Below are 132482 nucleotides of genomic sequence, written 5' to 3'. Positions count from 1 at the left end.
CTTCTTCCACTCCGGTAAGATGAAACGAACTCGTCGTATTTAGTCCTTTCCTTGACGCTCGCTGGACAGCTGCCCGTTGATGATGAAAGGTGCTATACTTGGAGGTTGAAGTGTCTTGCTACAGGACACAACAGCACCACAGGTTAAATGAATAATAGAGACATTATTTTAGTAACATTTACGTAAAAGCCAAGGACGTTTTAAACCAAACCCACTCCATTAGAATCACATATTAGTGATTTTAAACGTGCCCATCACAGTCTCTTCACTGTGGAGCCTGTGGGCAGGTCCAGCCCACAGAGGAACATCTACATCAGGCCCGGGAGCCATGTTCGGCCCTCCAGCATAAAACCTTTGGCCCCCGAGAGAACTTTGAAGAAACATTTATTCATAAATCAGACCAAATACGTGAAAATGACTCTACAATCTGGAAAATACTGTCAATATTTCCCAGCAAACACTCCATTAGGTCATGCATTACGTGCAAAACTTAGGGTGTGTTCAGACCTGCTCTGTTTGCTCCACTTTAAACGGATCAGGGTTCGTTTTGAACGCTGCTCCGGATTCTTTATTCAGGTGTGAAAACCACAAACGAATCCTGTTGCGGATCAAAGAACCGAGACCCACTTTTCCAGGTGGTCTCGGTCCGGCTTCCAAACGGACTCTGGTCCAGTTCGTTCCAGGTGTGAATATAAACCACTGTTGATCCGAAACAACTGCGGGAAACATGCGCCTTTTTGGGCTTAACAAGCCACCGTAGCAAGGCCTTCGCGGCTGCTAACGCTAACACTGGATGGATGCTACAAACAATGAGCCGTGGACAGACCTGGAGCTCCTGGAGATTTGGGCAGATGCACAAACACAACTGCGTTCGTGTTTAGCGAGAAAATGAAGCCGAGGCTTCGAGCGTCTCCTGAACAAACGAGGTGTCAAAGTGGAAAAAACTTAATGAAAGTACGAGATGCATTAAAGAAGAGGAGGATCAAGACCAACAGTTTGTCCCGTGAACATAATGGAAACAAACAGCTCAGACGACCCTTCATCCACACAAACTCCTCCTCCTCCAGCTGCTCCGGTGAAGCTGAGGTCAAAGGTCAGCGGTTTAGTCTCTCACGTTTCTTTTATTTTCATAGTAAGCGTCAAATGTTCATTTTTATTTCATTTGTTGGTCCTTGCCGTCCAATGGGAGCCTCGATCGTCACACACGTGTTTACAAAATATAGTTCTCTTGTTAAAGTCCAGTCTGAACACGAACTGCACCAAACGGGAAAAAAAAAGTTTGCTTCTGATGCGGAACAAACAAGCGAAGCAAAGGACTTTTCTGGTCTGAACACACCCTAATATTTGTTTTGCTTTGGGCTACAATGTGTGTTTCGGCTCTTGGTGTTTTGGCAATGAAGAAAATCGACCCTCCATGACCCAAACTTGCCAACCCCTGATCTACATCCATGCGGTCAGGAAGAGATGAACTCTCTCCCTTCCCTCCCTCCATCTGCTTCCACTCGCAATAACAACTCTTGGTCGACTCCAGCTCCTGAACGACACATTCTTTCCAAGAGCTTGTGAAATTAAACTGTCTTTGTCTCCTCTTTATACGTGTTTCTACTTAAAGGGCGTCTACCTGTTTCTTTATTGTTGTTTTTTTAAATAGCAAACAATGAAAGAGGAAATAAATAAATATATAATAAAATATTAGTTGCTACTTTTAAGGGGCAAAAAACTTTCCAAAAAAAAAAAAAGAGGATTAAAGGTCAAGCGTTTGAGTTGTATCGATTTACTGGAGCTTTTTACTCTACTATCGGAAGGGGTTTGACTTCTTTAGCCCTGATGAAGAAAATTGGGTCTTGTAGCCAGGGGTGAGCTGGGACATCATTTCGGGGGTTTAAATATTGAGACCGGCCTGGTTCCTATGGAGTTATAGCTCAATTACAGTGCGCTGGTTTCATGTCCCAGAGGCAGCTACAGTTCAAATACCGCTTTTCACATGGGCCTCTGCACACACAGTCTGAGCCTGATACTCCACAATCAGCACTGAGTCATGTAGATAAAAATATATATCATTTGTCTACTTTTTCTACATGTTTCCTGCCTTTTTCCCTTCTTTACTCGACACTTTCTGCTGGATTGAACTGCACCAACTTGGATTAAAGCGGAGGGTGTTCCACTTAAACACCCCTCAGAGTTGTTCAACGTCAAGTGGAATCTCCCTGCTTCAAGAACAAAAAGTTTTTATTATGCTTGTGCGACTTAAAGGAACAGGCCGTGGTTTTTCCACACTGAGACATGTTCTTACCTGAGCTGTGACGAGTTCTTTAGGACCTGTCTGATCTTCAGTCACGTAAACACAGCGCAGACGGCGTTAGCATTTAGCCTCTCCCTCTCTCCTCTATAGCTCCAAAACAGGTCAAGATAGAAGCTACCAAGCTCTTCCACGTTTTCCCTATTTAAATATGGTTACGTGAAGTGTTCCACTACAAAGTATAATTACACACAATTAAACAATGTGGATTTTCTAAGCGGATAAAAGGGGGGACTATATTGTAAGGCGGAATAATACCAGGAGTAGTTTGGCATCCGCGCAGTAAAGTGAAGATTACTGCGCGGATTTTGAACCATATTTAAACAGGGAAAACGTGGAAGAGCTTGGTAGCTTCTATCTTGACCTGTTTTGGAGCTATAGAGGAGAGAGGGAGAGGCTAAATGCTAACGCCGTCTGCGCTGTGTTTACGTGACTGAAGATCAGACAGGTCCTAAAGAACTCGTCACAGCTCAGGTAAGAACATATCTCAGTGTGGAAAAACGCTGGCCTGTTCCTTTAAAGCAGTACTAAGTAACTCATGCCCCTAGAGGCCATAAGCGCCACTGCAGGTCTCACACCATGTTGCGTTTTTTTACTTATTAATTGTCCGTGAGAGTAAATACTACGCTGACAGAAAAGACAAAGGGAGGGAGGGATATTGTACATCCAATTACACAATGGAGAAAATTAGTTTCACTCAAACTTGGCTGTAAATACTGTTTAAAGTGACGTTAGCCCACAGTTAGCTTTGCCCGTTAGCCTGTTAGCTTCTTCTCCGTGATTCCATTAGTGTGTATTGGTGACTCCGACCCGGTGGCAGTCAAGTTGCAAACATGGTTTTCTGGCCAGAGACACCAGGGGGCGATGAAAGAGCGTTCAAACATCCCATTAACACTTGTATCACCCCCACAGGGACTACGGGGAGGGTTTATTATAGTAACATACCAAGTACACAAGTTAGTATTGCTTTAAACAATTATTTTATTTTGCTCAAAAGGAAACGACTCTCCCGATTACCCAGCATGCCTTTGATCGCAGCAACTATTAAATGCGAGTGCTCGAAGTACAGTCAAAATTCATTCAAAAATCATTGGGTCCTAAAACCGATCCTTAGTTTCATGAATTAAGTGATGGCCCAGCCACACAGAGCTAACCAGTTTATATGAGATTGGAACTAATGTAGTTCTCTGTCCCTTTAAGAGCTGAGCAGTGGCGAGGGGCGGGCCTGGAGAGGGCTGGAGGCGGGCTTATGTGGACCAGACCACTGCAGAGGGGGCCTGGGGTTAAGGGGGCTTTGTTTGTCCCTTACTTTGGTTTGTTTCTCCCCTGTGTCTCTGCTCATCATGTTTTGGTTTGGTCCAAGCTGTATATAAGTTGCCTTTTGTCTCATTTGAGGTCAGTTTGTTTGTGTTATTTAGTTTCCTTTGCACATTCTATTTTTGTAAAGTTACATTAAGTTGACCTCTTTTATCGGCCCATGTTTGTCGTGGCCAATAAAGTGCCTTTTTGAGATTTGAAGCCTTTGTCTCATTGTCTCACTGCTTGGTCCCCAACAATTGGTGGCAGTGGCATTTTTTGGACCATACCTTCACTTATTTTTTTTTGGGAAATGCCTGGGAGAGGAAGAGGACAACCCCGGAGAGAACCACATGGAGTTGTAGAAGAAAACAACAGAGGATAATGGAGCTTCTGGAGAGGTAAAGGGCAGTAAAGGCATAGCAAATATGTAATTAAACACTTCTGGTGCAGCCTCCGTACATTTCCCACAATGCACCGCCGCCCAGTGCTCCCCAATGACACACGGACTCACACATGTTGTTTTTTCAGTTTATCTATTTGTTTTAGAACAACAATACAATGATCATACATCCAGTGGGTAACGATTTCCCGTCTACATTTATAAAACACGTCTTGTCGAAAAGAAACGGCTCTTAACGTTTGCAGATCTATATTCGGCGGCAGGAAGTAGTTTTTTTGCTCAGTTTAGTCCAGCCCATAGCAGGAAGTGGGTAGTTCAAGTACCCGAATACAGACGGGAAAAGTCGGGGGTTGAAATGGCGACGTTGGAAACAAAAAACAAAAAAGTACAACGTTTTTGCGTGGTCTTGGTTACTCGGAGTGGCGTTTCGTAGTCCTTAGCCCTGACGGAAGGAGTTTAAGGCCTCTACTTTACATTACAATTATAATCATACAGTTACAGGTGACACAGAGTGGCAGACGACGACAGGGCAATGCAAAAACACAGACGTTTGGTGCCGAGTATGTTCACATCTACAGTACATTAGCTCTTCCAAAGACTCTCAGACAAGGGGCTGGAGGCAAACGGACGAAGCTTCGCTCACACTCAAGAAACCATTCATTTTAAAGACAGACTGTGTGAAAATGGAGGGATTTTCAGGCCCTTCTCTTGGTGGATAAATGTCTTTAAGGCGAGACACTTTAGGTGAAAGTATTGATGTTTCCCGCAGTGGTGGAAGTGGAGATTTGTCTCTGTTTTCCTCCCTTTACATCTTAGTTTTCATGTCAGATATAAAAATGATGATGTTTATTTGATGATGTTTTGTCTGCGAGGTGGGGGCGACCCGGAAGTAGAAAGGCCGTCTTTCCCGCGGGTTTTCATTCATAAATATTGACAGATTTGACATCCACGTGTCCTGCTAAGGGGCCCCGTGATGACGCTTTCACCCAAATATGGTGTTTTTCCTCCTACGAGACGCCGGAGCGGAAAAGTGGAAGAACGGGCCGAGCATGCGCACTCGCTACAAAACTTCAGGGCTGGTTTTCTCTGAATGAGAGAAGCCGCACTCGGGCAGAGCCTGAGCCCTTATAGAAGCTCCCACAGACTCCACACTTTACAGGCTGAGACACAACAACATTCTGAAGCTTTTTTCAGAGGGATTTTTTAATATCTAATTCCTAGCCTGATTTATAGGGATGGGTACCGTTCGTTTTTTTTTCGATACTAATGTTATTTTAATTCAATAAAAATAACGTGTATTAAAAGTATAGTTCAGGAAAAAATCCTAAACCGGCACAGCAGAAGCTACACAGGAGCAGCAGCGTCGCCTGTGACTTCGTGTTTTGAGCACAATTTCCACTTAAGCAGTAATAAAAAGAAAGAAAGGACGTTATTACCTCTTAAGCTGCAGAGTCAGGACAGATCCACATCAGGTTTTCTCTCAGATAAACTTTTCTAAACTCACTGCGCTGTTCGACGAAGCGAAAGCAACTTCACACGTCAAAGATCCTTATATGGTGTGAGCCTCACTCTGCCACTGACAATTTACCAAAACTGGACCAACAATGTCTAATACAGAGTGAGCGCTCACTTTCAACAAACAATAAACCATCTTGGATATTCCTGTCGCTGCAGCTGCTGTAAAGTTGTAAACAAGAGCACGTAAGCTCCGCCTCCGGGTCTGTCGCTAAAGGTAAAGACGTCTTTCTTGTCACTGCTCTTTTTTGCTTTTCAATTTGACTAAAAGCTCAAGTTTCTTATTCAGTCCTGGTTTAGTCCTGGTTTATAACTGGTTTAGTTTAGCTCTGGGTTTTACCCGGTGTCGTCCACGTCCTGTCTCAGTCCTGCTCAGTCCTGACGCAGACGCGGCTCTGCCATCTCTATTACACAAGTTTAGCAAGTTATAGCTTTGCTTCGCTATAAGTTACATCTATGAAATATATCTTTGCTTCGCTCCATTTGCGCTGAAGCCGCTCAGTCCTGCACACGTTCATGTTGCTTTTTTAAGACTCGAGAGAAAAAGAACCGAAAGTTGGCACCGAAAGATTTAAAAAATTTCGATACCGCCTCCGACCGGAGCTTTTCGGTCGGTTCCAAGTAGGAACCGTTTAACGGTGCCCATCCCTACTGATTTATTCAACTTTGAAACCAAAAAAACAGGCGGAATTTGAGTTTTTACAGATTTTTTCATTGAAAAACTAAACAAAATATCCAAAATCCCCTCTGAAAAAATCTTTGTTACTAATATGTCAATAAAATAAAACCATTTAATCTGGATCAATTCATTATTTTGATTTCGTTGCCCAAACTAGAGGCAATTTTGGCCATTTTAATGCTCAAAATGCCTTATTTTTATGTGAAAACATAAAATGACAGAAAAAATGCAACACATGTTTTTCTCATATTTATATCTGTGATGTTCAGCAAAAGTTTCAAATTGACATCTCTACATTTATTTATTTTCCCTGTTCACCTGCAGTGTCTCGCCTTAAATGCTTTCTCCAAACTGGGACAGGAACGTTCCCAGACCTCATTTTCATCCATTTGCGCTCCAGCCTTTTGCTCCACAGGCGTAAAAATTACACCACGTTTTTGCTTAGAACAAACAAACAATTCAACATTAGTCAAATCTCTATTATTATGTTTACAAGCTCCAGTCACACACAAAAAAAAAAGCATCATCTTGTTTATTTCTACAATTTCGGTGTCAATTTCAAGGCAGTTTGAGCAGATGTTCGACTTTTTAAACTGTGTAAACCGTTCACTTTCATTGGTCCTGGGTTTAGAAATCAGCCCTCGACATGTTTGGCACGAAAGAAAAACATGGACGTATCACATTCTTCAAGTCACAGAGAGAAAACCTTTTGTACAATAGATATTAAAATAGAGTCAGGATGTTTGTTCGTGATACTTTTCATATCAAAGGAAGGGAAAATGGCGGCGTTATGTAGTTTGACATTCCTCTTTTCAAGTCTGTCCCTGGAATAAACCCGGACCAGAGGTTTAAATGATTGTTATGAGGCTGTGATCATAGTAATAATAATAATAATAAGCTGGGAAAATGACAAGGCTCCGTGTTTTCCTTTATGTTTGACTTTGCGAGACCCATTATCCATTGAAGATTGTACACATTGTGAATGGTATTGGTAATGGAAGATATTTATTGACCTCTTAACTCCCGCCTGAACCGAGAGCATTTTCTCCAGTTCAGCTTTACCCAAATCCTGTAGGCCAGTGTAACACCTCATTGGAAAGACCTACAAAACTAAATGGATCTTTTTCCTCACGTCACATTTTTTTTCATCACTTTTTTTGTCGGGAAGTCGTCTCGTTTTTGTCAAATTTTTGTGACTTTTTTGTCACTTTTTCGTCAAATTATTTGAATTTTTTTGTTAAATTCTTGTCACTTTTTCGTCCTTTTCCCCCGCAGTTTTTCGTCAATTTTTTGTCCATTTTGTAAATTTTTTGTCATATTTTTCTCACTTTTTCGTCAAATTTTTTCGTAAATTTTTTCTCAATTTTTCGTCATTTTTTTGGTCATTTTTGGTCAAATTCTTGTCACTTTTTGGTCCTTTTTTTTTTTTACTTTTTCATCCATTTTTGTAAATCTTTGGTCAAATTTTTCGCAATTTTTTGTCAAATTCTTGTCACTTTTTTGTCCTTTTTTTTCTCACTTTTTCGTTAAGTTTTTCTTCCATTTTTGTAAATCTTTGGTCAAATTTTTCGCAATTTTTCGTCAATTTTTTGTCCATTTTTGTCAATTTTTTTGTCAAATTCTTGTCACTTTTTCGTCCTTTTTTTCCGCAGTTTTTCGTCAAATTTTTCTCACATTTTTGTCATTTTTTGTACATTTTTTGTCACATTTTCATCCTTGTTTTTGTCTCACTTTTGTTGCTATTTTCACACTTTTTTTGTCGGGCAGTCGTCTCATTTCTGTCACATTTTCGTGACTTTTTTGTCACTTTTCCGTCAAATTATTTGAATTTTTTTGTTAAATTCTTATCACTTTTTTGTCCTTTTTCTCCCGCAGTTTTTCGTCAAATTTTTGTCCATTTTTTGTAAATGTTTTGTCATATTTTTCTCACTTTTTCGTCAAATTTTTCGTCAATTTTTTCTCACATTTTTGTCATTTTTTGTAAATTTTTTGTCACATTGTCATCCTTGTTTTCGTCTCAGTTTTGTCGCTATTTTCACACCTTTTTTCCAGAAGCTTTTGGATTGGGGTAAAGCCAAACTGGAGAAAATGTGCTCGGTTCAGGTGGGAGTTAAGGGGTTAATATTGCCCGCAGTTCACAAACTATCCACCAGGGGGGGGGTGCTGCAGCGCCCTCAGCACCCTGGGCTCCCACGGCCTTGATACCAATAAATAAATAAATCCACCTGGACATTTCTCAGCAGCTGAAGTCCCTTCTCCAGAGCCAAAGCTGGTGAAAAGGAACTCCCATCCAGGGCCGCTGCTGGTCATTTTGGTGCCCTTACCTTAGCCTGCCACCAAAGGTCTGAACAACTTTAACTCCACCTCTTGAGAAAATGAATAAATATGAAGCTGTTTTTCCATCTTTTCAAACCAAAGCGCACGTTATCTTTGACTACCCAGAATAAGCGCTGTCTTTCTCGGCATTTCCATAATTCATAATGGGCCTAAATGAACGACATAATGGGCGGCGTGTCATTTTCCCAGCGCACCGTGTCTCCAGTGTTAACGAACAATGGCTTAATTATTGCTTCACAGAATGTAGCTAACCAGTGTAGACTCATCCCTGCGTCTCTGCTACTGGAAATCCACGTTTAAACCCCTAGAAACCACGTAGCGTTAACATTATAATACAGTAGAGAAATTCAACATGTCTTGTCATTGTCGATGGCTTTCGATGCGGTGATTTGTTCCCATTTTTCTCTTTATAAAACATTCAAAAAAAACCACCAAATCCGTTGCTACATTTTGATATCGATCCGACGTCGTGTTAGCTCATGCTTATCTGCTAAATTAATCGTCATGCAGATGCTACCGGCTAATGCTACAGTCTTACGGTAACTAGCGTTGATATCGGCTCTCTCCTTTGAGTTTAAATAATAATACGCTATAGACTTTATTCCCTTTGGCTCACTCCAAAGAGACAAAAACAACGGGATATTTACAACACAAAAAGGACATTGCGGGGGGGCTTTCGAAGAAGGAAAGAAAGTGGTACTTGTGTTAGCTTCTTTTAGCGTTAGCCGAAAGTGGATGGCGAGAATAGTCCACTGTTTAGCTTGAGATTTATCCTGGGAATGCACAGAAAAACACAGTAATACTTTGTGAAATGTCTGTAAATGACTCTGAACTATGGTTGCCACAGTTTTACGTTGCCAAGGCTCAGGTGACTCGGCAAAAACAAGCAGCCGGACAAAACGGCGTCAGTGGTTCTCAACAGGTGAGTCTTTATGATCTCAAACCCAAAATATATGGACTTGACTTGAGTGGCGTTTTGGGGGATCTGTACTTCACTTACGTAGTATTGTCTACTAAAACTCTGATCATCAACTATCTGTTTATGTTTTTTTTTTATTGAAACTGAAGTATGCAGCTGATCTCCATGGTAACGTTGCTTCGCTGAGGGGGAAATCTTTTGGGAAACACAATTTTTCCCTCTTTTTAGCCATTTTCTGATGAAATATGAACTTATTTATCACATACAAATAAAGTCAACTCTAAATCGGGCCCATATGGATGTTTATTAACAGCAGATTGTTCAATAGAAGTGAAAAAAGCTAGCGCTAGCTAACCGTTAGCATTAGCCCTATGCTAACATGTAGCATCATGTTAGCATTCTCCGTTATTCATGTATTTATGGGCTGTTGAACCACTTTGCTCCTCCCCATGTCTTTGTATCTTTATTTAGTAGAAACTATATTCATAATTCAGCATTTGTTAAAGTAGTTTTTGAATAATTAGAGAAAGTTTAGATTTTTCTCCAAATTGTTTTCCCCCTTAACTGTTTTCAGACATGACCATATATATGGAGATGCCGTCTGTATCTACAGATACTGACAGCGTCTCTGGAATTGCCCATATATGGTCATGTTTGAAGCAGTCGGGGAGATAAAAATCTAAACTTTCTCTAATTACTCCAAAACTAACAAATGCTGAATTATGAATATAGTTTCTACTAAATAAAGATACAAAGACATGGGGAGGAGCAAAGTGGTTCAACAGCCCATAAATACATGAATAACAGAGAATGTCAGCATCATGCTACATGCTAATGCTAACTACTGAACAATCTGCTGTGAATAAACATCCTTATGGGCCCGATTTAGACTTGACTTTATTTGTATGTGATGAATAAGTTGATATTATAGAAAGTTTTGATTTTTCTCTCTTTTCCCCCTCAGCTGCTTGCAAACATGACCATATACGGGCGACTCCCGAGAATTGCCGTCTGTGTCTATAGATACAGACGGCGTCTCTGGAGTCGCCCGTATATGGTCATGTCTGAAAACAGTTAAGGGGGAAAAGAAAGAGAAAAATCTAAACTTTCTCTAATTATTCAAAAACTACTTTAACAAATGCAGAATTCTGAATATAGTTTCTACTAAATAAAGAAACAAAGACATGGGGAGGAGCAAAGTGGTTCAACAGCCCACAAATACATGAATAACGGAGAATGCTAACATGATGCTACATGTTAGCATCGTGCTAATGCTAACACTTGCTAGCGCTTGCTATGACTGCTGTTTTTTCACTTCTACTGAACAATCTGCTGTGAGAAAATATCCATATGGGCCTGATTTACACCTGACTTTATTTATGTGATAAATAAGTTCATATTCCACCAGAAAATGGCTAAAAAGAGGGGAAATTGTGTCCGTTTTCCCCCTCAGCGAAGCCACGCCCCCTACAATGACGAGATGCGTCTGTATCTATGGACTAAAAGTTCCAGTCCTCACACTGATTTAAACTGCAGTAGTACTGAAGGTTTCAAACATTTACTCGACATCTTTCAGTCGCTGTAAGATTTTTATATGGATGTTAGCAAATCCCAGTCGCTAATCCTGCGTTAGCTCTTTTAGCCAAAGCCTCGTTGCCTCTGTGACAGTAAAGAGGTGAGAAAGGCGGGAAAGATAAGGAGTTTCTAGCTTTGTGACTTCAGTTCATTACTTGCATTAGAAACAGTATCCAATATGGCGGCGGGTGTTAGCTATAGCACGTTTAAAGTACCACAAGCTTTACCTCATTCAAACCCCCCACACAGCACATTCCCCCCAATAAATAAAGTGCCAAAACCACATCGATTTCCCGTGATAACAAAGTATAAAAGTCCGCGGCGAGGACGGTGCGTTTCTCCTCCTGTAAACTCCGAAGACGCCGCCCCCGTGATGTTAAACGGAAACATCACGATCGCGCTCGCTTCCCGCCGCGTCGACTCCTCGCCCTCCTCCGCCTTTGTCTCGCGGCGTGGATAATCGCCGGCTTTCTCTCTCACACACACACACACAAATCAAAGCCCGCCATTTTGAATTTAAAAAAAAAAAGGAAGAAGACAAAAACAAAATCCCTCCACACGCCGCTCATTGTTCGGAGCACGTTTTTTCTTTCTGCCCACAATGGCGCGGAGGAAGACACTGCCGGCAGGAGATTGGCACAAAGTAAAGCATCGTTATCTGAACAAAAGGGAATGTTTAGAGTTTCTCTTCTCTCCACATTTGGGAAGAAGGTTTGAATTCATGCCAGGACTCTGTTACGTGTGAATGCATTTAGGTTAGATTAAGATAATTCGTGCTTTTCGGCCCCTGTAATAGGTTTCTCGAGCACTTCATGAGCCAGGGCCGTTTCTAGCGACAGGCAAACTGAACACCTGCACTGGGCCCCGAAGTCTAGGGGGCCCCCCAGCAAAAACTGCCGGACGATTTTCTTCACTACAAAAAGTGAATATCAAGCATTGGCTTAAATGAGTTGAATTGAGGATCTTGTTTTGAGCGGTTTTCACTCATTTAGACACTTTTCGTTTGCTTTGCTTGTTTGAGGACATTTCAGACCAGTTCTAGGGTAAATCTCGCTGGAAATAAGAAAGTAAAACTGCCAATGAGATAAGACTGATTTTCTTTCCCCATTGGCAAAGAAAATGACCTGAAATAAGGACGAAATGTATCGAAACGAGTCAGAAACATCTCAGAACAAGTGAAATAATCTGGGACAAATGCCCAACAACTTCTTAACTTTTGGTCATTTTTTTGTATTTTTTTGTCAAATTTTCAACATTTTTTTTTTTTTTTTCAGTTTTTTGTCATTTTTTCGTCAAAATTTCATCACATTTTTGTCATTTTTTTTGTCATTTTTTAATCAAATTTTTGACATTTTTTTGTCATTTTTTGTATTTTTTTGTGTCAATTTTTGGTCATTTTTTCGTCATTTTTTAATCAATTTTTGGTCATTTTTTCGTCATTTTTTAATCATTTTTTTGTCATTTTTTGGTCATATTTTTGTCAAATTTCAATGACTTGAATTGAGGAAATGTTTCTTGTTTTGAGCGGTTTTCACTCATTTAGACACTTTTCCTGATGGGACTTTGCTTGTTTGAGGACATTTCAGACCAGTTCTAGGGTAAATCTCGCTTGAAATAAGAAAGTAAAATTGCCAATGAGATAAGACCAGTTTTCTTTCCCCATTGGCAAAGAAAATGACCTGAAATAAGGACGAAATGTATCGAAACGAGTCAGAAACATCTCAGAACAAGTGAAATAATCTGGGACAAATGCCCAACAACTTCTTAACTAGTCACAACAACTAAAATCTGGATTATTGTGCTCAAACTGAGATGTTTGTACTGATCTAGTTCATTACTTTTTGCAGTGTTCAGCTTCTGCTCGGGCTGGGCGATGTGGGCCATAAGTCACATCCCGATATATTTTGGTTGAATATCGATATACGATATATATCTCGATATTGTTCCCGCAAAGTGAGAGCTGTGAAATGACATGTTAAGTCAAAGTCAAAGCCTAATGTGAGTAGTTTTATTGAAAACTCACTGTAAAATGTAAACACTGTATAATAAAACTCCGTAAGATGCTTTAAAAAAGATCTGAAATAAAAATAACCTAAAAAATAAAATCTTGCAGCATTTATATATAAAGAGATAACAAAATAAAGCTCAGTTTAAGAATAAGATTGTATTTGACCTGTTTCTTTTTCTTAACTTAATATCTTATCTGAATTTGGAATATCCCGATATACACGATGTGGTTTAAGTCGCTTTTAAAAGTATATCAATATATCTTAAGTATCGATATATCGCCCAGCCCGAGCTTCTGCCCATTTATTTGTTTCCAGATATATTTCTCATTTATTTTTGCTGCTCGTCCTGGGGATCCCCAAACCTTCCATCTCAAATCGGGCCCCCTTGAAGCTAGAAGCGGCCCTGTTCCCCGCCTTGCAGCCAACAAATAAATCAAAAGTCCTTTTGCATTTACGCCTGGTTGTTTTTCATCCACAATTTGAATCTCTTAGAGTAAAACTGTATTTTTATATCTAACTTACTCGATATTTCCTTCTTTTGTTCAACTGCATTATTTACCCAAGTTCCAAATAGTTTCAATAGTAACTGACTGAGATCAGAGCTGATGTGGTGTAGATCAGGGGGAGGCAACGTCAGGCCCGTGGGCCAAATCCGGCCCTCCAGCACAGGACCTCTGGCCCCCAAGATGATTGTGAAAAATAGTATTATGCAAATAAGGGATCAGATGCCCGTTAAAGAAGAAGAAGTTAAAGTACACTAAAAATGTGTAGTGTATTTTATAAATGTCCTCACAGAACATCCCACTTGGTCATATACAGTGAGGAAAAAAAGTATTTGGTCAGTTTCACATAGACATTCTATTGGATTTTGGCCACATACCTTTTTTCCCCACTGTATAATGTAAAACAGTGATTCTCAACTGGTGGGTCGGGACTCAAAAGTGGGTCGCGAGCCTATAGGGAACTTTTTTCAATATTTTCCATCTGAAACTACACACTGGAGTCTGTTAAAATGAGTATTATTGGGTTGTTTTGATCATAATTTCAGTCTTAAAAGCAAATCTCCAGCTTGTTCAATAAAACCGTGTGGTAAATACAATATTTTATACGATATATGACAAATGACAGTATTATTTGCGTCGCAGCTTGTCATTAGTGATGTAAAACTTTGGCATTTACAGAAAACTTGACTTCGGCCCTCGGTGTTTTGGCGATGATGAAAATGGGCCCGCGGTGACGCAGACTCGCTTTCCCCTGGTGTAGATTCTAAACTTTATTTTTTTTCTAAATGGGACCAGAGGTGGGTAGAGAAAGAGTAACGTTACTTTGAAACACACTTACTTTAGTACAAGTAGTGACCCGAATAAATACTAAAAGTAAAAAAGTACTGAGTTCTGAGTCGCTGTAAAAGCATCAAAGTCTGATCTATGTTTGTGACAGAAATTATGAGAAACAAAACTTGCAATAATGTGAAAATCCTAAAGAAAATACCATCAAAATGTATTAAACAAACTAAATATATTTCAGGTCGACTTGAAGCTTTTGTAACTTTAAAATTCAAGTAAATAGATACTTCATTACAATATTACTCAAGTAGAAGTAAAAAGTACTGATTGATATAACTACTCTAATGTAGTACATGAGTAAATATAACTAAGTACTTCCCTCCTCTGGTTTTTGAGTTTCCTTAAGCTTTTCCGCATGAAACATATTTTTTTTGCCGTCATCGATTTGACTAAAAAAGTGACTGATTCTGCTTTAAACCTTTAGATCCATAACTCTCTGAATATATTTACATTCATGTGTTAGACTGGACAGTTTTTCATTGTTCTGCTCAGTAGAAACATTTTGATGGATTCCATTACGTTCTGTGGAATCTCAGGTTTAATCTGGAGAACAATCTTCATCAGCTCCGTCTTCACCGGATCTATAAAGTCTGTGGAAAACCATCTGTAACATCAGGCCAAATATAAAGTGTCTCTTCTTCCTCACACTTTTGTATAATTGTTTAAATTAATATTTTAATGAGGGGGAAGAAAACCTTCATTAAAAATGCTTCGATCGACCATTTTGTAAAATTTGGACAACGTTTTGTCAACAATTTTAAATAAATACAGAAACAGTAAAAGTCTATTAAGGTTTTGAAAACGTTTTTCAAAATGCCTTTAGCGATTTTAATTTACACGAGATGATTAAAAAAGTTCCTAAAAGTACTATATATATATTTATATAGTCTTTTTTATGCCCCTTATTATTGTTATTTTTGCTTAATAACGTTTATATTGATTCTTTTATATCTTACACTGCAAAAAGTCATATCTTGATAGATTAAAATGACAGGAATTAAGAATAATTTACACTAAAATCAGCCATTTTGACGAGTAGAAAAATCTGCCTCTGGAACAAGCAGCTCTGCACTTTAAATAAGAAAACACATTTCTAGTAAAATGAGATTATTATCTCATTTGAAGCGCAAAAGCATCTTCTTGGTTTATGTGCAAAAATACTTGTTCCATTGGCAGATGATCTGATTTACCTCAAATCAAGGAAGCCAAATGTACATATTTTAAGATTAAGACATTCCTAGCAAAAAACAACCAGGTGTAAATCTATATAGACCATAAAACACAGAAGTTTCCATAAGTCTTCATATGGAGATAATTAAATGTGCCACATTTCTCCACCAATCACTCACGCTGCATCTCAGTGAGGTCTTTACAATCCTGTCGTTTCAGAGGAGGGAGAGGAGGCTCCCGCTCGACCTTCACACAATAAAAATGGCAACGCGATCGACAAAGAAACAGTAAATAGCTCTATATCGAAGTTTCAAAGTTCAAAAAAACAGTCTGTCGATAAAATACTAGTTTCCACCTTTTCCGACGCTCGCCGATACCGTCCTTCCTCAGCCGACAGCGCAATAACATCGTCCATATTGCCTTGGCATAGTTTCCAAAAAATGTAGCTCATGTTCAGAGTCTGTGCTCAGTCCTGAAAATCAAAACGTTTCCTGGTTGAAGTTGCGGGCCCGGACTTCGCAGCCGGACGCAGAGCTACAGGTTTCGTCTCCCAGCGAAGCTAAGACGACGAGCAAAATGCAGAACAGGGGGAGATTTCTTTCTTTTTTAGGACCTTTCGCAGCAGGGAATGTTGCTTTCCAAAGACATCTGCGAAGACGACTGGCGTATTAGCGGCGCCGTGGTGGGCTCCACCATGGAGGAGGTAGGGAACAGCTTGTACCAGCCCAGGACCATGGAGCTCAGGTCCAGCTCCTCCAGCAGGATCCTGGCCACGCCCATGAAGCACTTCCGGTCCATGCGGCCGTAGTTGCCCCACACGATCACCTGGAAACAAGGCGGGAAATGTCACAATGAGTCAGTTCTCAAAGCGTGAAGAGAAGCTCTGGTAGGGCGACCAGACTGTGACCCGCCAAACCCGAACTGGAGAAAATGCGCTCAGTCAAGGCATGTAAGAGGTTAAGGCGAGACACTGCAGGTGAACAGAGAAAAAACATAAATGTAGAGATGTCAGTTTGAAGCTTTTGCTGAACATCACAGATATAAATATGAGAGAAAAATGTGTTGCATTTTTCTGTCATTTTAAGTTTTCACATAAAAATAAGGCATTTTGAGCTTTAAAATGGCCAAAATTGCCTATATTTTGGGAAATCAAAATAATGAATTGATCCAGATTAAATGTTATGGTTTTATTTTATTGACATATTAGTGACTAAGATTTTTTCAAAGGGATTTTGGATATTTTGTTTAGTTTTTCAATAAACTAATCATCAGTGAAAAAATCTGTAAAAACTCAAATTCCGCCTGTTTTTTTGGTTTCAAAGCTGAATAAATCAGGCTAGGAATTAGATATTAAAAAATCCCTCTGAAAAAACCTTCAGAATGTTGTTGTGTCTCAGCCTGTAAAGTTTGGAGTCTGTGGGAGCTTCTATAAGGGCTCAGGCTCTGCCCGAGTGCGGCTTCTCTCATTCAGAGAAAACCAGCCCTGAAGTTTTGTAGCGAGTGCGCATGCTCGGCCCGTTCTTCCACTTTTCCGCTCCAGCGTCTCGTAGGAGGAAAAACACCATATTTGGGTGAAAGCGTCATCACGGGGCCCCTTAGCAGGACACGTGGATGTCAAATCTGTCAATATTTATGAATGAAAACCCGCGGGAAAGACGGCCTTTCTACTTCCGGGTCGCCCCCACCTCGCAGACAAAACATCATCAAATAAACATCATCATTTTTATATCTGACATGAAAACTAAGATGTAAAGGGAGGAAAACAGATACAAATCTCCACTTCCACCACTGCGGGAAACACCAATACTTTCACCTAAAGGGTCTCGACTTAAACACGATAGATTCCAGCTGTAACATATAAGTCATGTCTGGGAAGAAGGAGAGAAAAATATACATTTTGGACAAACAGGACAGCAGTGTCAAGACTAAACTATTTACAGGAAACGCACACAGACCGATATTTACTATGGACATCGGAGCATCCCATCGCCCACAAGCTATTGATGGTTAGAATCAGAATCAGAATAGTTCTTATTGCCATTGTTTGAGAACAGCTTGGACTTTTTCTTGGTATATGACATAAAACATATAACATAGAATATAGATTAAAAAAATAAGCTATGGTACTTTAAAGAGGGGGTGTTCTGCTTTAAAGAGGGGGTGTTCTGCTTTAAAGAGGGGGTGTTCTGCTTTAAAGAGGGGGTGTTCTGCTTTAAAGAGGGAGTGTTCTGCTTTAAAGAGGGGGTGTTCTGCTTTAAAGAGGGGGTGTTCTGCTTTAAAGAGGGGGTGTTCTGCTTTTGTCAGTCACACAGCACCAGTCTATATCACACTACAATGATGACAAACCTTCTGTTGGTCTGTAAATGCAGTAAATTAGAATAACTGCCTTGTATAAAATGTCTCTCTCAAAATGGCTGTAGTGAATGTCTTGAAATAGGCCTCTGTCTCTTTAAGAACCTCTGAGCCTTTAGACACGCCCCCTCCACACGCTGTCTGTGGCATCAGTGGGGAGGGGGTTCTGCTGAGGAGCAGTGGTTGGTTACTCGGCTGGTGACCAAAGCTCGGAGGCGTCTCCAGGAGGTGGGGGCGTTCCTAGGAGGACTCAGGCAAACCTATCCCTAAAATGGCCGCCATCAGAGTTTTTACAGATTACTCAGAAATACGTGAATGTGCCAAGCCAACACTTCAGCCATGTTTTTAATGAGGGAGTGACAGAATAACATGATTCCAATTTCCAAAGTGGGTCATAGAGAACGAGCGGCAGCACAAGCACGAGACACCGATGAACAACCCAGGGCAACAGACGGAAAACACCGTCCCTACGAGGAGTCACGGAGCCGATACAAAGAGTCTGCAGTGATAGGACTGTTGTGGAGCAGAAATGCAACGCTCAATGTGCTTCCCTGTTCTCACCTCTGGTCATGAGATTTGGGTCAGTAAAGTAAAGATCGCGATAATGAGTTTCCTCTGCAGGGCGGCTGGTGTCTGGTCCAGATCTCCAGAGGTGTTTCAGACGTGGAGGCCCTGGGGACACGCTGGAGGGACAGTGTCTCTCGGGAACCAGAGAGAGCTGATGGAAGTGTGCGTGGAAAGCATCTCTTCAGACACTGCCGTGGATGAAGCTGGTAGATCTACAGCTGTATCCACTCGCACTGAAAATAACACACTCACATTTCCCTCTCTGCACTGAAAAAAGTTTTCAGTTGAACCAACTTAAAGAGGGGGTATTATGCTTTTTTCAGCCACATAGCACCAGTCTATGGCACACTACAATGATGACGAAACCTTCTGTTGGTCTGTAAATGCAGTAAATTAGAAGAACTGCCTTGTATAAAATTGCTCTTTCAAAATGGCGGTAGCGAAAGACTTGAAATAGGCCCCTGTCTCTTTAAGAACCTCTGACCCTTTCCGACACGCCCCCTCCACACGCTGTCTGTGGCATCACAACAACACTGCGCTCGTTGTCTCAACTGTATTGAAACTACGATCGGTGCATTTTAATTTTTATTGTTGGAAAGGAGCTGCTGTTTATCACTTTGTGAACAATGGCCACACAGGATATTATTTGGAGACGAACCTTCCACACCGGACGCTTGGAAGGGGCTCTTGCCTGAAAAATAACTGCTGTTTGGAGGCTATCTCTTTGCATCTGCCATGCCTTATGGATCTCTAACTATACCCCCATGGACGACACCAGGATCTGCAGGAGCCCATACGATTCAAAGACGGACATTATCTGTGCAGGTGGACAGTGGTTTTTCGAGGTTACCCGTTAGCTTGTTATAATCGACTACAGCTCATTGTTGATGAAAAGTCTGCAATAAACCACAAATGTGTAAAGGCAGGCTCATTGTGTGATCATCGTAAAGGCTGCTTCAAGTAGTTGCCTGCTTTATTGACGTTATTTGTGCATAATATGCTGCCTGTTTTCAATGAATGTTGTGAAGGTGAAGGTTGTTAGCTTTTCGTGGCTAATAGTGCCTTAGCTCCGGGAGAAAACCACTCGGCTACGACTCACTGTAGATGAAATGTGAGCAATAAACTACAAAATCAACAAGCCAGGCTCCGTGTGTGATCATCATAAAGGCTGCTTCAAGCAGTTGCCTGTTTTAGTGACGTTTTCAATGCATAATATGCTGCTTGTATTCAGTGAATTTTCCCGTTAGCTTGTCGCGGCTAGCTTGTTAGCTCCGGGAGAAAACCACTCGGCTATGACCCATTGTAGATGAAATGTGAGCAATAAACTTCCAAATCAACAAGCCTGGCTCCGTGTGTGATCATTGTTAAACGGTTCTTTATGTGTGTGGTGGTTTTATTGACTTTATGTGTGCATATTTCTCGTTTTCACGTGATGACTCGAGGTTTAGCTTAGCATTAGCTTTCTCCGGAGGCTCTGTGCATCATCAAGGCCCAGCGCAGAACCAGACACTGAAATAAGTGTTCTTGTCACCGGTTTTAATCCTGGGTGTTTCGGTAACAGAAACACTGATGTGTGTCTTTGTAAAAGTCTGCTGTGGCTCCGGTTCACAACACATGAAGCTAATCCTCCATGATGACTCTGTTTACATCTTAGGGCTAGACACTGCGGCGAGGGGGTTCTGCTGAGGAGCAGTGGTTGGTTACTCGGCTGGTGACGAAAGGTCGGAGGCGTATCCTGGAGGTCGAGGGCGTTTCCTGAAGGAATCAGGCGTTTTATCCCTAAAATGGCTGCCATCGGAGTTTTTACAGATTACTCGAAAATACGTTAATGTGCTAAGGCAACACTTCAGGCATGTTTTTAATGAGGGAATGACTTAATAACATGATGTAAAGCTTGAAAAAGTCGATTTTGCATAATACCCCCCCTTTAAAAAAGTGTTTCAATTGGTAACAACTAATAAATTAAGTATTTTCAACTTTTCATTTTATATTGAACCAAACTTATATTTTTAGTCAGATTAAAGTTAAATAATCATTCAATGTTTTCTAAAATATTACTTTCTTTCAACTTACAAAGATATATAAAATTTGATTATTATTTTCTGAAAATTAAACTTAAAAGTCAGCTTTATTCTAAAGCTAAATTTTACACAAAAACAACTTTGTATTTTTGACCTTTTTCTTACAAAAACATTGTACATTCTAATCCACATCTATACTTTAGTTCAACTTAAAATTTTGCGACTCCCCCACTCTAAACATTCTCACAATCCTATTCAAACGTTGAATCACCTTGTTTTTCAACATTCATCTACCAAAATTACAATATAGAAGTTTGTACGTTATTTGATACTAAATAACTGTAGTCAACTGAAAATATACATGAACAGTGTTTCTCAAACTGTGGTACATGTGCCACTGGTGGTACTCGGGCTTCTTCAGGTGGTAGGAGATCATTTCCATTTTTGACCTATACTTGGCACCTATACTTTGACATTTTTAGGCATTCTGATTTATTATTGACCTAGCACCGAAAAAAAAAGATTGTACTGGGTGTGGAGTTTGAGAGCCACAGCTTTAAACAGTATAAACTTGTTTGTAAGTTTAGTAATGATGTGAAGATGTAAAATAAAGGTCGTAGCTGCAAATTATTTATTTGTAGTAGTAACGTCACATTGATCTCACATTTTTCACATTTTTCAGAACATTGCAATTGAATATTGTACAGCCTCCATGACTATATTCACATGCCAGAGTAGCAGTTCAGTTCGGATTGTTCTGTGCCAGCAATAAACAATCCTGTCTAAACAGGAGGATTACAAAGTGCTTTTGTTGCTTTTTTTGTTTTCTTAAACACTCAGTTTTATAAAACTTTTAAAACACTGAATGCACCAAGATGTAGACAAGCTTAAGATGATCATGCATGCATTTAGCAATTTCTACAGTGCATATGCAGAGCTCCGACAAAAAACAAAAAGAAAGTCATTTACTCCTTTGGTTCAGATTGTACTGCAGCAGAAATAAACAACACTGTCATAGGCTTAGGATGACCATTAATCTGCACTTTGCAGTTTTCCTAAGAGTGTGTGCACTTTTGGGGACATTTTCTGAGAATCTAGCTCCAAAAAAATGTTCTGGAAAACCTCGAGAGTGTAACGGATGCTTTTAGGGTAGGCAAGATTGAGAATGTAGATCAAACTGAGCAGTAGGGCACAAGCAGGTGCGACAGAGCTGAGTCCATTTAAGATTGTTACGCCTTCGATAACGATACCAATGTCCTCTGGAGGAAGTTCGAAACATCCTTCTGGTCGAATGGAAAACACCGCCATGGTCACCTGCTCCAAATCGACCTGAAGGTCATCTTGCGGACTGTCCTATAGAGAGGAGAAAAACAGTGTTAGCTTGACGACGTGCATTGGTATCCAACCAATTCGAATTTAGATTAACCGCTGAGTTTTTGAAAAAATAAAAAAACACAAGTTACATTTTGTCATTGCTCTCAATTTCTTGTAATTTAAATGGGATAAAGCAGAAGTGGGTACATTTATGCTTTATGCTATGGGCGGCACGGTAGTGCAGTGGTTAGAAGCTAGAAGGTCCCGGGTTCGATTCCCACCTGGACGGGGCCTTTCTGTGTGGAGTTTGCATGTTCTCCCCGTGTCAGCGTAGGTTTCCTCCTGGTACTCCGGTTTCCCCACCACTAAAAACATGTACAATAGATTCCTCCTAACCCTAACCCTCTTCCCCTATCCTGGTTTAATAAAGGTCAATAAATAAAGAAATTGGCGTCCAATGGATAAACAGGAAGTAACTCGCTTCATGGACAATTTCATTTTTAAGCTCTTTTTGCACAAAAATATTACAAATTGGAGTAGAATATATACGCTCTGGAAATGTTGCAGGAGGTTTGAGGAGCTGGACCGCCACCGTGGCTTTTGACGGGCTGTACAGGTTTATAGAGGCAATCGCAGTAATTAGGTCAGGGATAATTCAACACATTAGGGTATGAGTTGCATTCACGTTTTAAGATTTTAATTCAGTTGGAGGGCAGGTGCCAATATAACTCTATGGGAGCAAAACAGTTTTTGAAAGAAATTTCCAAAATGAAAATGTCCAAACGTTTTACCTGATCACTTAGTGATTTGATTCCCAAACCCGCCATATATTTTTTATGGCTTAAAGTATATGTTTTTGAATATTGTCTCCACTTTTAGACGCCTTTATGAGGAAATAATTAGACCATAGTTCATATGAGCTGAAAGAGAGGGCTTTGAACTTTGTGACAGTTTTTCTTTCATGTGATTTGGCTCAAGACTTACACAATTTATAGAGCACAATTCATACACAAGGTAATTCAACGTACTTTCCAGTTACATGAAATCACAGGAAGCAGGCTGTAAGGAAAAATATGTTACCTACCACAAACTCCTTGTCAAGATCACCAGTATCCTCCCCAAGAGCAATGACAAGGGCCTTCAGGAGACACTCTCTTCAGATCGATGTTTTCGGCCTGAAGCATAAATTTAAAAATTAATATCAAGCAGCAATTCGACAATAAGATGAACCTTGGAGAAGGGGTCAGTTAGTAGTAGGAACTTTTTCTCACATCATGCAATTTTGTTTAAGTGTCAAAGCTAAGAAAAAAAAATCCCAGTGAAACTTGTGGATGGTATTGTGTTGAAGACTCTCGGGTCTGTGATATCCATCCTAGACTCCTGTGAGGAATTAGTTTACCAGGTAAGTCCAAGTAAAGGAAAAACTGCTGTTCCACATCATTTTGTGCACTATTTTCAAGCAATAAAGAAAAAAATCTCGAAAAGCATGAAATGGTTAGAAATTGCACTTTAATGCCACTCTAATGCCAAAATTCTATTCTATTTAAATGCCAATTTAAAATTTTATAACCAATTAGCATGCATATTAAATTGTGACAATTAGGAAAAGTTTATTTGCAGTTTGGCAATGTGATGTTGTGATTGTTTGGTGGTTTAGCAGCAAGGCTAAGCTACATTCATCTTGTGGGCTCATATTTGGGTGAGAAAGATAGACTAAGGTAGACTCAGAACCGCAAAAAAATCTGACCAAAACAAGTCAATTAGTCTGCGCTCAGCTTAAAGCAGGACGGAATCAGGATAATGCAGCTAATTACCTGGTCAAACGTGTGCAGGATAGGAGCGATTTTGGCCCCTGCAGTTCCTTTCTTGGATCTTGCCAATGCCAACAGTCCACTGGAGTAGAGGTCAAGTTTTTCCAAAAACTTTGACTTGAGAGGGAGGGCCACAAGCCTGTGGAACTCTTCATTCACCTGAAGCAAAAGGAGTGTTAATGTACAAATTTGCCAAACTAGGCGGTCATCCACCTTATTCTGGACATTCGCGTGGGCGCCGCCATTAATTGTGCCCGCCCCTTTTCTCCTATCAGTTAACATGGGGCTGGAGAAGTCCAGATAAAATCAGTTTCTACACAAAAACAAAAACGTTTTTCGGCCACGCAGAGAAATGTTGCAGTTGACTTGTTGGTGCAAATGAACATTGGCCATTTTACACAAACTAAACATCAGATTTGAGTGGAGAATATTTTCCCTTGTTTTCCGCTTAATGAATGGGCTTCACGCTTGACCGAAGGTGTTTGTACAACGGAAGTGCCGAGACAAAGCAGAAAGAGACAAAAGTGGGCGGAGTGGAATAAGGTACATTACCTCTAGCTGACTGAAAAAGGCTGGCCATCTGTCCTTGAAGTCCCCAATCCTAGGCTAGGTCAACCACTTCTTGTCGTGAGGTACCTGGTGTAGCTCCATCGGCGACTACAATAACAAGTGGCGTTATTTCCAGTTTTATAACCTTGATTGTTCCCATATCTCCATCACCATGGAAATCTGGAAAGAATGAATGCAAAAAGATATCGCATAAATACGTAGTAAGTAATAAGCAGTATATATATATAAATATATTTGGCATCCCCACAGTAAAGTGAAGATTACTGCGCGGATTTCGAACTACTCCTGGTATTATTACGCCTTACAATATAGTCCCCCCTTTTATCCGCTTATAAAATCCACATTGTTTAATTGTGTGTAATTATACTTTGTAGTGGGACACTTCACGTAACCATATTTAAATAGGGAAAACGTGGAGGAGCTTGGTAGCTTCTATCTTGACCTGTTTTTAGAGCTATAGAGGAGAGGGGGAGAGGCTAAATGCTAACGCCGTCTGTGTTGTGTTTACGTGACTGAAGGCACGGGGGAAGATCAGACAGGTCCTAAAGAACTCGTCAAAGCTAATGTAAGAACGTATCTCAGTATGTAAAAACGGTGGCCTATTCCTTTAAGTGGACACCTTTTTAGATCAAACAATCGAAAATGTTCAATATACCATACATCCACCCTTTTGACAATGAAAAATACAGTGTTTTGGAGTATGGCCATCTCAATGATCTCACAGAAGTTAGGGAGTCCTCCTATTGCGCCATGGACGAATAGCATTCCATGCACAAGTTTGTAGTGCTTCAGCAGCAGTGATCTTCTTTCACAAATTCAATCTCCACTTGAAAAAGAAAACAAAAAAAGTGGAACCCATTGTACTAACAATGCACTTATTAATTTATTTCAACAAGAGTTAAAGTAGCAGATTTAATAACTCACCTCAGATATTCCTGTCCAAAGTCCTCCAAGATAGGCTGTATAATTGTTTTGCAGGATAAATATCAATAGCACATCATCTGTAAGAGAAATAAATTTAAATATGTTCACTACATTGTTTTTTTCCAAACAGCCTTTGGTTGATAACGTGTAAAAATCAGATCTGGGGTCATGCCATCAGACTTGCATGTGCAGAATTAAATTCTGTGCAATAGAATAAAAGAAAAAAAAAAATTAAATGTTGTATAATATAAAAGCATTATTATTACTATTTTTATACATCTGCACGATTCACGTGATTCCATGACTGTGGCTAAGCGGAGAACACTTTTTAAACGCGAAGTCGTCAACAATAAGTACGTTACTATTCTGTGGAATACAGCCAACAGGCCTCCGTGGTAAAGTTATCTGACATGGGTAGAGGAAAATTAACTCACTGGAAATATATTGCATTATAAGCCTAAACTGGGTTGGTTTATCGTCTGGGGAAAGCGCCAGCATCGTTAACACAGCGACGTAAAATGCATAAAATAAACCAATTTTCGAACGCGGTCGCGAGACATCCATTTATCCACAGACACTTTCACAGCGCAAAGCAACGATAACTGGCAAGTCGTCCAGAATAAAAGTTACACGATTTAACAAACTTACGCACGTTGTCGGGTTGTTCTCACCGCTCGGCGACTTCAGCAATGGCGTCTCTCCAACTGCAGAGCGAAGAGAAGGGGGAGGAACCAGGATCCGAAAACAGAGGAAAGAGCGGGCGAAACACGGACGGTGCATTATGGGAGTTGGAGTTCTCAGACTCAGTTCATTGCCGTTTTGTACGGCAGAATTCTTGAGTTAACGCGTAACTTAAGACTATTTTGATCTAAAACATATAGTATGTAGAATTTTGATATATTAAAGGAAAAACTTACCAAAATTCATCAGAAACCGATGATATTCACAAGTAGCGTTTCTGAGAGCGCGGAGATAATACGTCACACACTTGGCGCACATTTGAATGCGTCACACCATACGCAGGAGAAGAACTTAATTTTGAACTTTGGGTCAAAGTAATAAATGACTTTGACCCAAAGTCAAGCATTTTTAAGTTGTTTGAAACCACATATTTCCTTTGTAGTCAAAACATGAGAAATGTACTTTGGCTTTTTGTAAATTTGTACCTTTCTTCAACAAGGCCTAAATACACTTATTACAGTGTGGTTCTATTATCTTTACATTTAGTAGAAGCAGCGCCTCTGTCAAACACAGAAGAGCGGCTGAAGAGGAGCAACAACCAAGTGCAGTTGAGATGTTTCTAAAAAAAAACAGCTGAGGAGAGAAAACCTCATCATCTTTGGACAAACATTCACTGTTTCTTTAAAGGGGGTATTATGCAAAATGGACTTTTTCCAGCTTTCCATCCTGTTATTCTGTCACTCCCTCATTAAAAACATGGCTGAAGTGTTGCCTTGGCACATTCACGTATTTCTGAGTAATCTGTAAAAACTCTGATGGCGGCCATTTTAGGGATAGGTTTGCCTGAGTCCTCCTAGGAACGCCCCCACCTCCTGGAGACGCCTCCGAGCTTTGGTCACCAGCCGAGTAACCAACCACTGCTCCTCAGCAGAACCCCCTCCCCACTGATGCCACAGACAGCGTGTGGAGGGGGCGTGTCTAAAGGCTCAGAGGTTCTTAAAGAGACAGAGGCCTATTTCAAGACATTCACTACAGCCATTTTGAGAGAGACATTTTATACAAGGCAGTTATTCTAATTTACTGCATTTACAGACCAACAGAAGGTTTGTCATCATTGTAGTGAGATATAGACTGGTGCTATGGGACTGACAAAAGCAGAACACCCCCTCTTTAAAGCAGAACACCCCCTCTTTAAAGCAGAACACCCCCTCTTTAAAGCAGAACACCCCCTCTTTAAAGCAGAACACCCCCTCTTTAACCTCTTAACCCCCGCCTGAACCGAGAGGATCTTTTTCCTCACGTCAGATTTTTTTTCCATCATTGTTTTGTTGGGTATTCAACTCATTTTTGTCACATTTTTGTAATTTTTTTTGTAATTTGTTGTATTTTTTTTGGTCATTTTTTTGTAATTTTGTGTCAATTTTTTGCATTTTTTGGTCATTTTTTTTATCACATTTTTGTTTTGTTTTTTGGTCAATTTTTGGTCAATTTTTTGTAATTTTTTGTCAAATTTTTGTAATTTTTTTTGTAATTTTTTTGTCAAATTTTTATCACATTTTTGTCATTTTTTCGTCTAATTTACTGCATTTACAGACCAACAGAAGGTTTGTCATCATTGTAGTGAGATATAGACTGGTGCTATGGGACTGACAAAAGCAGAACACCCCCTCTTTAAAGCAGAACACCCCCTCTTTAAAGCAGAACACCCCCTCTTTAAAGCAGAACACCCCCTCTTTAACCTCTTAACTCCCGCCTGAACCGAGAGGATCTTTTTCCTCACGTCAGATTTTTTTTCCATCTTTTTTTTGTTGGGTATTCAACTCATTTTTGTCACATTTTTGTAAATTTTTGTAAAAAAAATTTTGTCATTTTTTTGTCACATTTTTGTAATTTTTTTGTAATTTTTTGTATTTTTTTGGGTCATTTTTTTGTAATTTTTTTGTCATTTTTTTGTCATTTTTTTGTCATTTTTTTGTCATTTTTTTGTCATTTTTTGTCAATTTTTTGTAATTTTTTTGTAATTTTTTTGTAATTTTTTGGTCAAATTTTTATCAAATTTTTGTCATTTTTTCGTCTAATTTACTGCATTTACAGACCAACAGAAGGTTTGTCATCATTGTAGTGTGATATAGACTGGTGCTATGGGACTGAAGAAAGCAGAACACCCCCTCTTTAAAGCAGAACACCCCCTCTTTAAAGCAGAACACCCCCTCTTTAAAGCAGAACACCCCCTCTTTAAAGCAGAACACCCCCTCTTTAATATCTGGAATATCTCCGTCTGCTGCAGACGGTAACCCCTTTTGCTTTGATCGGGAGGATAAGTTACAAGACGACCAGTGGAGCGTTAGTTCCTCTTAAATGCAGTAGGACAGTCCACCTTCAGCGCGATGGGGCCTGGCCTTGACCTGAGCGTGTGTTCTCCTGATCCTCCACTCACGCGCCCCCCCCCCCCCCCCCCCCCGTGCCCCCCCCCCCCGTCACACAGTGATCGATCAGCCGAGCCGCTCCAATACTAACCACTGTTCAAGCGTCTCCGTCGGGAACCAATTCTATTTCCATCTAAGCGCTTCATCTCTGAAACAACAACCCGGCGCCTCTGCTCGCCCGGCTGTACCACAGTGAGAGCGGAATATAAAAGATCTTTTTTAGGTCGGACTAAAAATACCTCCTCAGATCGTCTCCTGTTTGAGAATTGCATTTTTTAAGGCTGGTGTCGAGAGGAGCGTGTTGCTGTCGATCACTGGCATAAATGTGAGAAAAAAATACATGGCAAGTTTTCTGTCATTTTATCTTTTCATATAAGAACAAGGTGTTTTATGCCTAAAAATGCCCCAAATTTCCCATCTTTTCGGCGACGAAATCTGAATAATGGACAGAGCTACATTCAAACTTATGGTTTCATTTTATTGATAAATGAGTTGCCAAGACTTTCTCAGAGCGGATTTAGGATTTCTTGTTTAGTTTTAAAATAAGCTGTTTTTTAGTTGAAAAATTTGTAAAAATGTAGTTTTTGCCTCATTTTTTGACATTCAAAACTCAATAAATGGGGCTTAAGGGATTAAATAATAAAAAATCCCTCTGAAAAAATCTTCCAAATCTTGTTCAGTCCAAGGCTGGAAAATGTGAAGTCTTTAGGTCCGACTGACGTGGACATAGTGTCGCCACAATGACAGAAACATGTGTTTTCAGAAAAAGGCCTTGAAATTGTGTTCTCCCATATAAGTCTATGGGGGAACATTGAATCAGCGCAATATTTAAACATGTTGTTGTGAAGATTAGGCATGTTTTCTGTTTCTGGGTGAAAGTTTATATGTTCAGAGACAGATTTGGCCCAAAACCTGAAAAAATTGAGTTTTGCCTGTAGTGTCTCCCCTTAATTGGCCGTTGACGATGTTTGCAGTGAACCATCGTGATGGACGATGATATCGTCCATTTCTCATTATAAGCGTTTTTAATGACATTTAGCCCATATAGAAGCTGCATATTATTATTTATGTCAGGAAAAATGTGAGATTGCAGATAAATGTATCTAAACTAAACCTGATCTGAACAGAGTCACGGACACGACTTTTGCAACAGAAATGTGTTAAAACTCGTGCGTAAAGTCTGAGGAGAATGACTTATTCAGAGTCAACTCCTCAACTCCAAGGCTCTGATCACACTGATACAAATGTAAATCTGAGCTTATTATTTGCATTTGATCAATGTTAACGTAATGTTTAAGAAACAGTGGGTGAACGGGACAATATTTATTAAGTTTGCGTCGTAGCTTTTGTTTTTGAAGCTGCTCCAACAAACAAACAAATCAAACAGAGCAGCGTCTTTACTTTAATAATTACGGCGAACACATCATGGCTTCTGGCAGGCTACTTAAGCTATCGTGTATCTTAGTTATATCTGTGATTTGATTTACAGAGCAATCTCTGCAAAGTGTGAAGGTTTACAAGGCCCACAGAAGATCAGTGCGTGTGTCTGACAGGAGGGGGCGTGGCCTCAAAATGGTGGCTCGATGACATCGTCCATCGGAACAACCCGAGTACTGACTGGATATGCCAGTGTGATACTATTGAAAACAAAACCTTCTAGTTTCTAAACATATGTGTGAGTGAAACCCAAACTCCCTGATCGGGGGGACGGCAGGTAACAGGTTCACCCCCACCTCAACCAAACACATGTCCTCCAGTTTGGCTTTACCCAAATCTAAAAGCCTCTTAAAAAAAAGTGTCAATGTAGCGACAAAAACAAGACGAAAACCAGGGTAATGACATGACAAAAAGGCAATAAAAAAGTCACAAAAAAGATGAAAAAGAACGTCAGAAATGTGACAACAACACTGCAACAACACGAGGAAAGTTCTGTAGGTCTTAGCTTTCAAATGAGGCATCACACTGGCCTTTAGGCTGTAGACTCCAGTCAGTTAAGGCGGGTGGTAAGAGGTTAAAATAACTTATATTTGAGAGAAAATAGTCCCTCAGAATGCGATCGTTCATGTGATGCAGGTCAGTTATTTTCCAAACATTAAGACATGTATATGGTTAGTCTGGTGTTATCAGTGATCTGCCTCAGGTGCTCTGTGGAGCGGGTCACACTGTTTTTAATGCAGGCTAGCTGATACCATAGACATGCACTAGCCTTGCACTAGCCTAGCGCCACGGAACTCTTCAAACAGAAGAACTGCATGAATTACACAAAATCACTCTGGATAACGAGGAAATGAGGCCCTATGTCAAACATCCTGAAACATCCCTTTAAGTCTGAAGACCTTGTTATGAATAATGCAGTGACTTTTCCCGCCCGCAGAAACATATTTGGAGTTGCGTTTTGAGCGAGTCATGTGACACGAGAAGGAGGTTTGTTTTGACGGAGAGAGAAGGTCTTTAAAGGGACGGGCGTGAAAGCCTCGATCCCGTCGTTCTCTGGTTTCTCTGGTTTCTCGTTTGTTCTTCAGAGCTGCCCTGGTTCCTTTGCAGTTTCCTTCACCTGCCTCACTCTGGCTGCTGTCCTCCGTCCGACTCGCTCTCGACCCCAAACTGATTCGTCAGACTGCCCCAGTTTCTCCAGATCTAGGACGGCGTATTCTTATCTTCAAAAACTTTTCAGAAAACGACACGACTTCTTTTAAAAGCGTCACATGATGTTCTGGCCACGACACAGACGGCGTTGGAAGGAGCGGACTCGTTTCTTTCAGGCTTTTAAGGACGTCGTTTTGTTCCCTCATGAAACATAGAAGTAAAGTTTCAGTAACACCTCGACCACACACAGTAGATGACGTTTTTCTGTACCGATCTAAAGCAGGGGGGGAATTCATTTTCATAAGGGGCCACATGAGACGCCTGAGGTCAGAGGGAGGCACCAACAATAACTCACACTTATGTCGGGAAAAATAAAAACTGTTTTGATTGGGAAAATGCACTGAGGATGATCCCGACAGGACTGTAGCCTCATAAAAACGGCTCACCCAAGGTAAATGGTAAATGGTAAATGGTCTCAACTTATAAAGTGCTTTTCCACCTACATTAGGCACTCAAAGCGCTTTACAGCAAGGCCCCACTCACCCATTCATACACTCATTCATACACCAGTGTACGCAGACACTGGGGGCAATGTGGGTGAAGTGTCTCACCCAAGGGCACAACGACAGTGTGCACTTTCAGGACGTGGGATTCAAACCCCCGACCTTCTGTGCCACCGTCGCCCGTATTGCACTTTACAAGCCTGTGTATCAAGTCTCTGCTTCATCAATATTCATTCACTCCACTTGACTACAATGTGTTGTTCATATCCTGAGTTCTTATGTCAGTGCCCTCTGCTGGACACCTGTGGAATTCCTTACTTTTATCCTTATTTAATCTGCCCCCTAGTGGCTGGAGTGAGCATTCTGGTCCTCCGCACAGGAACGGGCCAGAGACTGAATCATCTCGCAGGCCGGATTTAGCCCAGGTCTGATTAAACATTAGTTGGTGCGAGTGCTGAGATGGTTTTGATAACGTGTAACATGTTGGGCAGTAACGCAACACAGGAAACGAAACTCTGAAAATGAGAATATGGTTAAAAAGTGCATTGGTTTGAACTGTGAAACTAATAATACATGATTACACTTAAAGTGAGGTTTGTATGGCCTTTATTTGTTCTATTTGTGATTATTATGGCTCAGCTTGTAAAATGGGCCATGTTCACGTGTGCTGCCTGCTCTGCTCGCGTTGCTTAATAACAGTTGTTACTAAAGTTTATGTCTTTCCACAAGAGCAGGAAACTATTCGTCCATTTTAAAGAAGGTTATGATCAGATTTCGTATTAATGAAACTAAAAAGGTGATGCGTGGATCTTAATCGAGATTAAAAAAATTAAATTAAATTAAATTAAAACCCGACCCGACCCCGACTCTCATGCATGATATCTCGGGCCTAAAATCTAACCTCTAATTATCTTCACTTTACTGCGCGGATGCCAAACTACTCCTGGTATTATTCCGCCTTACAATATAGTTCCCCCTTTTATCCGCTTAGAAAATCCACATTGTTTAATTGTGTGTAATTATACTTTGTAGTGGAACACTTCACGTAACCATATTTAAATAGGGGAAAACGTGGAAGAGCTTGGTAGCTTCTATCTTGACCTGTTTTGGAGCTATAGAGGAGAGAGGGAGAGGCTAAATGCTAACGCCGTCTGCGCTGTGTTTACGTGACTGAAGATCAGACAGGTCCTAAAGAACTCGTCACAGCTCAGGTAAGAACATATCTCAGTGTGGAAAAACACTGGCCTGTTAATACCCTGATCTCAGGGACTTTCCTGGTTAAAAAAGGTCAAATCCATGTTTAAATACACATTTGGAATACAGTTACTTTCCTAAAATCAAAGGATTGCTTTGCAGTCCTCAATCCATTATCTTTCAGTTTAAAAGAAAGACAAGATGAAAACCGCCAGAGAAAAGATTAAGTGTAGCTGCATGTTTTTAACCATACGCCGCTTTTATGCATGAATATAATGAAAGTATAGTCCAAGTATTCAGAATATGTTACAAAATACACATTAAGGCAAGTATTCAGTATCTGTAACTACTTTTCAACAGAGTCACTCGCTAGTTTCAGTCTAAGGAGAGAAAAAAGACGCAGCAGACGTTTATATCGTAAAATAACTTCAGAAAACCTCCCGAAAACTATGGACCAACTTCACTTTTCCTCCAACTTTTCCTCAACTATATGTCAGCAGTATATTATGCGAGAACACGTTTCACCTTTAATAATCTGTGACTTATGAGATTGAAGTCACTCCAGGACCAGAAACCCTTAAACTCCGTAAAGGACAGACACGAGACGACGAGGTCAGAAGTATTTAAAGACGTCTCTCATTTCAGATGTTCTAAACCTCGGATCTGAAACACCGTCTTTGTCCTGGATCAAATTAAACTTTTCACCGAAAGTCAAACAGAAACTGGGACATGATCTGGTTCAGCCACGTATGTCGTCATTTTGATGGTGCCATAGTTTTGTGATTAGTTTTTTTTTTGTGTGGCACCTAAAGGCCGTGGCTTCACACAAACGTTTTATTTCCATCCATCTTGATTGTTCTTAAATGTGATAAAGATTCTCTATTCACTCATTTACACATAGGCAGAGCGGGTGAAGAGTCTTGCCGAAGGACGCACTGCAAAAAGTGGATTCTAAGCAAGTAAAAAATGTGTAAAAAATTTCCCTAAAAAGTAATAATGTTTTGCCGCAAAGTTTTCTTGAGAAAAAAAATCCAGCCATTTCCTGTTCAGATAAATTTACTAAAAACATGATATTTTTTCTTGTAACAAGAAAGAAAAACTTTTTGAATCTTCTTCAGTTTTAGACAAAGAATATTTTTTTCTTATTTTAAGAAAAACTCAGATCAAAACTCTTAATGTAAGAACTGCTTCTCACAGAGAGATAAAACATTCCATTCTTTAAAGTGGGCGGCTCGGTGGCACAGCGGTTAGAGCCTCAGCTTCACAGCTCGAAGGTCCCGGGTTCGATTCCCACCAGGACGGGGCCTTTCTGTGTGGAGCATGTTCTCCCCGTGTCTACCACTAAAAACATGTACAATAGGTGAATCCTCCAGCAGGTGATTCTGACCATCAGCCTGGCTCCACATCATGGAGGCGGGTCTCCAGGCGCGGCAATACTTTCCTTAAATATTAGTATTTATTAACAACATTTTGCTCAATAATGTGTTTAATTTAGAACATTTTACTTAAATCAAGCAACATTTAAGTAAAATACCCACAATGCTTCACTAAATAAGAAAGTTTTCCTTAAATTATTCCATTTTCTGAGGACATTTTGCTTAATTCTAGTTATTTATTTGCTTAAATTTAGTGTTTCTTTCTTGTTTTATGATGAGAAAAATATTCTAGAAAAAAGAATTCTTAGCAAGAAAAAAATGCTGACGCCGTTGGAAGAATTTTTTCCTTAAAACAAAACAAAACGTCTTATTTTTAGATTGTTTTTCCTTGTTTTTAGGAGGGCACTTTTTGCAGTGCACAGAAACAGTTTGTCAGTTTATCGGAAGCAGGATTTGAACCTCTGACCTTTGTATCCGCCCCCTGAGCCGACGCTGTCACTTCACTCTGGTTCAGTCTGACCACTGTGGCCCAGTCTCTCTTTAGTCCGACTTCACCCGGGCTTCATCAGGGTTTACACCAGATTACAAAAGTATCGACACGTTTTCTGCAGCGCGACATCAGTCATTACACTATTGAAGCCACAACTGCCCTGGGGCGGGGGCCAAATGCAGTCTGGCCTGCAAAAGATGAAGCCCACGTATATATCTGTGACATCACACACAATAATAAGGTCCTTCTGGGTCCAAACTACAGCAAAAAACCCAACTTTATCTGAATCTCCTGCTGAAACAACACCAGATAAAAACACCTCAGTAGAATAATATATCTTACCATTTATTCAGGAGAAATGAAGATACTTTTATATCTAGAATAAACCTTCATTGTGTATGGAAAACATATTTAGATCATTGATTTCAGAAAAGCCTTACTCAAGAACATCCAGATTAAAAGTGATATTTCTGTGATCAGTTGTGGTCAGTTCTACAGCAGGTTAGAATCAGCTACATCCCATCATAGGGAACAGGGTCAAAGGTCAGTCAGACCCGGAAGTACTGCGATGACATCATCACTTCACAAACGCTGGGGAAGAAGTGGTAGTACTTGTTTTAGATTTAGGCCGGTGAAAGGGCGTCTTTGGCCTGCAGGGTGTGGAGCGCCTGTAAAACTAGAGATGCCTGCAACTTTCTCGCATTACACTAAATGCCCACAGAAGGAATGTTTTGATCTGGTTTCAGGTCTACATGTTCATTTCCGTCTCCACTTTCACCCATACTTGGAAGATCCAGTTGTTTTTCATTGCTTTGGACGTCCCTTCACACGCCTGGACTACTTTTCTCAGCGGAGGAATCCTTCTTGATGCTTATCTTTAGCGTCGTTAGCAGGAGTTTGGGATAAAGCTAGCGGTTAGCCTCCGTCCCGCCGTCGTCAAAATAACCACACAAAATCTAGTTGTCAATAACGTAGTGTTGAATATATATATATACAAAGTAACGAGATGAGTGTTTTGTTCCCTTGTTATGTACAGAATTAAGTAAAGGTGAGCCGGAGGGAACAGCACAGGTCCTCCTCCCCCTGTGGCTCAATTGTTGTGATCTGTAAAGCACTTTGATACTTCTTGGTATGAAAAGCACTTTATAAATATTGATGGATTGATATTTATCACACACAAATACAGTCAGGTGAAAATGTGTTTGTTTCATCAAATTGTTCAATAAACCTGCCCTTGTTGCTGTTGTTAGCGTGTGGAGCATGAATACGTTAGAATTGTGTTTATTTACTTCCATATGTATAATATATCAATGGCCGCTGGCTGCTCTGCTGGGGGCCGCCATTGCTGTAGTACCTCCATATCGCCGCTAGTCTCCCATTGAAAAGCATTGGAGTTTAGACACGTTAAAAACAACTTTAAAGCCTGGTCCCAATTTTTTTTTAACTCTCTACAACTAGATCTTCCTCCTGAGATAACGCTAACTCACAGTTAAAGAAACCAGGCTGGTTTTCATAAGAAGAACTTTAGAAATCTGGTCCTTAACGAGGCTCGGACTGTTAGCATTGGAGAAGCGCGAGCTACACGTCACACAAGGGCGGAGTCTACGGTGAAGATCCCGCCCTTATGCCCTTTTTAGGAACATGCTTCGTCAGAGCTGGGGAGGAGGAGTCTGTAAATCAGCCATGACCTCCCCCTCGAACGTGGTCATGATGGTAAACAGGGAGGAGTGAGCAGGAGACGTCCATGTATACACAGTCTATGGTAAATATCTCCTTGTCTCTGTATTATTTGGAATGTGTTGAAGTATTGGTGACGTAATGGGTGAAATAATATGTCCCCCCCTCTGTCGTCTTCGAACATGACCATCACGGGACAATCCTTCCTGACAGAGCGTTCACACTGAAGCATAAACACATCCTGTACTTTCATCTTTATCTCCTCCTCCTGTTGGACCTGGTTTACTCGAGCATTTGGTGCCGATTGTTCCTCATGTTTTTCGACAGTATCTGCTATAAAAATGGGACCGATTCTCCTTCCAAACACACGAGCCGCTGCCCTGCTCCACGTGACGGGTCTATTTTCAGACCGGTGTAATTAAACTCTGCCGATCCACGTTTCCACTGTATCACTGTTTTTGTTCGTTTTGTCAGACACTGAGGTTAGAGATGTTAAAGATCTTTTACCTTTACATGTTTCAGCCGCCATCTGCAGGCCGTCATCAGAAGTATCACCGGCGTGCGGTGACGTGTCACTTATCAGCTGTTCTTACTTCCGAGGCGTGACCAGTCTGACGGTCCCAACAGGTCCGACAGACTGGTCACGCCCCCTGCCGCCCGGTGGATTCAGGGCGACAGGGGGCGTAATCATTGGAGGAGGGTGTCCCAGGTGTGGGACAGGAGAAACGCTCCTTCGTCACGGTTGATGGTGTCGGTGCTCCGTTTCCTGATTTCTATGGCTTCTTTTATCCAGCGTTTGAATTTATTGGTTTCCGATCCAATGACCCGAGCCTCGTCCCAGTCCATGATGTGGTTGTTTCTTTTGCAGTGGTCCGAAATAGCCGATTTTAAATTCTCCTGTTCTGCCTTTTCTTTTTTTGTTCGTGTGAGTCGTCCCCTTGTTTCTTTTTCGCATTCTGTTTGATGTTCCTTTTTTCTTATGTGGAAAGGTCGTCCTGTTTCTCCTATGTATGATTTGTTGCATGATTTGCATGGTATTTCGTAAATTGCGTTGCATTTTTCCCCCTGAGTTATTTTATCTTTGGGATGTACCAGAAGCTGCCTCAGTTTGGTGTGTGGTTTTATAACTGTGTTTATGTTGTGTTTTTTCATTGCTCTCTGGATGGGTTCTGTTATTCCACTGACATATGGCAAAGTGACTATGCTTTTGTATTCCCCGGCTTCTTTTTTCTTTTGTTTTGATGTTGCTCCTGATTTTGTGTGTTCTTTGTTGTGGACTTGCTGTTTTCCTTTGTTTATAGCCCATTTAGGGTACTGGCATTGTGTGAGTGCGTGTTCTATGTGTTTCTCCTCCTCCTCCCGGTCTATTGCGTCTGTGATGAGGGTGGCCCGTTCGAAAAGTGTTCTTACTACTGATAACTTGTGTGCGATGGGGTGTTCAGAAGTCCAGAGTAAGTACTGATCTGTGTGTGTGGGTTTCCTGTAGACCTTTATTTTTATGCTACCGTCTTGAAGATGTTGAATCTTTATGTCCAAAAATGCTATTGTTTTGTCCTTCTCCTCTTCGTGTGTGAATTTAATGCTACCTGTGCTGTCTATGGTGTTGAGGTGATCCGTGAGCTCTTGGGTGTGTCCAGTTTTTATTATTTCCAGGATGTCATCCACGTATCGTTTCCAGAGGGTTATTTTGCAGTGCTTTGGTGCTGTGTTGATGGCTTTGTCTTCCAGGTCCTCCATGAAAAAACTGCTCATAATAGCGGATAATGGGTCTCCCATGGCAAACCCTTGCTTCTGTTTATAGATTGTATTATTGTATTGGAAATAGGTGGATTTTGCAACGAAGCGTAATAGTTCTGTGATGTCCTCCACTGTTAGGTTGGTGCGCCTTTTGAGGGTTCTGTCCTGTTTTAACCTTTCTTGTACGATGTGTAGTGTGACATCTACTGGCGTCTTGGTGAACAGCGATATCACGTCATGTGAAACGAAAACTTCATCTGGTTCTATACTGATGTTCTTTAGATCCTGTGCTAGCTCTTTTGCGTTTGTGCAGTGATGGTCTGTTTGTCCGATGAGTGGTTTTAATATGTCGACGAGTGATTTGGATAGATTGTACGTGACTGAACCTATGGAGTCCACTATGGGGCGGAGCGGTGAGTCTTTCTTATGAATTTTGGGTGTTCCATAAATGCGTGGTGTGATGCTGGCCGTAGGTACCATGCTGTTGTAGGCTTCTTTTGTGATTTTCTTTTGCTCCACTAGTGGTTTGAGTAGTGCCTTGAGCGCTTTTTTCTTCTCTTCCGTCGGGTTCCGCTTTAAGATTTCGTAGGTGCTCGTATCCTCCAGTAACGCTGTCATTTTTTTGTTGTACGTAACTGTGTCTAATAATGTCGCCCTGAATCCACCGGGCGGCAGGGGGCGTGACCAGTCTGTCGGACCTGTTGGGACCGTCAGACTGGTCACGCCTCGGAAGTAAGAACAGCTGATAAGTGACACGTCATCGCACGCCGGTGATACTTCTGATGACGGCCTGCAGATGGCGGCTGAAACATGTAAAGGTAAAAGATCTTTAACATCTCTAACCTTAGTGTCTGACAAAACGAACAAAAACAGTGATACTAGAACACAAGTAGACACAATGAACGTTACGAAGTTTACACGTTTCCACTGGTCCCGCTGCTCCTGCCAGGCTCGCTAAAGCATGAGCTCTGCTCCCAAAGACAATCGAAAAATAACAGTCTATTCGGAGACTGTCCCGAAAGGGGAATGTGACACATCCTCCAGTGCAGGCAGGGATCCCACTGGGGAGCAGGTCCAGTGCATTTGACCCGTATTCAGGCCTAATATGAGGACCTGTCGGAGCGGGACAGGAGGCAAGATTAAGTAAGGATTAAACACCTCTGAGCTGCATTAGTCGGTTCTAACGCCCGACACGTTTTAATGCACGACGCGGAGTCAAGAACACCACGACACAGTGTTGTTCCTCCTGCATTATAACGTCTAACGCGGCTCCTCGTTGTTTAATCCGCTTATACCAGGGTCCCACAAACCTAACATTTATAATAAATGTGTTTTTCATTGACTAAAGTCACTAAATCTGCCAGACTACGGGACTATTTTGTGTGGGTTATTAGCCGGTCACTGAAGGCTGGTCTCAGAGCGAGTCATTCTCCGCAGCTATTACGAGGATCTCAGTCAGGCTCAACGACACAACATCAGCACAGAATCACAACACAACAGGACTAACCCGGAAACACTTTTCCCTGGAAGGAAACACCGATATGCGCCACTCGTGGGCAGCAGTTATTTCACCTATATTTGTCACATTATTTGTCTTTTTTATGTCGTTTTTTGTCACATTTTTTGTCGTTTTTTGTCTTTTTTTTGTCACATTTTTTGTCACATTTTTTGTCTTTTTTGTCACTTTTTTGTCTTTTTTTGTCGTTTTTTGTCACATTTTTTGTTACATTTTTTGTCACATTTTTTGTCTTTTTTTGTCACATTTTTTGTCTTTTTTGTCACTTTTTTGTCTTTTTTTTGTCATTTTTTGTCACATTTTTTGTCTTTTTTTGTCTTTTTTGTCACTTTTTTTGTCTTTTTTTGTCACATTTTTTGTCTTTTTTTTGTCTTTTTTGGTCTTTTTTGTCACATTTTTTGTCTTTTTTTGTCTTTTTTGTCACATTTTTTGTCTTTTTTGTCACTTTTTTGTCTTTTTTTGTCTTTTTTGTCACATTTTTTGTCTTTTTTTTTGTCTTTTTTTGTCACTTTTTTTGTCTTTTTTGTCACATTTTTTGTCTTTTTTTTTGTCTTTTTTTGTCACATTTTTTGTCTTTTTTTGTCACATTTTTTGTCTTTTTTTGTCACATTTTTTGTCACATTTTTTGTCTTTTTTTTGGTCTTTTTTAGTCTTTTTTTGTCACATCTTCATCCTTGTTTTCGTCTCAGTTCTGTCGCTATTTTCACACCTTTCACACCTCAGCTTTTGGATTGGGGTAAAGCCGAGCTGGAGAAAACGTGCTCGGTTCAGGCGGGAGTTCAGGCGTTAACCTGAAGAAACAGCTGCGGTGGAGTCGCTCACACCTGGGCCCCCCCAACTCAAACTTTTATGTCTGACTTTACTAATCCAGACAAAGATGCTTCAATGCAGGAAACAGGAAATACACTAAATCCATCTCATACGTTCCTGTCAGTCACTAATTACGCCTTTATCTGACTCAGCTGTGTCAGGCGTTGCTATGGCGACGCCACAGCGGAGTGACATCCCAGTGATTTAACTACCGGACTACGTGTGCGGGCGGTTACACCAAAATAATGCACCAGCCAATCAGAGTCCAGTATCACCCAGACCCTGGTATAAGATCATTTACATCATGTCATCAATTCAAGCGCCCAAATGGGACCAGACTGACAGAGGACTCTGAGCTTCGTACCTGCATGACTTTTCCCTGCGGGCTGTGGCTGAAGACCAGCAGCTGGTTGTAAAGCGGGTCCAGACTCTTCCGCACCGTCTTGGTTTTCTTCTTGGCCACACACAGGCCGTTCTCCAGCAGGTAGACCTTTATGTAGGCCGCTGCAAACACAACACAACCACAACAGGCACCAGTGAACACATGCACACTTCACATTTAGTCACTGTACGGTCGCCATGTTTGAAGACAGACTCTCATGTGTGAGCACTGGCAGCCATGTTCCGGACACTTTTCTGTTTCCAGTGCAGTGTTTTTCCCCCAGTTAAAGACAGTAGGAGCATGAACACAGAGCATGTGGATGAACATATGTGCAGGCAGTGCTGTAGGGCTGAAACTAATCAATTAATCGACAACTAATCGATTACTAAAATAGTTGTCAACTATTTTAGTAATCGATTAATCGTTTTCTAGTAACACAGACTTAAATAGAGCAAAAATTACATGAACTTTTTTTTATTTTTGATGGAAACCTTTCAAGTTCGGGTCTGTAGAGTTTTGTACATTGAACATTTCACACTACAAAAAGTAAATATCAAGCATTGGCTTAAATGACTTGAATTGAGGAAATGTTTCTTGTTTTGAGCGGTTTTCACTCATTTAGACACTTTTCCTGATCAGACCGAGTTTGCTTTGCTTGTTTGAGGACATTTCAGACCAGTTCTAGGGTAAATCTCGCTTGAAATAAGAAAGTAAAATTGCCAACTAGATAAGACCAGTTTTCTTTCCCAACTTTTGGTCATTTTTTTGTATTTTTTTGTCAAATTTTCAACAATTTTTCGTCATTTTTTAAGCAAATTTTTGTCTTGTTTTTGTCAGATTTTTGACATTTTGTTGTAATTTTTTGTATTTTTTTTTTCAGTTTTTTGTCATTTTTTCGTAATTTTTTAATCAATTTTTTGTCATTTTTTGGTCATATTTTTGTCAAATTTCAATGACTTGAACTGAGGAAATGTTTCTTGTTTTGAGCGGTTTTCACTCATTTAGACACTTTTCCTGATCGGACCGAGTTTGCTTTGCTTGTTTGAGGACATTTCAGACCAGTTCTAGGGGAAATCTCGCTTGAAATAAGAAAGTAAAATTGCCAATGAGATAAGACCAATTTTCTTTCCCCATTGGCAAAGAAAATGACCTGAAATAAGGACGAAATGTATCGAAACGAGTCAGAAACATCTCAGAACAAGTGAAATAATCCGGGACAAATGCACAACAACTACTTAACCAGTCAAAACAACTAAAATCTGGATTATTGTGCTCAAACTGAGATGTTTATACTGATCTAGTTAAATACTTTTGGCAGTGCATCGATATCTGTCTGTGTCTCATCCAATTAATAAAGCAGAACTGGCACTACAAAAACACTAACAACACAGTTTAAGTTTACTCCGTCAACATGTCTAACTAACCATTATTTTGTAATCGATTAATCTATCCATTATTTTTACGATTAATCGCTTGGCTGTGAATGGTGTAGGATTTTTTTTTATCACATTAGAGCTTAAGTGGCGCTGTTTGAGGATGTGTTGATGGAGGAAACTACAGGGAAATGTTTTTTGAAGGCTCTATTCATGAAATTTACAATGTACAAAACACTACAGACCCTAAATATAAAATCAAAGTAGGTTTTCATCAAAAATACTACATTTTTTATGTCATATTTGCTCCATTTGAGTCTGTGTGAACCAGAAAACGATTAATCGATTACTATAATAGTTGTCGACTATTTCAATAATCGATTCGTCGTTTCAGCCCTACAGTGGTACGGTGTCGGGAAAAGACACAATAATCACACACTTAATGCCTAATAAACGCATGTAATCTTCAGCCTTCATCACAATGTCCAACACTCATCGACCTTTAACGCTTTCACTCTGGGTTTATTATTTTTCGTCGTAGAACTTAGATCTTGGCGTTTGGTGCTGATTTGAGCCCCGCCCACTCTGAGTCTCTGTGATCTGATTGGCTTCAGAGTCAGACACCGTGAGTGACAGTCACATGACGCTTAAGGCCTCATTGCTCTTCAGTCACAGACGAAGTGAAGAAGGAAGTCATGGAGCTTCTGCTTTAGAACATTACAGTTCTGCTGGATTTAACAATAAAACATTGAAATTCAAGTTTTCCTTCATAATAAGTGTGAAAATCCTGAATTTATGTGAATATTAGTTAAATATTAATGACTCTCATTCTACAAAAGCAAACCCTTGTCATTAGTATCTGCTGTGGAGTCATGTTTGTCCCAGTTCGTGGTCCACCATGACCCACCATGACCCACCATGACCCACCATGACCCAGAGGTGATTAATATTATTTTATTTATTATTTATTTGCTACATACTTCAGTTTCAGAATTGTCCGCTTACAGCAGAAGTCTGAAGCTCCATGACTTCCTTCTTCACTTCTCTGTGACTGAAGAGCAATGAGGCCTCTGCCTTTTTACTGCAAACAAAGAGCTCACTGTATTTAGCCTCATGTTACTGTCACTCATGTCTGACCTAAAGTCTCACTCTGAAGAAAATCAACTCACATTTACACTGAGAGGGTTGGAAGGCGCCCCCTGGTGTCCAAGTGCGTCCAAATACCAGGACCATGACTGGAGCCATATGTGGCTCTTTAGAGTAGAAAGGGTTTGTTGAAATACTAAAACTGACCGACTCAAGCTTGACTAAAACCTTTTGTGTTGCCGTCGCCTCAAACTGGACTAAAACTATCACATCAATGTCAAAAACAACAGTGTGGGGCAGTCACAAAGCCGACGGCAGCCACACTCGTCTCCCTCTGCCCCGGGAAACCGCCCTGAGGCAAAGAGTCACCTCCTGAGTCTGAGCATCAAACATCCACCAGCTTCTGTTTTTATTATCATTTATCTCAGACTCAGTCCCGCCTCTCCTCTCTCTGATGTAGTTTTTTATTATCATTTATCTCAGACTCAGCCTCTCCTCTCTCTGATGTAGTTTTTTATTATCATATATCTCAGACTCAGTCCCGCCTCTCCTCTCTCTGAATCAGTTTTTTATTATCATTTATCTCAGACTCAGTCCTGCCTCTCCTCTCTCTGATGTAGTTTTTTATTATCATTTATCTCAGACTCAGCCTCTCCTCTCTCTGATGTAGTTTTTTATTATCATATATCTCAGACTCAGTCCCGCCTCTCCTCTCTCTGAATCAGTTTTTTATTATCATTTATCTCAGACTCAGTCCTGCCTCTCCTCTCTCTGATGTAGTTTTTTATTATCATTTATCTCAGACTCAGCCTCTCCTCTCTCTGATGTAGTTTTTTATTATCATATATCTCAGACTCAGTCCCGCCTCTCCTCTCTCTGAATCAGTTTTTTATTATCATTTATCTCAGACTCAGTCCCGCCTCTCCTCTCTCTGATGTAGTTTTTTATTATCATTTATCTCAGACTCGGTCCTGCCTCTCCTCTCTCTGATGTAGTTTTTTATTATCATTTATCTCAGACTCAGTCCTGCCTCTCCTCTCTCTGATTCAGTTTTTTATTATCATTTATCTCAGACTCAGTCCTGCCTCTCCTCTCTCTGATGTAGTTTTTTATTATCATTTATCTCAGACTCAGTCCCTGCCTCTCCTCTCTCTGATGTAGTTTTTTATTATTATTTATCTCAGACTCAGTCCCGCCTCTCCTCTCTCTGATGTAGTTTTTTATTATCATTTATCTCAGACTCAGTCCCGCCTCTCCTCTCTCTGATTCAGTTTTTTATTATCATTTATCTCAGACTCAGTCCCGCCTCTCCTCTCTCTGATTCAGTTTTTTATTATCATTTATCTCAGACTCAGTCCCGCCTCTCCTCTCTCTGATTCAGTTTTTTATTATCATATATCTCAGACTCAGCCCCGCCTCTCCTCTCTCTGATTCAGTTTTTTATTATCATATATCTCAGACTCAGCCCCGCCTCTCCTCTCTCTGATTCAGTTTTTTATTATCATTTATCTCAGACTCAGTCCCGCCTCTCCTCTCTCTGATGTAGTTTTTTATTATCATTTATCTCAGACTCAGCCCCGCCTCTCCTCTCTCTGATTCAGTTTTTTATTATCATATATCTCAGACTCAGCCCCGCCTCTCCTCTCTCTGATTCAGTTTTTTATTATCATTTATCTCAGACTCAGCCCCGCCTCTCCTCTCTCTGATTCAGTTTTTTATTATCATATATCTCAGACTCAGCCCCGCCTCTCCTCTCTCTGATTCAGTTTTTTATTATCATTTATCTCAGACTCAGTCCCGCCTCTCCTCTCTCTGATTCAGTTTTTTATTATCATATATCTCAGACTCAGTCCCGCCTCTCCTCTCTCTGATGTAGTTTTTTATTATCATTTATCTCAGACTCAGTCCTGCCTCTCCTCTCTCTGATGTAGTTTTTTATTATCATTTATCTCAGACTCAGTCCCGCCTCTCCTCTCTCTGATTCAGTTTTTTATTATCATTTATCTCAGACTCAGTCCCTGCCTCTCCTCTCTCTGATTCAGTTTTTTATTATCATTTATCTCAGACTCAGTCCCGCCTCTCCTCTCTCTGATTCAGTTTTTTATTATCATTTATCTCAGACTCAGTCCCGCCTCTCCTCTCTCTGATTCAGTTTTTTATTATCATTTATCTCAGACTCAGTCCCTGCCTCTCCTCTCTCTGATGTAGTTTTTTATTATCATTTATCTCAGACTCAGTCCCGCCTCTCCTCTCTCTGATGTAGTTTTTTATCATCATTTATCTCAGACTCAGCCTCTCCTCTCTCTGATTCAGTTTTTTATTATCATTTATCTCAGACTCAGCCTCTCCTCTCTCTGATGTAGTTTTTTATTATCATTTATCTCAGACTCAGTCCCGCCTCTCCTCTCTCTGATGTAGTTTTTTATTATCATTTATCTCAGACTCAGTCCCGCCTCTCCTCTCTCTGATTCAGTTTTTTATTATCATTTATCTCAGACTCAGCCCCGCCTCTCCTCTCTCTGATTCAGTTTTTTATTATCATTTATCTCAGACTCAGTCCCGCCTCTCCTCTCTCTGATGTAGTTTTTTATTATCATTTATCTCAGACTCAGCCTCTCCTCTCTCTGATTCAGTTTTTTATTATCATTTATCTCAGACTCAGTCCCGCCTCTCCTCTCTCTGATTCAGTTTTTATTATCATTTATCTCAGACTCAGTCCCGCCTCTCCTCTCTCTGATTCAGTTTTTTATTATCATTTATCTCAGACTCAGTCCCGCCTCTCCTCTCTCTGATTCAGTTTTTTATTATCATTTATCTCAGACTCAGTCCCGCCTCTCCTCTCTCTGATGTAGTTTTTTATTATCATTTATCTCAGACTCAGTCCTGCCTCTCCTCTCTCTGATTCAGTTTTTTATTATCATTTATCTCAGACTCAGTCCCGCCTCTCCTCTCTCTGATTCAGTTTTTATTATCATTTATCTCAGACTCAGCCTCTCCTCTCTCTGATTCAGTTTCTCGTCCTCGCTCTGGGTGAACTCGTCCGCGTGATCGGTCGGTCTGAAGTTACATAAGCGTGTAGTTAATAGTTTTCTGTTACACAACGCCGTCTCCCTCGGTCTGATGTACTCGCGTCATTAAGTCGAGTTTAATTGTCTCCAGCACAAAAGCATCGATTTGTCACATTCCGCAGGACAAACAGCATAATTAGGCGTCGCCTCTGTCAGAGCACAGATCATAAATGCTTCGACAGTTTTATCGAGGAGAACGGGGCTGCGTCGGAGAACGGGCTAAGTGCAATTATTCTGATGAATAATGTGGTTAAATATGCAGGACTTGTTTTAAAATGCGAGATCATGTAAGTGATAAAAGCGTCATGTAAGACTCAGATGAACATTTGAGTTTCAGGCCAGATTTAGTGAAATCATTTTCCTCAAGTTTAGTCTCGTTTTAGGCGACGGAAAGTACATTTGACTGAATCTGAAATTAATGTAGTCAACTTTACTGTGGCCTTTCTCAGAGCCTAGTGTATTTAAAGGGCCCATATCAGCATAAACACCTCCAGAGTGGTTTTTGCCTGATTTTAATTTATAAAACAGCTTTTTCATCATTTCTGTTGTAAGAAATAAATAAAAAATAAATTAATACATTTAAAAAAGGAAGTGCCCGAGGCGTCCTCGCTGCCCCTGTGAGGAAAACAACCCCCCCCCCCCCGAGCATCTGAGCAGACGTCATGTTTGCACTGAAAGTTGTGAAGAAGGAGCTCTTTCTAACCTACTCTGGACACGCCTGTTCATTATTCTTACTTGTGTGTTGGCGTGTGTGTATTAGCCATTAACCTCTTAAAATTCCTGGGCCCGTTTAGGACCCGCTGTTATGTTCCGGGCATTTGGATGCAAGGTGACACCAGGGGGCGCCCTTCCAACCTTCTCAGTGTAAATGTGAGTTGACTTTCTTCAGAGCGAGACTTTAGGTCAGACATGAGTGACAGTAACATGAGGCTAATATATTGTGGCCTTTACTTTATGTAAAAAGGCTGAGGCCTCATTGCTCTTCAGTCACAGACCCACAGGTGAAGAAGGAAGTCATGGAGCTTCTGCTTTAGACACAACTTTATACATGAGCTGTAAAGTCTAAAACTAAAGTATGTAGGAAATCAAATAAAAAGAAATGGAAATTATAATTCTAATCAAACTTATAAAGACATTCACAACATTGATGCAAATAATGGTTAAAAAATATCCATAAATATTATCTGATGTAGAGTCATGTTTGTCCCGGTTCCTCTGAGTCGTGGTGGGTCCTGGTGGACCAGGACAGATGTGGACAGGACTGTGGTGGATCTACTTTTACTTTGGAGAAAACAGTTACTATAGTAACTGTTAAAGAAATGAACCTCATGAGCTTCTCCTGTAACACGAGACAAACATGACTTTACAGCAGATACAGTTGACAATACTTTTTTTCTTCATTTATATTATAAACAATGGGTTTTCACACTTGAACTCTTTTATTCTTAAATCCAGCAGAAATATGAAAGATCTACTGCAGATTCACCACGACTTCCTTCTTCACCTGTGGGTCTGTGACTGAAGTGCCAGGTCTGAGACTTTCTGTTCAAAATAAAGATCACACTTGTAGCGTCATGTTTCTGTCGCTCACAGTGTCTGACCTAAAGTCTAACTCTGAAGCCAATCAGATCACAGAGACTCAGAGTGGGCGGGGCTCAAATGTGACCAAACGCCAAGATCCAAGAACTGAGACAAAAACAAATATTTCAGTGCTTTAACAGGTTAAAGGTCCTATATCCTGCTATTTTAGCCATTCCACAGTTAAGTATAGGCATTTATATGATATATTGTACCTCTACCATTATGCAGCACTCATTTTTGTGATAAATATAAGTGTTTTCTGGAGGTATTTTTCAAACCCGGAAGACACAACGCTTTGATTCAGTTAACTCCGCCCCCTCTCTCCGCACATACTTTACCGTAATATAAATAAACAACAATAAGTGAAATTGCTTCACGATGCAGTTATAAGGAGTTAACATCTGCAACACAGCTTCATAAATGGCTAACACACATGCTAATATGCTAACACACGTGCTAATATGCTAACACACATGCAAATATGCTAACACACATGCTAATATGCTAACACACATGCTAATATGCTAAAACACAAGCTAATATGCTAACACACATGCTAATACACAAGCTAACACACGCACTAACACACAAGCTAATATGCTAACACACAAGCTAATATGCTAACACACATGCTAATATGCTAACACACATGCTAATATGCTAACACACAAGCTAATATGCTAACACACATGCTAATATGCTAACACACATGCTAATATGCTAACACACAAGCTAACACACGTTTGGACTGACTCACCGCTCTGGTCCATCGCTGTTTACATTATGGGACTCGCGTTGGTTATAAAAGTTAATCCACTTTGATTCTGGTGAAGGTTCCCCAAACATCCATCAGTGACAGTCACAGAAAAACAATATTTTGGCTGATAGTCGCTGAATCCCGGAGAAAAAAGCAGCTGAGTGGCCTCTTCTTGAAAAAGGTTGAATAAACTCCTCGTCCTCGTAGCCAAACGCGCTTCTTTTTCTCCGTGACATGATCGTTAGTTAAGAATAAAGAACAGGTGTGTCCAGTTATAACGAGCTCCATCTTCAGCTGCAGCGCAAACATGACTGATCTGTTCAGATGCTCAGGGTTTGTTTTGGCCTCAGCTGACCTGGAAGCACCTCGGGCACATCCCAAACACAGAGAAAACTCTTTCATCTCTCTTACGACAGAAATAATGAAAAAGCTGTTTTACAAATTAAAATCCGTCCGTAAGCATAGAATTAAGACATTACATTACAGACGTCGAGCACTTCCGTTCCGCTGTGACGACACAACGGAACAGGTCAGTCGTTCACCAGGAGAGGGCGGAGCCTCAGAGAGCAGGAGGGCGGAGCCTCAGAGAGCAGGAGGGCGGAGCCTCAGAGAGCAGGAGGGCGGAGCCTCAGAGAGCAGGATTCAGGAGGATTACTGAGAGCTGCGTGAATGAAGCCACAAACCACTCTGGGGGTGTTTTTGATAAGGAAATAGCAACAACATGGCTAAAAGCTCTAAAAAGTGGATTTTGCAGGATATAGGACCTTTAATGTGGCCATACCGCCTATGCTATGCCCAATCCCGTCAGACCTTGGAAGCTAAGCAGGGAAGGGCCTGGTCGGTACTTGGATGGGAGACCGTTTAGTAACACCAGGAAGCCGAGTGAATGTAATGAGTGAGTGAGTGGTTGGTGGTGGTCGGAGGGGCCGATGGCGCAGACTGGTTGCCTCGCTTCCGTCAGTCTACCCCAGGGCAGCTGTGGCTACAATAGTAGCTTACCGCCACCGAGTATGGAGTGAATGAATAGTGCAATGTAAAGCGTCTATGAGTGTCCAGAAAAGCGCTATATAAAACCAATGCATTATTATTATTATTATTAATGAAGCTGTGTCTCAGATGTCCACTCCTTATAACTGCATTGTGAAGTAACTTCACTTATTGCTGTGATATTTATATTCCTTTTACTGCTAATGTTGCGTGGGCGCATTAGCTCAGAGAGAGGGGGCGGAGTTAATTAAATCGAAGCGTTGTGTCTTCCGGGTTTGCAAAATACCCCCAGACAACACATATATATCAGAAACAATGATTCTCCACAGTGGTAGAGGTACAATATATAGTTTACTTTGGCTGAAATACCAGGACACAGACCCTTTAAAGGTGCATTTGATCTGAGACCAGAGCACTTCCCAGCGTCACCACTGGGCGGTCTCGGGTCGACCCACCACGCGCTCCCACATGTGTGAAAGGACCTGACGCTGATGTGCACGTGAGTTTATCGCTCTTGTGTCGTGAGCACTGACTTGGAGGACACTTGGAGCCCGGCTTCATGGTGAGTCCTCGGGCCTGGACCACCTCCACCTCCAGGGTCCCGTTCCTCTCCATCAGACCGATCTCCACATCGCCTGCAGGGGGAGACGGAGAGCGGAAAGTCAACTTCCTGGTTTCAAATTCCAGTATTACATACACTTTCTGCTTGCTATTCTGGCGCCCTGAACATAAGCCAAGGACTTCAGATCAGCCACATCTCGTCATCTCCAAAAGGACAACTTCCACGGGACAGAATGTGCCGTTATTTTGGAGTGTGGCTGCGTAACTGTGAGGCTGAATCTGAGCCCAGTCCAGCTGGTTTCACTGTTTTCAGGCCAAGGACAGGCTCCGGACTGGGACACGACTGACCCACTTTAATCCAGGGCCAGCAAAGACACGGGAAGGAGGAAGAGCGGCGGACACGGGACAGAATTATTAATGCAGTTTAACATGAGCTTTATTTCACCTAAACTAAACGAGACTGTTTCTGTTTCTCTTTTTCAGATTTGGACTTGGTCAGAATTACTCAAACAAGGACGAATATTCTGAATTCCAGTCGTTGTAACTTGTCAAGATCAGGTTTTGTCGTGTGGATGTGACATGTTCTCAGTTTCTGTGAGTTCATTTGGATTTCACAGATACTAAACATGTACAACAGGGTCTCACCCATGGATGTCGTTGCTAACGTCTGGCGTCCCACGAACTGGGCCGGCCCCATCCCGTCCAGGAAGTCACTGAACTGGGCGTCGGAGGCCAAGCACATGCCGCTGTAGTTCAGACTGAGAAGAAACAGACGACAAAAACAGACAGTCATTAATGTGACAACATTACACTAAAGGAGAGACGTATCTTTCATCATGTTGGATTGAGAAAGTGAATTAAGATCATAAAGATCCATGTATTGAGAAAGTTCATGTTTATGTAACATTTAGTTTAGGATTAGTTTCCCGCCCTCACCTCTGGTCATGAGATCTGGGTCATGACCGACAGGGACAGTTACCCGGGAGGAGCTCGGAGTAGAGTCGCTGCTCCTTCATGTCTAAAGGAGCAGCTGAGGTGGCTCGGGCGTCTGTTCCGGATACCTCCTGGAGGTGTTCCAGGCATGTCCTAGTGGGACAAGGCCTCGTGGACCCAGGACACGCTGGAGGGACTATGGCCGTTTCTCAATACTCAAGAACACAAGTACGTTCTTGTGTGCTCGGCAAGTATGTACTTGCCGAGCACACAAGAAATATGGACTTGGGGAGAACGGGAGAACGCGTAACAGTTAGACGTATTGGAACAGTGCTCGTGTACTCGGGGCTTTCAACCAGCTGAGCTGTCACTTTCACCTGCGTGCGTTTAACTCCTCGGGAGAACGGCAAGAGGAGAAAAAACATATTTGCGGTATATGCATATGTAGTATATATATATATATATATATAATATATATATATATATATATATATATATATATATATATATATATATATATATATATATATATATATATATATATATATATATGTCTCCGAGCTGGCCTGGTGTGGCCCTGGGGTCGAGGTGTGCGTGGATCGGGAAGTCTGGGCCAGTGTTAATTTTGACAACATGTTTTATTTTAGTTTTAGTCTTTTGACTAAAATGTTATTTAATTTTAGTCGAGATTTAGTCTAAAAAAAACTTCTCAATTTTAGCCTAGTTTTATTAGACTAAATTTAAGACTAATTGAGTGGACTTTGCATTGATAATATGGATTCTAATCATATTTAATGTTGTTCCTCTGCTTCATGTTTCTGCTCCACATGAACAAAGCTCAGAGCTGATCCTTTAAACATGATCTGAGGCTCTTTCAGACGCTCAATACAAGTTTGGATGATTTTAGTCTCTCCTTTTCATTTTTATTTAGTCTGATTTTAGTCGACTCAAATATCTGGACATTTTAGTCACAGTTTTAGTCTCATGAGAAACTTTTCATTTAGTTTTAGTCCAATTTTAGTCACAAAAATATCACTTTGACTAAAATTAAGACTAAATATTTTAGTCGACGACATTAACACTGCTCCCCATTTACATTAATGACTCATTCAAGAGAGACTCCATGATATCCTCCCACAGAGCATGTTCCAAAACAGGACATTTTTTGCAAATTTTGCCGGTGTCTGAGTTTCCTCTTGTTTCAACCAAAATCATGCACAATAGGTGAATGTAGGGATGAAAAAAACAAGTCGCACAATGAAGTCCTTCTGAAGAATAAAAAAGGAGTGTGTTTTTCCCGGTGTAGGGGGTGCAGATGTGTGCAGATGTGTGGAGATGTGTGGAGGGTAAAGGAGTCACGAGCTAAACTCATTTATCAGTCGTGTCCCCAAACTGCCCACCCCGCGCCTATTTTAGACCCACTTCAGACGCTCACAATCAGGGCACGGCGCTCTGGAGGGGCCACTGCAGATCCACTGATATACACGGGCAGGCACGGGGGGGGGGGGGATCCATATACATGCACAGGCAGGGGGGGGGGGGCGTCCAGGCGAAAGCAGGGGGGGGGGGGCGTCCAGGCAAAAGCAGCTCCTCTGTGATCATGTTAACGCTTTTATTACAGAGCGTCAACCCAAACACGAAACAGTTTGATTCTGTTTTCCGAGTGTTTTGGGTCAGGATGGAGATTTAAAACAAAGCCTAATCTTCACAATAAGGTGTTTAATTGTTATGTATTTAAATGGGAAATTGTAAATTCAAGGGCAGTTTGTTTTTTGGTATTGCTGAGAACAATAATGGCACCTACACACAGCACATTTCCTGGGTGGAAAGCGAAGAGGAAGCAGCGAGTTTGTAGCACGCCACGCCTCTGCCGACCCCTTTTTTTCTCCAAGCGACTCCCTCAAAAGCCCCCCCTGGTCTTGAACAGCACTGTTCCCAGGCAGAACATTGGGGCCCTCCCCCTCTGTTGAGTCCTCTGAGTTAGCCTTGTTACGCTCTTCACGCGCTCATTCACAGACCGAGAGGTGAAGAAGGAAGTCATGGAGATTCTGCTTTGGACAGAAAGTGTATGAATGTCGTAGGCGGCGGCAGACCTCGAGTTTCACCCTCACAACGGCACTCGATTCATCTAATACAATGTGATGATGTCATAATGTCAGGTGGAGGGCGGGGCCAATGCAACTCTGTGGGACAATTACAGTTTTTGTCAGAAAAAGAAAATTGGATTGGATTCACAAACCTGATGTTATTTTTATGTCTGAGAGTCTTTTCTACTGGACAACATCACACGCAGGTTTTTCAATATTGTCTCCACTTTTTGGCGCTGTTCGGAGAACACCTACTGCTGAAAACGTAATATTTACTAAAGTCACTACTTCCAGGGTTAGCGTAGCTGCTGCGCCGTTAGCATTTATCCCCGCTAACCCGGATGTTTTGGTAAATATTTTATAGCTGTAGGTAAAAATGTACAGCCAAGTAAGCCTAATGCTCAACAGTCTGCCTTTAGAACGAGTTCATGAAAACACATTTCTTGGAGTTATAATTGATCATGATCTAAATCGGAAGTCACAGATTAATAATATCAGAATGAAATTATCAAAAGCAATCGCGATATTATATAAATCCAGATCTATTTTAAACAAAGAGAGCTTCATTCTTATATATAACTCATTAATCATGCCATATATCACGTATTGTTTAGAAATTTGGGGAAACACCTATAAATCAAACACAAAAAAAGGCAATAAGACTCATCACATTCTCAACCTACAACCAAGCAACCCATTCCCTGTTCATAAAGCTGCAAACACTGAAATTCTATGATTTTGTAGATTTGTACACAATAAAAATGATGTTCAAAGTAAAAAATAAACATGTTCCCCGTCAGACAGAGCCGGTGTGAGCTCAGAGGAGACGTTTGTAAAGAAAACATTTCAAACATGGGATTCTGTGTTTCCGTTAAAGGGGTCGATCTCTGGAGTGACTGTACAGAGGATCTCACATCATGTCCCTCCCTCTTCCACCTAAAGCAGGCGTGTCCAAAGTGCGGCCCGGGGGCACATCATCAGAGAAATGTAATAATTCTACACAATTCTAGCTGAACAACTAAACTTTTACTGTGAGACGGAGCTGCATGAAGATTTTGAGCAGAAATAAAGGTGTGGGCGCGATTTAAACCTCTGCTAGTCAAAGGTTTTGCGGCACTAACTGTGTCAGGCATATCAGGGACAGGAAGTGAATCGGAGCTAGCGAACGCTGGAGAATCGGGGCTACGGTGTTTAGCGCATGCGCAGCCTCGCATGTTTACGGCAGCTCTTTGATACTTTATTGATCTCACAGATGGAGAAAGTGTTAATTAGGCAATGTGTAAATTATGTCGTCTATATTTATGTAAAATACATTGAAATAAATAATTGTAATGATGATGATAGAAATGATAATAACGATTATGAAAGATTTGACAAAGCAACAGAACAACAAGTTGTAAATTGTGTATATTTATAGAAAATACAAATAAACCAAATAATGATGATGATGATGATGATATAAATTATAATGATTATAAACGATCAGATTTAACTAAACAACAACACAACAATTGGCTATTTACAAAATGTACAATCTATGACAATATTTATAGGCCTATATATTTACACACAGGGCAGCCAAATATAAGATTTAAATAGGTTAGTTCCTCATAAAGCCATTCTTTTCAGCGAAAAAACGCGAAAGAAAACCTCCTCGTGGGTAGTTTGCATCTATATGACTGGAATAAGCGGAAAAACAATTAAAATTATAAGTAGATATGGTTTAAACACATAAATTGTACCGATCATAAAAATATTAATACATTTTAAAGCCGGTCGAACTTCACGGCTGTAAGAGACGCATGCGCAGAAGTACTAAATATATTGTGCTGAGTTAAAACAAACTTCTTTCAAAACAGTACTTTTGATTTTTATTAAAATGATGTTATACAAAGCATTATGTCTGTGTCAAGTTATTTTTTTTATTCGACTCCAACATATTAATCACTGTCTTCTTCCTGTCCCCGATGTGCTGCCACACTAACCACCGAACTACGGCCCTTCACCCTGTGTACGCCTCAGTATGGCCCCCCAGGAAACAAGTTTGGACACCCCTAACCTAAAGAGAATGTATAAAAGTATTATAGTTGAAGAATACTTTAATTCTGTTTACTAGTTTGTTTAAGACTGTCAACTTACTTTAGAAAAAATATATATATAATAAAATAAAATCCTTTTGAATGTTTGATGTTATGTTAGAAAGTTCAACAAAAACACGTGCTGTAATAAAAAAAAAAAAAACAAGGGTAAATAAGCATTAGCTTCAGCTTGTACCTTTTCGGCCATTTTGTATGTTATGTTATGAAGACTTAACTGAATGTAAATCTTTTGTCATAATTTTGACCGAATAAACTGAAAGTGAACTGAACTGAGGTGCAGCATTTTTGGCTAATGGTTCTGATAAATAAGTCTGTTCAGTAACTCTCTGTTGAGTTTCAGAAATATGGATTGTGGTATTGAAGAGTTTTTTGTCGTTTAATTGTCGCACATCTTTGGACCCGGAAGTCGAGCTGTGACGTCACCACTTAACAAACGCACACTGCAAAAAGAAATTAACTCGTATAAACATCTCAATTTGAGCTCAATAATCCACATTTTAGTTGTTGTGACTGGTTAAGAAGTTGTTGGGCGTTTGTCCCGGATTATTTCACTTGTTCTGAGATGTTTCTGACTCGTTTCGATACATTTCGTCCTTATTTCAGGTCATTTTCTTTGCCAATGGGGAAAGAAAAACGGTCTTATCTCATTGGCAATTTTACTTTCTTATTTCAAGCGAGATTTACCCGAGAACTGGTGTGAAATGTCCTCAAACAAGCAAAGCAAACTCGGTCCGATCAGGAAAAGTGTCTAAATGAGTGAAAACCGCTCAAAACAAGAAACATTTCCTCAATTCAAGTCATTTAAGACAATGCTTGATATTTACTTTTTGTCGTGCATTGACTGAAAACTAGAATCTCACACTGTTCCTGCTGTAGCTCAACATAACCTGCTGTGACTACCTGAAGAAGACAGACTTTGGAAGAACTTTTGCGACCGACTTTTCCTCGTTCCCCTTCACTGTCCCGTCTCTGCGCTTCAGTCCAGGTTCAGATCATCAGAGTGCTTTGGTGGCACCGGGCCAGGCTCCGGTTATTTCACCGTCCAAACACACACAGTAAACATGAGGCTGAGGTCCCGGCTGTGACCGGCGGCCATTACAGTAACAACACGAGTGACAAAAGCACGAGGAAAGAACTGCTTCAAACACATAACCCAGACTGATCTACAAGTAACTCAATAATACAGTTTAAAATCCAATGAAAATATAAGAATAAAGATGGATCAAATATAAAAATATGAATCAATAACAAAACAAGTAAATAAAAAATATAAATTAATTAATCAATAACAAAATATGTAAATTAAAATATGAATAAATGAATAAATAACAAAACAAGTAGATTAAAAAATATGAATAAATGTGTCAATAACAAAATATGTAAATTCATAAATCACACAATAAGTAAATTAAAATATATTTAAAAAGTATTAAAAAGTTAATGCATAAAAATATATAAAGTATGAATGAAATATGAATACATAAAAAGTAAATAAGTAAAACATAATAAATAAATCATTCAAAAATAGCCAAAGCCATAAATGCAAAATAAACAAATAAAATATAATAAAACAAATAATAAATAATTTAAAAATATAAATACAACATGTAGTGTATGGTTCCCAGGACGGCCAAGCGTTTGAGTTGGATTTTGGAATTGCCCATATATGGTCATACTCAAAGCAGCCAGAGGGAAAACGAGAGAATCTGAACTTTCTCCCGTTTCTCCACCGTCACTTACGACAAATCATGAAGATATTTTTCTACCAAGTAAAGACACAGAAACATGGACAGACCATAAGTACTTAAACAACGGACAATGCTAACCAGGAAACCTAGCGTTAGCTTCATGCTACATATGCTAATGTTAGCTACGAGGGCCGTTTTATCTCTTCTCCTGAACACGTATGTATTTGTGTGTGATAAATATGTTCAAAATCACCAGAAAGCAGAGCCGTGGGAAGATGTTTTAGTTAGGGGCAAAATACTGTTTCTGTGCTTAAATCCTATTTATTAACCTCTTAACTCCCGCCTGAACCGAGAGCATTTTCTCCAGTTCAGCTTTACCCAAATCCTGTAGGCCAGTGTAACGCCTCATTTGAAAGATCTACAAAACTAAATGGATCTTTTTCCTCACGGCAGATTTTTTTTCATCACTTTTTTTTGTTGGGCAGTCGACTCATTTTTGTCAAAGTTTTGTGACTTTTTTGTCACTTTTTCGTCAAATTATTCACATTTTTTTTTGTCAAATTTTTATCACTTTTTCGTCCTTTTTTTCTCAATTTTTTGTCAAATTTTTGTCCATTTTTGTAATTTTTTTGTAATTTTTTTATATTTTATTTGTAAATTTTTCATCTATTTTTTCTCAATTTTTCGTCAAATTTTTGTCAGTTTTTGTCCATTTTTTGTCCATTTTTATAAATTTTTTGTAAATTTTTTTGTAAATTTTTTGTAAATTTTTTTGTAAATTTGTCATCTATTTTTTCTAATTTTTTTGTCAAATTTTTCTCACTTTTTTGTCCATTTTTTCTCAATTTTTCATCAAATTTTCCTCACTTTTTCATAAAATCTTTGTCCATTTTTTGTAAATTCTTTCTCACATTTTCATCCTTGTTTTCGTCTCAGTTTTGTTGCTATTTTCACACCTTTTTTCCAGAAGCTTTTGGATTGGGGTAAAGCTGGAGAAAATGTGCTCGGTTCAGGTGGGAGTTAAGGGGTTGATATTGCCTGCAGTTCAGAAACTATCCACCAGGGGGTGCTGCAGCGCCCTCAGCACCCTGGGTTCCCACGGCCTTGCCAGAAAACGTATAAAAGATAATAAGGGGTGAGAGATTTGGGCTGGGCTGGATTTTTAATAGGCCCAGAGCGCCCTCTGCAGGTTGACGTGGGAATGAAACAAGTCGATGAACACGTTGAACTGCTCAGAGCTTTTACTACGCAACATAATCCAGGAAATACCGATCAGAGCGCTTTAGTAGTAGAAGAAGAAAGACCAAAAATAGGCTCTTGTTTTTGGATTTACATTTACAAATGTGACAAAATGTGACAAAAAATGACAGAAAAATGACTAAAAAATGACAAAAATGTGACAAAAATGTGACAAAAATGTGACAAAAAAATGAAAAAAAATGGAAAAAATGAAAAAAAATGTGACAAAAAAAATGACTAAAAATGTGACAAAAAAATGAAAAAAAAATGAAAAAAATGAAAAAAAATGAAAAAAATTGAAAAAAAATTGGGAAAAAATGAAAAAAATGACCAAAAAAAAGAAACAAAAAATGACAAAAAAATGACAAAAAATGACATAAAATGACAAAAAATGTGACAAAAAATTGAGAAAAAATTGTCAAAAATGTGACAAAAATGTGACAAAAAAATGAAAAAAAATGGAAAAAATGAAAAAAAATGTGACAAAAAAATGACTAAAAATGTGACAAAAAAATGAAAAAAAAATGAAAAAAATGAAAAAAAATGAAAAAAATTGAAAAAAAATTGGGAAAAAATGAAAAAAATGACCAAAAAAAAGAAACAAAAAATGACAAAAAAATGAAAAAAAATGACATAAAATGACAAAAAATGTGACAAAAAATTGAGAAAAAATTGACAAAAATTGACAAAAAATGTGACATAAAATGACAAAAAAATGACCAAAAAAAAGATGGAAAAAAATCTGATGATGATTTAAGTTTTCACCTAAGCTCGGTCTCCCTACGGTCACTCATTAAACCTGCCAGCCTTGTAGCTCTGACCTCTACAAACATGTCCTGAAATGTGTCTCCTGTATTAGCTCAGGCCTATGTGATATCACAAAGCCATCTGCGCCGCATCAATATCCATTACATTCATTCCCCTTGATCCCTGAAAATCCTATAAAAAATCATATACATCGCTCTTTAGATCAGGCCATAACGCTGTGAAACTAAATGAATATTTAACCCTAATCCAGCGGCTGTGGGTGATGACAGTTCGTTCATGTGTGAGAGAATCAGACCTGGCTGTTATGTAAGTGCAGATTATCGACTTCAGCAGCAGCAACAGTAGGTTCTGACACTCGCAGTGGCAGAATCCGCACTGTACACTGAGCCACGCGAGGGGCTGTCACTCCGCCCGGGAGGTTAGAACCGGCCCTGGCTGTCACTCCGCCCGTGAGTTTAGAACCGGCCCTGAGGGGGGTTTGTTTTCGAGCAGGTGCCGCCACTTTAACCCTTTAACTCCCACCTGAACCGAGCACATTTACTCCCCGATCCAAAAGCTTCTGGAAGAAAGGTAAAAAAAAAAGGTAGGAAATAGCGACAGAACTGAGACGAAAACAAGGATGAAGATGTGACAAAGAAGTGAGAAAACTTTGACAAAAATGTGACAAAAAAATGACCAAAAAATTTACAAAAAAATTAGGAAAACAAATGTGACAAAAAATGTGACAAAAAGTGAAAAAAAGACAAAAAATGTGACAAAAAATGTGACAAAAAAATGAAAAAAAAGACAAAAAAAAAGACCAAAAAAATTGACAAAAATGTGACAAAAAAGACAAAAAATGAAAAAAAAAAATACCAAAAAAAAGACAAAAAAAGACAAAAAATGTGACAAAAAAAAGAAAAAAAAAGAAAAAAAACACAAAAAACACCAAAAAAAAGAAAAAAAATGTGACAAAAAATGAAAAAAAAAAAAAAAAAAAAAGAAAAAAATGAAAAAAAAGACAAAAAACGTGAGAAAAAAAAGACAAAAAAAATTGACAAAAATGTGACCAAAAAAGACACAAAATGTGGAAAAAAAAGAAAAAAAAACAAACAAAAAATGTGGAAAAAAAAGAAAAAAAAAAGAAAAAAAATGTGACAGAAAATGTGACAAAAAATGAAAAGATGGAAAATCTGATGACGTGAGGAAAAAGATCCATTTAGATGAGTTTTGTAGATCTTCGCTTTCAAATGAGGCGTTACACAGGCCTACAGGATTTGGGTAAAGCTGACCTGGAGAAAATGCTCTCGGTTCAGGCGGGAGTTAAGAGGTTAAGATCCTGCAGTATCCAGTCATGATCGAGTCCCTCCTGCTTCGTGACTCACGGTGTTTGTGGAGAACATTCGGACTGAACAGAGACTCAATATAGGTCAAAGCTCGTCATTTCAGATTGATTTTTTAAGCAGAACCCGTGCTGTGTCAGGACTGGGTCTTGATTGAAATGACTGTTGCCACATCAGGGTTTTATGCGTCTCATTTAAAGGAACAGGCCACCGTTTTTCCACACTGACATATTTTAATCATTTTGCATTTGAAATACCTTATATTTGAGCAGCATCAGCCTCGTGGTTGTATAAGCTACGCGGCGGCGGAGTGATCTGCGAGAAAATAGTCCCTCAGAATGCGATCATTCATGTGATGCAGGTCAGTTATATTCCAAACATGACTCTATGGACACAGACATGTATATGGTTAGTCTGGTGTTAGACGTGATTTGCCTCAGGTGCTCTGTGGGTCACACTGTGTTTAATGCAGGCTAGCTGATACCATAGACATGCACTAGCCTTGCATTAGCCTAGCGCCACAAAACTCTTGAACTGCATGAATTACACACAAAAAAATCAGAAATCAGCAACACTCTGGATAACTAGGAAATGAGGCCCTGTGTCAAACATCCTGAAATATCCCTTTAAAGAAGCTTTTGGATTTGGGAGAAGTGGTGATTAAGAGTCAACCAGAAATGCTTAAATGAAGTGAAACAGAAACGCCAGCTCTGTTTGGATGAGGGAACAACACTGTAATGTGGTAAACATTTTGCAGGTGTCCTTTGTTATATTTGATATATATTTGATTCAGCGATGGCAAAATCCACATGAAACTCACAAAACTCTCTTCGCGTCTTTTTTGTCACTTTTTCGTCAAATTATTCACATTTTTTTTGTCAAATTCGTATCACTTTTTCGTCCTTTTTTTGTCCATTTTTTGTCAATTTTTGTCAATTTTTTGTAATTTTTTAATAATTTTTTTGTAAATTTTTCATCTATTTTTTCTCAATTTTTCATCAAATTTTGTCAGTTTTTTGTCCATTTTTTGTAATTTTTTGTAAATTTTTTGTAAATTTTTTGTAAATTTTTTGTAAGTTTTTTGTCACTTTTTCGTCCATTTTTCTTAATTTTTTGTCAAATTTTCCTCACTTTTTCATAAAATCTTTGTCCATTTTTTGTACATTTTTTGTCACTTTTTCGTCAATGTTTTCTCAATTTTCTCACATTTTCGTCCTTGTTTTCGTCTCAGTTTTGTCGCTATTTTCACACCTTTTTCCCAGAAGCTTTTGGATTGGGGTAAAGCTGGAGAAAATGTGCTCGGTTCAGGTGGGAGTTAAGGGGTTAATATTGCCTGCAGTTCACAAACTATCCACCGGGGGAGTGCTGCAGCGCCCTCAGCACCCTGGGTTCCCACGGCCTTGGGAGAAAACGTATAAAGGATAATAAGGGGTGAGAGATTTGGGCTGGGCTGGATTTTTAATAGGCCCGGAGCGCCCTCTGCAGGTTATCGTGGGAATGACACGTAGAACTGCTCAGAGCTTTTACTACGCAACATAATCCAGGAAATACTACATTTTGCATGTGTCCTTTGTTATATTTGATATATATTTGACTCAGCGATGGCAGAATCCACATGAAACTCACAGAACTCTCTTCACGTCTTTCCCCGACAGTCGAAAAGATGAATAATAACTTTTCCCCTGCACAATCGGTCTCACATTAACAATAACCCGATGTTCTCATTTGCCGCCGCTCGTCCGTTCCTAATAAAATGACACTGACCGACGGGAAGCGGCTTGATTCGATTTCCCAGAATGCATTGTGCTACGATTTAATCACATGTTCATTTTGGCTAATTGAGTAGCAGGTTATTTATTAGCGCGCGGAACAAAGGAGGGACATTAACGCTGGATGAAACAGAATCCAAACTTTAACAAGATTAGTTCATGAAAGCGAGAGCCAAATGTGCACTTAAGTAAGAAGTGGCCCGTCCTTCCCCGAGTCTAAACATTCACCATTTGTTACTCATTTATAAGCAGCTATTTAGTGATTACCTTCATTGTTCTGTCAGTAAATAAGTTTACACTCAGTTATACAACATGCCCAAACCGTTTTCTGAAACTGAACCATTTCTGACTCATCCCTGACCTTGACCAGACCAACATGCTATACATGCTATATCTGTTTATTTAGCATTTCCTCAGTATGGATTAGTTTTACAGATGAATTAAACCCATAGGCATAAAGCGGCTTAAAGTTACAGGCCAGTGTTTTTCCACACTGAGATATGTTCTTACCTGAGCTGTGACGAGTTCTTTAGGACCTGTCTGATCTTCAGTCACGTAAACACAGCGCAGACGGCGTTAGCATTTAGCCTCTCCCTCTCTCCTCTATAGCTCCAAAACAGGTCAAGATAGAAGCTACCAAGCTCTTCCACGTTTCCCCTATTTAAATATGGTTACGTGAAGTGTTCCACTACAAAGTATAATTACACACAATTAAACAATGTGGATTTTCTAAGCGGATAAAAGGGGGGACTATAATGTAAGGCGTAATAATACCAGGAGTAGTTTGGCATCCGCGCAGTAAAGTGAAGATTACTGCGCGGATTTCAAACTTGTGTTTTTTTGTCATTTTTTGTACCAAATATTGTCATTTTTTTGGTCATTTTTGTGTGTTTTTTTTTTGTCATTTTTTGTGTTTTTTTTGTCATTTTTTGTGTGTTTTTTTGTCATTTTTTGTGTTTTTTTTAGTCATTTTTTAGTGTTTTTTTGTGCGTTTTTTGTCATTTGTTGTGTTTTTTTTTGTCATTTTTTTATGTTTTTTTTGTCATTTTTTGTGTTTTTTTGTCACTTTTTTTGGTCATTTTTTGTGTTTTTTTGTCATTTTTTTTTGTCATTTTTTGTGTTTTTTTGTCATTTTTTGTCATTTTTTGTCATTTTTTGTCATTTTTTTGTCAATTTTTTTGTCATTTTTTTGTCATTTTTTGTCATTTTTTTGTCATTTTTTTGTCATTTTTTGTCATTTTTTGGTCATTTTTTGGTCATTTTTTTATCATTTTTTATCATTTTTTTGTCATTTTTTTGTCATTTTTTGTCATTTTTTGGTCATTTTTTTGTCATTTTTTTATCATTTTTTATCATTTTTTTGTCATTTCTTTGTCATTTTTTTGTCAATTTTTTTGTCAATTTTTTTAGTCAATTTTTTTAGTCATTTTTTTGTCAAATTTTTGGTCAATTTCTTTAAAGGAACAGGCCAGCGTTTTTCCACACTGAGATATGTTCTTACCTGAGCTGTGACGAGTTCTTTAGGACCTGTCTGATCTTCAGTCACGTAAACACAGCGCAGACGGCGTTAGCATTTAGCCTCTCCCTCTCTCCTCTATAGCTCCAAAACAGGTCAAGATAGAAGCTACCAAGCTCTTCCACGTTTTCCCTATTTAAATATGGTTACGTGAAGTGTTCCACTACAAAGTATAATTACACACAATTAAACAATGTGGATTTTCTAAGCGGATAAAAGGGGGAACTATATTGTAAGGCGTAATAATACCAGGAGTAGTTTAAACACAATTGTGGCAAAATAAAGCCTTTTGTCTATTTCTGAAGTCCGGTCAAACATTCATACAACCGCTGCGGCTTCACCTGCTGCTGCTGCGAATGCAAAGCCCGCGGTTTAGCGTGTTTCCCAGAGCATGTCCAGGTCCTTCACACACACATGTTTCCCAGAGCATGTCCAGGTCCTTCACACACACACGTTTCCCAGAGCATGTCCAGGTCCATCACACACACATGTTTCCCAGAGCATGTCCAGGTCCATCACACACACATGTTTCCCAGAGCATGTCCAGGTCCTTCACACACACATGTTTCCCAGAGCATGTCCAGGTCCGTCACACACACAGCTGTACGTGAGGCCGCAGATCAATACCGTTCTCATAAAGCCTGATTGGTCGCTGTTTGTTGACCCGCGGCTTAGTCACAGGAGGCTCATCTCAGGCTTTTCAATCAGGGCCCGAGCCAAACCCACCACAACCGGATCTTTAGAGGAAGATGGAAGCGAGAGGGAGAGGAGGGGATATCAGGCAGGACTCCACCTTCTGTTCTTTCACAATGGGCTGCAGAGTTAAAGGGATGTTTCAGGATGTTTGACACAGGGCCTCATTCCCTCGTTTTCCAGAGTGTTGCTGATTTCTGGAGATATTTTTTTTTGTTATTCATGCAGTTCTTATATTTGAAGAGTTTCGTGGCGCTAGGCTAGTGCAAGGCTAGTGCATGTCTATGGTATCAGCTAGACATGTATATGGTTAGTCTGGTGTTATCAGTGATTTGCCTCAGGTGCTCTGTGGAGCGGGTCACACTGTTTTTAATGCAGGCTAGCTGATACCATAGACATGCACTAGCCTAGCGCCGCAAATATAAGAACTGCATTTTTTTTTTTTTAGACACAACACCTGAACAAATGTAAGATGAAATTATCTCCAAATCCTTCAAAGTCTGTCTAAGTTTCACCTGTTCAAAGCTCAGGACCGGATCCCACTGATCAGTCGTCAATACATTCATTACGTTCACGATTAACACAGCGACGAGGCAACGGCAGACACGGATCAGCATCAGCGGCTCTTTGTGCGGACCAATATTTACTCATAAATCTCCAGCGGTGAGAGGGAAAAGTCATTAACGCCGCGCCTGTCATGAAACATCTCCGCGCCCGAGGGATATACGGATGTTATTATCTGTCTCCCCCCCAAAAAAACAACCTGTGACAGAGCAACGCTATTCCAAACAGAGGAAGACGGCAAAACAGGAAGTGGAGAGGGGGGGGGGAGTGAAGGGCGGGGGGGGGATACTCATTTGCATTTTGGAGCAGGGCCATAAAGCGCCGCCGTCCCCGGGCTTATAATAAGGATTGGAGCTCCCGAAATAAATGAGATATTAATATTCATGGGAGGAGAGTGAGTGATGCAACTGTCTGTCTTTGCTCGGTTATGTAACAGTGAAGAGGCTCAGCGGGGGGAGGACTCCAGGGGGGGGGGACGGGGGAGCGGGAGGCCGGCCCACACGGAGGCCGCCATCTTGGGACAGTCAGACTCTCAGGGCCATCGAAGGTTTCCAGATCCTGCTCCTGTCCAGACCTGGTGTGTTCGTGGTGTGGACGGTCCCACATGGTGCTGTTATGTAGAACAAGGCCGTGGGAACCCAGGGTGCTGAGGGCGCTGCAGCACTCCCCTGGTGGATAGTTTGTGAACCGCAGGCAATGTTAACGCCTTAACTCCCACCTGAACCGAGCACATTTTCTCCAGCTTTACCCCAATCCAAAAGCTTCTGGAAAAAAGGTGTGAAAATAGCGACAAAACTGAGACGAAAACGAGGATGAAAATGTGACAAAAGTGAGAAAACATTGACGAAAAAGTGACAAAAAATGTACAAAAAATGACTAAAATTTGACAAAAAAGTGAGAAAAATTTGACGAAAAACTACGGAAAAAATGGACGAAAAATTGATAAGAATTTGACAAAAAATGACAAAAAATTTACAAAAAAATGAGAAAAAATTTACGAAAAATTGCGGGGGGAAAAGGACCACAAAGTGATAAGAGTTTGACAAAAAACTGAGAAAAATTTGACGAAAAATTTAGAAAAAATTGACGAAAAATTGAGGAAAAAAGTGACAAAAAAGGCACGAAAATTTGACAAAAACGAGTCGACTGTCCAACAATAAAAGTGATGAAAAAAAATCTGACGTGAGGAAAAAGATCCATTTAGTTTTGTAGGTCTTTCAGATGAGGCGTTACACTGGCCTACAGGATTTGGGTAAAGCTGAACTGGAGAAAATGCTCTCGGTTCAGGCGGGAGTTAAGAGGTTCATAAATAGGATTTAAAGGGTATCTAACCCCCCCTTCCAGAGGCTCAGTCTGAGAGTGTCAGATTTGAAAATCTCAACAGAAAAGGGGCGTTGCCTGGAGGACTAAGGGGCACGCGGGAGGGGTGAGGGGTGGGAGGGGTTTCGGGGTCTGATTGACAGGCCTGAGTCATTTGACTAACGATGCACTCGCAACGCTCCTCGTAAACAAAGTTCGAGCACAGCGAGCTAACTTATTTAGCAACATGGTGAGACAGCTCTACAGCTCTCTCTACACAGGACAGGCATCGTGGCAGACAGCGGCCTTGTACCCGAGACTGCTCTGAGGCGCGGGGTTATTTTATTAGTGATTCCGCTGTCATTTACAAAGCTAACGGCTTAGCATTGAGCAAGATCGATGTTAGCATCGCAGCTAAGGGACCAAACGTAACTGTCCTGGCTACTTTCAGAATCTACCGATCTATTTTAGATGTAGACTTTTCACTGTGGTCTACATAAACATTGCAGATGTATCTCAGTGTCCCAAGCAGAGAATGTGTGAGGTATAGAGACTTGATTATATGTATTACAAAGCTTTATTTTATTTCTCTCACAGCAAAGTGCACAAAACATGTCACATAAAAAAAAAAATATTGTGCAAGAACACTGTCCTAGAAATAGTTTTCGGTTGGTCATTGAAGATAAAGCAGATAAATCATCCATGTTTATCTAAAGGCTTAACTAAGGGTCTGTAACATTAGGCTCTTGGGTCCACAAAGTCATTTCTATTACTACATTTAGTGAATTACAGGTTTAACCAATGTAACACACGCACTGAACTACCACTAAATGATGAGTAAAGGCTATAATAAAGTCTTTACACGTATGCTTATTTAGTTGAAATAGTGAAAATGATAGATCTTATTTTTTTGGTAAGTTTTCTTACTTAATTTTGTACTTCCTGGCTTTTACAACATTGCAATTACCCAATGCAATTTTTCTTTTGTTAATCTTACTACGACAATATCAATCAATCAATAATGACAGTTTATATTTCATTTGAGGATCAAGCTGCATGTGGTACTCTATTCACTTAGTCTACCTAGATGTGTGCAATAAACAAATTGAACAAATACAATTTAAATTAATACTTGCCATACAATATCGAACTTGACTGTTTAATACTTAATTTATGGAATCAGAACTAGAACACACTGAACTGAATTTTTAAATGTGGCTCGATCATCCATCAAACTTTGATACGCCTTTTAGATTGATATAATTACAGTTTTGAGGGGAAAAGGCATTAAAAACATAGCAGTAAAGCTGAATTCTTGCATCCACAGTTGAGCTACAGGATGGCTTAAATTAACCAAGTAGCAGTAGCTCATGTACAGTATGCTGCATGCATACATGCAGGTCTTCTCAATGCACGGGAGACAAAGTTGACTTCTTATGGCTATACAGTTGTTGGGTTGCAGGTTAGTGTTCTAAAGGCCTATAATGTTATATAGAGGTACAATTATTTCATTTTTGAGGAAATGTTTGGTCTTGTATAAGAAAGATAATGGACCCAGTGACTGAAATTAGTGATCATTTTTGTAATTCATACATTTATTTTTTTGGCTGCAACTTGTGAAAGTGTAATGCAGTTAATATGAAAAACTGGTTCCTGCCTCCCCACTGGGGAGTGTGACATCACATTTTAGAACCTGCAACCCAGCAATACCAACTAAAATAATTACACATGCACCATTAAGTTTTCAGCTTCTAGAGACAAAGTGGTGCTGGTTCTACCTCACCAAACCATCCTGTGAAATATCTGACAGAAACAGCTAAAGGCTTCATTTTGTTCTTGGATTGCTGATCAGTGTCTACAATTAAATCTTGCATGGAACATTGATTTCATCTACTATGTTGTCCAGTGGCATGTCAGCTTATAGAATTCTTCATATTGCAATGTTTACTCCCATCGTTCTATATGTGGTTGGCGACTGTCCTTGTCCAATGTGCCTCCATTTCCAGAAACATTCTTTCTTTGCCCGATAGAGAGGTCGTCTGAAAATGTGAATTGAAATGCTATAAAAAAAATTAAAAAACACACAAAGACATGAATTACTTTAAAAGGGAAGTCTGTCATCAATATACTGATCAAATGCATCACCGTGTGATCCGATACATACAGTGGACATGAAGAATGGTTTGCATGCATTTTCTCCACCTCTTTCTCCACCTCTGACTCTGCATGGACAAGAAAAGTCTGTTACAACTCAGCATACATTTTTGCGTGCAAGATGTGTTAGCATCATTCTAATTTACATGTAAAATATAGTCCTCAATAAGGCAAAAAACTGTTTTCAATGAGAAGAAATATAAACCACTTGGGGAAATAGTAATATAAACAAAATGATAGGTGTCAACAAATGCATTTATTGGTCAACACTAAAAACGATTCTCCCACTTACTGGTGTAAAATACAATACTCCTATGCTACATTTGTTAGAATTTTAATGCGAGTTGAGCAATATTGTGATGTGCTCACCTACAGGTACTTATGACAGTTCAAATGAGTGGCCAGTCCTGTCTTGCACACACCTCAAGCTGGAAAATCCAGAAAACCACTCATACACGGGCTTTTTTCATCCACTGGACTTTGGTTCATGGTTAGCCACTGCTCTCAGGCAACACAGTCTGCATTCTGAAAAGATTTTGTTCCATACTGCCAGGCCAGTCTGAAAATATAATAATGCATATTCCACAGTCAATCCATAATCATCTGAGAATTCTAATGGTAACTGGTGCATTATTTCCCTGTAATCGCACAGTTCGTCTGAAAATCATCTTCTATATCACTCCACTGCAGCAATTTCCACAGTAATGATTAAAAATTAAGCTACTATTGTTGTGGAAGTCGCTTTAGATAAATCATCTGAAAAAACTGACTCTGCGTTGTGCAGTAAACCTGTGTAATACACAGCTTCTTGTTGTTTAATCCTTACTTATTCTACATTTGCTAAACTAGCACTATAGTCTAGCATTATAAACTAGCTATGTAATCTACGTAATATATTTGCCACACAAAATTATCAAGCCAAAACTTAACATGCTCACCTTATGTCCTCTTGAAAAATCTGGACCTGTGCCTGCTCACAGCCTCCTGCTTGTCTGGCCTCTCATACTGGGCACAGAGTGGTTCAGGCACAGGTACTTTGTCTGTGTGCTCCTGGTATGGGAGAGGATCCTCCACCACACTTTCAAACAGCAGGGCCATTAGTTGGTCAATATAGACTGTAAACAAAGCACAAAACATTTGTCTTTGTAAAAGCATTGGTTGTGTTGTTTTTAATGTGACATACCTGAGGTAGCTCTGGTCTTCAAGGCTCGCACGGTGTAGTCGCCACGTTTGTACTTTGGGTACACTATCGCATACCGCAGTACACCTTCAAGTGTTGTAGCATGTGACCTTGTAGCATTTTCATTGTAGTGCAGGGCAGCAATTTGCAACCTACAACATTTTTAGGTACAGATTCACACAACATTTTTTTTTTTTTAAATGTATGTATGTATTACCTTGCTAACATTCCTCTGAAGGAGAAGCCTGCACTTTTGGGGGAGAACCTAATTATCAGGCTGTGGAAGGCCTCAAGGGTTGACGTGTGGTACACCGGGCTGATTTTCTCCACATCCTTCACAAAGCGTGGAGCCAACACAATGTCACTGAGCCTCTCACATGCTGCTGTGCCTACAGAGTAAATTACCATGACATAATTGTAAAGCAATTTTTGTTTCGAATGACAATGCCAACCTTACATTTTTGAAATGTACATAAAATACAATGAGTAGAGGGCCAGTATTACTGATAACAAATGCAAAACTTACTTGGTTTGAGCCACACTCTTGACCCTTCCCCAACCAGAGGCCCGTGTAGGCACCGAGGGAACAGGGCATTGTCGTGCGTGTGCACATTCTGCATGTGGTTGGCCACAGACGTCCACTTAGCGACAGCCTCCTGTCCCGAGGTGGAAGTCGAAGCTGCCCAATAGAGGTGATTTACCACGCTTTTTCTCCACTGGCCAGCGTCCTGGGTGCTCTTTCTCTTTGCGAGCTCATCAATTTTTTTCCCAATTCCTAGAGTTTAAAATACATATTTACTAAATGCAGAATAACCATAATATTACACAGCATTCCCCAAATGCATACCCTTTCCCATGTGCCATGGGTCAAAGTAGTGCCTGATTTCCTTCTTTTCCTCCCTTAAAAACTTTTGCACGCCGGTGTGTCGGTCCGTCACAATGGCCTCCACATTGACACCCCTCTCTTCCAGCATAGTCAGACTCCGCACAAAGCCCTCCTTCTCCATGCGCACGCTGTTTCCAACCTCATTGCTCTAATAAGACAAAAAATAAATTAGGTGCTGAAATGCACAGAGTGATCCCAAATTACATATTGAAACATTCCTTGAATTCCATTACCTGGACTAGCTGGATGTCAATGACTTTGTTATTACTGAGATTCATCATGGTGTAACTGCCATATTTGGCCGAATGTCCTACACGAATGCAAGTTGTACGTTAGCTGACTTTTACTTCTGATAAATGTTAATGAAATGTATTTACCAGGTGAATCTGCCCGCATGTCCCCGCCCAGTGACACAGAGCCGCTTTCAAGAGCCTCCCTGATGAGGTCCTCCTGCTCCAACTTCCACTGCCAGTTGACCGTAGGGATGAGGAGCTTTGCCTGATGCCTGTAGAAGCACTGCTCTGACAGTCCCTGAATATTGAAGGCCCTCAAGAACTATAAAAGGAAAAAATAGGTTATCAACTGATAATAGATGGAAACAAAATCCAAACAAAATAATTTGTGCTGTACCTTTGAAATCTGACTAAACGATGAGCCGGTGAACAGCACAGCAGCACAGAGCTGTAGGTTTCCAGCTGGGATGTTGTTCACCATGGGCTGACTGGACCACTGACTGGAGAACTCACAGCGAGGACACTGTTGACTGACCCGAAGCAGTGTGCCGACTGTGATGGTGTCCACAGCACAGCGACCAGTGCAGACAGGACAGCGCCTGAACAGCTCCAGCAGTTGGTCCTCGTGAACAATATATTTTTTGTCCTTGTGTGGAGGGACTTCAGTGGGAATGCTATATAAAATAAAGGATATTTCATCCCTCAAAAAAACAGGAAGCTGTATATATTTTTTCTATTAAAAAGCTAGATTTCCTTTGTACCTTGAACAGTTCACAGTGCTGGCACTGTCATCGATGTGGAAGCTGGGGTCAGACGCTGACACCTCACACCTTCTCCTTTTTAAAGGTGTAGAGGCTGCTCTGGGACTGTCAGGAAGAGGGATTTCCATCAGGTCCTCAGTACCACAACCGACGCTTGTGTAAGCGGTCCGGGCTTGAGTAGCTGTACAAAACACAAACAAAATAAACAAACATGTTAAAAATGGCCGTAATTATCATTTACACAAAACAGAGTGTTTTTAGAAATAAAATGACTGTATAAACAATAAAAAGAGATTTCACCTTTGCTTCGCCTGCTCGGCTTCACATTGGCCTGGACACTTGCATGCCTTACAATGACTGGATCAGTCTGGCAGCCAAATTCTCTGGTCACTGGCTGAAAACGTAAAAATACATATTATTTTTAAAATGTACACTACAGAAGAAGGGTAATGTGTTACATTTCCTTAGTGCATTTAATTGTTGTCTAATGCAGATTAGTGAACGTAAGCCAACATATGGATCCCAGCACCAGAGCACCCAATAACCATACGGTCCACCTGGAGTGGTCAGCCCTCTCGCCCCTCACTGACCACGATCACATATCACACGAGCGCGCGCGGAGCCACGGGCACCTGCCCGGTCAGTTTAGCCACACATTAGATGATAGCTATCCGTTAGCTTTATAGGTTAGCTTGTAGATGCACTCACGTTTTGCGCAGCTGTTGTCAAATATGAAAGCTACTGTCATCGCGAAAATGTAGACTAGTTTGGTGCTCAGTCTCAAGCACAATTACGCGCGGTCTCAGCGTAACTTTGTTGTGCAGACTGATGCATTAGCCACTCCCGCTAGCTACAAAAGGCTATAAAAGTTCACATGTCATAATATACAGCGGTGTAACTGTCAGCTCACCGTCTCATGCGGTTCATAGCTCTCTGTTTGAGCGGGGTTAGAGAGTTGCCAGACAGCTGATGGATGCAGACTGCTGTTCCTCTGCCCAAGTCAAGTGAACGAGTGCGGGGCGCACCGCTTGGAGCACACGCAGCCACAAGCCTCACCCAGTGCATAGTTTATTTACACGCCAGATCCCGCATTGTTTGAGACACTACTACAATCTATTTCAACGTGCACTATCGAAATTCTACTTACATGACATTAGTAGCAGTTTTAGGTTGTTGTTATTCTCACTCACCTCAGATTGGCGCCTGAAATCGTCCTGCTGGCGGGGCAGCAGTGTCGGTGGGCTCAGTCGTGGAAGAGCAAGGGTGGGGACTGCCTCATTCTTCAAACGAAGAACCTTACTGTAGCCCAGCTCAAACTCCAAGGAGTTGGCGAAGGAATCGCAAGCAAAATGTTGGTTGCAAACTCCAGCACGAGGCGGGAGTTCGCAGTTTTCCCCCAGGCCAATTGCGCGCAGCCACTGGCGCCTAATTTCTAAGTCCTGAGGAAAGTAATGTAAACCTACAGAACTATGACAACCTACAACACTACACTTTCTCCCCATCCTAACAAACAAGACTACAACACTACACCTAATATTACACAATACAGAACACTAAATACAGCTAACCTAGCTAATTCTTATGCTAAATGCTACTAATCTCTCACTAAGACTAAACTACAACTAAATCTAATAACTATCTAAACTACGACAAACTAATAAATCTAACTAAAAGCTATGCTAATAAATCTAACTAAAAGCTATGTAATAAATCTAACTAAAAGCTACGCTAATAAATCGCAAACCTGAAAATCGATATAAAGACACTCGCTATTCCAAACTCCAACTCGCTACGGGGGCGTGTGCGGAGTGGGCTGCTTTTATACTCCACAGAAGAGAGGCCGCTGACGTCGGCGCCCTCCTGCTGACGTAAGCGCCCCGCTCAGAGCTAATCACGAAGGAAACCAACAGTAAAGCATGTAATGCACTCGATAAGGTGCAGATGGCGCCACACAGACGGTTTTGGACACAAAGACAGGATTTCAACAAATATGCACTAAATTGTTAAAATAGTGACAGATACATGTAGACAACACTATAAGATACCCATTTATACAACTTAGCTAGAAAAAAAAGTTGATTTTGGGGTTAGTTGTTCTTTAAGCACAGAAAAAGTATTTTGGGGGTAAATTTTGTCCCTCAGCGCCCCCTAACTGAAACATCTTCCCACGGCTCTGATGTAGAACAACCGTTTTCCTCCAACCGGACTCCGGCGAGGGGAAGGGAGAGGGATGGGTGGGGGGGGAGTACAGGTGAACACATGGTTTAGTTTGTTTCTGTGTTTCGACTGGCTCGGGACACAGACAAACATGGGCTGCGTCTGAAACCGTTAAATCACTGCCTCTAAGCACAAACACTCGCATCTAACTCCTGAACCTTTCATGGGTCGACTGTCAGATCTGTGCAGTTTGTGAACGAGAGCTTCAGAGCCGGCCTTACCCAGGGGAACAGCTGCTGTTCTTCTTCTTTGAGGTCATTGGCCGACTGCAGGCCAAACAAAAGCGCATGCTGCCCCCTACTGTATGGCTGGGATGCAGGTAGGGAGGCACCGATACCACTTTTTCTAAAACCGATACGAGTACGAGTACTTTGACTTAAGTACTCGATACGAGTACAAGGCATTTTCTTCAACATTCTTACTTTTTTCACAGATTGTTTTGTAATTAGTAAAATTACTCATGTACATTTCCTTAAGTAAAGCAGGCGACACATTTAAGAGCAGTTATATTAGAATTGTGCTGATGCCATTTATTTATTTTTATTTTCATTAGGCCCGAGCGCCATCAGGGCCGGCGAAGGGTCTCTTGTAATCATATAGAGTGCACGGAGCGCACAAAACAAGCACGATGCGCGATGCGCTCGCCTCCTATCAAACATGCACTAACGCACTCCTCTCGTCGTGCACGTCCCGTGCACATGTATCAGAAAACAAACATTGTAATTGGACAGGGCGCGGAGCGAAGCGGAGCGCACTCACCCAAAAAAAATGAGCGCGAAGCGCTCCCCTCCTCTCAAACACTCACTAATGCACTCTACTTGTCGTGCACGTCTCGTGCACATACATATATAATGCAAAAATCAACATTGTAATTGTACAGAGCCCATAAAAGTCAATGGGCGACTGGTCAGTGACCCAGGACCTCTACCATGAGGAAGGAATGCGCCAGCACTTTCCGAATTTCCGATTTGGGTAAAGCTCGGTTACGCCCGGGGGTCAGGGTCAGGTAAACTGAGAGGCCAGACCGGTGGCCCTAGAGCCAGTGGCCCTTCTGTGCTCTTCCAGAATGGACATATGGCCAGTCCTGATATTTACACTTTAAACAATGTGTTTATGAATGAAGTCTGTGACATGACTAATAAAAAGTGACTTTGATTTATCTCCATGTAAGTAAGTAAGTGAGTGAGTGAGTGAGTGAGTGAGTGAGTGAGTGAGTGAGTAAGTGAGTGAGTATCTGTCTGTCTGAATGTGCTGCTCTGATTGTAATTGTCTGCTCTGACCTGCAGTGACTCTGAACCTGCACAATGCCAGTCATGAGACAAGTACTACCGAGCCTGTTTGAGTTCCCTCAGCCCGGCTCCCCCGCGGTGCCTGTCTGTCCACAGAGCCCACTGCGCAGTAATTAAAAGTCATTTAACTCCTGTGCCCGCTGAGCTGTACTCCAGCAGAGCCCGGACTAAAGCAGGACTGACTCACTTTCCCTCCGAGCCGTAGCTGTTCATGCTGTCCTCGATGGACTCGTGGCTGGCCTGGCGGATGGTGCGACTGGGCATCTCCACGGCCAGCCCGGTCTCCGTGCTGCGCTGGACGCTCTTCAGGCGGCGGCCCTCTGCATCTGGAAGGCCAAAACAAAGAACACACATCAAACTCCAGATAACGGATCGAGCCAGGTCTGAGTTTCAGGTTTTATTAGTTACACAGATTCTTTCAGAGGGGATTCTGGCTCTGGTTTAGCTTTTGAAGGTCGTTATTAGTTGGAAAAAAGTTTGTTGTTGTTCAAAGGCTCAATAAATCAAGCAAGGAATTAGAAGAAAAACTTAAACATATTCTTAAGCATAAGCCTGGACAGTTTGTAGGCAAGGCAAGGCAACTTTATTTATACCACGCATTTCGTACACAAGGCAACTCAATGTGCCTAATGTCGTCTGTCGGATCTACGAAAGTGGAGAGTCTGAAGAAACTTAATTTGGAGAAAACAGGACCTAAAGCTTGAAGTCCTAAAGAAGAAGAAAAAGTCCTAAAATAAGCACGTTTAGTGTCTTTTTCTACTCTTTATAGACGTTAAGGGAGAAAACTAGCTAAAAATCTCACCATTAACTGAAAAGTCGATGTCTCCACCCAGGGATGCACCGATCCGATACTGACATCAGGAGAAAATACAATATCGGGTATCGATTCCACACATCCTCCCCGCTTTAACCTAGTAAATCTAGTGAATATGGACACGCTGCGCCTCGTTTTGAAGATTAGAACCTGGGAATTCAATCGATAAAACCTCGACAAAACGGCGAGCGACAGTTTGCTAATATAATGCTAGCGACAACGGATCACGACTGGGACAGAAACTATGATTGGGTCCAATTTTTAACTCGAAAATATTATTACGCAAATTTTAGCCTGCCGTAGAGCCGAATACAAGGCTCTTTTAAAGATCTATATCACACTACAATGATGACAAGCCTTCTGTTGGTCTGTAAATGCAGTAAATTAGAATAACTGCCTTGTATAAAATGAGACGAAAACAATGATGGAAATGTGACAAAAAAGTGACGAAAAATTGAGGAAAAAATGACGAAATGTGACAAAAAAATGACAAAACTGGGACAAAATGGGATAAAAATGTATCAAAAAAATATAAAAAATGACAAAAAATGACCAAAAATTTGACAAAAAAATTACAAAAAATTGACAAAAAAATGACAAAACTGGGACAAAAGTGGGATAAAAATGTAACCAAAAAAATATAAAAAATTGACTAAAAATGACTAAAAATGACAACAAAAAAAATGGCAAAAATGTGAAAAAATGACAAAAAAATGACAAAAAAATGATAAAAAATTGACAAAAATTTGACAAAAAAATACAAAAAAATTACAAAAAAATTTAAAAAAATGTGACAAGAAAGTAACAAAGATGAGTTGAATACCCAACAAAAACATGATAGGAAAAAAATCTGACGTGAGGAAAAAGATCCTCTCGGTTCAGGCGGGAGTTAAGAGGTTAAAGAGGGGGTGTTCTGCTTTAAAGAGGGGGTGTTCTGCTTTAAAGAGGGGGTGTTCTGCTTTAAAGAGGGGGTGTTCTGCTTTAAAGAGGGCGTGTTCTGCTTTAAAGAGGGCGTGTTCTGCTTTAAAGAGGGGGTGTTCTGCTTTAAAGAGGGGGTGTTCTGCTTTAAAGAGGGGGTGTTCTGCTTTAAAGAGGGGGTGTTCTGCTTTAAAGAGGGGGTGTTCTGCTTTAAAGAGGGGGTGTTCTGCTTTAAAGAGGGGGTGTTCTGCTTTTGTCAGTCCCATAGCACCAGTCTATATCACACTACAATGATGACAAACCTTCTGTTGGTCTGTAAATGCAGTACATTAGAATAACTGCCTTGTATAAAATGTCTCTCTCAAAATGGCTGTAGTGAATGTCTTGAAATAGGCCTCTGTCTCTTTAAGAACCTCTGAGCCTTTAGACACGCCCCCTCCACACGCTGTCTGTGGCATCAGTGGGGAGGGGGTTCTGCTGAGGAGCAGTGGTTGGTTACTCGGCTGGTGACCAAAGCTCGGAGGCGTCTCCAGGAGGTGGGGGCGTTCCTAGGAGGACTCAGGCAAACCTATCCCTAAAATGGCCGCCATCAGAGTTTTTACAGATTACTCAGAAATACGTGAATGTGCCAAGGCAACACTTCAGCCATGTTTTTAATGAGGGAGTGACAGAATAACATGAGGGAAAGCTTGAAAAAGTAAAGCAGTGCTAAGTAACTCTTGCCCCTAGAGGCCATAAGCGCCACTGCAGGTGTCGTAGCATGTTGTAGTAAACACTACGCTGACAGAAAAGACAAAGCGAGAAACAAACTTCACTGGAAAAACTAAGTCGCGCTAGCCCGCAGTTAGCTTTGCCCGTTAGCCTGTTAGCTTCTTCTTTGTGATTCCATTAGTGTGTATTGGTGACTCCGACCTGGAGGCAGGGATGTTGCAATTGTGGTTTTCTGTCCAGAGACACCAGGGGGAGATGAAAGACCCTCCAATCATCCCATAAACACTTGTATCACCCCCCGGCCTTTTATATGTTGTTGTTTCAGACCCGGAAGGAGCCGTGTTATAACAGTGTATACGTAACATATTCCTGTGCAAAACGTGGTACGGTGAATGATTACAGGTTTAAAAAGTCCAGAGGAAAAGGCCAGGTAAAGTCGACAAAACCTTCCCATAAACGGCGTTCGTCTGCGATTCAGTTCAACCACCGCTCTTTCCGTTACGCTCCCCCCGCCCCGCAGTGAGTCCCCGCTTTACTCCTCTTTGCATAAGTCGATGAGTCCGTCCCGCGCTGCCCTCGCCGGCGTGGACGGGACGAGGCTGTCAATTTTTGTCACTTTTTTGTCAAATTTTTCACATTTTTTTGTCAAATTCTTATCTCTTTTTTGTCAATTTTTTGTACATTTTTTGTAAATTTTTTGTCACTTTTTCGTCCATTTTTTCTCAATTTTTGGTCAGATTTTTGTCATTTTTTTTACATTTTTTTTCACTTTTTCGTCCATTTTTCTCACTTTTTTCACATTTTCATCCTCGTTTTCGTCTCAGTTTTGTCGCTCTTTTCACACCTTTTTTCCAGAAGCTTTTGGATTGGGGTAAAGCTGGAGAAAATGTGCTCGGTTCAGGTGGGAGTTAAGGGGTTGATATTGCCTGCAGTTCACAAACCATCCACCAGGGGAGTGCTGCAGCGCCCTCAGCACCCTGGGTTCCCACGGCCTTGAACAATAGGCAACAGTTTTACATAAATCTGCATTACGACGCTTCTGTCCATCTAAAACACTCAGGACTTTGAGTTCTCTCATGGTGACAATAAGAAGCTCAGTCTCCTCTTGAGCTTTTTGGACTCGATGGCGAACACGTACGAGCTGCTTTATCCCCGTTATTGTTGGAGAATCTCTCATTACCGGGAAAACAGCTCTTTTCAGGTTTCTATCATCATTCCCATAAACGGCGTTCGTCCGTGATTCAGTTCAACTACCGCTCTTCCCGTTACGCTCCCCCCGCCCCGCAGTGAGTCCCCGCTTCACCCCTCTTTGCATAAGTCGATGAGTCCGTCCCTCGCTGCCCTCGCCGGCGTGGACGGGACGAGGCCGGGTGAGAAATGGCTTCTCCAACACAAGGACGAGGCGCAGACGGATGCCTGGTTTAGTGCGGGACATAGATCTCACAGCGGAGGGAGGCTAAATCAATGGCGGACACACTTACGGGCCAGTTCTCTGTGGAGGGGGGAGGAGAGAAGATAAAGTGGAAGTGAAGGGATCGACTTTGGTTTATGGGAGGAAAGTGTCAGTCATCATGGTAAAGTGCACGTTCTTTAGGGTGAACTCTCGCACTTGCTCGTGGCCCTTAAGTCGAGACACTTTAGGTGAAAGTATTGATGTTTCCCGCAGTGGTGGAAGTGGAGATTTGTATCTGTTTTCCTCCCTTTACATCTTAGTTTTCATGTCAGATATAAAAATGATGATGTTTATTTGATGATGTTTTGTCTGCGAGGTGGGGGCGACCCGGAAGTAGAAAGGCCGTCTTTCCCGCGGGTTTTCATTCATAAACATTGACAGATTTGACATCCACGTGTCCTGCTAAGGGGCCCCGTGATGACGCTTTCACCCAAATATGGTGTTTTTCCTCCTACGAGACGCCGGAGCGGAAAAGTGGAAGAACGGGCCGAGCATGCGCACTCGCTACAAAACTTCAGGGCTGGTTTTCTCTGAATGAGAGAAGCCGCACTCGGGCAGAGCCTGAGCCCTTATAGAAGCTCCCACAGACTCCACACTTTACAGGCTGAGACACAACAAGGTTTTGAAGGTTTTTTCAGAGGGATTTTTTAATATCTAATTCCTAGCCTGATTTATTCAGCTTTGAAACCAAAAAAACAGGCGGAATTAGGGCTGCTCGATTATTGAAAAAATAATAATCACGATTATTTTTGTCATAATTGAAATCACGATTATTCAAACGATTATTTGTTGCCTTTAAAAAAAAAATCAAAAAAGTGACAAAAATCCCCCAAAAAAAGACAAAAATCCAGCAAAAAAGTGACAAAAATCCATTAAAAAAAGACAAAAATCCAAAAATTAAAAAATTGATTTTTTGTTTTTTTTTTTGTTTTTTTAACATTTAAAAAAATAATAATAATAAAAAAAAATATATGATCGATTTTTGGCGATTATGCTAATTTTGTAATCGTTTACTGTTGTAATCGTAATCGAATTTCGATTAATTGCACAGCCCTAGGCGGAATTTGAGTTTTTACAGATTTTTTCACTGATGATTAGTTTAGTGAAAAACTAAACAAAATATCCAAAATCCCCTCTGAAAAAATCTTAGTTACTAATATGTCAATAAAATAAAACCATAACATTTAATCTGGCTCAATTCATTATTTTGATTTCGTCGAGTCTGCCAGAGGAAAAGTGGCTCAAGTGTTGCTGAATCTCGACCTGACCCCAGATCAGAACTGTGGCTTAAATCCAGGCGACTTTCCGTTTTAGTTTTGGACAGTGTTGTTGAGAAGGAGCGACGTCGCCGGCTGTGTGTCGAGTCAGTTCTGTCACATCTTATTCCCACTTCTACTCCGGAATTCCACAATGGAAGCGGGGGGTGTGGGATGTGACATAAAAGCATTCGGTCACTGTTTAATAAGTGTTTCCATCCGCTCGAGGATCCCGGTTATTAAACATGTCCCGGTGACGGCAGGTCTCATGACGTGGTGTTTATCTGTCACTGAGGAATGGGGAAACTCAAAGCCCGTTCACAGGATCAAACAAGGAATCCCGGCTGCGAGTATTGAGGCGACATCTGCACAGGCGTAGTTCAATTATATTTTTCCGCACTATTCAACTTATTCCAGAAGTTTGCATCAATGTTCTGTTCCTCCAGTTCATCCCCAGCGATGGGAAGGGAGAGAGTGGAGCTGATGGACTTTTTTTCCCCATCGTGACCCATCTGTTCGACAGTGCCGGAAAACCAACCGCTTTGAAACAATAGCAGAGCCGTGGGGAGATGTTTTAGTTAGGGGGCGCTGAGGGACAACATTTACCCCCAAAATACTTTTTCTGTGCATAAATCCTATTGATTAACCTCTTAACTCCCGCCTGAACCGAGAGCATTTTCCCCAGTTCAGCTTTACCCAAATCCTGTAGGCCAGTGTAACGCCTCATTTGAAAGAAAAACTAAATGGATCTTTTTCCTCACGGCAGATTTTTTTTCATCACTTTTTTTCTTGGGCAGTCGTCAAATTTTCGTCACATTTTCAGGACTTTTTTGTCACTTTTTCGTCAAATTATTCACATTTGTTTGTAAATTTTTATTAATTTTTTTGTAAATTTTTTGTAAAGTTTTCGTCAATTTTTTCTCACTTTTTTGTAAATTTTTTGTCATTTTTTGTCAATTTTTTCTAAATTTTTTCGTCAATTTCTCACTTTTTTGTCAATTTTTGTAAATTTTTTGAATTTTTTGTCACTTTTTCGTCAAATTTTTCTCACTTTTTTGTAAATTTTTGTAAATTTTTTGTAAATTTTTCGTCAATTTTTCGTCAATTTTTTCTCAATTTTTGGTCAGATTTTTCTCACTTTTTTGTCCATTTTTGTAAATTTTTTGTAAATTTTTTTTTAATTTTTTGTCACTTTTGTCACATTTTCATCATTGTTTTCGTCTCACTTTTGTCGCTATTTTCACACCTTTTTTCCAGAAGCTTTTGGATTGGGGTAAAGCTGGAGAAAATGTGCTCGGTTCAGGTGGGAGTTAAGGGATTAATATTGCCTGCAGTTCACAAACCATCCACCAGGGGGAGCTGCAGCGCCCTCAGCACCCTGGGTTCCCACGGCCTTGAACAATCGGCAACAGTTTTTCATAAATCTGCATCACGACGCCTCTGTCCATCTAAAACACTCAGGACTTTGAGTTCTCTCATGGTGACAATAAGAAGCTCAGTCTCCTCTGAGTCCAGAAAGAGGAGCCTTTTGGACTCTGCTTTATCCCTCTCATTACCGGGAAATCAGCTCTTTTCAGGTTTCTCTCATCAGGAAAGACAAAACTGCAATATGAACCTCTCACCACCCGCCTTAAACCTTCTATATAACGCACAATTGACTTTTTAGAGCCATGTTGTTTTGCCATTTCCTCATCAAAAACACCCCAATCCTCCTGAATCCTGCTCATTGTTTACGTCATAGTGTCAAACAGGAAGTGCTCGACGTCTGTAATGTAGTGTCTTATGGCCTGATTTTAATCTATAAAACATCTTTTTTCATTATTTTTGTTGTAAGAAAGAAATAAAGAAAATAAAAAAGGAAGTGCCCGAGGCGTCTGCGCTGCCCCTGCAGGGAAAACAAACCCCCTGACGTCATGTTTGCACTGAAAGCTGTGAAAAAGGAGCTCTTTCTAACCTACTCTGGACACGCCTGGTCTTTTTTCTCACCTAGCAATAATATTTAGTTTAGTTTAGTTCATTTGAGCAATTCCAAGTTCCAAGTTGTGAGAAGAAAAAGAAAAGAAACACAATAATGCCCAAAAGGGAGGAGGTGTCATGGTCTGTTTCTGTTGCCCTGTTTTGGTTTGTTTTCTTGTGTTTATGTCCTTGGTGTTTTATTTTGACTTGTCTTTTTGGTCTGTTGTGATTTTCTGTCTGACTTCCCTCTCGTTATTGCCTGCCCCGCCCTAATGTGTCTCACCTGTGCCCCGTTTCCTCATGTATTTCTACCCCTGTGTTCCCTTGTTCTTGGTCAGTTGTGCAAAATGGACTTTTTCCAGCTTTCCATCCTGTTATTCTGTCACTCCCTCATTAAAAACATGGCTGAAGTGTTGCCTTGGCACATTCACGTATTTCTGAGTAATCTGTAAAAACTCTGATGGCGGCCATTTTAGGGATAGGTGTTTGTCACATTTTTGTCATTTTTTTGTCATTTTTTTGTCACATTATTTTGAATTTTTGTCGCGTTTTTGTCACATTTTTGTTGAATTTTTGTCACATTTTTGTCATTTTTTTGTCACATTTTTTTTAATTTTTGTTGAATTTTTGTCACATTTTGGTTGAATTTTGGTTGAATTTTTGTCACATTTTTGTAATTTTTTTGTCACTTTTTTGTCACATTTTTGTCATTTTTTGTCACATTTTTTTGTCACATTTTTTTTTTATTTTTGTTGAATTTTTGTCACATTTTTGTTGAATTTTTGTCATTTTTTGTCACATTTTTGTTGATTTTTCGGCTGATGGCGGCCATTTTAGGGATAGGTTTGCCTGAGTCCTCCTAGGAACGCCCCCACCTCCTGGAGACGCCTCCGAGCTTTGGTCACCAGCCGAGTAACCAACCACTGCTCCTCAGCAGAACCCCCTCCCCACTGATGCCACAGACAGCGTGTGGAGGGGGCGTGTCTAAAGGCTCAGAGGTTCTTAAAGAGACAGAGGCCGATTTCAAGACATTCACTACAGCCATTTTGAGAGAGACATTTTATACAAGGCAGTTATTCTAGTTTACTGCATTTACAGACCAACAGAAGGTTTGTCATCATTGTAGTGAGATATAGACTGGTGCTGTGGGACTGACAAAAGCAGAACACCCCCTCTTTAAAGCAGAACACCCCCTCTTTAAAGCAGAACACGCCCTCTTTAAAGCAGAACACCCCCTCTTTAAAGCAGAACACCCCCTCTTTAAAGCAGAACACCCCCTCTTTAAAGCAGAACACCCCCTCTTTAAAGCAGAACACCCCCTCTTTAAAGCAGAACACCCCCTCTTTAAAGCAGAACACCCCCTCTTTAACCTCTTAACTCCCGCCTGAACCGAGAGGATCTTTTTCCTCACGTCAGATTTTTTTTCCATCATGTTTTTGTTGGGTATTCAACTCATTTTTGTCACATTTTTGTAATTTTTTTTGTAATTTTTTGTATTTTTTTGGTCAATTTTTTGTCAATTTTTTGCATTTTTTGGTCAAATTTTTATCACATTTTTGTTATTTTTTTGTCAATTTTTTGTCATTTTTTTGTCATTTTTTCGTCTAATTTACTGCATTTACAGACCAACAGAAGGTTTGTCATCATTGTAGTGTGATATAGCCTGGTGCTATGGGACTGAGAAAAGCAGAACACCCCCTCTTTAAACAAGCACATTCTCTCCAGTTTGGCTTTACTGAAATCTAAAAGCTTCTCGACTTCTCTACAAAGCAGCAACTTTTCGCATTTTGTCTCGTTTTTGTAAATGGGCTGAACTCATAAAGCGCTTTTCTACCTTCATGCGGCCCAAAGCGCTTTACAGTAAAGAACCAGTCGCCCATTCACCCTCTCATTCACACACCAGTGCACGCAGACACTGGAGGCGAGGAGGGGGAAGTGTCCTGCCCAAGGACACGACGACAGTGTGCGATTCGAACCTTCCCATCACGAGACGACCCGCCCTCTTTTTGTCCTGTTAGAAGTTTACGTTTTCCTATGAATGAGTAAAAATAATGACTTGAGCGTCGTCCGTCTCCGTCCGTAACGATATAAATATCTGGGCAGAAGAACAATCCTCCTCCTCCTCTCGCTCTCTGTCCTTTCGTTCTCTCGTCCTGCGTGAGCGGAGAGGACGAAGTGTCACCGCTGTCGGTTGCCATGGCCGCGGATGCTGCCGTTACCGCGGGAGACCACCGGGGGGGGGGGGGGGGGGCGTGGCGGCGGGCGCGTGGCGGCGGGGAGGGGGCGCCGCCGGGCTGGTTATGTAAAAGCAGGTGTGTTCGGGATCTGAGAGGGCGAGGGGGCGGGGCGTTACTCAGGGGGGGAAGTTTGTCCCAGGGATCCCATGTTTTGTTGCTTTGGCGGCCATGGTCAGGAGAAGTGAAGCTAATTCACAAGTCAAGATCATTTTATTTATTTCTACTCTATGATAAACTCAGAGCGAAACATGAACGGCCACTTTGAATCAATAACACCATCTACAAAACAAAGGTGCTGTGGGTAAACCGGGTTCATTTGTGTCCAGCAGGTCAGATTGTAGCGGCAGCAGAGTCCCGACTCGGGTCCCGACAAGAACCAGGAAACAGGACCACATTAGTCCAGTGCTCAGGTCTCCTGTCACTGTGAGAATACACTTAACGGGAACGTGTGGGAATAGGCGGCGTTCACGTGACATCACAACATCCGAGAGAGCCATAGATACAGACGCATCTCGTCATAGAAGGGGGCGTGGCTTCGCCGAGGGGAAAATAGAATCTTTTGGGAAACAGTTTTTCCCTCTTTTTTGCCATTTTCTGGTGAATATGAACTTATTTATCACATAAATAAAGTCAGGTGTAAATCGGGCCCATGTGGATATTTTCTCACAGCAGATTGTTCAGTAGAAGTGAAGAAACGGCAGTTGTAGCAAGCGCTAGCTAACCGTTAGCATTAGCCCGATGCTAACATGTTGCATCATGTTAGCATTCTCCGTTGTTCATGTATTTATGGGCTGTTGAGCCACTTTGCTCCTCCCCATGTCTTTGTATCTTTATTTAGTAGAAACTATATTCATAATTCAGCGTTTGTTACAGTAGTTTTTGAATAATTAGAGAAAGTTTAGATTTTTTCAAAATTGTTTTCCCCCTTAACTGTTTTCAAAAATGACCATATATGGGCGATTCCAGAGATGCATCTGTATCTATAGACTTAACATTGAGGTGGAGCAACTGACGGTAACTACGGTAACTGACAAAATGCATATGTTGATGTCTGTTTTTTGGCTCATATCTCAGTCATTACTGGAGGAATCCACATGAAACAAAAACTGTCACAAAGTTCATGATCTCCTCTGTCAGCACATATGAACTAATGTACAATTATTTTCTCTGAAAAAGTGGCGACAATGTGTGAAAACATGACCGTGATTTTGTCCAAAAGACTTTCAGAAAATATAAAAATAAAAATAAAGTTTGTGAATCCGATCACGATCAGACACTGATGAGGAAAAACATTTGTCAGTTTTAGTTTTTGAGATTTCTTACAAAAACTGTATTTCTCCCATAGAGCTGTATTGGCCCCGCCCTCCACCTGACATTATGACATCATCACATTCTACATCGTGAACGTCACCTGTTCACAGGAATATATGGGGATTAATGGGAATAAACACAACTGAATGTTGCCTCTTTACAGACTGGGTACTTTTGGTTTGGTCTAACCCGCCTCGATAAGAAGCCTCCGAAAGAAATCCAAGCAGAAACTTTACAAAAACTCACAAGTTTAATGGATTTAAAGGAACACACTGAGATATTGACTGAGCTTAGACGAGTTGATGTGTACCTGTCTGGTCTCTGTGCGTGCGCTCAGTCACGCAAAACGACCAAAGATGTTGTTAGCATTTGGCCTCTCCCAGTGTATTCCTATGGCTCCAAACGGGGGTGAAGTTGGAAGCGACCGAGCTCTTCCACAAACACAAAGACCAGACAGGTACGGATCAACTCGTCTAAGCTCAGGAAGAACATATCACAGTGTGGACAAACGGTGGCTGTTCCTTAAAGACTGGAAAGTTATGCTGCAGCCATTTGAGTTGATAATTTAGAAAAACATCATTTGCATAATCATTTGGAACCCGTTGTACATCTTTAAGTTGTAAACCTTTCGCACTGAAACAACAAACAGCCCCCGCCCCCAAACGAAGCATCAGTAACATTATCCGTCCTGTGTCTCCCGGCCCAGTGGACAGCAGCGGTACTGCACTCTGACATACTTTCCTTCCTCTTAACTTTCACACAAAGTGACAAAGTAAGTAGGTTGTGTCTAAAAACAGCCCGACGACAAACACACACACAAAAGCAGAAGCCATGTTTGCTTCTGAAAACGAGGGGCTGCTGCGGCGTCAGCGATGACTAAGGCTTCACGAAAGCGAGCGGGCGCTTGGCTCGGGAACAGTCCCAGCAGCAGAAAGAGCAGACGGCGTTAATTACTTTGAGGGAGATAAGCATTTCCAACCTTTCTCCAAAATGAACTCTTTCTGCTGAGCGCACGCGCCTATTATTAGAGCCCCCGAAGACGCCGCCGCGGCTCGGGAAAGAGGCGGACATTTGCATTTCAGTCGGCCACGCCATCGATTCAAGACGGAGAAATAATTAGCCCGACGATGAAGACGAGACACGGCAGGTCAACGGGGGAAAGACGGGAGTGGATTACTGACAGAAATACTAGCTCTTATTGAAATGAGACACTTTACCCGGAAAAATGACTTGATTTGTGTCTGAAAGAGCCATTTACGGAAACACTTCACATTACGGGCCGGTAAATCTGTGGTACTTACAGTGGTATTTACAGTAGTACTTCTTGGTACTTATGCTAGTTCCTCTGACCTAAAGGTGTGAGCGCCAGTACTTCCTGTCTGTTTTCTTTTCCTGGAATAATAATCATATTTTCTACAGATTACGTTGTGGGCGGTGAGTTCCCGGTCGATGATCATTTACTGTGTGTTCAAATCATGATGTAACGAGTTCATAAAGGATTGATAGTTTGTTTTGAAGCTAAAGGCTAACATGCTATAAAAAAAAATATACATAAAAAGGCACTATTTCAAATTGTGTAATGCATTAACCCCTTAACTCCCACCTGAACCGAGCACAGTTTCTCCAGTTTGGCTTTAGCCCAATCCAAAAGCTTCTGGAAAAAAGGGGAGAAAATAGCGACAAAACTGAGACGAAAACAATGATGGAAATGTGACAAAAAAGTGAGAAAACATTAACAAAAAAGGGACGAAAAATTGATGAAAAATTGGCAAAAATGTGACAAAAAAATGACAAAAATTTGATTAAAAAAATGACAAAAATGCAATAAAACATTGACGAAAAAAAGGACAAAAATGTGACACAAATGTGACAAAAAATGACAAAAATTTGATTAAAAAAAGGACAAAAAAATGACCAAAATGTGACAAAAATGCTATAAAAAATTGACAGAAAAGGACAAAAATTGACAAAAAAATGACAAAAATATGATAAAAAATTGACAAAAATGTGACTAAAAAAAGGACAAACATTTGCTAAAAAAAAATGACGGAAAAAATTAAATAAAATGTGACAAAAAAAATGACAAAAAAGCAACAAAAATGAGTTGAACACCCAACAAAAAAATGATGGGAAAAAAAATGTGATGACGTGAGGAAAAAAGATCCTCTCGGTTCAGGCGGGAGTTAAGAGGTTAAATTAGCCTTTAGCTTCAAGACAAACTCTCTGATCCTCACAAACATAAACGTCTCGTCTATGGAAATATTTCTACCAGAAACTCACCGGTCTGAGCTCATCTTAATGGAAATGAACACGAACAGGAAGTACTAGCGCCCACAGCTTCAGCTCAGAGGAACTAGCGTAGCCACATTGTGCAACACTAGTAATTAAGGTTAGGGTCAGGGTTAGGGAGACACAGAGTTACTACAGTATCTCTCATTACTAAGAGATACAGTGGTAATGCTCTTTGTAATGAAGGTTGTATCTATTTACTTTGGTACTTTAACCTCTAACAACTCTTTTTTTTGTCAAATTTTTATCACATTTTTGTCATTTTTTGTCAATAGACACAGACGGCATCTCGTCATAGAAGGGGGCGTGGCTTCGCCGAGGGGAAAATAGAATCTTTAGAGAAACACATTTTTTCTCTCTTTTTAGCCATTTTCTGGTGGAATATGAACTTATTTATCACATAAATAAAGTCCAGTGTAAATCAGGTCCATATGGATATTTTCTCACAGCAGATTGTTCTGTAGAAGAAAAAAAACGGCAGTTGTAGCAAGCGCTAGCTAACAGTTAGCATTAGCCCGATGCTAACATGTAGCATTATGTTAGCATTCTCCGTTATTCATGTATTTATGGGCTGTTGAACCACTTTGCTCCTCCCCATGTCTTTGTATCTTTATTTAGTAGAAACTATATTCATAATTCAGCGTTTGTTAAAGTCGTTTTTGAATAATTAGAGAAAGTTTAGATTTTTTCAAAACTGTTTTCCCCTTTAACTGTTTTAAAAAATGACCATATATGGGCGATTCTAGAGATGCGTCTGTATCAATTGCTGGGTTGCAGGTGACATCACAGCATTCTAAAGGCCTATACTATTATATAGAGGAAAAATTATTTTGTTTTTGAGGAAATTTTTGGTCTTGTACAGAGAGATCATGGACCCAGTGACTGATATTCATGATATTTTTTTTTATTCGTATATTTTCTTTTTAGCTACGACTTGTGAAAGTGTAATGCTGTTAATAGGAAAAACTGGCTCCTGCCCCCCGCTGGGTCCGATGACATCATCACATTCTAGAACCTGCAACCCAGCAATAGGTGACGTTCACGATGTAGAATGTGATGATGTCATAATGTCAGGTGGAGGGCGGGGCAAATACAGCTCTATGGGAGAAATGCAGTTTTTGTAAGAAATCTCCAAAACTAAAATTGACAAATGTTTTTCCTCTTCAGTGTCTGATCGTGATCGGATTCACAAACCTGTGATATTATTTTTATGTCTGAAAGTCCTTTCTATTGGACAACATCATGGTCATGTTTTCAAATATTGTCACCACTTTTTGACATTTTTCTGAGATAATAATTGGACATTAGTTCATAAGATAAGATAAGATAAGATAAGATAAGATAAGATAAGATAAGATAAGATAAGATAAGATAAGATAAGATAAGATAAGATAAGATAAGATAAGATAAGATAAGATAAGATAAGATAAGATAAGATAAGATAAGATAAGATAAGATAAGATAAACCTTTATTCCTCTCACAAAGGAGAAATTCACTTGTTACAGTCGGCGTTACTTCACAGTCTTATTGTACAGTCTGACAGCAGTGGGGATGAAGGCTTTGCGGTAGCATATGAGCCGACAGAGGAGATCATGAACTTTGTGATAGTTTTTGTTTCATGTGGATTCCTCCTGTAATGACTGAGATATGAGCCAAAAACAAAGACATAAAATATGCATTTTGTCAGTTACCACAGTTACCGTCAGTTGCTCCACCTCAATGTTAAACTATGGCTCTTTAGAATGTTGTGACATTTTTGCCACTTTTTCATCAATTTTTTGTCACTTTTTTGCCAATGCCACTTGTTTGTCACATTTCCATCATTGTTTTCGTCTCAGTTTTGTCGCTATTTTCACACCTTTTTTTCCAGAAGCTTTTGGATTGGGGTAAAGCCAAACTGGAGCGAACGCGCTCGGTTCAGGTGGGAGTTCAGGGGTTAAGTGATAGTTTCTAGTAGTTTCAGTGATACATCTATGGTACTTATTGGTAATTCAAGGAATCTACAGCAGCAACTCATAGGCAGTAAATGCTTCTACAAACAGAAGTCATTTCTAGGATTGTGTGGCTATAAAACAACATAAAACAGCATTAGAGAAAACAACAAGTACGACCTTCATTACTAAGAGTTACCACTGAATCTAGAAGTACTTGTAATTCTCACTATAGTATCCTTTAAGTACCACAATAAGTGCCTAGAAGTACCATTATTATTACTAGTGTTTACCACCGTAAGTACCACAATAAGTGCCTAGAAGTACCATTATTATTACTAGTATTTACCACTGTAAGTACCACAATAAGTGCCTAGAATTACCACTGCAAGTACCAAGGACTTACTGGCCCGTAATGTAAAGTGTTTCCCAATTTCCAAATGAAGAGGTTATTTTATTGGCGTATTTTGTGTAAATATTTGGAATTTCGCCTCGTTTTTTCTGGATTCAAAGGTCAATAAATCAGGCTGGACATTACGTGTTGGCAAATCCTTCACAAGTAAAGTCTTAATGTGGTTTCTCGATGCTACTCTGAGTGCAGTTGTTCTTGTTCAGAGAGTGAGAAAAGCAGAGATTCACGGGCACACGAACCGACGTACCAGATGCTCGGACTTACTGCGCTTCGTACAAAGGTCTGGACCTTCACTATATCAGGTGGGAGGGGGAACTCCTCTGAAACCATTGGATCTGATTTTCGCTAGAGTTTGGTCGTGACGTATGTAATGCGCCCGAGTGAGTTAAGGCACGGTAGCGCAGTGGTTAGCGCCTCCGCTTCACAGCTAGAAGGTCCCGGGTTCGATTCCCACCAGGACGGGGCCTTTCTGTGTGGAGTTTGCATGTTCTCCCCATGTCTGCGTAAGTTTCCTCCGGGTACTCCGGTTTCCCCTACCACTAAAAACATGTACAATAGGTGATTCTGAGCACCAGCCTGGCTCTACATCATGGAGACGGGTCCCCGGGCGCGGTACTGCCGTCGACCACTGCTCCTTATGGGTCGCCCCAGTGGCATCGAAGGATGGGTTAAAAGCAGAGGACAAATTTCCCTACGGGGACAATAAAGTATACAAACAAAAAGCAGCTTTAATAACTCTTCCATTACTCTTGGGGACATTCCTTGCACATTCCAAGACACCATTGCCAAACTACAACCAGCAAATCAAAATGCAACTCTTATTGTTACCAATGCCACACATTACTGACCTTTATGTTATAATGTTGCCTTTTCATCACTTTTTGGTTGAGTTTTAGTCACTTTTTTTTAAACATTCTGTAACGAGAGCTCTTCATGTGCCCAAAGGTTTAGGTCAGTCGTTGAGCGCGAGGCGCCGATGTCTGAGATTTTGTTTTTGTTGGTTGTGAGTTTTGGATTTGCTCTTCACATCCTCCCCTTTCACACACTGTGCTTGTGTCCTGATATGGTGAATGAGGCGATGGCGTTATGCTAATTAGTCCTCACACACAGGCGCTTCCAAGTCACGATTCACCAACTTCAGAGCACAGGTGCAAAGTACAGCACTTAAAGGTACACTGCGTAACATTTTGGACTGTACTGTTGGCATCGGTACAAAACATGCTCCTAATGACCAACTCCAGGGAAAATCAAAGAATGGATTAGGATGGGAACCTAACCTACATTCTAAAAAAGTTCTACTGACTTTTGTCGACATCTCCATGGAAACGAGCTGGAGACGCACCCACTCCTGGTAAAGCTGAGCAAAATCACATGTTTGTTTGAGGTATTTTTCAATGCTGAAGATATCTGTCATAAAACAAAAGTATGTATTTCAATGTTATCTTTTGGGTAAAATTCTGCGCGGTGTGGCTTTCAGAACGTGACGTGAATCCGACACCATTTTTATTTGAACAGGATATTCTTTGTCATTCCCCGTGGTAAAAAGAAACTACTTTTTTTTGTCTTTTGTCACTTCCAGGGCTCCGTACGTTTTATCCATGAAATCCCTTATTTTTATATGAAAACATGAAATGTACCAACACATGTCTCCATTATGTTTATATAGATACAGACGCATCTCGTCATACAAGGCTTCACCAAGGGGGAAAACAGAATCTTTTGGGAAACACAATTTTTTAGCCATTTTCTGGTGGAATATGAACTTATTTATCACACATGAATAAAGTCAAGGCTAAATCAGGCCCATGTGGATATTTTCTCACAGCAGATTGTTCAGTAGAAGGGAAAAAAACGGCAGTTGCATTAGCCCAATTAGCCCAAACATGTAGCATCATGTTAGCATTCTCCGTTATTCATGTATTTATGGGCTGTTGAACCACTTTGCTCCTCCCCATGTCTTTGTATCTTTATTTAGTATAAACTATATTCATAATTCAGCACTGCACTGCAAAAACTATTTAACTAGATCAGTATAAACATCTCAATCTGAGCACAATAATCCAGATTTTAGTTGTTTTGACTGGTTAAGAAGTTGTTGGGCATTTGTCCTGGATTATTTCACTTGTTCTGAGATGTTTCTGACTCGTTTCGATACATTTCTTCCTTATTTCAGGTCATTTTCTTTGCCAATGGGGAAAGAACATTGGTCTTATCTCATTGGCAGTTTTACTTTCTTATTTCAAGTGAGATTTACCCTAGAACTGGTGTGAAATGTCCTCAAACAAGCAAAGCAAACTCGGTCCGATCAGGAAAAGTGTCTAAATTTCCTCAATTCAAGTCATTTAAGACAATGCTTGATATTCACTTTTTGCAGTGTGTTAAAGTTTGAATAATTAGAGAAAGTTTAGATTTTTCTCCAAATTGTTTTCCCCTTAACTGTTTTCAAACATGACCATATATGGGCGATTCCAGAGACGCCGTCTGTATCTCTCAGTGATGCCTCTATATTATATCTTTTTGCAGACAGGACCGAGCAGAGACTAAACTGGATTTCCGCCCCTTCATGGCTCGGACTGGCCGTCTCTCTCGCTCTGACTCCATTTCCCGTTGCCTCATCAGTGAAATGGTTTGGCTCTTCCTCCGGGCCTGGACTCGGGCTCCTGGCTCAGAGACGGTCGGTCTGGGCCAAAGCCGGAACCACCGTCAGCCCAGACCTGAGCGAGCACTTTAACGCGGCGCAAAGTCATCCCTTTAAAAGCGTTACGCCTTTGGCCGCCAGCGATTTGTACGGATTTAGAAATGAATTACGAACTTAACCTGGAGATTAGTGACAGGTTTGGAAATTACGGAAAATGTGTTTGTTCTTTTTCATTATTAGTGTTGTATTACTTTTTAAAGCTGACGCAGTAAAGCTCAGTGAAACATATAAAGCAACACTGTGTAACATTCTGGACTAAACAAAACATGCTCCAAATGCAACTCAACACCGCAAACGCCATAGATACAGATCTCTGGGATCGCCCATATATGGTCATGTTTGAAAACAGTTAAGGGGGAAAACAATTTTGAAACTACAAACTACAAAAACTACTTTAACAAATGCTTTTCTGGTGGAATATGAACTTATTTATCACATACATAAAGTCAGGTCTAAATCAGGCCCATGTGGATATTTTCTCACGGCAGATTGTTCAGTAGAAGTGAAAAAACGGCAGTTGTAGCTAGGGCTAGCTAACCGTTAGCATTAGCCCGATGCCAACATGTAGCATCAACTTAGCATTCTCCGTTATTCATGTATTTATGGGCTGTTGAACCACGTTGCTCCTCCCCATGTCTTTGTATCTTTATTTAGTAGAAACTATATTCATAATTCAGCGTTTGTTACAATAGTTTTTGAATAATTAGAGAAAGTTTACATTTTTAAAATTGTTTTCCCTAAACTATTTTTGAGAAAAATCTAAACTTTCTCTAATTATTCAAAAACTACTTTAACAAACGCTGAATTATGAATATAGTTTCTACTAAATAAAGATACAAAGACATGGGGAGGAGCAAAGTGGTTCAACAGCCCATAAATACATGAATAACGGAGAATGCTAACATGACGCTACATGTTAGCATCGGGCTAATGCTAACGGTTAGCTAGTGCTTGCTACAACTGCCGTTTTTTCACTTCTACTGAACAATCTGCTGTGAGAAATAACCATATGGACCTGATTTACACTTGACTTTATTTATGTGATAAATAAGTTCATATTCCACCAGAAAATGGCTAAAAAGAGGGAAAAATGGTGTTTCCCAAAAGATGCCACGCCCCCTTTATGACGAGATGCGTCTGTATCTATATAAAAAATGGGTTTGGACGAAGACTTTGCTTATTTACCATCACCATGGAGACGAGCTCGAGACGGTTTTCAATCATAAAAACATCATAAAATAAATGCTTGTATTTCAGTGTTGTTTACTGGGTGACATGTTATGCAGTGTGGCTTTAAATAGAATGATTAAAAACATTATTAAAGCAGCACTAAGTAATAAATCCTCCCCGTAGTCCCTGTGGGGGTCATGCAGGTGTTAAAGGGATGATTGGAGGGTCTTTCATCGCCCCCTGGTGTCTCTGGCCAGAAAACCGCACTTGCAACTTGACTGCCACCGGACTGGAGTCACCAATACACACTAATGGAATCACTAAGGAGAAGCTAACAGGCTAACGGGCAAAGCTAACTGCGGGTTCTTGATTATTGTTTGAATAAAATAATCATATGGATCATTTGGAGCCGCTCCCTACAGCTTCACCGGACTCGTTCTGATCATTCCAGAGCTCAAATTGCCCCCCACTACAAACGATTCAAACAAACATCTGGCGCCTGAGCGGACTGAGCGGTCTGAGCGGGCGTGGCTCGTGGCTCGTGGTTCGCTGCGTCTCAGACCTGTGGTTTCTGCTCCGGGCTCACGGCTCGCGTTGGCCCAGTTCTGATGCCGTTACCGGGAGATAAACAGGTTTAGCCTGAGCTGCGTCGGACGGGGCTTTTCACACTGATGAGATTTACTCAATGAGCCGATGCATCAACTTCAGAGACAACAGGGCTGATCGTGAGTGGAGAGGAAGGGCTTTGCTGAGGTACAAACAGGGGGGGGGAGCGGGTTATGATTACCAGGAGTGGGTGGAGCAGCCAAACGTTTCACTCAAATAAAACATGGGCTGTAGTTTTCAGAGTAAACCGGTCTCGACCACTGTGGGGCCAAGGCCGGATTTCTGAAGCGGCTTCCAGGGGCTAAGGCTGAAGGGCCCCTGTGCTCAGTGCGGGCTGCGGTTCCCTCTCTCTTTGCAGACTCCCTCACATTTATCACATTATGTTTTTACCCGAGAATAAACCAGGTCTCTGCACCATTAAAATACAAAAGATCTCTGTGGGAGGACCCCCAGACCCCCCTTTTAAATGTGTCCCCCACCGGTCTGGCGCGAGGGCTCATTATGTTAAACTGTTTGTTTTTTTTTCTTCACAAATTAGTCTTTTTTTTTTAAAACTAGTGCTATGTTTAAGAAAGTACTTCTGCATGTTCACTGTAGAGAGAGAGAAATCCAAGTTTTGTCATTTTTATATCTGACATGAAAACTAAGATGTAAAGGGAGGAAAATAGATACAAATCTCCACTTCCACCACTGCGGGAAACATCAATACTTTCACCTAAAGTGTCTCGCCTTAAACACATCCATATGGACCCGATTTAGACTTGACTTTATTGGTGTGTCATAAATATGTTATAATCCACCGGAAAACAACTGAAAAGAGCAAAACAATTGTGTTTATTCCCCCTCGGCGATGCCACGTCCCCTCGTTTATGACATGTCTGTATAAGCCGGCTTTATGTCATTCTCTCCGAAACAGGTGAAATATGACACATGTATGTTTTTATTTGTGCTTTCAGACTTCTTGTCCACTTTCTCGAGTGTTTCTCCCTCATCCAATCAGAGTTAATGTCGTCGACTGAAATATTTAGTCTTAATTTTGGTCAAAGTGATATTTTTGTGACTAAAATTGGACTAAAACTAAATGAAAAGTTTCTCATGAGACTAAAACTGTGACTAAAATGTGCAGATGTTTGAGTCGACTAAAATCAGACTAAATAAAAGTGAAAAGGAGAGACTAAAATCATCCAAACTTGTATTGAGCGTCTGAAAGAGCCTCAGATCATGTTTAAAGGATCAGCTCTGAGCTTTGTTCATGTGGAGCAGAAACATGAAGCAGAGGAACAACATTAAACATTATTAGAATCAATATTATCAATGCAAAGTCCACTAGATTAGTCTTAAATTTACTTGCAATTTTAGTCGACTAAAACTAGAGTAAAAATGGGGATGAAATTTTATTTTTTTGTCACATTTTTAGTCATTTTTTAGTCATTTTTTCCTTTTTTTTTGTATTTTTTTTGTATTTTTTTTTTTTTTTTGTATTTTTTTGTCATTTTTTTGGTCTTTTTTGTCATTTTTTTGTATTTTTTTTGTCCTTTTTTTTGTCTTTTTTTTGTCATTTTTTTGTCATTTTTTAGTAATTTTTTTGTCACATTTTTGTAATTTTTTTGTCTTTTTTTGTCTTTTTTTGTGTCATTTTTTAGTCATTTTTTGTCATTTTTTTGTCATTTTTTTGTCATTTTTTTTGTCATTTTTTGTCTTTTTTTGTCTTTTTTTGTCATTTTTTAGTCATTTTTTAGTCATTTTTTGTCATTTTTTGTCATTTTTTGTCATTTTTCTTTTTGTCTTTTTTTTTGTCTTTTTTTTGTCATTTTTTGTCTTTTTTGGTCTTTTTTTATTCATTTTTTGTCACATTTTTGTAATTTTTTTTTTTTTTTTTTTTTTTTTTTTCATTTTTTGGCCAATTTTTTTGTCATTTTTTTGGAGAGACTAAAATCCTCCAAACTTGTATTGAGCGTCTGAAAGAGCCTCAGATCATGTTTAAAGGATCAGCTCTGAGCTTTGTTCATGTGGAGCAGAAACATGAAGCAGAGGAACAACATTAAACATGATTAGAATCAATATTATCAATGCAAAGTCCACTAGATTAGTCTTAAATTTACTTGCAATTTTAGTCGACTAAAACTAGAGTAAAAATGGGGATGAAATTTTATTTTTTTGTCACATTTTTAGTCATTTTTTAGTCATTTTTTCCTTTTTTTTTGTATTTTTTTTGTATTTTTTTTTTTTTTTTTGTATTTTTTTGTCATTTTTTTGGTCTTTTTTGTCATTTTTTTGTATTTTTTTTGTCCTTTTTTTTGTCTTTTTTTTGTCATTTTTTTGTCATTTTTTAGTAATTTTTTTGTCACATTTTTGTAATTTTTTTGTCTTTTTTTGTCTTTTTTTGTGTCATTTTTTAGTCATTTTTTGTCATTTTTTTGTCATTTTTTTGTCATTTTTTTTGTCATTTTTTGTCTTTTTTTGTCTTTTTTTGTCATTTTTTAGTCATTTTTTAGTCATTTTTTGTCATTTTTTGTCATTTTTTGTCATTTTTCTTTTTGTCTTTTTTTTTGTCTTTTTTTGTCATTTTTTGTCTTTTTTGGTCTTTTTTTATTCATTTTTTGTCACATTTTTGTAATTTTTTTTTTTTTTTTTTTTTTTTTTTTTCATTTTTTGGCCAATTTTTTTGTCATTTTTTTGGAGAGACTAAAATCCTCCAAACTTGTATTGAGCGTCTGAAAGAGCCTCAGATCATGTTTAAAGGATCAGCTCTGAGCTTTGTTCATGTGGAGCAGAAACATGAAGCAGAGGAACAACATTAAACATGATTAGAATCAATATTATCAATGCAAAGTCCACTCAATCAGTCTTAAATTTAGTCGACTAAAACTAGACTAAAATTGAACAGTTTTTTTTGACTAAATCTCGACTTAAAGGGACTATACAGAGTTTAAAAATGTTAAAATTATGTGTTTTCCTCCCCCTACATGTTCCTCCATGTCCTATTGTGTAGAATGAGCTCAGACCTGTTCACCACAACTGCCTCTAAAATCCTGCACTGTCACTCAAAAATGTGTCACGTATGACCTGAGGTGGCAGCAGTGAGTATAAAATGGCGAACTTGCGTCTAGCCCCTTTAAATTAAATTACATTTTAGTCAAAAGACTAAAACTAAAATAAAATATGTTGTCAAAATTAACACTGCATCCAATCCAAGCATGTATCGTGTCTTCCTGTCAAACGTCCAAGCGACCTGGACCCCCCCAGGTGTGAAACTGTTCATTATGGGCTGTGTAAAAACAGAGAACCTGCTGCTAAGTCTACAGTGGAGAGTTTGGAAAGAGGAATAAAAACACAGTATATGTGGATGTAAAAGTGCAGGAGCGCTTTGTCCCAGCAGACGGAGAGGAGAGAGAGAGGACGTCCCAGAAAAGTCAAGTGTGAAAAATGTGAGCCGGGACAAAAGGGGGTCTGCTCCGGCGGGACGGGGGCAGGTGTGCTCCGCTCGGGACGAGGAGAAGGGGAGGAGCCAACGGGACGAGCACAAGCAGGAAGTGAGTGTCAGAGATGGAAAATTCATGTCATTGTTGATTCAAACACCACGTTATGTAATTCCAAAGTTACGCAAAGCTTCTTGTTGTTTTACGTAATCATTGATCCACAACTGCACCACGTTTTTATAGGAGTTTGTTGAGATGAGCTGACGACCTTATGTCCTGACGATGTGGGAAATGTTTTGACAATGTTTGAATCTTATGAAAGAGTTTAGTCAGATTGTTTTAGTCGATATAATTTCTATGTAAATTGAGTTTTCATTTTTATCATCTTTTCATTCGAGTCGACAAAAACGTCTTGAGATTTTAGTGTTTTAATCGGCTTGTTGCACAATGTGGCTACGCTAGTTCCTCTAACCTGAAGTTGTGGGCGCTAGCACTTCCTGTTCGTATTAATTTCCATTAAAATTAGCTCAGACTTGTTCGAATCATCGTATTTCCTAATGATTCTGTGGTGGACAGTGAGTTCCTGGTAGACGATCACCTCCTGCAGGTGAACGAGTTGCTCTACAGTGTAAATATTTCCATAGAGGAGACGTCTGTGTTTATCAGGATCAGTGAGTTTGTCTTGAAGCTAAAGGCTAACGTTCATTTCATGCATTATACAATTTGAAATAGTGCCTTTTATTCATTTTTTTTAATAGCATGTTAGCCTTTAGCTTCAAGACAAGCTCAATCCTCTATGATCACAGGTGTTTCCGATCTACAATATGATTATTATTCCAGGAAAATAACACAGACAGGAAGTACAGGCGCTCACAACTTCAGGTCAGAGGAACTAGCATAGCCACACCGCGCAACAAGTCAAGATGTCCAATTCTATACAGCAAAAATATTACTTTGACTTATGGTTAATGATATTGACACTAGCATCTGTTATGTAGCTCCTCCGCCTGCCACAAAAATATGTACAATAGGGTCCCCGCTGAGACTAGGACTCCGCTGGAAATGAGATTCCTAGTCCTTATGTCAGTGGGACTTTCCTGGTTAAAGAAAGGTCAAATAAATGCATTTAAGGGGCTCCACAAGCGTTAGCGTTCAATAAATACGCGACTTTTACTCCTGGAATCTCTCGTTTGAGCAGCGACGCGTTTGTAGCTCTAATGTGTGAAACCAGTGACAGTGTTTTCAGCTGCTCAAAAGTTCTTGCTCCGATTAAACAACACGGTGACCGGAAGTGGTTTACTCACTTAGTCGTTAGAGCATAACCCCTATTCCAAACATGCGTCTGTATCTATGGGCTTATGCAGAGTTTTCTCACGTGGCGTCTTCCTGGACAGTCACACCTGGACTTCCTGTCACTGATCATTTACTTTCAGCAGGTTCCACACAAATAAAGAGAAGCTCAGGATCTGGTGAAGGACGAGTCACTGATGGAGTCACAGAAACAAACATCATGTTCTCTGTGAATCTGCCCCAAAGGAAACGCCAGCGCTCGTAAGGGGCGGAGCTTTATCTTAGAGCTAAAGGCTAGTGTTGAAAATGCTAATATAACATGTAAACAAGTCAATATTATTTAAACTAACAGGACGATTCTTTTTTGCGCAGGCTCGTTCAAAACTTTGCGCTAGTTTTATGTTTTATTGTGTGTTAGCCACGTTAGCCGCGTTAGCCGCGTTAGCCTCAAGACAAAAACATCCACCGTTATGAACACGGAGTTTCCTCCAGTGAAGTCCTCACGTCTCATGTAATATTTTCTAACCTGCTCCGTCACATCTGAGCTTTTACTCTCTGTCCTTTACCAGATCTTAAGCTATGGCTTGTTGCACGGTGTGGCTATGCTAGTTCCTCTGACCTGAAGTTGTGAGCGCCAGTACTTCCTGTCTGTTTTCTTTTCCTGGAATAATAATCATATTTTCTAAAGATGACGTTGTGGGCGGTGAGTTCCTGATAGATGATCATTTACTGTGTTCAAACCTTGATGTAACGAGTTCAGAGGAGACGCCTGTGATCATAAAGGATTGATCGTTTGTCTTGAAGCTAAAGGCTAACATGCTATTAAAAAAATAATAATAAAAGGCACTATTTCAATTGTATAATGCATGAAGTTAATGTTAGCCTTTAGCTTCAAGACAAACTCACTGATCCTTATAAACATACACGTCTCCTCTACGGAAACATTTACACTGTACAGCGACTCGTTAACCTGCGGTAAGTGATCGTCTACCAGGAACTCACTGTCCACCAGAGTCTGTAGGAAACACGATGATTTGAACGAGTCTAAGCAAATCTTAATGGAAATGAATACAAACAGGAAGTACTAGCGCCCACAACTTCAGCTCAGAGGAACTAGCGTAGCCACATTGTGCAACAAGCTAATAGCTTCATTTCTGTGGGACCTGCTCATGTTTAATGTGAAGAGAGAGCGGACAGGAAGGACAGCGTCTGGCTGACTGTCCAGGCTGAAACACGTGGGGTCACTGTGCGTACAGCCCATTGTGATGATATTTTCTCTCCCTGCAAAACCCATCTTATATGTGACACTGAACAACGTGCCATAGCGACAAATGAACTCCCTTAAGACACTACAAGCTTTTGCAAATGATACTGTAATACAGGGCTTCTCAACCTGGGGGTCGGGACCCACTAGGGGGTCGGGACCCACTAGGGGGTCGCGAGACAAATTTGGGGGGTCGCCAGAGCATATAGATAAAATATGTATTTTAATATTATTATTATGGCGTCGTAGCAAACATGCTCTTTTACCAGGGGGGCGTTATTTGTTCTAAATTTAATTCATGTTTGTTTTAGCCATTGTTTTTTCTTTGTTTTTTAAGAGTTGTATAGGTTTAACCTCTGAACTCCCGCCTGAACCGAGAGGATCTTTTTCCTCACGTCAGCAGATGTGTTTTCCATCATTTTTTTGTTGGGTATTCAACTCATTTTTGTAACTTTTTCATTATTTTTTCATCATTTTTTGTCACATTTTAGTCAATTTTTTATCACATTTTTGTCATATTTTTTTGTAATGTTTTTGTAATTTTTTGTCATTTTTTTGTCACATTTTTTCATTTTTTCGTCAATTTTTCATCAATTTTTTGTCATATTTTTGTCACATTTTTTAGCACATTTTTATCACTTTTTTGTCACATTTTTTCATTTTTTTGTCAATTTTTTATCTTTTTTTTTTCATTTTTTTGTCACATTTTGTCACATTTTTTTTTCATTTTTTGTCCATTTTTGCCAGTTTTTCATCAATTTTCGTCACTTTTTTGTCACATTTCCATCCTTGTTTTCATCTCACTTTTGTCGCTATTTTCTCCCCTTGTTTCCAGAAGCTTTTGGATTGGGGTAAAGCCAAACTGGAGAAAATGTGCTGGGTTCAGGCGGGACTTAAGGGGTTAATGTCCCTGTTTCCCATGGTCTGACCCGGGTGGGGGTCACGATCCTAATGAACTGTTATAATGGGGGTCGCGGCTCTAAAGGGTTGAGAACCACTGCTGTAATAAACCTAAATATGACATTGATGTTTTATCCTTTTAAAACGATGAAGCTGTGTCTGTGTGACTCACGGCTCCGTCCCGCCTCCGTCCCGCCTCCGTCCCGCCCCCTGGATCGATTCCCCGCCCCCTGTATCGATTCCCCGCCGCGTGTTTTACGGAGGGAGGTGATAATTGACTTCCTCTTGTTGCGTCTTGTCCATCCGTCTCCGTCTCATTAAAGGCTGGGGGGGGCTCCGTGTCCCCCGTGTCCCGTCACGTGCCCCCCCCCCCCCTCCCCCAGAGACTCATTATAACGGCAGGATTCTGACATGTGCATTTGTCACACGGACCCGGCGGGGGGGGGCGGACGGGGGGGGGCACGTGCTCCACTTTCAGCACTTTGTTTAAAGGGAAGGAGCTGGAATTCAATCTGCAGACTTTGTTCTGATATATTACGACTTTCTCGGGCGTTTTTAATCAGTTTGAACTCTCGCTGTGTTATTCGATTCACATGAAGAACAGGACGGAATCGGATGTTTTGAAATGTTAAACTAAATTTCCGTTTTTTGTGTGTTTTGCCTGAAAAAATAAAGGAAGTAACAGTAACACTCAAGACCTCGACGCCAGGGGCCAACATGGTCCTCCATTTATACAGACGCATCTCTGGAATCGCCCATATATGGTCATGTTTGAAAACAGTTAAGGGGGAAAACAATTATGAAAAAATCTAAACTTTCTCTAATTTTTCAAAAACTACTTTAACAAACGCTGAATTATGAATATAGTTTCTACTAAATAAAGATACAAAGACATGGGGAGGAGCAAAGTGGTTCAACAGCCCATAAATACATGAATAACAGAGAATGCTAACTTCATGCTACATGTTAGCATCGGGCTAATGCTAACGGTTAGCTAGCGCTTGCTACAACTGCCGTTTTTTCACTTCTACTGAACAATCTGCTGTGAGAAAATATCCACATGGGCCCGATTTACACTTGACTTTATTTACGTGATAAATAAGTTCATATTCCACCAGAAAGAGTGAAAAATTGTGTTTCTCTAAAGATTCTATTTTCCCCCTCGGCGAAGCCACGCCCCCTTCTATGACGAGATGCGTCTGTATCTATAGCTGCAGTACCTCCATATGTGGGCGGCAAAACAAGCTAGTTTTCCATTACAAAGCACTTTCCACATGTTTACTTAGATATTGCTCCTGTGAGAACGCTGGGTTAGTAACGATTAAAGAAACCAGGTTTTCATAAGAAATATGTTAGAAATGTAATGCTTTGCGCCTTGGGGGGGAGTGGCTACGACCTGGAGGCCTTTGAGTGCGAGTGAAGCTACAGCCAAACAATGATGAAAAACTACTTCTTCTGTGCTCGTAATTGCTCAACGATCAAAACGTGACCCAGAACTACAAAGCTCTGCACATCAGGTTCACCAGAGCGTTTTCCTGATCGACTTTTCAAATCAATAGATAAAAAGGTAAAGATTTCCTTAAGCTTTGGTTTAGTGGAATTGGATATTTGGAAGATTAATATTAGTCTCTTCGATGACGCCATATTGTTTCCAGCAGCGAACCCCCAAGTCAAGTGTAAATCGGGCCCATATGTATGTTTTCTCACAGCAGATTGTTCAGTAGAAACGAAGAAACGGCAGTCGTAGCTAGGGCTAGTTAGCTGTTAGCGTTAGCGTTCCCCGTTATTCATGTATTTCTGGGCTGTTGAACCACTTTGCTCCTCTCCATGTCTTTGTAACTTTATTTAGTATAAACTATATTCATGATTCAGCGTTTGTTAAAGTCGTTTTTGAATTGTTTTCCCCTTTAACTGTTTTCAAACATGACCATATAAGGGCGATTCCAGAGATGTCGTCTGTATGTATTGAGTCTATATGTCTGTGGCTTAAGGCTAGGGTTAGAGTTATGTCTTATTACTTTATGTACCTACAAACTACAAATACATATGATTCCATTGTGTATCAAACCCATTGGTACAAGTTATTACACATTGTTACAGAGCACAATGTAGTTGAGTCAAATGTATCAAGGGTCCGGTAAAATAAAGTTTTCTTTTTTTTTTCCTACGACAAAACTGGGACGAGTTTGAACAAAAAACAAGAGTTAAAAAATCATCTTCTAGGTTTGAAAACAATTGAACTGCATTTTAGGGCAGACGCCAACGTTTCCCTCTCTGTCCCGAGAGCTTCCTCATGACCGATTTAATTAAAAGCAAACACAGATATATCTTTCTGGTCCAACACTTGGCAGCTCAGGTATTGGAAAAACTCCCAGAAAATGTTGCTCATTTTCATGTTTTCAGAAGCTCGAAACACAAAGTCCTGGCAACGTTCAGGCCAAACTTTGTGCTCGCGTCACAAAGCAGTGATTTGGCAAAGAGACAAATACAGACGACATCTCGTCATAGAAGGGGGCGTGGCCTCGCCGAGGGGGAAAATAGAATCTTTAGAGAAACACAATTTTCCACTGTTTCTATCACATATATTAGCCCGATGCTAACATGTAGCATCATGTAGCATTCTCGTTATTCATGTATTTATGGGCTGTTGAACCACTTTGCTCCTCCCCATGTCTTTGTATCTTTATTTAATAGAAACTATATTCATAATTCAGCGTTTGTTAAAGTAGTTTTTGAATAATTAGAGAAAGTTTAGATTTGTCTCCAATGTTTTCCCCCTTAACTGTTTTCAAACATGACCAAATATGGGCGATTCCAGAGATGCGTCTGTATCTATGGTACAGATACAGACGCATCTCGTCATAGAAGGGGGCGTGGCCTCGCCAAGGGGGAAAATAGAATCTTTAGAGAAACACAATTTTCCCTCTTTTTAATCATTTTCTGGTGGAATATCAACTTATTTATCACATAAATAAAGTCCAGTGTAAATCAGGCCCATGTGGATATTTTCTCACAGCAGATTGTTCAGTAGAAGAAAAAAAACGGCAGTTGTAGCAAGTACTAGCTAACCGTTAGCATTAGCCCAATGCTAACATGTAGCATCATGTTAGCATTCTCCGTTTTTTTTAGGCCTATGTATTTATGGGCTGTTGAGCCACTTTGCTCCTCCCCATGTCTTTGTATCTTTAATTAGTAGAAACTATTTTCATAATTCAGCGTTTGTTACAGTAGTTTTTGAATAATTAGAGAAAATTTACATTTTTTCAAAATTGTTTTCCCGCTTAACTGTTTTCAAACATGACCATATATGGATGATTCCAGAGATGCGTCTGTATCTATAATGGTGCGTTCCAGGCAACTGGTAACTGGTATTTTTCCCACTTAAGAGTTACCAGTGCGTTCCAGGTGATTGAAGTCGTATATAAAAAAAACATAACAGAAAAAACATGGGAGAAAAAGGGAAGTAGGACGACACAAAAAGAACACAAAACAGCATTTGTCTCTTTACCAAACATCAGGGGGGTCACAGAGCGCATACAGAGGGCCATGAGGAAACACAACATAAACACTCCGGTCAAACCACACACCAAACTCAGGCAGCTGTCAGTCAGACTCAAAGACTCCATCCATCAGGACCGGAAATGCAATGTCATTTACGAAATCCCAGGCCTGTCATGCAATAACACGTATGTGGGGGAGACGGGGCGATCATTCAGCACACGAAAGAAAGAACACCAGAAGGAATGCGAAAAGGAGACGGTCAACGGGCAAACAGGAGCAAGAAAAGAACAAGCAATGCAAGAAAATCTCAAATCAGCCATATCAGACCCCTGTGAGAGGAGAACCACAACTCAGCCATATCAGACCCCTGTGAGAGGAGAACCACAAATCAGCCATATCAGACCCCTGTGAGAAGGAGAACCACATCATGAACTGGGACAATGCCAGGGTCATCCTTGCCGAAAGTAACAAGTCCCACCGCTGGATCAGAGAAGCATCGAGATCAGGAAACATCAACATCTATGAACCGGGACGAGGGAGCTACACCTTATCCCACACCTGGGACGCCGTCCTGGAGAAGGCGCCGGTCAGTTGGGGGCGCAAGCTCTCCCTACTGACTGGAAAACCCATGTAAGCTGCCTACGACACGGCACCTCCACCACCAGGGGGCGCTTCTGAGGAAGATCACAGGAAGTGCTCGAAACTAGTCAAGCAGGTTAAACTAAACCTTTCTGTCTTACTATAAGGAACAAAACTGTAATGGGAAATTTACCAGTTGCCTGGAACGCACCATTAATCCAGGATGTGTAGCACAGGTAATTTGAGTGCGGCCATGATATATACTGTAACGAAGCTTCAGATTGACCTCTCCATCTGACAGAGCTGTTCAGAACATTCAGATGTACCGGCCGGCCTGTGCAGGAGGTTCAGTCCGAGCCTCCAGACCGGACTCCAGCTCGTGTGGAACCACATCCTCTGGTTATGTAAGAACAGACTTTCATCGCCTCCAAAAGACCAAATGTTCAAAGACAAGTGAACAAACTGTGTCACATTTCACAGTCGAGCGGCGTGTGCTGTCGAGGCTTCGCACTCATTCTTCCCACTGGTGAAGAGGAACCAAATCTACATCTTAAAAGTGTCCTCCCTGTCAGCAGTGGGGGGTCCAGCCGGGGTAAACACGTCTCCACAGGGTTTATTACAGCTGAGCATGTAAATAAAGGAACATATTGTAAGATTACTGTGCTCCCCTTTTTGAAGGGTTTCAGACGCGTGTTCCAATCAAAAAGGGGAGCACAGTAATCTTACAATATGTTCCTTTATTTACATGCTCAGCACGGTCCAAAGACTGTTCCTCCTCACTTTGCAACACCTGGTACCACTAATTACCAGGCTTAAATAGGGCCAGGACAACAATCATGAGGAGGAATCAGCCACAGCGACACCTAGAGGCCAGGCAGGCATTCTGGCCGCTACACACCAGCCCCTAGATTGTCTCTGCTCAGCCAGAACAATTACAAACATCAACAATAAATCATAAAGAAAACATTTCCCTTGTCGTCGTCGCAAAGCAGAGCAGCCGGCGGCCATTGGTTTTCCCCCCTTGGCCACGCCCCCTTCAATGACGCAATGCTGTCTGTATCTACAGCGATTTGACTCATTTCCCATAAAGCAATGACAATAATGACCACTCGGGGCAGTGTGCAAGCAACACATCAAAGTACACAGACTACTTCAGGAAGATTGTGTATATAAGGAGTCTGAGTGACAACTGAAGGTTCAGGGTCCAAGTCCCGCCTCCTCTCTGACTTTTCATTATTCCTTTACTTCCCTCAGCATGAATTGTACTGCGAGTGCTACTACTAGTATATACAGCCCCCCCGTATGAAACCCCTGAGACACAGTGCGATGCGATTTGCTCATCAGCAGCGTTTTCGTTCGGATAAATGGCCCGGGAATGGCGTCTGGGCTGGTCTTCGCCGGCTCAGCGTGTTTTTATCTGCGTGTCCCTGTAGCCACGCGTGTTAAACGAGTGCAGGGCTGCGGTTCGTGATGGATGAGTCCTCAGCTCTCGGCCACGTGTGATCCGTCTCCTGTCGCGCTGAGAAAACAGCGTTTCCATCACAGCCTCACAGACCGACAGGCTTTGTAAACGAGCCAGGTCTCCTAATGTAAACTGTTCACATCCGCCCAAAGCCCTGCTGTCCAACGGGTCATAAAGATCATTGTGTTCTACTGTTTCTGAGGAGGAAGACCTAGACCAGTATAAACATCTCAATTTGAGCACAATAATCCACATGTTAGTTGTTGTGACTGGTTAAGAAGTTGTTGGGCATTTGTCCCAGATTATTTCACTTGTTCTGAGATGTTTCTGACTCGTTTCGATACATTTCGTCCTTATTTCAGGTCATTTTCTTTGCCAATGGGGAAAGAACATTGGTCTTATCTCATTGGCAGTTTTACTTTCTTATTTCAAGCGAGATTTACCCTAGAACTGGTCTGAAATGTCCTCAAACAAGCAAAGCAAACTCGGTCCGATCAGGAAAAGTGTCTAAATGAGTGAAAACCGCTCAAAACAAGATCCTCAATTCAAGTCATTTAAGCCAATGCTTGATATTTACACAGAAGAGCACAGAAGGGCCACCGGTCCCGCCTCAACCGAGCTTTACCCAAATCTAAAAGCTAAAAAGAAAAGCATCAAAATAGCGACAAAAAGAGGATGAAAATATAATAAAAATGTGCCGGAAAAGCAACACGAAAAGGGTCAAAAAATGTGACGAAAACACAACAAAAAGTAATGAAAAAACAAACAAAAAAGAGGTTAAAAATTGCGGCGACTTGACAAAAAGTTAGAATCACTCTTGTAGGTCTGAGCTTTCAAATGAGGCGTTGCATTGTTGCTCTCCAGTCCAGAAGCTTTTAGATTTGGGTAAAGCCAAACTGGAGAAAATGTGGTGGTAAGTGTCACATTTACGCTAATTTGGGCCGGGCTGGAAAGAGTCCAGGCTGTTTTTCAGTCCCAGTCCGGCCCCTGGGCTGAACTTTCCTTTCAGGGGTGACTCAAAACAAGTATTATGTAAAGAAGTCACACTGCAGAGGCCGGGCTGGACAGAGTTTTCTGCAAGGCATTGAATTGTGCTGCTCTCAAAAGTATTGGAAACACACTGACATTGCTCTACTTTACACCAGGAGCTCCAAATCTTCATGTGATTTGGCCCAGGAATCACAGAGAAATTAGCAATAAACCACGACTAGAGATCTGTTTCCATAGTTACTGCCACGCAAGTTTAAACTCCAGGCTCCGTAGGATGTTGTGACGTCACGTGAACTATTCTGATTCTGAGGTTTTTTAGCGGTCGGGGAAACCGGGGCATGAAAACTTCCACCAGTTTTCAATACCTTTTTTTCCTCAACACCAGTAGTACCGAGTATCCCCCCCCACCACCCTCCCCCAAGTAGGCAGGTTTGCTCGGTGGAGCCGGGTTTCTTCATCGTCAAAAGACCAAGGGCCGGACCCTCCAATTAAAGCAATTAGTAAAGCATCACTTTCTACATATGCCAGTGTTACATCAGACACACTGGAAACATGTCCGTCTTAAATGAGATAAATGAACCTAATACATTAAAGATAAAAACACCAATGTCAATGGAAAACATAGAAATCCCCCAAATTAACTTTCTCTTGAAATTATACCAAATAATATGAATTAAGAAAAAACTTGTGCTTGTTTCATTGGCAACAATAGGTTTCATCTGCTTTAAGACCAGACCAAACCTACTCAATCTTTAGATTTACTCTCTTAATTCAAGTAGATTTAAGTCATTTCTTAGTGTTCTTAGAGTATTCTTTTAGGATTATGGCCTGAAAGGGCTGCTCTGCTAAGACATTTTAAGGCAGGGGTGTCAAACTCAAATACTCAGTGGGCCAAAATGTAAAACTTGAACAAAGTCGCGGGCCACCATCGAACAAATGAACCTTTTAATATGGACCCAAACAAGATTTGCTTTAACATTGAATATGGAACAAGCAACACTTATTACTATACAATATATAACTTAATAGTCCAGATATGCAAAATCTGAAAAAAAATGTATAATACCGGTGGACCAGCTCGAGTAGTCCTTTGGTATTGCCTCGCGGGCCAGAGTTTGACACCTATGTTTTAAGGAATTGACAGTATCTTTCACATTTCTAGAGCACTTGATCTCTGATTTGGGTCATAATATTTCTCAAAATCATCTCGACGCTGCCTCCCCCGGCCATACTGTCATCGTCGCTACAATACTGTCGAGCCAGAACCACAGACCTGATCATTAACCACTGGAGTTTAAAGAGGCCTCAGCTTGTGTTTTCCTAGTTTGATATTTTGCCAAGAAAAAGAGTCTGAAGATAAAAGCGAAACATCAACATTCAACCCAGTCCAGTCGCCGATACTTCAGATTCCCTTCTACGTTTCCAAGCAGAGCCGTGGGGAGATTTACCCCCAAAATACTTTTTCTGTGCATAAATCCTATGTATTAACCTCTTAACTCCCGCCTGAACCGAGAGCGTTTTCTCCAGTTCAGCTTTACCCAAATCCTGTAGACCAGTGTAACGCCTCATTTGAAAGACCTACAAAACTAAATGGATCTTTTTCCTCACGTCAGATTTTTTTCATCACTTTTTTTGTCGGGCAGTCGACTCTTTTTTGTCACATTTTCGGGACTTTTTTGTCACTTTTTCGTCCATTTTTTCTTAATTTTTTGTCAAATTCGTATCACTTTTTCGTCAATTTTTTGTCATTTTTTGAAAAAAATTTGTCACTTTTTCGTCCATTTTTTCTAAATTTTTTGTCACTTTTTTGTCACTTTTTCCTCAATTTTTCGTCCATTTTTTCTCATATTTTGTCAAATTCTTATCACTTTTGCGTCAAACTTTTTTCTCATTTTTTTAAACATTTTTTGTCTTTTTCGTCAAATTATTCGCATTTTTTTGTCAAATTCTTGTCACTTTTTCGGCCATTTTTCCTCAATTTTTCCTCAATTTTTCCTCAATTTTTTTCCTCATTTTTTGTCTCTTTTTCGTCACATTATTCGCATTTTTTGTCAAATTCTTGTCACTTTTTGTCCATTTTTTTGTCACTTTTTCGTCAATGTTTTCTCACTTTTTTAACATTTTCATCCTCGTTTTCGTCTCAGTTTTGTTGCTATTTTCACCTTTTTCCCAGAAGCTTTTGGATTGGGGTAAAGCTGGAGAAAATGTGCTCTTTTCAGGCGGGAGTTAAGTGGTTAACATTCCCTGCATTTCACAAACTACCCACCCGGGGGTGCTGCGGCGCCCTCAGCACCCCGTCTTCCCACGGCCTTGTTCCCCCCCTATAACCAAAGCCGCCTCACTCACCCACGTCGTCCTCGTCGAAGGAGTTCATGCAGGGGAAGTAAATGGCCAGGGCCTCGAAGGACGCGGACAGGCTGATCTTGCTCTGGGACCTCTCCATGAAGAGGTCCGTGACGGGGGTCGCCGGCTCCACCGGCTTGGCCCAGCGCTGGCCATTTTTCACTCGGAGTACGGCGCGCGGCGTCTTGGACTCGGGTCACCTGCCCCCCAGACGGGACAGCTCCGACGACGGCGAGGAAAAAGAAGAAAAGCGAGGGGGTTTCGACGACGAGGCGGCGGCACCGGGGAGGGGAAAACCGGCGCCGGACGGTGGAGAAAGATCGTCACGAGAGAAGAAGAAGTTCTGGGAAATGGAGAAGCGACGGCGAGGAGTTAGAATGTAGAGTTTAGATTGTTACGCGATGGATTGACAAGTCCAAAGGCCGTCAATGATCATGCTCAGACACGATCATGGGAGTCCAAAATCAGCCCTGAAGTGAAGTTCTTCAGGTCAACACTTGAAGACATCACATGGGATCCTTTCGAAGACAGTTCCCCCAAAAGAACTCGATGGCTTTGAATTGAAATCCGCTCCGAAAAATGCTCTCAAATGTGGAAAGTCCTGGCGTTTCAGAGCAAAGGACTGGCACAAAAGAGAGTCCGAGTCAAAGAAACAAAGCCACACGAGCCGCTTTGAAACATTCGCTTCTGCGGTTGGTTCTTTTGCTAAAACAATCACTCAGTAAATCGACTCCTGCCCGTTCCGTTTCTTCTTCTTCTGCTTCAGATGCTGGTAGAGTCGCAGGCTAACACCGCTCCTCCGGTTCCCGCATCCGCCGCCGCCGCCGCCGCCGCACGCATTTAATCTTGAAAATAGCCTTAAGCCGGCGCTCTCCAAAAAACTCCTTCCGCGTTGGCAGCGATTCCGGCCAAGTCTCTCAATTATCCGCTCCCGAAACGGCTTGTTTTGAAGGTGACACTCGCCGCACACACACACACACAACACAAAAAATCCAGAAAATCAAAACATTTGTCGTGCGTCAAGCGGCGAATGCCTCCCGCGGCGTCGCACGTCCAGGGGGGGGAGAAGAAGAAGAAACTGGTCCTTTAAAAAACAAATCTTTGCAGAAAATGACCCCTTTTGAAAACGAGCAATCTGTTGATTCAAACAGAGACGGCGGCGGGTGTTTCGTTGTCACCCCCCCCGTGTCTCCTCCAGCGCCAAGGTTGCCAGGTCCCGCTCGCGTTCTTCACCTCGGGAGAGAATCCACCTCCGGAAACGAGCTCCGAAACGATCCCGGGCGTCTGGAAGCTGCGTCGCCGTCGGTTCATTCAGACGATGGAAGTGGAGGAGAGGGGGGAGAGGGAGGCGTGTGAGGCAGAGAGAGAGAGAGGGGGGAGGTGATGGAAGTCTGGCCAATGGGAGCGCGGAGGAGAGAGCTGCGAGGGGGGGGGCGGGGCGGGCACGCTTTGCCAAATACAGGGTTCACGGCGGGATTAGCAGGGAGGCAGACGGAGGCAGGACGAGCCGGGGGTGAGTGGAGAGAGAGCCGGTTTGCTGGGGAGGGACGGGGGCATCGATTCCCTCTGAGCAGAGCTGGCCAACGAGCTCTGGTGGAACGGAGAGTTTGGAGCCAATTCACCCAATGTGTGAAGTCAAAGTGGGGAATGATGGGGACATTCTCTTTGATACCAGTACTTTAACGATACTTACTCACTAATAATAGTATATAAAGCAAGACATAACTTACTTCCAAGCAACATCCAAAAAATGTTTAATAACAGAGATGGGAAATACAATTTGAGAGGACCTCAATCTAAAGGTTCAGTACGTTCTTACCACCCTGAAAAAACCGACCATTGCACATAGAGGTGTGAGCCTATGGAATAATCTAGATGACAATTTAAAAAGGGATAAAAACCTGTTTAAAAGAGAACTTAAAGCAAGTATCTTTAAGATTTACGCTGATGGTTGACAACCGAATTTTCTCTTGAATTACTCGGTCTGGAGATCTGTGAAATTATACAACTGAGACAAAGTAACGGACCTTGCTAATGTTGTCATTGATATTTCTGCTCAGTATAATTAGAAGTTAACCAGGGTGGGCGAGATGTGGTTCTGCTGGTCTGAGAGGCCCCTCCCTGCCCCCTCCCTGCCCCCTCCCTGCCCCCTCCCTGCCCCCTCCCTGCCCGGCAGACTCAGAAAACCTCGTCTTTCAAAGCATCTCACAGCTTTGGATACAACAGCTCAACAACACAGTCACTAGTGAGGGCAGCTGGGGGGGCTTGTTGGTTGGGGCTACTGCCCTCTCCTAACTGACCCACTCCACACCCTGGCTTTTAATGCACCGCACTATATAGGGCAAAAAAAACAAAACAAAAATAAAACAACCAACACTTGTACATAAAAATATGGCAGTGGCAAAAGTAATGACAACACATGTTTTATCAGGATCTCTGTGTCTGTAAACAAGATTCCATTTCATCTCTGAATATTAAATATGCCGTATAATAGTATAATATTGTAATATTATATTATTCATTCGCAATATCTAGGATGTCATAAAAAATATTCTCACATATATCAGACTGTATGACGGCACAGGCCACGCCCTCAGGCACAGGCCACGCCCTCAGTCACTAAACGTATTGGATCATTAAACAATCAAGCAACAAAAATCATGGACAAAAAACCAGTCCGTTCCATCACTGCCATGTTCTCCAGAAGCATAAACAAGTCGTGTTTTCTCAAACTATTATTCAAATGTGTCAATAATCTTCAGTTAATTTATACAGAGACAGAACAGTAACAGAGTCTCCAGAGGCTCCGTCAGTCACAGCTGAACCGTTCCACACCGGGAAACTGCCATTTCGTTCTCTGGTCTGAAGCTGCTGAACTCACGACCCAGAGAACTTAAAACCAGATCTGAGTTTAAAACGTTCACTTCTAGGGTTAAGTCCTGGATAAAAACAAACCAAAGCTGTGCCCGTGTGTGAACAGCACTGAGTCTGAGTGACTGTAGGTGTGAGTGTACACAGTGTGTGTGAGTGTGACAGTTTTATACAAATGTATTTTATTATTGTAAACTGTGAAAGGCCCAACCAGGGACATGAGCTGAGAATTAGCACCAGCTACAAACTCTTCATGCATCGCATCAGCTGCAAATATTACTGTAACTATGTTGATTGTATCGTCCCTGATAAATAAATAAACAAATAAATAAATACCGATACTGAAATATTTGTCCTTGGGCCTCGCTTGTCTCCACATTTGATATTCTGAGATTGTGAGTGATTACAAAGAAATGTCCATCCGTCACACAGTTCAGCTGTAGACCAGTGGTTCCCAACCCATTCCAAAAACTATGGCCACTACAAATGTTTAAAATAATGAAGGCAAAAAACAATTTCAAACAAACTGCAATTGGAGTGTTTGATGCACCCGTGCTCCTTTCTTATAAACTACAGGACCCGTGGTTTGGTCCATCACGGTAGTTAACAATAAAAAAAATAACTAGAAATGCAATGGCTGCGCCATTGCGATTGACTGCGGAAATGCGGGAAGCGAATGCAGAAATTGCATAAACTGTTCAAATTGCATAATCAAATTTGCATAAAGTGGTAAAATGCATGAATGGGTTAATTTGCATAAATTATGTAAGTTGCATAAACGCTTTAAAATTCATAAAGTGGTTAAATCCCATAAAGTGGTTAAATCCCATAAAGTGGTTAAATCCCATAAAGTGGTTACTTTGCATAAATTGTTAATATTGCATAAACTTTTCTATTCCATAAACTGGTCAAACTGTTGAAATGGCCTCAGTGCTTGATTGGCAGAAGCACAAACGGCTGAAAGGCGGAGTCTCCTGATTGGCTGGATTCCCACATACACACCAATGCAAACATTTCAAACTCTCGTATAAAAAAAACGGAAAACTGCAGAAGCCAATTTTTTCTCAAAACCCACAAGTTGCAGAAGCTGAACCTGCACAAAGTGCAGAAATTGCAGAAAATGCAGAAAAAAGTGCAGAAAAGCATGGATTTGCAGCAGCCCCATTATAAGTCAATGGGAAAAATCTCTGACATTTTGGCCTCATTGCAGAAAAACCGTAAGTTGCAGAAGTCCCAAAAGTAACAGCACCTTCTCCTCATGAGGAACTAAAGTAACAGCACCTTCTCCTCAACATGCGGAACAAAAGTAACAGCACCTTCTCCTCAACATGAGGAACAAAAGTAACAGCACCTTCTCCTCAACATGAGGAACAAAAGTAACAGCACCTTCTCCTCAACATGCGGAACAAAAGTAACAGCACCTTCTCCTCAACATGAGGAACAAAAGTAACAGCACCTTCTCCTCAACATGAGGAACAAAAGTAACAGCACCTTCTCCTCAACATGAGGAACAAAAGTAACAGCACCTTCTCCTCAACATGAGGAACAAAAGTAACAGCACCTTCTCCTCAACATGAGGAACAAAAGTAACAGCACCTTCTCCTCAACATGAGGAACAAAAGTAACAGCACCTTCTCCTCAACATGCGGAACAAAAGTAACAGCACCTTCTCCTCAACATGCGGAACTAAAGTAACAGCACCTTCTCCTCAACATGAGGAACAAAAGTAACAGCACCTTCTCCTCAACATGCGGAACTAAAGTAACAGCACCTTCTCCTCAACATGAGGAACAAAAGTAACAGCACCTTCTCCTCAACATGCGGAACGTTTTGATGCATAACTTGCATAAATTGCACAAAGCATGAAGGTGCTGAAAGCTGGAGAAAATCGGGAAAAAGATGGAAGAGGAATAATAATAAAGAACATGAAAACCAATAATTGACTGCGGAAGAATTCAGCAGACAATCAATAAGTAGGTTTTGAACTGAAATAGCCTAATGATCGTTGTTAGACAGTATTTATAACCTTACAATAAAATTGGCAATGCTTTCAAAGCTGCTTTAGAATAAAATGTACCTCTGGGCTCACAATACGTGAAAGCAAAATAGAAAACAAATGGTAAAGCAGCAAAGTAAAAAAAAAGAAAAAAACTACGCAGTGCAGGCCATGCGCTCGTTAAGTGGTAGTTTCATTTTCACTTTTACTCACACGGAGGATAAATCAGTCAGAGCAGCGCGTTGATTAGAGGCTCGTGTTTGAGCAGGTTTTGGGCACGCACACACACACACACACACACACACACACACACATCGCCCTGTTAGGATGTGCACGCACGCATACATACACACACACACGCACGCATACATACACACACACACACACACATCGCCCTGTTAGGATGTGCACGCACGCATACATACACACACACACGCACGCATACATACACACACACACGCACGCATACATACACACACACACGCACGCATACATACACACACACACGCACACAGACATACACACACACACGCACGCATACATACACACACACACGCACACAGACATACACACACACACGCACACAGACATACACACACACATACACACACACACGCACACACGCCCACACACACACACATCGCCCTGTTTGGATGCGCGCACACGCACGGCAGTCAGATCTCGTGCACTCGCGTTGTTGTGACGGCGGATCAGCCCCCAGCACCAACCACGCACAAACTCACTACTGTCGCCAGGCTTCCTGGTGTTCCCAAACGGTCTCCCATCCCAGTTCTAACCAGGCCCTTCCTGCTGAGCTTCAAAGTGGGTATGGGAAATAAACATGGCGGCGCCCAGGCGGCGGCCATTGAGATAGCGTTTTCTATAATAGATATTGGGGAATAATTTGGGGGAAAATCCCCAAGAAACGGAAACATTTTAATTTATGTTTTATTACGATGCGAGACACTCCTTTCCGGTGGCTGTGATGAAAAGAACTGAAAAAACAGTTGAGATTTAAACGTTTCTCTGAGTTTTTAAATGGTCAAAATCGGTCCAAGGTCGGCTGACTTGACGCTCAGGTGAACTCCGTTGTGAAAAGTAGCTTCTTCCAGATTCGACAACTGTCTAAAGTAAAACCCGTTCTTTCACGGCACCACTTTGAGATTTGAAACTACCACGTCACTTCTTTTAACCTGTTATCTGCCATTTTGGGGTTGGAGTTCGCAATAGTTCAAATCCAAATCTCAAAGCATATTGACTGGAGACTTTAACGGTTTTGATACCATTACTTTTTTCCAGACCTAAACTGAAATGTTTGTCATTGAGAACCAGAAAACAGAACAATAATGTGTGGAAGGTCTGCGATGGCAAGAAATGTGTGAGGAATGGGGAGTCATTTGGGGGGAAATTGGGAGAAATTGTAGCAAAATGAAAGAAAATGGGGCAAGAATTGGGGGAAAATATTGATAATGACCAAAACTGAGAGGAAAAAATGGGGCAAACATTGGGGAAAAAAACAAAAAACAGAATCTAACCCTAACTGTATGAAGGTTAATTTTTGTTTTTATTATCAAGGTGTTTTTTATACACTGAATTTATGTATCTGATTTTTTTGCATCCGTATTTCACCACCATATTGAAAAAAAATCGGCGTATTTTTTTCCGCTGCTGTAAAAAAGCTGCGAAAAACAGCTGATGAGCCAATCAGATCGTGAGCTCCCAGAGCGCAGCCAATGAGGAAACTGGCTGCGTCCAAACGTCAAACTAGAGTTAAAAGTCCTCACTTAAACCCAGAGTAAAATTGTTAAACTAAATGCATTCATTGTGGAAGCCTGGGATCTGATCACTGGTGCTGGACCAGGCTGAAAGGAGCAGCGTTTTTATAGAAACTTATGAATATGTGTGTTAGCTTAGCACTCACTCATTTCTATGGGTTAGCCTAGGGTTAGTGCGAGATGTTCTGCTCTGGAGGGACAGTCTGCTGCGAAAACGTGAGATATCATGACACAAATTAAGGTTAGGGCCAGGGAAATGGTTAACCTCTGAACTCTGAACCGAGAGGATCTTTTTCCTCACGTCATCACTTTTTTTTCCAACATTTTTTTGTTGCTGTTCAACTCATTTTTGTAACTTTTTTGTCATTTTTTATCACATTTTTGTAAAAAAAAAATTGTCACATTTTATCACATTTTAGTCATTTTTTCGTCACATTTTTGTCACTTTTTTATCACATTTTTGTCATTTTTTTGTCACATTTTTGTCACATTTTTGTCACATTTTTGTCACATTTTCGTCACATTTTTGTCACTTTTTTATCACATTTTAGTCATTTTTTTCGTCACATTTTTGTCACTTTTTTATCACATTTTAGTCATTTTTTTGTCACATTTTTGTCACATTTTTGTCACATTTTCGTCACATTTTTGTCACTTTTTTATCACATTTTAGTCATTTTTTTCGTCACATTTTTGTCACTTTTTTGTCACATTTTTGTCACATTTTTGTCACATTTTTGTCACATTTTCGTCACATTTTTGTCACTTTTTTATCACATTTTTGTCACATTTTTGTCACATTTTTGTCACATTTTAGTCATTTTTTTGTCACATTTTAGTCATTTTTTTGTCACATTTTTGTCACTTTTTTATCACATTTTTGTCATTTTTTTGTCACATTTTTGTCACATTTTTGTCATTTTTTTGTCACATTTTTGTCACATTTTTGTCACATTTTTGTCACATTTTTGTCATTTTTTCGTCACATTTTTGTCACTTTTTTATCACATTTTTGTCATTTTTTTGTCACATTTTTGTCACATTTTTGTCATTTTTTTGTCACATTTTTGTCACATTTTTGTCACATTTTATCACATTTTTGTCATTTTTTTGTCACAATTTAGTCATTTTTTTGTCACATTTTTGTCACATTTTTGTCACATTTTAGTCATTTTTTCGTCACATTTTTGTCACATTTTTGTCACATTTTTGTCACATTTTTGTCACATTTTAGTCATTTTTTTGTCACATTTTAGTCATTTTTTTGTCACATTTTTGTCACATTTTTGTCACATTTTTGTCACATTTTAGTCATTTTTTCGTCACATTTTTGTCACTTTTTTATCACATTTTAGTCATTTTTTTGTCACATTTTGTCACATTTTTGTCATTTTTTTGTCACATTTTAGTCATTTTTTGACACATTTTGTCACATTTTTGTCATTTTTTCGTCACATTTTTGCCATTTTTTGTCAATTTTTTGTATTTTTTTTAATCAATTTCTTGTGACATTTTTGTGACATTTTTGCCACTTTTTCATCCATTTTTCGTCACTTTTTTGTCACATTTCCATCATTGTTTTGTTGCTATTTTCTCACCTTTTTTCCAGAAGCTTTTGGATTGGGGTAAAGCCAAACTGGAGAAAATGTGCTCGGTTCAGGTGGGAGTTAAGGGATTAAACCTTAAGGATGAGGATTATTTGTATTTTTAGACAAACCGACTCATAGATCTATACAAACTCACAGCAGACCGTCCCTCCGGAGCAGACGATCTAGCGCTAACCTTAGCCTAGCCTAGCGGCGTCCATTGGTTTACATGAATCAGTTAGCATTGGACATTGAGCTGTTGTTTCTCCTAAAACATTCAACAAAATTAAATGATCCCAAGCTCAACTGTGTATAAACGGTGTATAAAAAATTCAGATGCATAAATTCAGTGTATAAAAAACACCTTAATAAAAACACAAATGAACCTTCATATAACTGCGTAACAGGTCAATGCTGTCCCTGAACCAACAGCATCAAAACCTGGTCTCTACAGATTTTCTTTTCGGTACCGACTTTCAATAGTTTCATTTTTTCAACACCCCCAGAAAATAACTGGACTGATTTGAGCATCAACAGTTTGTTTTGTGGTGAACACGGCCATGTTGCCAACGACAGCATCGCCGCGTAGATTCTGACCTAAATACATAATGTGTGTGAGTCATACAGGCTGTTCTGTGAGGCGTCATGCAGCAAAGCATTATGGGTGATGTGGCTCGAGACGAATCTCACTTGTGAAAAAGACTCAGATCTTTTTTTTTCAGCCACTCTTACCCAGAACTCTCTGCATTATCATCGTCACGGCGATGTGTAAACAAGCAGCCACCTCCGCCTCCCGGTACAGCTGCGTTTGTGGTTTCTGTTCCTCATGGCTTTACTGGACGCTTTTGTGCGTCTTTGTCATGTTTTTGTGGAGTTCGCTGGAACAGAACAGTCCTGAAGACACCGAGACGCTGAAGCGAAGGCGTCACAAGAGGAGCTGCAGGAAACAAGGGACAAACGAGGAGGTATCCGGGCAAGACTCACAGCTAAGCCACACGCGCCTTCTGTTGTTCTGGCTAATGGACGTTCACTGGAGAATAAAACAGATGATTTGGTGAGATGGTGAAAGACTGAAGCCATTTATGGTCCAACAACTGAGCGTGTTGTTTTTAAATGAAAGTATGAAAAATGACCCTGATCAAAAGTGTGTTTCCTCCTTTAACATCAACGACAGCTTGGAGTCTTTTGTGGTCTTTGAGGATGAGGTTCTTTATTTTTTCTGATGGTAAAGCTGCTCATTCTTTTTGGCAAAACGCCTCCGGTTCCTGTAAGTTCCTGTGAGTTCCTGGGTCTTGCATGAACAGCGTGTTTGAGATCTCCCCACAGTGGTTCAGTGATATTGAGGTCAGGGGACTGAGATGGAACTAACGGGACCTTCACTTCATTCATTCAAATAAAGAACCACAAAAGACTCCAGGCTGTCATCGATGTCAAAGGGGGAAACACACAGGACTTTGGCTCATTCATATTTCATTAAACGGCTTCACACAACCATAAACTAAACCTTTTCTTTCATATTTCTTTGTGCCAGGGTGTGTAAAGACGCTTCCAGCCGCTGAGTCCTGTCCATGAAGGAGTGATTTTTCTTATGTTACTGCAGAACAATGTCAAAACTTATCGGGTTATTATTTTCTTTTTGCATCGGCCGCAGCAGAAATAAACGACGGAGAAAAAACGAGCCGATGTTAATAAATAACCCTGGTTTATTTTTGAAATGTCAAAACTGTCAGAAACTTTGAAATCATCATTCGTCACCTGAAAGTTTGGCTCAGGGAGAGTTTGGTGAACTCGCACGACTAATGAAGACTTTAAAGATCTCATACTGCGCCATTTTCATCCTGAACACAACCAGTTTTCCACAGAGGAGAAACAAAAGGGGAAACAGAGGATCGGAGAGAAGGAACCCTGGTCATGAGTCGTCGAGTTTTGAGCAGGTTTTTAAAGGCTGTGGAGTCAAACCCATGAAAGAGACCAGGCTGAAGCCGCTCTGCAGGGGGAGCTGCTGAGGAACCTGTGGAGTCACTCATGTTTACATCGACGGAGCTGCTGAGGAACCTGGTTGTATGAGGCATATGCAAGCTCTACCAAAAAGTCATTAAAAATACCTGGCAAAATTTAAATCAAGGAAAATTTAGATGACGATTTTATTTAAAGCAGTAGTAGAAAAACTTGATCTTTAAAGGTGCATTGTATACTTAAAAAAAAATCCAACTCTGGAGGAAATATGGAAAAACTTGAAGTCACTGCCAATTATTTTGTTAATTCCCAAATTGTTCAAATTTAAAGAAAAATCCAAGCCATAAGCATCATACAACCCCAGTTTCCAAAACCTGAATTATCCAGAATGTAGCCAACTGTTGATAAATGTTATATAGTACCTTCTAAACCAATGTTATTTAGATTTTTTTTTTTGATTCTTTGAGTATGCCAAATGCTATAACTCAGTTTATTTATGCAGTAATTTAAAATATGCATTAACTCTTTTTAAAGGTGGGTATTTTTATTTTTCCCCCTTCTCAGTTTTGTATCGGGGTGTTACATATGTATGTTTATTTTTGTTATGTTAATACAAATGTTACTGTCCTTTTTTTTAAAGAATGCTTATGTGAAATATTTTAATGAAAAAAAAAGCTTATGTTCAAATGTTTGTTATTGTTCTTGTACACTACTTTGAGTGTATTCATTAATGTGAGTGAATTGTTTTAATGGGTCAGTCGCAGTCACACACTACATGCACAATGTAGTGTTGTGCGGAGCTGCTGAGGAACCTGTGGAGTCAGTCATGGACGGAGCTGCTGAGGAACCTGTGGAGTCACTCATGGACGGAGCTGCTGAGGAACCTGTGGAGTCACTCATGACGGAGCTGCTGAGGAACCTGTGGAGTCACTCATGACGGAGCTGCTGAGGAGCCTGTGGAGTCACTCATGACGGAGCTGCTGTGGAACCTGTGGAGTCACTCATGGACGGAGCTGCTGAGGAGCCTGTGGAGTCACTCATGACGGAGCTGCTGAGGAGCCTGTGGAGTCACTCATGGACGGAGCTGCTGAGGAGCCTGTGGAGTCACTCATGGACGGAGCTGCTGAGGAACCTGTGGAGTCACTCATGGACGGAGCTGCTGAGGAGCCTGTGGAGTCACTCATGGACGGAGCTGCTGAGGAACCTGTGGAGTCACTCATGGACGGAGCTGCTGAGGAACCTGTGGAGTCACTCATGACGGAGCTGCTGAGGAGCCTGTGGAGTCACTCATGACGGAGCTGCTGTGGAACCTGTGGAGTCACTCATCGACGGAGCTGCTGAGGAGCCTGTGGAGTCACTCATGACGGAGCTGCTGAGGAGCCTGTGGAGTCACTCATGGACGGAGCTGCTGTGGAACCTGTGGAGTCACTCATGATGGAGCTGCTGAGGAGCCTGTGGAGTCACTCATGGACGGAGCTGCTGAGGAACCTGTGGAGTCACTCATGGGCGGAGCTGCTGAGGAACCTGTGGAGTCACTCATGGGCTGATCATGGACTTCTGTCAAACTGAGGAGGAGTTTGAAAAGTGACCCAGGAGCAGCCGACCCGACGCGCCATGAGCGGCTCTTTCTATTTTATCTGTGCCTTCTTCTTCTTCCTTTTCTTTTTCTTCTTTTTCTTCTTCTTCTTCTTCTTCTTCTTCATGAAAAATGGTCTGGATTGTTGGCACTCAACAGGTTCCATCCATCTTCTTCCACTTGTCCGTGCCCATATCACACTGCACCAGTCCCTATGGCGCCTCCTGCAGGTGGTGGGTCCACAGAAGGACGGCCTCATGGTTCTGACCGGGCCTGTCGGTCTCTCATAGGGGCTTCTGACCCGCTCTGTGTCTGACCCGTCACCTATAGGACCAGTTTGCCCTGGGAGACCCTACAGGGGCACGAAGCCCCGACAACAGAGCTCCAGGATCATCCAGACTCAAAACAAAACATGATGATGATAAAACTCCTTTCAAAACCGGCTTAGCTTGAGTGACATTTATGGTTTGACTGTATTTGAGGAGCCCGCCCTGCCTAACCCTGCCTAACCCTGACCCTGCCTAACCCTGCCTAACCCTGCCTAACCCTGCCTAACCCTGTCTAACCCTCATCACTTCCCACACTGTGGATGGGATTGAGTTCCACAGGGAGGGGGCAGACGTTCTTCAAGGTCCGGCGCTGGGATTTGGCGATGGCTTTGGCACAGTTTATCACCAGCTGCGCCGGGACTGGCCCAAGACCCGGATGAACAAAGACTTTACAAACATTCTCCCAAAACAACACAATCCCCTGAACTGCAGGATTTGAAAGGTCCGAGTAATTTCCTTTTTAGCCGTTACATCATAATTCCACAGATAAAACCGGCACATCTCCGACTTTAACCTGCGCGGATTAGAGCGAGCCGCTGGAGCCGGGCCAGGACGCACGCCGCGGGCCGGCCACTGGGACGGCGGCAAACTCCAGGAAGAGGAGGAAAAAAAACATGGATGGCTGAGGTTAAGCTGCTCTTTCCACATGATGTTTTTAACTTTCCATCTGGCGCTGTGTGGTTTACTTTTTCTGGCATGTTTCCATTTCCCCGTGACCGGCGGTGTGGTTCTTTATAAACGTATACTTAGTACTGTGGAACCTCGGCCCATGAGCATCCTGGTGGTCACCGAGGGAACTGCGCCTGTGGCAAAACTTAGGGCTGTGCAATTAATCGAAATTCGATTACAATTTCGATTACAACAGTAAACGATTACAAAATTAGCATAATCGCAAAAAATCGATTATCTTTTTTTTTTTTTTTTTTATTTAATTTTTTTTTTCCAATATTTTTTTTCACATTTTTTTTTGGTTTCTAATTTTTAATTTTTGGATTTTTATCATTTTTTGATGGATTTTTGTCATTTTTTATGGATTTTTGTCATTTTTTTAATGGATTTTTGTCATTTTTTATGGATTTTTGTCATTTTTTTAATGGATTTTTGTCTTTTTTTTTTATGGATTTTTGTCATTTTTTGATGGATTTTTGACATTTTTTTGATGGATTTTTGTCATTTTTTGATGAATTTTTGACATTTTTTTAATGGATTTTTGTCTTTTTTTTAATGGATTTTTGTCATTTTTTTGATGGATTTTTGACATTTTTTTGATGGATTTTTGTCATTTTTTGATGGATTTTTTGATGGATTTTTGTCATTTTTTGATGGATTTTTTGATGGATTTTTGTCATTTTTTGATGGATTTTTGTCTTTTTTTTTATGGATTTTTGTCATTTTTTGATGGATTTTTGTCTTTTTTTTGCTGTATTTTTGTCTTTTTTTTGATGGATTTTTGTCATTTTTTGATGGATTTTTGTCTTTTTTTGATGGATTTTTGTCATTTTTTGATGGATTTTAGTCTTTTTTTGATGGATTTTTGTCATTTTTTGATGGATTTTTGTCTTTTTTTTGATGGATTTTTGTCATTTTTTTGATGGATTTTTGTCATTTTTTTGATGGATTTTTGTCATTTTTTGATGGATTTTTTGATGGATTTTTGTCATTTTTTGATGGATTTTTGTCATTTTTTGATGGATTTTTGTCATTTTTTTGATGGATTTTTGACATTTTTTTGATGGATTTTTGTCTTTTTTTTTATGGATTTTTGTCACTTTTTTTAATGGATTTTTGTCACTTTTTTTATGGATTTTTGTCATTTTTTTGATGGATTTTTGTCTTTTTTTTTATGGATTTTTGTCATTTTTTGATGGATTTTTTTGATGGATTTTTGTCATTTTTTGATGGATTTTTTGATGGATTTTTGTCATTTTTTGATGGATTTTTGTCATTTTTTGATGGATTTTTTGATGGATTTTTGTCTTTTTTTTAATGGATTTTTGTCATTTTTTTGATGGATTTTTGTCATTTTTTTGATGGATTTTTGTCATTTTTTTGATGGATTTTTGTCATTTTTTTGATGGATTTTTGTCATTTTTTTGATGGATTTTTGTCATTTTTTTGATGGATTTTTGTCATTTTTTTGATGGATTTTTGTCATTTTTTTTAATGGATTTTTGTCTTTTTTGATGGATTTTTGTCATTTTTTGATGGATTTTTGTCATTTTTTTAAATGGATTTTTGTCATTTTTTGATGGATTTTTGTCATTTTTTTGATGGATTTTTGTCATTTTTTTGATGGATTTTTTGATGGATTTTTGTCATTTTTTGATGGATTTTTGTCATTTTTTTGATGGATTTTTGTCATTTTTTTTATGGATTTTTGTCATTTTTTTAATGGATTTTTGTCTTTTTTTTTATGGATTTTTGTCATTTTTTGATGGATTTTTGACATTTTTTTGATGGATTTTTGTCATTTTTTGATGAATTTTTGACATTTTTTTAATGGATTTTTGTCTTTTTTTTAATGGATTTTTGTCATTTTTTTGATGGATTTTTGACATTTTTTTGATGGATTTTTGTCATTTTTTGATGGATTTTTTGATGGATTTTTGTCATTTTTTGATGGATTTTTTGATGGATTTTTGTCATTTTTTGATGGATTTTTGTCTTTTTTTTTATGGATTTTTGTCATTTTTTGATGGATTTTTGTCTTTTTTTTGCTGTATTTTTGTCTTTTTTTTGATGGATTTTTGTCATTTTTTGATGGATTTTTGTCTTTTTTTGATGGATTTTTGTCATTTTTTGATGGATTTTAGTCTTTTTTTGATGGATTTTTGTCATTTTTTGATGGATTTTTGTCTTTTTTTTGATGGATTTTTGTCATTTTTTTGATGGATTTTTGTCATTTTTTTGATGGATTTTTGTCATTTTTTGATGGATTTTTTGATGGATTTTTGTCATTTTTTGATGGATTTTTGTCATTTTTTGATGGATTTTTGTCATTTTTTTGATGGATTTTTGACATTTTTTTGATGGATTTTTGTCTTTTTTTTTATGGATTTTTGTCACTTTTTTTAATGGATTTTTGTCACTTTTTTTATGGATTTTTGTCATTTTTTTGATGGATTTTTGTCTTTTTTTTTATGGATTTTTGTCATTTTTTGATGGATTTTTTTGATGGATTTTTGTCATTTTTTGATGGATTTTTTGATGGATTTTTGTCATTTTTTGATGGATTTTTGTCATTTTTTGATGGATTTTTTGATGGATTTTTGTCTTTTTTTTAATGGATTTTTGTCATTTTTTTGATGGATTTTTGTCATTTTTTTGATGGATTTTTGTCATTTTTTTGATGGATTTTTGTCATTTTTTTGATGGATTTTTGTCATTTTTTTGATGGATTTTTGTCATTTTTTTGATGGATTTTTGTCATTTTTTTGATGGATTTTTGTCATTTTTTTTAATGGATTTTTGTCTTTTTTGATGGATTTTTGTCATTTTTTGATGGATTTTTGTCATTTTTTTAAATGGATTTTTGTCATTTTTTGATGGATTTTTGTCATTTTTTTGATGGATTTTTGTCATTTTTTTGATGGATTTTTTGATGGATTTTTGTCATTTTTTGATGGATTTTTGTCATTTTTTTGATGGATTTTTGTCACTTTTTTGATGGATTTTTTTAAAGGCAACAAATAATCGTTTGAATAATCGTGATTTCAATTATGACAAAAATAATCGTGATTATTATTTTTTCAATAATCGAGCAGCCCTAGCAAAACTGATTTGAAAACAGTTAAGGGGGAAAACTAAGAAAAATCTAAACTTTCTCTAATTATTCAAAACCTACTTTAAAGGGACTATACGGAGTTTAAACATGTTAAATGAAGTATTTTCCCCCTCCATGTTCCTCCATGTCCTCATGTGTAGACTGAGCTCAGACCTGTTCACCACAACTGCCTCGGAAATCCTGCACTGTCGCTCAGAAAGTCATGCACGAGCTTAATACAGAAGCTGCAGTTACGCATAAGACCTGGGGTGGCAGTAGTGAGCATAAAATGACTAACTTGCGTCTCGCCCCTTTAACAAACGCTGAATTATTGATATAGTTTCTACCAGGGCCGTGGGAAGATTTTTTGGCTAGGGGGCGCTGAGAGACAAGATTGCCCCCAAAACGCTATTTCTTTGCTTATTTCCTATTTATTTAACGCCTTAACTCCCACCTGAACCGAGCACATTTTCTCCAGTTTGGCTTTACCCCAATCCAAAAGCTTCTGGAGAAAAGTGTGGAAAATAGCGACAAAACTGAGACGAAAACAATGATGGAAATGTGACAAAAAATTTCCAAAAATTAGTTGAAAACCCCCTCAAAAAAATGGAAAAAAATCTGACGTGAGGAAAAAGATCCATTTAGTTTTGTAGGTCTTTCAAATGAGGCGTTACACTGGCCTACAGGATTTGGGTAAAGCTGAACTGGAGAAAATGCTCTTGGTTCAGGCGGGAGTTAAGAGGTTAATATTGCTTATAATGCACAGACGATCCACCAGGGGGTGCTGTAGCGCCCTCATCACCCTGGGTTCCCACGGCCTTGGTTTCTACTAAATAAAGATACAAAGACATGGGGAGGAGCAAAGTGGTTTAACAGCCCATAAATACATAAATAACGGAGAATGCTAACATGATGCTACATGTTCCCTTTTATCATCTGTTTCAGGACTACATGTGTTTGTTTTGGTTTGTTGAAAACAAGTGTTTTATCCCAGTAAAAACCAAAACAGAGGGACATCACATGAAGGTCACATTGTTGTTAATACATGGCACAGATACAGACGGCATCATAGAAGGGGGCGTGGCCTCACCGAGGGGGAAAATAGAATCTTTAGAGAAACACAATTTTCCCTCTTTTTAGCCATTTTCTGGTGGAATATGAACTTATTTATCACATAAATAAAGTCAAGTGTAAATCGGGCCCATATGGATATTTTTCCCCAGATTGTTCAGTAGAAGCGAAAAAACGGAAGTCGTCGATCACGCTAGTTAGCGTTAGCATGCTAACATGATGCTAGCATAAAGCATCAAGTTAGCATTCTCCGTTATTCATGTATTTATGGGCTGTTGAACCACTTTGCTCCTCCCCATGTCTTTGTTTCTTTATTTAGTAGAAACTATATCAGTTATTCTGCGTTTTTGAACAATCGGAGAAAGTTTAGATTTTTCTCTAAATTGTTTCCCCTGAACTGTTTCAAACATGTAACATCTGTATCTATGACCGAGCGTAGCACGTTTTTCAGTCTCGAAGCCTTGGCTCAGTTATTTTACAGTTAGTCAGACGAGTTTGTCGACCTAATGTAAAAGTAGAAACACTGCGCTGGGCTGTGGACATTTGTAAGTGTCTGCTGTAAAACTAGAGAAATGTAAAAGGAGGAGTCACAACACTCTGCCTTCAGCTCATCACGACTCAGACGCTCCTCGAGTGAACATTAAAACAACACCAGGAAGAATCATTTGCTCAGCAGGTCTGTCGTTCCTTCAGTTTGGTTTCCTGGGAGACGTGGCCGAGCCCGACGTTTGTTTGTGTGTTTTCTTTACTTACAAATGCATCAAAATGAATGACATGTTTACTGCTTTAATGTAATTTAGTGGCGGGCCGCATGTGGCCCCCAGGCCGTGTGTTTGAGACCCCTGTCCCATCATAGAGGTCGCCTGTGTCTGCACCTCTCATGTGACTGTGGGGACTTAGATCTATAATAAACCCTGAGGCTGTTGCCATGGTGATCCATTACTAAGGGCCTGTCCACACGTACTCAGATATTTTTATACACAGGTATTCGTCTGCGTTTGGGCCTCTGGCCTCACGTAACGTATCATCTTATCGTAACCATCGCTCTGAGACTTTTGCAAACGCTGCATAAACCGATATTTGTCCAAACTCACCACAGCACGTTTAACATTATTACACCAATAAAGGAGCCCCTGGAGACGGAAGGTTTTTTTGATTGATTTGAGTTATTACATTTACATTGTTTACATTGTTTACATTGTTTACATTGTTTACATTGTTTACATTGTTTACATTGTTTACATTGTTTACATTGTTTACATTGTTTACATTGTTTACATTACACAGTCACAGAACAGAAGCTGAAGCCAGAACGCTCACAGGTGCCGACCCCGTAATGCAGGTTAGTTTACTCTCCAGCTGCGGTTTCCAACAGGGCTGATAATAATAGTGTTACACACATTACAACACATTATTATTCATGGCTGTTATTGTTATTATTATTGTTTTCATGTTTCTTTCCCATTCACGAAATACCATAACCAGTCATTACTTATAAAACCCTGTCCCCATTCTATTGATTTACATCATTCTTTAAGTATTGCATTTCTTTATATTTGTATAATATACATATATATGTGCATACATACATAGACATATACACACACACATATACATCACTAGTGCATATTATTTTACTATTTTCATCGCCTGAACAACAATGATGTTTCTTCTTCTTCTTTTTATAATTATTATCATTATTATGTTTTCTTCTTTTATTGGTTTTTGATTGTTTGCCTTATTTTGTGCATTAAAGGGTGCATTAAACCCCCCCAGCTGCCCAGACCAGGATGTTGATGTGAGCAGTTTAGTACCTATACTACAGTGATAGTTTGTTTTACAGTTGTAGAAAAGTCTGCGTTTGTGGCGACATCAGGACACGTGTGGACACGGCGGCCATTTTGGGATGGTCTAAACGGAGACTGTAATATCTCCTGTGGTTTCTTCTCCTTGGCTTTGCTCTTGTGACTTTCATATCTGCATCTAAGTGTTTGTTGTTATTGAATATCTCGTCTGACAGAGACCGTGTGACTCGGCTCCGTCTCCGAGGAGCAGACGGAGCGGCAGCTGGAGCTAAAGTCTCCCAGAGCCTCCACCTGTTTACGGATTATTACACAGCCCGACGTTAACATGGTCTCTCAGCAACACTCACCTGATCACACGGAGCACGAGACCAGGAGAGGCTTCTGTTCAGACTGGACCATGTGGGGTTTTGTTCAGACTGGACCATGTGTTTGAGGGACCGATCGATTCCTTTTATTTTGTTTTCCCGAATGGCGTCGCCCAAAGTCGCACTCACAACGTTCACGATGTTCCACATAAATCTACAGGAAGCATTGAATGAGTTCATTATTCAGACGGCGTTTTGTAAATGAAACATATTTGTTTACAGTTTTAAAGTGCACATGACACATAAGGCACAACCCATAGTTAACATTATTATATTTAAGGGGCTACGATTCACTTCCTTATTGGACACTGACAGGAAGTGACATAGACAGGGGCAAATCATTTTTAAACTGTTGCCGTGCCAACCGTGTCATGACACTACGTTTGTTAAAGCTACACCGCGTAGAATTTTATCCAATAAATAAAATTGAAATACAAGCACAAAAATGTACTTGAAACTGAGATATTTAGGCATTTGCCTCGTCCCATAACGTTCGTGTAGTAGAGTGGACTGCAGGTTAAACTTAAATTTAACATGTAGAAAAAGGCAACACAGATTCGTAAAATTGGCAGGACAGAGGCATTCATTTACAAAAGTAGGATCTTTATTATTTGTTACATGTTTTGTTAAAATTGTCCATCGTTTTCTTTTGTCCAAGGGTTGTCCAATAAGTTAAGGTTATAGTTCATGACGGTTTCTCACGTGGATGAGCACGTTCACTTCAGTGTCCATATTAAACAGCACATCACAGTTTACAACATAAAAAACAGACGACCCTGGAGATACAGGTGTAGAAGAAGAGGAGGTGTGTGACGCTGACAGGATCCTAAGAATGGGAAATCTACATTAGACACATACAGATGTGTGGGCAGATGTAGCTATGAGGCCATTGACCTACCAGAGCGACGATGGCACTCCCCAAACGACCCGTACTGAGACCCCGAACATATTACTTGTCCAGCTATGCAGTAGCCTTTGGCCGGAGCGCCAGCATGCTAAAAACACAATAGCATCGTAGCATAAGGGCTAATGAGCCTTTAGTCTGCATGAATATAAACTGGTCAACACGCTTACCAGCGAGACGGTTGTGTGTACATCTAGTTGCTGGCTTGACGCCTAAAATCGCCGGCTTGACGCCTCCTGAACGACCACAAACAACTCGCAACTTCACCAACTTTCACGCTGTGCCCCGCTACAGCAGCAGCGTGTGACGTCAGAGGGAGGAGAGGTCATGCCAGGTGCATAACCCCCCGTATTTATAGTGTGCACACGCAATCTGATTGGCTCAATGTAAGGGCAATATAGGCTACCCCACTACATTAGTGTCCGTCCAGAGACGAGAGAGGAGAGAGGAGAGAGTTGCACAAAACTCTGTTAGCCTCTGTTTAGCTTTGATTTCTCAGGACCCGAGGAACGAGAATGAAAGTGTTTTCACCTACGGAGAGCTTAAGTTCCACACAGACCAAATGCTTTTCAAATCCCGTAGTTAGAGCTTGTGCTGACCTGAAGTTAGACCTGAAGTCAGACCATCACACACCGACGCTCTGGCCGCACGTCAGCCTGTGTTCGTACAACGTTCATCCGTGACAGTGGCACAGATGGTAGAGCGGGTCGTCTCATGATCGGAAGGTCAGGGGTTTGAATCCCACCTCCTGAAAGTGCACATTGTCGTTGTGTCCTTGGGCAAGACACTTCACCCACATTTCCCCCAGTGTCTGCGTACACTGGTGTATGAATGAGAGCATGAATGGGTGAGTGGATCCTTGCTGTAAAGCGCTTTGAGTGCCTAATGTAGGTGGAAAAGCGTTTTATAAGTTGAGACCATGAGACCATGAGACCATTCCCAGTGCAGATTCAGCCACTGAAATAAGTTTTCTTGTTGCTGCTTTTAATCCTGGTGTTCAGATAAAGAAACACTGATGTGTCTTTATAAAAGTCCCAGAGCTGCTGTAGTAATTTGGTATCCGCACAGTAAAGTGAAGATTACTGCGTGGATTTCGAACTCCTCCTGGTATTATTACGCCTTACAATATAGTTCCCCCTTTTATCCGCTTAGAAAATCCACATTGTTTAATTGTGTGTAATTATACTTTGTAGTGGAACACTTCACGTAACCATATTTAAATAGGGGAAACGTGGAAGAGCTTGGTAGCTTCTATCTTGACCTGTTTTGGAGCTATAGAGGAGAGAGGGAGAGGCTAAATGCTAACGCCGTCTGCGCTGTGTTTACGTGACTGAAGATCAGACAGGTCCTAAAGAACTCGTCACAGCTCAGGTAAGAACATATCTCAGTATGGAAACACGCTGGCCTGTTGCTTTAACACACGCGTGACTCGCTGCAGGATATTGTGACTCCCTGAGGCGAGTCCTCCAGGTGTTTTCAATGTAAACCTGACGCTTGGCCACGTTAGAGTCTCAGCTTTCACACGAGCCACAGCCTGTGTCCATCACTAACACAGAACACGCTGTGGTACAAATATCATGAAAAATGTTCCGGATTGTTGGCGCTCGATGTGTTAAAGGATAATAAAATAATAATGTGTTTACTGCATATCAAATATATCAACCTAAAACAGGAACAGAGGTTATTGCCTGTGGGCTGTTTTTGATCAGTACATTTTCTGCCTTTTACTCACACCTTAACCTCGTCACCCACGTCCTAACCCAGCACATGTTCTCCAGTTCAGCTTTACCCAAACCTGCAGCCCACAGGCCAGGACTACGCCTCGTCTGTCGCTCTGTCTGCTGCGTTTTCATCGTCATCAAACTGGACAAGGCGGGGGTCGATTTGAACTTTTTGAAGAGGCAGTTGGCACAGATTTACAGCCACGCCTCTATCCTGAAACCCACAAGTGAGAGAAGAAGACAAAACATTGCAAATGAATGAAATCGGCGTTTAGAGTGAATGCATTTGAAGGTTTTATTTGTTTTGTTTGGTGTGATTGAACGGTCCTTCCTTCTGTCTCGGCCGCTCTGAGAAGGTGAGCCGCTCTCCTCACGTGGATGACTTCATAAAGGTGACTTTGCCGTGTCTCTGCCGTGTCTCTGCCGTGTCTTTGCCGTGTCTCTGCCGTGTCTCTGCCGTGTCTCTGCCGTGTCTCTGCCGTGTCTCTGCCGTGTCTCTGCCGTGTCATTGCCGTGTCTCTGCCGTGTCTCTGCCGTGTCTCTGCCGTGTCTCTGCCGTGTCTCTGCCGTGTCTCTGCCGTGTCTTTGCCGTGTCTCTGCGCTCTCCCCAGGGCTCTGTGTGTTTCTCTGTAATGCTCTGATTCGATCGTCCTTCACC

General features: G+C 40.5%; 1 protein-coding gene across 1 annotated transcript; it reads right to left on the bottom strand.

Moving 5' to 3' along the window:
- Window positions 1–16146: 16146 nt before the first annotated feature.
- On the bottom strand, window positions 16147–110349 carry rims4 (regulating synaptic membrane exocytosis 4). The gene is made up of 6 exons (XM_079579341.1): window positions 110110–110349; window positions 74783–74921; window positions 50544–50656; window positions 49871–49972; window positions 40468–40607; window positions 16147–16373 (listed from the first exon to the last, which is right to left on the bottom strand). The coding sequence occupies exons 1-6, from the start codon at window positions 110204–110206 to the stop codon at window positions 16155–16157; spliced, it is 810 nt and encodes a 269-aa protein (XP_079435467.1). The 5' UTR covers window positions 110207–110349; the 3' UTR covers window positions 16147–16154.
- Between the last annotated feature and the right edge of the window lie 22133 nt (window positions 110350–132482).

The sequence above is a fragment of the Gobius niger genome (genome assembly GCF_951799975.1).
Source record: "Gobius niger genome assembly, chromosome: 20".
Lineage (NCBI taxonomy): Eukaryota > Metazoa > Chordata > Actinopteri > Gobiiformes > Gobiidae > Gobius > Gobius niger.
The sequence above is the reverse complement of the archived record's forward strand: the minus strand, read 5'-3'. Positions and strand labels throughout refer to the sequence as shown.

Coding starts and splice junctions, on each gene's coding strand:
- rims4 (XM_079579341.1), bottom strand. CDS start 110,206: ATGGAGAGGTCCCAGAGCAAGATCAGCCTGTCCGCGTCCTTCGAGGCC. Junction 40,608..49,870: donor GGGCTCCAAGTGTCCTCCAA/GTCAGTGCTCAC, acceptor TTGTGTTTGCAG/CGGCCTACATAAAGGTCTAC. Junction 16,374..40,467: donor CGCAGGGAAAAGTCATGCAG/GTACGAAGCTCA, acceptor CCTTGTTTCCAG/GTGATCGTGTGGGGCAACTA.